Raw genomic sequence first — 144,179 nt, 5'->3', positions numbered from 1 at the left:
CCGGCTAATTTTTTTGTATTTTTAGTAAAGACGGGATTTCACCATGTTGGCTAGGCTGGTCTCGGATTCCTGAGCTCAAGTGATCCACCTGGCTTGGTCTCCAAAGTGCTGGGATTACAGGCATGAACCACTGCGCCCAGCATGTTCTGGTTTTAAACATTTTGTTGTATGTTTTAAAAATCATGATTTGGCCGGGCGCGGTGGCTCAAGCCTGTAATCCCAGCACTTTGGGAGGCCGAGATGGGCGGATCACGAGGTCAGGAGATCGGGACCATGCTGGCTAACACGGTGAAACCCCATCTCTACTAAAAAATACAAAAAATTAGCCGGGCGAGGTGGCGGGCGCCTGTAGTCCCAGCTACTCGGGAGGCTGAGGCAGGAGAATGGCGTGAACCCAGGAGGCGGAGCTTGCAGTGAGCTGAGATCCGGCCACTGCACTCCAGCCTGGGCGACAGAGCGAAACTCCGTCTCAAAAAAAAATAAAAAAATAAAAAAATAAAAAAAAATAAAAATCATGATTTGATAAAGAGAAAATGGTCCTGTGCCATTAAGTATCAGGAGAGAGCCTTGTGAAAGGCTCTTCAGGGTGCATGGGTATTTCTATATGCAATATTGGAGGTGGCTGAGGCAGGACAATGCTGAAGTTGACTCTCTGCTGAGTAAGAGGATTCTAGCACGAACCTGGTCCAGACAACACAGAAGGCATGGTACTAATAATAATCACCTTGAATAGCTTTGGATACAACAGAACTCACCTAAGTACAGGGATGTGCATGTGATATGGTTTGGCTGTGTCCCTACGCAAATCTCATCTTGAATCATAGTTCCCATAATCCCCATATGTTGTGGGAGGTACCCGGCAGGAGGTAATTGAATCATGGGGGCGGTTAACCCCATGCTGCTGTTCTTGTGATAGTGAATTCTCATGAAATCTAATGGTTTTATTTTTTATTTTTTATTTTATTTTATTTTTATTTATTTATTTATTTTTTTTGAGACGGAGTCTCGCTCTGTCGCCCAGACTGGAGTGCAGTGGCGCGATCTCGGCTCACTGCAAGCTCCGCCTCCCGGGTTCACGCCATTCTCCTGCCTCAGCCTCCGGAGTAGCTGGGACTACAGGCGACCGCCACCACGCCCGGCTAATTTCTTTTTGTATTTTTAGTAGAGATGGGGTTTCACCGTGTTAGCCAGGATGGTCTCGATCTCCTGACCTCGTGATCCGCCCGCCTCGGCCTCCCAAAGTGCTGGGATTACAGGCTTGAGCCACCGCGCCCGGCGGAGATCTAATGGTTTTATAAGGAGCATTTCCCCCCTTTGCTCTGCACTTCTCCTAGCTGCCGCCATGTGAAGAAGGACGTGTTTGCTTCCCCTTCTGCCATGGTTGTAAATTTTCTGAGGCTTTCCCAGCCCTGCAGAACTGTGAGTCTATTAAACCTCTTTCCTTTATAAATTACCCAGTCTCTGGTATGTCTTTACTGGCAGCATGAGAACAGACTAATACAGCATGCCTTTAGTTTAATTTTCAAAAGAAGGTTTTGTGCCATGTACAGTAGTTTCCTCTTATCTTCAAGGGAGATGTTCCAAGACCCCCAATGGATGCTTGAAATTGTGGATATTATCGAACCCTATAGATAGTATGCTTTTTCCTATACATACATGCATATGGTAACGTTTAATTTATAAATTAGTTGCAGTAATATATTAATAACAATAACTCATAATAAAATAGAATAATTATAACAATATGCCAGCATCACCCCTCTTGCACTTTGGGGCCATTATTTAGTAAAATAAGGGCTACCTGAACACAAACACTGCAATACTGAGATAGCTGATTTGAGAACCCAGACAGCGCCTAGGTGAGTAACTGGCAGGTAGGGTAGGCAGTGTGGTTACACTGAACTAAGGGCTATTTTGTGTCCAGGCAAGATGAAGCAGGACAATGTGAGATTTTATCATGTTACTCAGAAGAGTACACATTTTAAAACTTATGAATTCTTTATTTCTGGAATTTTCCATGTAATATTTTCAAACTGCAGTTGACTGTGGGTAACTGAAACCCCAGAGAGTGAAACTGTGGATAAGAGGAAACTGCTGTACTGGTTCCTCCATAACACTTTGAGTTTTCAGTGGTCTGGAAAGCACAACTGTTGAAGTCTCTTCAGCAGACTACATCACATCTGCATCTTACCTTTCCAGATGGGGCAGACAACCTCTTACTGCAGGGAGGAGAGTGGCCCAAGTAAATGGTGATCTGGGTTTCCTTGGGAGCAATGATTCAATTGAGTTGGACCAATCATCCAATAGAATGGTGAAATTCTCTGAGACTTAGAGTTCATCAATTTCCATGTTGCTCCCTCCTGCAAGGTAAAACCCTTAGCAGCAATTCCTTCCTCTCATGTCCCAGCTAAGGCCATTAGGGATATAATCTGTTTATTGAGACCAACGTACTGATACATGCATTGGTGTCTTTCTTCACTAATGCAGTGTATTTACTGACTCCTTGAAATATACTGCGTCTGTCATCCCGCCCTTAATTTTGAAAGATAATCAGACTGGGAATAGTATTCCAGGTGAAGAATCATTTTCTACTAAAACCTTAAAAGACATTGCTCTGTAGTCATCATTATCTTCTTCTTCTTTTTCTTTCTTTCTTTCTTTTTTTTTTTTTTTGAGACAGGGTCTCGCTCTGTTGCCCAGGCTGGAGTGCAGTGGCATGATCATAGCTTATTGCAGCCTCAACCTCCTGGGCTCAAGTGATCCTCTTACCTCAGCCTCCCAAGTAGCTGGGACCACAGTCATGCACCACCATGCCTTGCTAATTTTTTGTTGTTGTTTTTTTGAGATGGAGTCTCTCACTGTTGCCTAGGCTGGAGTGCAGTGGCTAAAACCCGGCTCACTGCAAGCTCTGCCTCCCGGGTTCACGCCGTTCTCCTGCCTCAGCCTCCCAAGTAGCTGGGACTACAGGCGCCCACCATCATGCCTGGCTAATTTTTTTTGTATTTTGTAGTAGAGACGGGGTTTCACCATGTTAGCCAGGATTGTCTCGATCTCCTGACCTCATGATCTGCCCGCCTTAGCCTCCCAAAGTGCTGGGATTACAGGTGTGAGCCACCATGCCTGGCTGCTAATTTTTACTTTTTTTGCAGAAACCGGGGTCTCACTATGTTGCCCAGGCTGGTCTCGAACTCCTGGGCTCAAGCGATCCTCCTGCCCAAATCTCTCAGATTACAGGCGTGAGCCACTGCACTCAGCCACCTGACCTGTTTTCTAACTGCTCCCCACGAGAACACTCAACTCTATTAACAAAAATCATCTTGTTTTATCCAATTCACCATTGCAAAGATATGGAACCAACCTAAGTGCCCATCAACCAATGAGTGGATAAAGAAAATGTGGTATACATACACTATGGAATACTATTCAGCCATAAAAAGGAATAAAATAATGTCTTTTATAGCAACTTAGATGGAGCTGGCAGCCATTATCCTACCTGTAGTAACTCAGGAACAGAAAACTGAATATCATATGTTCTCACTTATAAGTGGGAGCTAAGGCCTGGCATGGTGGCTCATGCCTGTAAACCCAGCACGTTGGGAGGCCGAGATGGGTGGATCACTTGAGGTCAGGAGTTCGAGACCAGCCTGGCCAACATGGTGAAACCCCTTCTCTGCTAAAAAAAAAAAAAAAAAAAAAAAAAAAAAAAAAAATTAGTTGGGTGTGGTGGCACACGCCTATAATCCCAGCTACTTGGGAGGCTGAGGCCAGAGAACTGCTTGAACCTGGGAGGCGGAGGTTTCAGTAAGCCAGAATTGCGCTGCTGCACTCCAGTCTGGGCAACAGAGCAAGACTTCGTCTCAAAAAAAAAAAAAAAAGAAAAAGAAAAAGGAGGAGCTAAGCTATAGATATGAAACAGCATACACAGGGGTAAAATGTACTTTGGAGGCTAAGAATGGGGAGGATAGGAGGGGGTGGGAGACTAAAAACTACATATTGGGTACAACGTACACTACTTGTGTGAGGAGTGGACTAAAATCTCACAATTCACCACTATACAATTCATCCATGTAACCAAAAACTACTTGTACCTCCAAAGTTTATTGAAATAAAAAACACTGAAAAAGAAAGAAATCATCTTGCTTTAAACACACAAACTTTTTTGATTTTTCTAAAGATTTAATCTATCCATTACTGACTATTGGAAGAAATTCAACAGAAAAATCGCTTGAGTAAAGCCAATTTTTTTTTTTTTCTTTCAATTCACAGTTTTGTTTGCCTAGAGTTAAACTTGAGCTTTTGTGACTTTAGGATAAAAGAAAGCGATGACTCTAAACTTGTCCAACGATATATTTGTCCACCATTATTCACATATTATGTCTGTTTAAACAAATTGGATGTGACATCCATTTGATAGCCCTAGTGCTTTGAATAAGATGCTTTTGGTATGTAAACTGTCTGGAGCTTAAGGGTTTATTTCTGTTTAGTTTTCAGATTTGTCTTCATTGAATGTGCAGTCAGAGTAAGGAATTACAGCTGACAGAAGGGGCTCTGAGGGGTGCTTCAATCTCTCTCTCTTTTTTTTTTTTTTTTAGATGGAGTCTCACTCTTGTCGCCCAGGCTGGAGTACAATGGTGCAATCTTAGCTCACTGCAACCTCCGTGTCCCAGGTTCAAGCGATTTTCCTGCCTCAGCCTCCCCAGTAGCTGGGATTACAGGCATCCACCACTGTGCCTGGCTAATTTTTGTATTTTTTGTAGAGACGGGTTTCGTCATGTTGGCCAGGCTGGTCTCGAACTCCTGACCTGAGGTGATCCACCCACCTCTGCCGCCCAAAGTGCTGGAATTACAGGCATGAGCCACCATGCCCGGCCTCAATCTCTTGTTTCTTGCCTCTCTGGACAACAGCCATGTGCACATATGTATCAATGACATGAATTTGGTGTGTAACAAAAAATTCATCACCAGATTCTAGGTCAAAGATATTTTCTTCCATGTCTTCTTCTAGAAGTTTTATTGTTTTACATTTAGGGCTATGATCCATTTAATTTTTGTGGGCCCGGTGACATGGCTCATGCCTGTAATCCCAGCACTTTGGGAAGCTGAGGCTGAAGAATCACTTGAACCCAGGAATTTGAGACCAGCCAGAGCAACATAGTGACACCCTCTACAAATAATTTAAAAATTAGCCAGGTATATGACACGTTGCTGTGGTCCCACATACTTGGGAGGCTAAGGTGGAAGGATTGCTTCAGCCCCGCAGCAGAGACTGCAGTGAGCCGTGATCAGGGTAATGTACTCCAGCCTGGGCAACAGAGCGAGACTCCATCTCAAAAACAATTAAATTAAAAGACGTTTTGTGAAAGGTATAAGATCTATTTCTAGGCCGGGCGCGGTGGCTCACGCCTGTAATCCCAGCACTTTGGGAGGCCGAGATGGGCGGATCACGAGGTCAGGAGATCGAGACCATCCTGGCTAACACGGTGAAACCCCGTCTCTACTAAAAAGAAGTACAAAAAACTAGCCGGGCAAGGTGGCGGGCACCTGTAGTCCCAGCTACTCGGGAGGCTGAGGCGGGAGAATGGCGTAAACCCGGGAGGCGGAGCTTGCAGTGAGCGGAGATCCGGCCACTGCACTCCAGCCTGGGCGACAGAGCGAGACTCCGTCTCAAAAAAAAAAAAAAAAAAAAAAAAAAAGATCTATTTCTAGGTACATTTTTGTGCATGTGGATGTCCAGAAAAGACACAATCTACCAAAACTCACACAAGGAGAAAGAGATAACGTAATTAGCCCTATATATATAAATGAAATTGAATCAACAATAACCTTCAAGTAAAAAAGAAAAGAAAGCACCACACATAGATGATCTAAAATCTCACTGATGACTTCCACCAAACATTTAAGGAAAAAGTAATACCAGTTCCTCGCAATCTCTTCCAGAAAATAGAAGTGGAGGAAACACTTCACAATTTGTTCTTTGGGGCCAGCATTAATCTAATATCAACACCAAAGGCGCAATTCAAGTGATCCACCTACCTCAGCCTCCAAAAGTGCTAGGATTACAGGCGATCAAAAACATTTTTATAAGCCCGGGCTTGGTGGTTCACATCTGTAATCCCAGCACTTTGGGAGGCTGAGGTGGGCGGATCACTTGAGGTCAGGAGTTCAAGACCAGCCTGGCCAACATGGTGAAACCCTGTCTCTACTAAAAATACAAAAATTAGCTAGGTCTGGTGACGGTGCCCCTAATCCAGCTACTCAACAGGCTGAGGCAGGAGAATCACTTGAACCAGGGAAGCAGAGATCTCACCATTGCACTCCAGCCTGGGCGACACAGTGAGACTCCATCTCAAAAAAAAAAAAAAAAAAAAAAAACCAACCAAACAAACAAACAAAAACAACCATTTTTTTTTTTATCAATAACCAATAACTAAAAAAAAAAAAAAAGAATATATACCTGAACAAGAATTGACTCGTGTAATTGAAGAAACCGTTAGCTATGAATTGTGTAATCCCTCAAAGAAATTAAAGAAGACATCTTTATGAAACATGAGTTCAAACAAGAGACTCAAGAGGCCAAAGACAAGAGCATTAAACAACAGAAAGGGGGGAAAAGTAGATCTTGGAGAATTCATTGAGGGAAAAATCTTTGTAAAATGAAAACCACTTGAGAAGCCTATTGGAATCAAATCTGTACCACTGCCATGGAGATGAGGTAGGGGGGGAAACGCATTAAGTACAAGGGGCAGAGGTTGGGGGGCGGCCGTGATCCGGTGCTGGAGATGGAAACCGACAGTAGTGATACCACATGCAGTGGGCTTTCCTGAGAAAAACAAAACAAACGTAACAAAACCAAGTTTGTAGATAAAAATGGAAGGACGACTGGAAATCATATACTAAAAGGATTCTCTTGCTATAATAAAACAAATCAGAAGAAAGCAATCAGGGCCAAGACAAATTCTATAAGGTCCGCTTACTATGGGAAATTTCAGGTTGTCTGTTTCTTTGCTTGAAAACTAAAGGTGATGGCCGGGCGTGGTGGCTCATGCCTGTTATCTCAGCATTTTGAGAGGCTGAGGTGGGTAGATCACTTGAGACCAGGAGTTTGAGACCAGCCTGGACAACAACATAGTGAGATGCCCGTCCCTACCAAAAAAAAAAAAAAAAAAAAAAATTGCCAGGTGTGGTGGCATGCACCTGTAGTCCCAGCTACTTACGAGGCTGAGGTGGGAGGATTGCTTGGGCCTGGGAGGTGGAGGCTACAGTGAGTTGCGTGATTCAGCCGCTGCACTCCAGTCTGGGTGACAGAGCGAGACCCTGTCTCAAAAATAATTAATTAATTAATTAAAACTAAACTAAAGATGTTAAAGATAGTGAAATGATTATTTGCAGATTGTTGTAGGAAAAACCTCAGAGTCGGGAACTCATGAGTGTGTCTTAAAATGCATGCTTGATGGAACACATATCCAAAGAAGAAAAAAATAAATTATGAATATAAGAAATAGGGTTTGTGGTGATCCTTGGGTCTAAATAGACAAAATTATTAGGTCTAAGTGGTGGGAAATTATGGCCATAAAATCAAAATGACTTATGAGGCAGTCTTCAAAACACAGCCTGTGTTGGATTCAGAAAGTCCATTTCCCTTTCCACCTCCCATGAGTGTGTACTTGTTCACAGGTGGTTTCCTTGGCTGGCAGTAGAGCAAAGCTGCAGTCTTTTCTACTTGGAAACTTTCTGACACAGCCACCTGGGAGCGTCCCACTTTTGAGTGGGACCCCAACTCCGAGAGGTGTGCCTGTCCCACAGGGTCCTCCTGGGTGCCCACAGCAACCCACTGGGGAGTTTGCAAATGCACACTGAGAGATGGGTGCTGGCAACTCCAGGAACCAATCTGTTCCCTTCAAGATTCAAATGTACTTCTCATAAGAAACATTTTTTTTCCACTTTGAAGTTGCAAGTCTAATTTGGAATTTTACTTGTAAATGAATCTCTAAAGATGAAGACATTCTGCAGAGGTAGTGTGGTGTAATGGTTAGCAGCAGACTCTGGAGCTTGGCTGCTTCAGGCAGAAGCCCAGCTGTAGCATGAACTAGCTGGGGGCCTTGCACAAATAAGTTGTTGGAGTTTTCTCATCTGAAAATGGGGTTTACAAGAGTATCTTTCCCATAGCGCTGTACGGCGAGGGTTAAATCAATTAATATATGTACTATGCTTACGGGCATTCTTGGCAGATAAATGACACTATGTAAATGTTCAATGCAATGAAAAGACAGAGAAGGGAAAATAGAGTCAGTGTCTGAGTGCCTTCCATCCTTCTCCTCTCTGAAGGTGTGTTGATGGCGGTAAGCCGACAACTGTTCCATTTTTATATATTGGGAGTGGGGCAATAGCTTGGGAGGTGGGGCAGATAACTTGACTTTTAGTTCTTAGGTCTCTGGATGGAGAGTGCCTTCTTGGATCTGCTGTAGAGTTGCTCATGCCCCACCCAGCACTCTGGGACTTCAAGTCTGATGCCCTCATTGGGTGGAACTTTTGGATTATTTCTCTTGGAGAGGGTGGTGAGTACATTTTGCTTGCTGGGAAGAAGGGTAGTCCAAATATTTAGTGACCAGAGGGCAGACTGTGGTCATCTTTAATGCTGTTTGCAAATATTTCCAGTGCTCTTTCTGAGAAGATCATAGAATGCATTGTCTGGGCCTCTTGTGGTTAAGTGGGGCCATATTCTGGCCAATGAGCTGACAGAGGAAGAGACGCATCTCACTTCCTGGTCAGGGCATTTAATTACGGGTGCAAGTCCTTCAAGAGCCATTTCTCTCTCCGCCATAGTGACAAGGCATGTCCCAACAGTGGCTGCTTCATCAGCTGGTCTAGGAGGGAAGACAGAATGATGGAAAGTCCCAACCAACCTGCTGGATAAGTAGCAAGAGTGGAAATAACCTTTTATTGTTTTAAGCTACCAAGGTTTTAGGACTGTTTATTACGGCAACAGAATCAAGCCTATCCTAAGAACAGAAATTGTGGAGGGAATATTTTACTCATGAAAATTATCTTGTGCTCCATCTCCCTGTTTCGGGTCCAAAACTCTTGCTAAAGGATAGTGCAATTGGCACAGTGCTGAATACATCATAGGTTCCCAGAGGGTGGTTTATGATTGATTGGTGAACATCCTATTTTTTATGCTAGAGATTTGCTTTCATCAGATCTATAAGGTCTCCACTTAGTTATTTTTAGAACGTAAATTGGAGGGGACTGCTTTGTAGTGACAGTAATATAAAAGTAGGTAACTTGGAGGCAGTTCATTTTAAAACCAATTGGACAGCTCACATTCAGGTACCACAGCAGAAGAGTTATAAGAAAAGATGAGGATGGGGAAAGCAGGCTTGTCAAGTTTGAATGCTGTTGGCAGAAATACTCTGAGGGGATCCCAGCCATCTCAAAATTCACTGCATGATGAGTGTTGAAGGGAGACAGATGCTTTTTAGCATCAATTCTCGGTGGCTTTGTTTTCTTATAGAGTAGAGAAGGAGCCTAGGAAGGTCACTATATTAAATTGTTGCAGGTCAAGTTCAAAGTCATCCATTCTTGTAGGGATTCTTCTTAACTTATTTTACCAAGTATGTCCCTGCCTGCTATATATTATCATCCCCAAAGCCTCTCAGTTTCAAGCTTATCCTCATTTCATTTTGATTTTAATATAGACTGTGTTATACTTGTCTGTTTCCTAAGAACAGTGAACACGTGGAGATAAGGTGGAATGGGGCAGCATGATTAGATTTGTATTTTGAAACAAGTCTACAGAGCACAGAATGGACGGTAGGATGCAGGAGTGGCTGTGGCTAGACAGGAAGCTGTTACAGACTCTAGGTGAGAGGTGATGATAGCTTGAATAAGGTAGTGGTAACGAGGGAGAAGTGGACAGATACCTGAGATGTTGAGGAATTAAAATAACTTGTGGATGCTTTGGATACTGGAAACAAGTGAAAAGATAGCACGAACACAGTTATGAGGTTCCTGTGTTCGTGCTGTCTTTTCACTTGTTTCCAGTATCGAGCCTGAACAACTCGATAAAGGTGCCATTCATGGAGCTGGGTTGAATGGTGGCCTCCCAAGAGATATGTCCGTCCAGAACCTGTGAGTATGGCTTTATTTTAGAAAGGGGTCTTTGCAGATGTAATTAAGGATTTTGAGGTGAGCTCATCCTGGGTTATTCTGGGTCCTTCTAAGAGAAACACAAAGGGAGATTTAGAACACACGAGAAGAGAAAACCACATGAAGATGGAGAAAGAGATTGAAGTTATGTGGCTGCCAGACAAGAACCAGTGGAGCCACCAGAAGCTGGAAGAACCAAGGAAGGATTCTCCCTTCGATCTGGCCTTTGGAAGGAGGTCAACTCTTGAAACTTTGTTTCAGACTTCTTGTCTCTAGAACTGTGAGAGAATATATTTCTGTGGTTTTAAGCACCGATTTTGTGGTAATTTGTTACAGTAAGCCCTAGGAAACAAACATACTAGAGAACACAAGAAAAAAAAAACCGGTTTTGGGTGAAAATAATGAGTTCAGTTTTGAACATATTGAGTTTGAAGTATCTTTGAGACATCAAGAAGAAATGTCAAATGGGTACACAAGTCTGGGCTAGAGAAGTCAGTTGGTGAGTCATATGCATTGAGATGGTAGTTGAAAGGTAAAGTCACCAAAAAAGAGAAAATCAGAGTGAGAAGGGAAATCTTAGGACCAAGCCCCCAGGAGCTCCAACATCAAAGGGATGAGTAGGAGAAGGTAATCCCGCACAAGCAGTAGAGAAGGGGAAGCTACAGAAACAGGAATTGAACCAGGAGAGCATTGTCTTAGAAAGTAAGGGAAGAGGGGGTTTCTGGAAGGATGCAGTGGTCACCAGCATTCAAAATTAAGAGAACACAGGGACTAAAAAATGTTCATTGAGTTTCAGAAAGTCACTGGTAACACCAGCAACAGTTAGTCAAGTAATTCTGCCAAAAGCGATCTTGGAGTGGACTGACAAGTGACAACAGACAGCTTTTTTTTCTTTTGAGGAGGGAGAGTATTTGGAAAAACAAAGGAGAGAAATAAAATTATATATATTGGAAAGAGAAGGGAAGTGGAGGTTTTGTTTTGTTTTGTTTTGTTTGTGTTTTTGTTGGTTTGCTTCTGTGGGAAGAGTCTTGAGTCCACTGAAAAGCTGTTGGGAATGATGTAGTTGAGTTGAGAGGTTGACTGTGCAACAAAGGGGTAACAATCAATTTACCCCTCTCACACTGGCTCTCAATAATCTGAGAAAAAGGATCAAAATGGGAACCAAAGCACAGGTGGAAATATCGCATCTCCACTGCTACAGCAGAAAAGGAAGACAGGGTGGTGCAGATGAATGAGTAGAAGATGAGAACGTTCTAATGCCATGGCCTCTATTTTCTTCATAAAATTGGAAATGGGGTGCACTAGGCAGACTCTAAGATATCACAAGACTCCCTGTCTCCTGGTGTTCATTCCTTGTGGAATCCTCTCCTTTAAGTGTGGTCTGGCCTTAGTGACTGGCTTCTAACAAATACAACATGGTGGAGTGATGAGATACCACTTCTGTTATTAGAGAACCTAAGGACAGTGGCCTCTGGCTTGGACTTTCTTGTGTGCATGTGCACCTGGAGGAAAGCCAGCTTTCAAGTGATGTGCAATCCTACATAAAGGCTCACAAGGCAAGAAACTGAGGGAAGCCTCTAACTGACCACTTACAAGGAACTGAACACTACCAACAACCATGTGAGTAAGCTTGGAAGAGGATCCTACCCCGGTTGAGCCTTCAGATGAGACCACAGACTTCACTGACAGCTTGACTGAAACCTGATGAGAAATCTTGAGCCAAAGGCATCCAGCTAATTTATGCCTGGATTCCTGAGCAATAGAAACTATGAGATAATAAATGCTTTTAATGTTTTAAGTCAGTAAGTTTTGGAGTACTTTGTTATACAGAAATAGACTACTGATACATGGATTTATCTACTGGGAGTGTAGGAAGAGGAGGGGCTGGAATGAAGAGGAGAGATTTGGAATAATTGTCATGAAAAATGAAAACATAAGTTGACAGCTCAGTAGAATTTCTGAGCTGTTGAGGACCTATATAAGCTTAGCAATCATGGCTTTATAATAGAACTAATTTGCCTTATGTAAGATATAATGGAATTTTTTTAAATAAAAATTTTATTATGTTTTGATTGACCATGGGAAATATAGCCTTCCTTTAGTCTTTCTATTACATCTTCTGGAAAATGTATTCACTTGGGATATTTGCTGAGGGCCTATTTATACCAGATACTCTTTATTCATTAAAATATTTATTAATACAAGGAAATGACAAATGCTTGAGGTGATGGATGCTCTACTTACTCTGATGTGATTATTATACACTGCATGCCTGTATCAAAATATCTCATGTACCCCCATAAATATATACACCTACTATGTACACATAAAAATAAAAAATAAAAAAATTAATAATATAAAAATAGACAAAAAATAAAATATTTATTAAGTGTCTAATTGATGCCAGGTCTTTTAGGTACTGGAGACATGAGGTTTATGTTTTAGGGACATGAAAAACAAATAATTAAACAATAGGATAATGCATACTGTAAAGAAAATCAAAGCAAACTAAGGGAGACCAAGAAGGGGGTGCTCTTTTCCATAGGGAGGCCAAGGAAGTCTAGTTACAGTAGGTTCTGGAAGCAGAAGAGAGAGAGTGAATGAGATACAGTCCTTGCCCTTTGGAAACTTACATTCTAGTGAAGAAACTAGAACAAGCAAAAATATAATCATAGGTGCTGATTGATAGTATAAAAGAGAATTGGGGGATTAGGACAGGTCACTCTTAGAAGACAATATTTGAGCAGAGAGTTGAGTGGAGGGAGGGAGGAAGTTGTGTGGAAAGAAGAGGCAAGAGGCTGGGCGTGGTGGCTCAATCCAGTAATCCCAGCATTTTGGGAGGCCGAGGCAGGTGGATCACATGAGGTCAGGAGTTTGAGACCAACCTGGCCAACGTGGCGAAACCCTGCCTCTACTAAAAATGCAAAAATTAGCCAGGCATGGTGGCGGGTGCCTGTAATCTCAGCTCCTCGGGAGGCTGAGGCAGGAGAATTGCTTGAACCCAGGAGGTGGAGGTTGCAGTGAAACAAGATCGTGCCACTGCACTCCAGCCTGGGTGACAGAGTGAGGCTCTGCCTGAAAAAAACAAAACAAAACAAAAAACACAAAAGAAAAGAAAGGGGAGGGAAGGGAATCCTGGGCTGGGGGACCACATGTGCCAGTGCTTTCAGCTGGGACCACGCCTGGAATGTTCAAGTAGCTGCTAATGCTCTGTGAAGTTATTTCCTTTATTGCTGATGGCACAATGTGTTTCAAAATAGGCAGAGAGTAGACAAAGAGAAGGTGAGGTATCTATTCACATAGGGGTCAGCCACATTGGGGTAAACATTTTATACCAGAGGGTAAAAAGAATTATTACACAAGCCAAACTCGCTTTTAAGAAGTGTCAAAATTGTGTTAATAATATCAATAAATATTAATAGGTGTTTACTCTGTGCCCAACACTGTTCTAAGGGCTTTGAATTATTAATTAATTTAATCATTTTTCAAAAACCCTATGGGATAAGACTGTTGATTTAATCTATTTACAGTTCAGGAAACTGAGACAGAAAAAGTGCCCAAGGTCACGCTGCTGGCAAGTGGGTGCCGGGGCAGAACCCTTGGTCACTCTGATACCTTCCTCCAGATCTCTTGGACCTTCCTCCAGATCTCTTGGAAGGGTATTAGAAAATATTGTGCCTCACAGCTTAGGTTTCATGAAGTAGATTATACATGTGAAGGGAGAATTAATTACAAATATCTTACTGCAAAAAGTACCAGAGTAGATTTTTGGTAGTCACATAGAAAGCAGCTTAGATTTACAGATGGCTCACTAATTATTTTGCATTAGAATTCTTAAAATATTACACACCGAGTTTGCATATTAACCTAAAATAGCATAGAAATATTAATAAGCTAATGATTTATGTTGAACTATTTCCTTTAAAACATTGTCATTTTGAAAAAACCCAAACATTCTCATGGATAGTAGTAATTCTTTCCTTTTCATAGTGTTTCTGTTAGACGTCAGACTCAAATACTCTGCATTGCAGTTTCTTTCTTGGTTTTGAAGTCATTCTGTTACTGACTGATTTTGCATTCAATTAATTTGGAAAAAAATAACTCAATTAACTTAAAAAAAACTACTTCATTTTTTACAGTAGTTTTAGGTTTACACACAGCAAAATTAAGAGGAAGGCACAGAGGCTGGGAGCGGTGGCTCACGCCTGTAATCCCAGCACTTTGGGAGGCTGAGGCCGCCCGAGGTCAGGAGTTTGAAACCAGCCTGGCCAACATGGCGAAACCCAGTCTCTGCTACAAATGCAAAAATTAGCCGGGCATGGTGGCAGAATCCCGTAATCCCAGCGACTCTGGAAGCTGAGGCAGGAGAATCACTTGAACCTGGGAGACGGAGGTTGCAGTGAGCCGAGATAGCGCCATTGCACTCCAGCCTGGGCAACAAGAGCAAAACTCTGTCTCAAAAAAAAAAAAAAAAAGAACAAAAGAAAAAAGAGGAAGGCACCGAGATTTCCCATGTACCCTGTGCTACCCTCACACTTGCATGGCCCCCCCTATTATTCACATCCCCCACTGGAGTGGTAAAATTAATACCATTGATTAACCTACACATCTTAATCAACCAGAATTTACAGTTTGCATTAGGGTTCACTCTCAGCATTACATGTTCTACAGGTTTAGACAAGTGTATATTGACGTGGATCCATCATTACAGGATGCTACAGAGCAGTTTCACTGCCCTAAAAATCCTCTGTTCTCTGCCTATTCATCCCTCCCTCCCCACTAATCTTTGGCAACCCCTAATCTTTTTACTATCTCCATAGTTTTGCCTTTTCCAGAACGTCACAGAGTTGAAAACATACAGTACGTAGCCATTACAAACTGGTTTCTTCCACTTAGTGATAGGCATTTGAGATTCTTCCATGCCTCTTCATGGCCCAATAGCACATTTCTTTTTAGGACTGAATAATGTTCCATTGTCTGAATATACCACTGTTTATTTGCCCATCGACCTACTGAAGGACATCTTGGTTGCTTCCAAGGTTTAACACTTACTTATGAATAAAGCAGCTGCAAACATCTGTGTACAGCTCTTAGTGTGGACATAAGTTTTCAACTACTTTGTGTAAATCCCAAGACACCTGATTGCTGGGCGATGTGGTAAGAATATAGCTTATAAGAAACTGCCAAATTGTCTTCCAGAGTGGCTGTACCCTTTTGCATCACCACCAGCCATGAATGAGAGTTTCTGTTGTTCCACATCCTTTACGGACGTAATGTTATCGGTGTTTTGAATGTTTGCCTAATAGGTATGTAGTGATATCTCTTTGTTGTTTTAATTTGCAATTTCTGTAATTGTTGTTTTAATTTGCAAATAATGACACACAATTAAGTATTTTTGAAGTTTATGATCACCCACTTGAGTCGAAGGATAAGAGTGTCTGACACTAGTTCTTTATTAGGAACTTCTCATTTATTTGTAAATTCTATGACTTCCTAGATTCAATAGGGCAGGGATGTGGTTTAAGGATATGGGGACAAACAAACTTCAGTGGAGACAAACATATGTACTATGGTCTCTCTCCTTGATCTTAACATACTAATGCATCCAGGGACGGCTCAACTTGCCTCTATGACAGAAAGCATTCTGGCTATCTTAGTTTAACAAGAGATATAAATCACCAATTTGATCTAGTTACCAATATCCTTCATTTATGTATTCTTCAGTTTGGTCTCAGGAAGTTATCTTTCATGATAAAAAATGTCCAACAAACTAGGAACAGAAGAAAACTTCCTCAACCTGGTACCAGACATTTATGAAAAACCCACAGCTAACATCCTACTTAATATGAAAGACTGAATGTTTTCCCTCCCAAGATCAGGAAAAGAGAACGATGTCTGCTTTCGCCACTTCTGTTTAACACCATACTGGCGGTTCTGGCCAGAGAAATTAGAGAAGAAGAATTATAAGACATCCAGATTGGAAAGGAAGAAGTAAAACTATCTGTATTTACAAATGACATAAGCTTGTATGTATAAAACACTAATGAATCCACTAAAAAGCTATCAGAAGGAATACAAGAGTTCTTTAAGGTTGCAGGAGACAAATTCAATGTAAAAAATCATTTGCATGTCTATATACTAGCAATGAACACTCTGAAAATAAAATTAAGAAAAAATTCTTAAAAGTCGGGAAACAGATGCTGGAGAGGTTGTGGAAAAATAGGAATGCTTTTACAGTGTTGGTGGGAGTGTAAATTAGTTCAACCATTGTGGAAGACAGTGTGGCGATTCCTCAAGGATCTAGAACTAGACATAACATTTGACCCAGCAATCCCATTACTGGGCATATACCCACAGGATTATAAATCATTCTACTATAAAGACACATGTACATGTATGTTTACTGCGGCACTATTCACAATAGCAAAAACTTGGAGCCAACCTGAATGTCCATCAATGATAGACTGGATTAAGAAAATGCGAGCCGGGCACGGTGGCTCAAGCCTGTAATCCCAGCACTTTGGGAGGCTGAGACGGGCGGGTCACAAGGTCAGGAGATCGAGACCATCCTGGCTAACACGGTGAAACCCCGTCTCTACTAAAAAATACAAAAAACTAGCCGGGCGAGGTGGCGGGCGCCTGTGGTCCCAGCTACTCCGGAGGCTGAGGCAGGAGAATGGTGTAAACCCGGGAGGCAGAGCTTGCAGTGAGCTGAGATCCGGCCACTGCACTCCAGCCTGGGCGACAGAGCCAGACTCAGTCTCAAAAAAAAAAAAAAAAAAAAGAAAAGAAAATGTGGCACATATACACCAGGGAATACTACGCAGCCACAAAAAAAGGATGAGTTAATGTCCTTTGCAGGGACATGGATGAAGCTGGAAACCATCATTCTCAGGAAACTATCGCAAGATCAGGCAACCGAACACTGCATGTTCTCACTCATAAGTGGGAGTCAAACAATGAGAACACATGGACACAGGGAGGGGAACATCACACACTGGGGCCTGTTGGGGGGTGGGGAGCTAGGGGAGGGATAACATTAGGAGAAATACCTAATGTAGATGATGGGTTGATGGGTGCAGCAAACCATCATGGCACGTGTATACCTATGTAACAAAACTGCACATTCTGAACATGTAACTCAGAACTTAAAGTATAATTTAAAAAAAGAAAGAAAAAATGCATTTACAATAGTATTAAAAGGGATAAAACACATAGGTTTTAAATTATTCATTAATACAGTTGTCTTTTAAGTCAGGAGAAAAATGAGCAGCAAAGAATACTTTATACTGTATATATATCCATGTAATTATATTTTCCAGTGGTCTTTATTTCTTCAGGTGGATTTAAGTTATCTAGTGTCCATTCATTTCAGTCTGAATGACTCTCTTTAGTATTTCTTGTAGGGCATATCTGCTAGCAGTGAATTCTCTCAGTTTTTGCCTGGAAAAGTCTTAATTTATTTTTCATGTTTTGAAGGGTAGTTTTGCTGGATACAGAATTCCTGGTTGACTTGACCAGGCTTGGTGGCTCATGCCTATAATTCCAGCACTTTGGGAGGCCAAGGCAGGAGGATCGCTTGAGTCCAGGAGTTTGAGATGAGCCTGGGTAACATAACAAGACCCTGTCTCAGAAAAAAAAAAAAAGTTAGCCAGGCATGATGGTGTGCTGGTAGTCTCAGCTACTTGGGAAGCTGGGGTGGGAGAAGGATCCCATGAGCCCAGGAGTTCAAGACTATAGTGAGCTATGATCATGCTACTCTACTCCAGCCTGGGCAGCAAAGTGAAACCCTGTCTCAAAAAAAAAAAAAAAAAAGAAAAAAAAAAGAGAGAAAAAAAAAGAAAAAGAATTCTTGGTTTCAGCACTTTGAATCTTTGAATATGTTGCCCCACGGACTTTGGCTACCACTGTTCCACTCTTTCTCAGGAGAAGTCAGTGGTAAATCCTGCTGTGGTTCCCTTATTCATGTCAAATTGTTGTTTTCTTGTTGTTTTTAAGATTTTTTTCTATATCTTCAGCATGTTTACTACAATGCATCTTTGTGTGTATCTCTTTGTGTTGATCCTCCTTTTTATTTGTTAAGCTCCTGAATGTGCAGATGAGTGTTTTTCATCAAATTTGGGATGATTTCAGCCATTATTTCTTAGAATTTTTTTCTCCTCTCTCTCTCTGTGTGTGTGTCCTCCTGATTCTACAGTATGCATATGTTTGTGTGCTTGATGACATCCCACAGGTCTCTAAGGCTCTATTCATTTTTCTTCTTTTCTCTCTGTTCTGCTGGTTGTTATCATTTCTATTGATCTACTGTCACATTTGTTATTTTTTCTTCTGCCAGTCCAAATCTACTGTTTAAGCTCATTTAATTTTTTATTTCAGTTTTTGTACTTTTCAGCTCCAGATGGACATATTTGGTTTTTTAAAATAATTTTTATCTCTCCACTGATATTTTTGATAGAATGACGTATTTTCATCATACTTCAATCACCATGATTTCCATTCTTTGAATGTATTTAACATGGCTGTCTTGGAATCTTTGTGTATTAAATCTGATATCTGAGCTATCTCACAGATGGTTTTTGTTGCCTTTGTTGTTTTTTTCCTATGAGTTACGTTTTCCTGTTTCTTTTCATGTGTTGTAATTTTTTAAAAAACTGGACATTTTTAGGAATAGTTCGATAATATACACACTGACTCCCTCCCCCTGGGCTGATTTGTTTAGTATCAGATGAACTATTTTAGTGGAGTTGTTGCCCCTTGAAATGTGCAACCTTGGGCCTGTGCACAGCCACTCTGTCATGACAGTGGGTCCAGCGGGGCTTTCTTAGTCTCTTTCCCTGATCACACCCATCTTTAAGCTCTAATTATTGCTAGCTGACTGCTCCAATGTTTTCAACAATGCTCTGAGACAGAAATCGCTTCATAGTCTCATCCTGTTACACTGGGGCCCTTTTGTGAAAGTAGTTTATGTAGTTTATGAGTCTAGTGTTTAAGGTTAGTTTTTTTTTAATCCCAGGAAGACTTCTTTTTTTTTTTTTTTTTTTGGTAGAGACGGAGTCTCACTCTGTAGCCCAGGCTGGAGTGCAGTGGTGTAATCTCGAATCTCTGCAACCTCTGCCTCCTGGGTTCAAGCAATTCTCCTGACTCAGGTTCCCAAGTAGCTGGGACCATAGGTACACGCTGCCACACCTGGCTAATTTCTTTTGTATTTTAGTAGAGATGGGTTTTCACCGTGTTGCCCAGGCTGGTCTCGAACTCCTGAGCTCAGGCAAACCACCCACCTCGGCCTCCCAAAGTGCTACGATTACAGGCGCGAGCACGAAGGCTCCTTTTAACATCTTTTTTCTTCGGTTCTGTCTGGTAAACTAGCTGATCTATAGTTTAGCTTGTGGTTCACATGAAGCTACTAATATCCTTAATTGCTTACCACCAAAACCTCCATGGTTTGTGACTTAGTCATGGACTTCCCTATAGTTTGTTTAAAATAAAGTCAGTTCCTTTGGGGAGGGCTTCAGAGATCTGTGTTCTCATGGTTTGCCTATTACCCTGGCAAAATATCGGCCTGGGGGTAGAGACAGTAGCGCACTTCTGAGTGACCCCTCTGCTTTAGGAGCGGGATAGGGGATGAGATCAGTAGCCTCTGGTCTTCCCAGCTTGCTTCCCCTGACATTGAAACTGTGAACTGGCTGGAGTGAGGGTGATCAGGGCCTAGTCTTCGCAGTGTTTCATGCCTTAAGTTAAGCCTCTACTCTATTGTAGGGATCTGGGTGGAAGAATGGAGCCCCAAACCTCTTGACCACACTTGCCTGGAATTTAGCCTCTGCAATGTGTAGCTGGGCAATAAATGCTGTGGCCTGCCAGTCTGAAAGGTTCTGTAGCCATTGACTGTCAGCTGGAGGAGAAGGAGCCCTGCGCTCTTGGCTGCTCATGCCTGGAGTGGAGTTTCCATCATGCTGAGCTGGGAGGGTTGAGGGTAGGAAAAAGTTGTGGTTCAAATGCCACAGACTTTTACTGTTCTTACAAAGTTTTCCTTGACTTTCCTGAACAAATATTTCTTCATTTGCCACAGCCTCTTAGAACAATTTCCAGAAACTTTAAATGGTTGATTTTTAAAAATAATTTTCCCAGTTGCATTTCTTTCTTTGGGGAACAGGCATACAGAGAGGAAACCCTTGTACACTGTCGGTGGGACTGAAAATTGGTACAGCCATTATGAGCAACAGGCCGGGTGTGGTGGCTCACACCTGTAATCCCAGCACTTTGAGAGGCCAGGGCAGGTGGATTACCTGAGGTCGAGAGTTCGAGACCAGCCTGGCCAACGTGGTGAAATCCTGTCTCTACGAAAAAAGCAAAAATTAGCCGGGCGTGGTGGTGGGTGCCTGTAATCCCAGCTACTTGGGAGGCTGAGACAGGAGAATCACTTGAACTTGGGAGGCAGAGGTTGCGGTGAGCCGAGATCGTGCCATACTGCATTCCAGCCTGGGCAACAGAGTGAGATTCCGTCAAACAAACAAACACACACACACCAAATGTATTATGAACAACAGTATGGAGGTTCTTCAAAAAATTAAAAGTAGAACTGCCATATGATACAGCAATTCTACTACTATCCTCACTTCTGTATTTATTGCAGCACTATTCAGAATAGCCAACATGTAGAATAAACCTAATTGTCCATTGATTGGTGAATGGATAATGAAGATGTGGTATGTAGACAACATTTCCATGTATTCCATGCATACACAATGGCATATATTATTCAGCCTTTAAAAAGTAGGATATCTTGTTATTTGTGACAACATGAATGAACTTGGAGGACATTACGCTAGGTTAAATAAGAAAGGCACAGAAATACAGACACTGCATGATTTCCCTTATATGAAAAATCTAAAAAAGTCAAACTCATGGAAGCATAGAGTAGAATGGTGGTTGCCAGGGGCTAACAGAGATGTTGCTCAAAAAGTAATAAGTTTCAGTTATATAGGATGAACAAGTTTTGGTGACCTAATGTATGGCGTGGTGACTAAAGTTAATACTACTATATTATATGCTTGAAATTTGTTAAGAGAGTAAACTTTAAATGTTCTCACCATATACACACCATGGCATCTATGTGTGAAGTGATAGATATGATGATTAGCTTGATTGTAGCAATTATTTCACAATGTGTACATATGTCAAGACATCATGTTGTATGTATCGTCTTAAATATATACAATTTTTATTTGCCAATTATACCTCAACAAAGCTGGAAAAAAAAACCCTCAGAAACAATAAAAGTAAAAATACAAACATTAAATGAATAGGAAAAAAAGACACTAATTCACAAAATGTGGCAAATAAGCCAGCAGCATTAATATCATCTGGGAACTTATTAAAAACTTTTTTTTTCTTTTTTAAGACAAAGTCTCACGCTGTCGCCCAGGCTGGAGTGCATTGGCATGATCTTGGCTTACGGCAATCTATGCCTCCTGAGTACAAGTGATTCTCCTGCCTCAGCCTCCCAAGTAGCTGGGATTACAGGCAAGCCCCACCACGCCTGGCTAATTTTTGTACTTTTTTGTAGAGATAGGGTTTCACTATGTTGGCCAGGCTGGTCTCAAACTCCTGACTTCAGGTGATTCACCCACTTCGGCCTTCCAAAGTGCTAGGATTACAGGCGTGAGCCACGGCATGCATCCAAAAACTTTTATGCCCTACCCTAGACTAACAAAATCAAACTCTGGAGCTGGGCAAACTCCAGATGATTCTGATACATACTAAAGAACCATTGCTTTAAGATGTATAAAGCTATTTAAATGTTATAATTTTTCTTAAGCCAGTTTGGCAATTTGTATTTTTCAAGAAACAACGTCTATTTAATCTAAGTTATTGGCATAAGGCTGTTCATAATATTGGCATAAGGCTGTTCATAATATTCTCTTTTTATTTTAGTGTCTATAGGATCAGTAGTGATGTCCTTCATACTGATAACTTGTGTCTTCTCTTTTTATTAATCAGTCAAGTTAGAATGTTGCCTGTAATTTGAGAATGACACCATCTAATTGAAAATCTTTTTCCCCCTCATCTTATTTGTACCAGTAGAGGATGATATCCTCGGGTAAAAAAGAAAAAAAAAAAAAAGGAAAATAATTTTATCAGTATTATTGATTTTTTCATAACTCTGGTTTAAATTTTATTGATTTTTCTCTATTGTTTTCCTGTCTTCTATTTTATTGATTTCTTCTTGGATCTTTATCATGTCCTTTTGTTACTTTGTTCTTTTTATCAAGTTTTTTAGGGTGTATGCTTAGGTCACTGATTTCTAACTTTTTTCTTTTCTAAATAAGCCCTTAAAGCTATGCATTTTCCTCTGTATACTGCTTTAGCTTCATCTCACCTATTTTGATATGTTGTGTGCTCTTTTTTATTCAGCTCAAAATATGTTTTAATTTCTCTTTTGCTTTCTGTTTTTGGTCCATGGATTATCTGAAAGTGTGTTGTTTAATTTCCAAATATTTGAAGGGCTTTCCTGGTACCTGTCTGTTACTGATTTCCAATGTAATTCCACTGTTGTTAGAGGACATACTTTGCATGACTTCAATCCCTGTAAATTTACTGAAACATTTTATGGCTTCTTCTGCGGTGTATGCTGCTGAATGTTCTTCTGTAGTGTATGCTGTTGAATGTTGAATGTATGCACCTAAAAAAATTTGATTTCTGCACTTGTTGGGTAGAATAGTCTTAAATATTGTACTTGTTTAATCAGTTAATGAGAATGGTATTGTGATCTTTACCTGTATTTGTGGGTTAATCTATCCTTTCAATTATGTTAAATTAGAACCAAAGTATTAAAGCTTTAATATAAATGAAACAAAAATTTGTTGGGGTCAACCAAATGTGGATTGTTGTTCTGATAAACTGACTCATTTATTATCGTGAAATATCCCTCTTTATCCCTGGTAATAATTATTATTGCTAAATCCACTCTGCTGACATTCATATAGCCACCACAGATTTTTGTGATTAGTGTTAGTGGGAGAGATTATGTTAGTGTTAGATGGGGAATGGATTAGTGTCTGTTTTCATCTATTTTCCCCCAATTTTTAAATTTTGGTAAAATACACATAACATTTGCCATTTTAACCATTTTTAAGTGTACAGGTCAGTGTAAATACACTCATAATGTTGTGCAACCATCACCAACATCCATCTCCATAACACTTTTCATCTTGCAGAACTGAAACTATATACCAAGTAAACAATCACTCCTGATCCCTCCACCCCCAACCCCTGCCAGCCCCTGGCAACCACCACTCTACTTCCTGTCTCTATGATTTACACTATTCTATGTTCTTCATATAAGTTGAATTATACAATATTTGTCTGAATGGTTTATTTCACTTAGCATAACGTCCTTAAGGTTCATCCATGTTGCAGTATACTGAGGAATTTCCTTCCTTCTTAAGCCTGAGTAATATTCCATTGTATCAATATATCACATTTTGCTTTTCCATTCATATGTTGATGGATACTATTGCTTCCACATTGGAGCTGCTATAAACAATACTGCTACAAACATGGGTGTATAAATATCTCTTTGCAATCTTGCTTTCTATTTTGGTGGGTGTTACCCAGAAGTACCCATTCATTGCTGAAATTAATTGCTTAATTTTTTTGAGGAACTGTCATACTGTTGTCTGTAGTAGTTGCACCATTTTACATTCCCACCAACATTGCAAAAGAGTTCCAATTTCTCCACAACCTCACCAACATTTGCTACTTCCTGTGTGTGTGTGTGTGTGTGTGTGTGTTTTGGAAGGAGCCATCCTAATGGGTGTAAGGCAGTATCTTATTGTAGTTTTGATTTGCATTTCCCTAAAGATTAGTGATGTAGAGTATCTTTTTACATGCTTGTAGGTCATTTGTAGATCTTTTTTGGAGAAATGTCTATTCAAGTCCTTTGCTCATTTTTGAATTTTTTTTCTTTGTTTTAGTTTTCTATATATTCTGGATATTAATCCCTTATCAGAAGTATGATTTGAAAACATTTCCTTCCATTCTGTGGGCTGCTTTTTTACTGTTGATGGTGTCTTTCAAAATTTTCTGTACAAAATTTTAAATTTCTGTGCAGTCTAATTTGTCGTTTTTTATTTTGTTGCCTGTGCTGTTAGTGTCATCACTTATTTATTTATTTATTTATTTATTTAATTTAAGATGGAGTCTTGCTCTGTCGCCCAGCCTGGAGTGCAGTGGTGTGATCTTAGCTCACTGCAACCTCTCCCTCCCAGGTTCAAGCGATTCTCCTGCCTCAGCCTCCTGAGTAGCTGGGACTACACGCACGTGCTACCAGGCCCAGCTGATTTTTGTATTTTTAGTAGACATGGGATTTCACCATGTTGGTCAGGCTGGTCTCAAACTCCTACCTCAGGTCATCCACCCACCTTGGCCTCCCAAAGTGCTGGGATTACAGGCGTGAGCCACTGTGTCCAGCACCTACTTATTTTAAACCTGCCCATGCCTTCTTATTCAAAGTGTGCTTCTTTAAAGTTTTGCTTTGTATCCAGTGTGACAATATCTGCCTTTTAATTGTAGTTTTGACCACTGCATTTAATATAATTATTGATAAGGTAAATTTTAGATGTTCTATGTTCCTCTTTCTTTTCTATTTATTCCATATGTTTCTTTTTTCTTTCTTTTTAATTGTGCAGCTGTACTTTAATATATATTTCATGCACAAATATACCGAGAGAAAAAGGGAAAGGCCAGGAGAGGGACAGGGAGAGGCTGCGAGGGTGTAATAAAGATCCATCTTTAATACAAAGCACCTAGAAATAACACTCTATCACTTCAGGTAATTATGAGACCCTTACAACAGGTGGAGCCATGGTGGAGAAATAGTAATGCAAACAGAATATGCTCTGACGAAGTGGAAAGAATGCCACTAAAAACTGGAGCAGAATGGAGAAGGAGAAAAGTAGCCTATGACAATGACTGTTGAATAGATAACAGATGAGAATCAACAGATACCTTGAAAACGGAGACACCAGAGAGTAGAAGTTAAATGAGCTTTCTTGTTTATGCCGAATGAAGAACATCAAAGGTATGAATAAGGTAACCAGTGAAACAAAATACGAGGCTTCCAAAATATAAAAAGTAATTGTAGAATGTGAGATACTGATACATCATAGAGAGAAACAGGGTAAATATTATACACGCTGTAATTAGAACAACGTGAGAGCATTGAGATCATATCAATAATTGTTAACGGGCTTAACATCTGTAGAACAATGAAGATATTTATGGACCCACATGGAATGATTTCTAAGATATATTATAATAATTTAACTATACTATATTATATTACATATATGATAATATATAATGGTATATTATGACTATAATTATAGTATAATATATAATTATATATAACATATTATATATACATATATAACTTATATGTTATATATACTATATATAATATAGTATACATAATTATGTTATATATAATATAGTATATATAATTATATGTTATATATAACATATAATATAATTACATATATTATATATCATATATAATTATATATTATATATAATTATATGTTATGTTATAATTATGTTATATATTATATATTAATTATGTTATATGTTATATATTATATTATATAAGTTATATATTACATATGATATATGATATATAATCATAAATTATATATGACATGTGATACATATTATATAAGTCATATATAATATATAATATACTATATATTATGATATATAACATATATCCTAAATATTATGTATAATTTATATATAATATAATATATAATTTGAGACCAATGTGGCCAAGATGGTGAAACCCCGTCACTACTAAAAATACAAAAATTAGCCAGGCGTAATGGCAGGTGCCTGTAGTCCCAGCTTATTCAGGAGACTTGAGGCAGGAGAATCCTGGATCCAGGGGGCGGAGGTGGCAGTGAGCCAAGATCTCACCACTGCACTCTAGCCTGGGCAACAGAGTGAGACTCCGTCTCAAAAAAAAAAAAAAAAAAAAGGATTCTGTACAAGAGGAGCAGGACGAGATAGCAGGAATGAGGAAGGAGCAACATTTCTTTGAGTCTATCTTTCTGTTTTGTTTTGTTTTCACTGTTAGATGATGTTAATGTTCTAAATAGTAAAAATAAATAAATGAAATTAGATCAGTATACATGGGGGAAAACTCTAAATGCCAACTGAAACCAATAAACTCAACTCTCTCTTTTTTTTTTTTTTTTTTTGAGACGGAGTCTCGCTCTGTGGCCCAGGCTGGAGTGCAGTGGCCGGATCTCAGCTCACTGCAAGCTCTGCCTCCCGGGTTTAAGGGCCATTCTCCTGCCTCAGCCTCCCGAGTAGCTGGGACTACAGGCGCCCGCCACCTCGCCCGGCTAGTTTTTTGTATTTTTTAGTAGAGACGGGGTTTCACCGGGTTAGCCAGGATGGTCTCGATCTGCTGACCTCGTGATCCGCCCATCTCGGCCTCCCAAAGTGCTGGGATTACAGGCTTGAGCCACCGCGCCCGGCCAACTCAACTCTCTTTCACAAGCGCAAAAACTACAGTGAAATGGAAGGGCAAAGAATTAGTTCAAATAACATTTGAGGCTGGGCTTGGTGGATCATGCCTATAATCCCAGCACTTTGGGAGGCTGAGATGCATGGATCACTTGAGGCCAGGAGTTCAAGACCAGCCTGGCTAACATAGTGAAACCCAGTCTCTACTAAAAATAGAAAAATTAGCCAGGCGTGGTGGTGCATGCCTGCAATCCCAGCTACTTGGGAGGCTGAAGCAGGAGAATCGCTTGAACCCAGGAGGTGGAGGTTGCAGTGAGCTGAGATTGTGCCACTGCACCCCAGCCTGGGCGACAACAGTGAAACTCAGTCTCAAAAAAAAAAAAAAAAGAAAAAGAAAAAAAGAAAAAGAAAAAAGAAAAAAAAATAGTATCATTGAATAAAGGAAAAAGAATATGATGGGCCTCCAGGTGTGATAACCTGAGGACACAATATCGTTTATGTAGCAATCCAGCCAGGAACATAGGAGATTCTATACCATAACTGGCCTGTATTCTTCAAATATATCAATTTCATGAAAGACAAAGAAAGGTTGAGGAACTGTTCCAGATTAAGGGAGACTTGAAAGACTTGTATTTTTAGTAGAGACCGGATTTCACCATGTTGGCCAGGCTGGTCTTGAACTCCTGACCTCAAGTGGTCAGCCTGCCTTGGCCTCCCAAAATGCTGGAATTACAGGTGTGAGCGGTGGTGCATGCCTGTTATCCCAGTTACTCGGGAGGCTAAGGCAGGAGAATTGCTTGAACTTGGGAAGAGGTTGTAGTTAGCCAAGATCGTGCCACTGTACTCCAGCCTGGGCGACAGAAGACTCTGTCAAAAAAAAACAAAAAACAAAACAAAGAAAAGAGAGAGAGAGATTTGACAACCAAATGCAACGTGTGATTCTGAAATGGATTCTCTACTGGAAAAATAATTGCTATATTAAACATTTTGTGGGCAATTAACTACATCAGAACATATATTATAAGTTAGATGTGTATCATTACATTATATCATTAGATCTGTAGATTATCACATGTTGATGTTAAATTTCCTAAATTTGGTAATACAATTGTGGTTATATAAAGGAATACCCTTATTAGGAAATAATCACTGAAAAATTAAGGGGCATAATGGTATGATATATGCAGCATACACCTAAAGAATTCAGAAGGTAGGCCGGGCGTGGTGGCTCACGCCTGTAATCCCAGCACTTTGGGAGGCCGAGGCGGGCAGATCACAAGGTCAGGCGATCGAGACCACAGTGAAACCCCGTCTCTACTAAAAAAAAAAATACAAAAAATTAGCCGGGCGCGGTGGTGGGCGCCTGTAGTCCCAGCTACTCAGGAGGCTGAGGCAGGAGAATGGCGTGAACCCGGCAGGTGGAGCTTGCAGTGAGCCGAGATCACACCACTGCACTCCAGCCTGGACGACAGAGTGAGACTCTGTCTCAAAAAAAAAAAAAAAAAAAAAAGAATTCAGAAGAAATAATAGTAAACATTTTCCTATAACTATCAATCTGCTGAGAGAATGATAAAGCCAATATGGTCATATGTTAAAAATCAGTGAATCTGGGTTCTTTTTATAATTTGTGTAACTTTTCTATAGATTCGACACAATTTCAACATAAAGTCAGAAAAAATTATTTTCTTACAGGGGGTGAACTGAATATAAAACAGGTCAAATAGAAAACTAATAGTGAGATAGTGTACGTAGACTCCAATGTATCTCTCAGTGCTTACATTAAATTCTAAACAGACTAAAAACTTTTTTGTTGCTGTTAGAGACAGGATCTCTCTCTGTCACTCAGGCTGGAGTGCAGTGGTGGGATCATAGCTCACTGTAGCCTCGAACTCCTGGGTTCAAGTGATCCTCCCACCCCAGCCTCCCTAGTAGCTGGGACCATGGGCATGTGTGTGCCACCATGCCCGGCTAATTTTTTACTTTTTTTTTTTTTGGTAGAGATGAGTCTCACTACATTGCTTAGCGGGGGGTCTCAAACTCCTGGTCTCAAGTGATCCTCTGGCCTTGGCCTCCCAAAGTGCTGGGATTATAGACATGAGCCACTGTGCCTGGCCTAAAGACTTTTATTAAAAAGAAAAATGGGCCGGGCACAGTGGCTTACTTTGGGAGGCCAATGTGGGCAGATCACCTGAGGTCAGGAGTTTGAGACCAGCCTGGCCAACATGGTGAAACCCTGTCTCTACTAAAAACACAAAAATTTGCCAGCCATGGTGATGCACACCTGTAATCCCAGCTACTTGGGAGGCTGAGGCATGAGAATTGCTTGAACCCAGGAGGCAGAGGTTGCAGTGAGCCAAGATCGTGCCACTGCACTCCAGCCTGGGAGCCAGAGTAAGACTGTCTCCAAAAAAAAAAAGAGTAAAAATGGAGGCAAAACCTCCCTAACTATATAAATATAGGAATACAGAAAGGTTCAAGGAAGAAGGTCACAAATATGTATACCAACTGGTAGACTACATTGGTACTGAACAAAATTAGCTCAGAATTACTGCTTAGAAATTAAGTGGGCATTTCATAGATGTTAAAGAGACCAGCCCACCTGCAAATGTTAACAATTCTAAATACTGATGCACTCAATTGCACAGTTTCAAAACATATAAAGCAAATTAACAGGACTAAACTGAGGCTGGGTGTAGTGGTTCATGCCTGTAGTCCCAGAACTTTGGGAGACCGAGGTGGGCAGATCACCGGAGGTCAGGAGTTCGAGATCAGCCTGGTCAACATGGCAAAACCCCATCTCTACTACAAATACAAAAAGATTAGCTGGGCATGGTGGTGTGTGCCTGTAATCCCAGCTACTCGGGAGGCTGAGGCAAGAGAATCGCTTGAACCCGAGAGGCGGAGGTTGCAGTAAGCCGAGATCGCGCCACTGCACTCCAGCCTGGGCGACAGAGTGGGACGCCATCTTGAAATAAAATAAACTGAGAAAGAGACAAATCCACAGTCACAGCGAGAGAGTCTAACGCCTCTCAACCCCTGACAGAAGAAAGAAACACAGAAATAATTCCATACCTATTGAAGATCTGAACAGCAAAATTAGATTTGATCTAACAATAAATATCAGCACTGCACCCAACACTGACATGGCAGACATTGTTTTGTAAGTGGGCACATATCCCCTACATTGTATTCTGTCACTACTTCCCCCTGCCTTTTTTTTTTTGGCTGTTGACTTGAATGCCTGGATATTTTTAGTGGAGTTTTCATATTCATACATTCTTTTGGGGATGTATAGGTAGGTCAGTTTCTTTGAAAGGCAGTAGGGAGGGAAGTTATCTTGCCAGGCATCACGGTCCACACTCTCATTCTGTTTCTCTCCTTGGAAGGAAGACACTAATTATAGTTCACTGAGTACCATGTCATCTGACCCTGACCTCACCTGCAGAATCCAAGGCAACAAACCCTTGATACACACTCACTCCAAGAATCCACTGGGGATTTAAAGATGGAAAAAAAAAAAAAGTTTCTGCCTTCAAGAATTTCAAAGCACTGTGAGAAGGGCAGAAGCATATGTAATTAACCAGAATTCAGGATGAGAAGTACCATTTTTAACTGTTTGGAAATGGTGTTATGAAAGAGCATTACAGAAAAGGTGTCTGCCTCAAGAAAAACAGACTCATGAGAACTCTTTAGGGTCTTCATCAGGGATGACTTAGTTATAAGGAAGGTGTTCTTGCCCTAGCCCAAGTCAGAGAAGTCATTCGGCTGAAAGGTAACCAGGAGCTTCATGAAACCTGGGAAGAATGAGTGAGGCTGAGCCTTGGGAGGGACTTACACATGGGCAATGGGAGTCCACAGACCAGGTTTTCTCTGCCCGCCTCCTTGGGGCCACCTGGCTGCTCGTGGCTGCTGTTCGTGTTTGCTTCGTGGCAGGCTGCAGGCTGGCTTTGTCTTCTTGGTGTGCACATAGCTGCTCTAGCCTCATGTCTTCACGATTCAAGTTGCCACTGGAGACCAGTTAGAATCTCTGAATCCCATTTCCAAATACACAGAGAAGAATGATGGTTCACCCTGGGTAAGACAGCCGTGGGCAGCCGGCTGTGGGCAGGGGTCATGAATGTGGTCTCAGCCAGCTCTCTAATAACAGGATGTGGGCAAGGAAGGTGTCACCAAGCAGAAGGGCTGGCTGCTCCAAGCACTAGAAGCCAATATGATGACACCACTATTTCTGAGTGAAGAAAAGCTTTCTGTTATGGGTTGACCAACAAGGAGACAGGCGTTCAGCTCAAATCTGATTCTGTGCTGGCTTTTAGGCCGTACTTTTATTAGCAAACGTTTAGTGGCTGGGTTCTAGGATTAGCAGGAGATTGGTGGAAAGAAAGGGGAGGTCTGGAAAGTCCTTGCACATGTGCAGTTCCCTCTCCATGCCCCCTCATGGGTCCCATGTACGAGTTTGCGGCAAAGTAGTATGAAATCTACAGTGGAAATTTGGGCTGTGATGTCCACAAGCTCCTTCAGTGCAGACTCCAGTTGGCAATATTGGTTCAACTGGTTTCTGCCAGTTTTGTTATCTTACAAGTGGAGGGAGTTTCAGTGTTTCAGCAAATTGTTTCTCTTCTTATCCGCCATCTTGCAAGCTCAAGAATTTCTGTCAGTCATTGGTTTTAGTTAACTCTTTGGGGCATAGTTTCAAAGATAACATACCTGACACAAACGAGCTGACTGTAGGGTCTTCAGGCACCTCTCTACATGGCTAATTACTGCAGTTGAGGCAACTGGCAAAAAAAAAAAAAAGTTACTTATTATTTTCATTGCTTATTTGGGAAAAATGTTTGTCAGAATAAATCTAACGGTGGCTAAAGGTTACATGGGAGACATTCGTGTCCATTCTAGCCAACATTATCAGTGTTTGCAATGGTTCCCTGAAGGATGGGAATATTGGTAAGTGTGTAGGTGCTGAGGCAAGAGACTGAAGGCACAAACTGTTTCAGTATAATAAATAAAATAGTTAGAATAAGAATAGTTATAATACAAATTAGATATAGAGATGATCATGGACATTATCAATCATTAGTATAAACATTATCAATCATTAGCTTTTAATATTACTCTTCGTTGTATTACTAATATAACCAAGGAATAACCAGCGGGTATAGGGTCAGGTGCTGAAGGGACATTGTGAGAAGTGACCTGGAAGGCAAGAGGTGAGCCCTCTGTCACGCCTGCGTAAGGGCCGCTTGAGGGCTCCTTGGTCAAGCGGTAACGCCAGTGCCTGGGAAGGCACCCGTTACTTAGCAGACAGTGAAAGAGAGTCTCCTTTCCTTGGAGGAGTCAGGGAACACTCTGCTCCACCAGCTTCTTGTGGGAGGCTGGATATTTTCCAGGCCTGCCTGCAGTCATCCGGAGGCCTAAACCCCTCCCTGTGGTGCTGTGCTTCAGTGGTCATGCTGCTTGTCCGCTTTCATGTTCTTCCTGTACTCCTGGCTCCTCTTTGAAGTTCTTAGTAGACAGGGGTAGAAGAAATAGTGAAAGTCTTTCTTTCCCTTTTAGGCAGCCGAAGCAGACAGCATTTGCTGCTGAGGTATGCTGCCTTCCCTCTCTGCTTCGGCTGCCTAAAAGGGAAGGGCCCCCTGTCCCAAGATCACGTGACTGGCTTGACCTTATCAATCACTTGGATGATTCACCCTTCTTACCCTGACCCCTTGTCTTGTATGCAATAAATATCAGCAAGCCCAGCCATTCAGGGCCACTACCGGTCTCTGCGTCTTGGTGGTAGTGGTCCCCAGGGCCCAGCTGTTTTCTCTTTAACCCTTTGTCTTGTGTCTTTATTTTTCTACAATCTCTTGTCTCCGCACATGGGGAGAACACCTGCTAAGCCCCACAGGGCTGGACCCTACAGGTAAGACCACACACAGTGCCAAGGACAGTGCCAGATCTACTGCAGGAACTTGAAGATGTCTTTTTCCTTGTACTGGACATGTATTCCCAGCATCTCTTCCCATCTTCTCCCTTCCCAATAGTACTCTGGCTTTCCTAGCCAGGTGATTTATGTGTGATTATTTCCACATTCCAACTCCAGAGATAGAAACTGACTGGTCCAAGTCATCTACTGAACCCATGCCCCTGGTCACAGTGGTTGGCTCTACGACGGGCACATGAACCAAGCCAGGTCCAAAAGGCTCCAGTACTGGCCCTTTGAGCTATATTGGAGGTACACTTTCCCCACTCTGAACTTGGACCAGGAAACATACAGACCTTGAGAGCAGTGGGCAGCTATTCTAGAACCAGGAGTGGGTCTGCAAGAATGGAGTGGAATATGTTTACACTCCTCACAGCACAGCAGTGGAGTGGGCAGAAAGGCCTGGGACCTGGACCACCACTGAAAAGGCACCTTAAACTCCACATGGCCAATTCACAATAGTTTTTTCCTGCTCCTCCCCCAGTATGTCAGGTCAGAATGGGTGAGACTGTGGGGCAATAACAACCCACCCCCAAATCTCAGTGACTTAAAACAATACAGGTTTATTTCTTACAGTACAAGTTGAATGCCAGTTGGCAAGAAATCTCTGCTCCTCACCATCCTTATTCCAGGACCCAGGTGGACAGAGCAGCAGACACCACTGGGGAGAGAGAGTTCTGGACGATTTTGCAAGGGGAGTTGAATGCTCTGACCCAGAAATGACATATCTCATTGTGAAGAACAAGTCATAAGGCCCCACATAGGTGAAAAGGGGTCAAGAAGAGGGGAGAACCAGAATATTTGTTGAACACCAATCATGACTAACACATAATCTTCTCCATCTCAAGAAAAGGCACCCTTTTATGTTCATAATATTAGGTTCATTTAAAAAAAAAAAGAGAAATCAAGAAGAGGCACCATTATACACCCAGTTATGCAAGCCAAGAAAAAAATTGGTTCCTCATAGTCTTTCCCCTATTCCTAATGTCTCATCTGCCAGCAAGTCTTTTTTTTTTAATTTATTTTTAATTTTTGTGGGTATGTAGTAGGTATATATATTTATGGGTTACATGAGATCTTTTGATTCAGCCATGCAATGCATAATAATTATATCAGAGTAAATGGCATATCTATCACCTCAAGAATTTATCCTTTTGATATGGTATAGCTGTGTCCCCACCCAAATCTTACCTTGAATTATAATAATCTCCATGTGCCAAAGGTGGGGCCAGGTGGAGATAACTGAATCCTGGGGGTGGTTCCTCCCATACTGTTCTTGTGGTAGTTAAGTCTCACGAGATCTGATGGTTTCATAAATGGAAATTCCCCTGCACAAGCTCTCCTCTGCTGCCATGGCAGACGTGCCTTTGCTCTTCTTTAATGTTCCGCCACGATTGTGAAGCCTCCCTAGCCACGTGGAACCATGAGTCCACTGAACCTTTCTCTTTATAAATTTCCCAGTCTCACGTATGTCTTTATTAGCAGCGTGAGAACAGAATAATACACCTTTGTCTTAAAACATTCCAATTATACTCTTTTAGTATGTACAATTAAATGCACAGTTAAAATGTACAATTATTTTTGACTACAGGTGCACTGTTGTGCTAGTAAACACTAGGTGTTACTCATATTTTTTGGTACTCGTTAACCATCCACTTCCCCTCCACTCCCCCACTACCCTTCCCAGCCTTGGGTAACCACCCTTCTACTCTCTATCTCCATGAGTTCAATTATTTTAATTTTTAGTTCTCACAAGTAAGTGAGAACATGTGATGTTTGTCTTTCTGTGCCTGGCTTATTTCACTTAACATAATGACCTCCGGTTCCATTTATGTTGTTATAATACCAGCAAGTCCTATCAGCCCTACTTCCTCTCTCTACCCCACCTACCATTCTGTTCCCAAACACCATAATGTTGCACTTGGACTACCGAAGTATCCTGATCACTGGTCTCCCTGCTTCCGATCGCACACCTCACCCACACATCTGATTTCCACCCAGCATCTGTGGTTGGCTGATCAATGCCGCCCCCCTCTGAAATATCCACTTCCTAATCTCTAGGACCCGTGAATATGTCATGCTCCTTGGCCAAAGGGCCTCTGCAGATGTGATGACAATTACGAACTTTGAGATGAGGGAGATTATCTTCTATTATCTGGTGGTTCCAATCTAACACACACCAGTCCTAAGAAGTGGAGACTCTTTCCCAGCTGAAGTCAAGAAGATGCAGCAAAGAGACAGAAGGAATGTGAAGCTTGACACCCTGCTGGTGGTCTTGAGATGTAGGAGGCTATGCAGCAAGAACCAAAGAGAGGCCTTGAGGAGCGAAGGGTGGTCCCTAGCTGAGAGCCAGCCAAGAAATGAGAACCCTGGTTCTTCAACTGAATGAGCCTGGAAACGGACTCATCCTTGGAGCTTCCAGAAGGAAGCCTAGGTTTCATCTTCCTGGACTCTATGTAGAGGAAACAGTCATGCCCTGCTCTACCTGGACTTCTGATTACAAAACTGGAGACCACATGTTTGTGATGTTTTAAGCCTGTACGTTTTTGATCACTTGATACGGCAGCAATAGAAAAATACAGTATCACAGAGATGCTGTTTGAAACACAAATGAGATAATGTCACTACCCTGCTCAAAATCTTCCACTATTTTTCCATCACATCTGGGAACAAATTCAACTTCCTTATGGTGGCATGTGTGGTCTGCCTTCTGCATCCTTCTACTCTCTCATCTCCCATGTGCTGCATCTGACAGGCGCACCAAGCTCCTTTCTGCCCGGGGCTTTGTGATACTGGCTTAGTGGCCTGGAGGCTTCTTCCCTCCAATCTTAGTATAGAGTGATTCTTCTGGGTGTAGTCATTGAAACCTTGGCCTAAATATCTCCTCCAAGAAGGCTTTCTGAGCGCCCAGACCCAAGGAGCCACCCACTCATCTCTACCACAGCACTTTCATTTCTCTTAAAACATTTGGAGTTTTCTGTAATTTTTCTTATCTGTTGTCGGTATCCTCTACTAAAATGTAAGCTCTATGAGAATATGGAATGTCTTAGACACTAATGTATTCCCAAGGCCTTTTAGGTATCAACAAATATTAACTGAATAAATCTAATTACTAGGATATCAGATTAAGCCTTACCTAAAGGCCTAAAAAAGTTAAATGTGCTAAAACATTCCCTTTATGTAAGACAACCTGGGTTAGGTTTTCTGAAACTTGTGTAAATCAAACATAAAATTCTAAGGCCCCCCAACCACCTGAATGGACCCCTCCTTTCAGCCAAGGGCATTCTGAAGTTAGCCTGAAAAACTAGTTCAGGCCATGATGGGAAGGGGGAACTGGACATGCTTCATTATACCCTCCTTACTTTGGGAATTATGGATAGAACAGACTCTTTAAGTCTGATAAGAAACATTTACAATCTACTGTCTCTGAAGCCTGCTACCTAGAGGCTTCATCTGCATAATAAAACCTGGGACTTCAGAGTCCCTTACCGTAACTCGGACATTCCTTTCTATTAACAATAACTCTTTCAACCAACCGCCAATCAGAAAAATCTTTTTTTCTTTTTTTTTTTTTTTTTTTTTTTTTTGAGACGGAGTCTCGCTCTGTAGCCCAGGCTGGAGTGCAGTGGCCGGATCTCAGCTCACTGCAAGCTCCACCTCCCGGGTTCACGCCATTCTCCGGCCTCAGCCTCCCGAGTAGCTGGGACTATAGGTGCCCGCCACCTCGCCCAGCTAGTTTTTTGTATTTCTTAGTAGAGACGGAGTTTCACCGTGTTATCCAGGATGGTCTCGATCTCCTGACCTCGTGATCCACCCGTCTCGGCCTCCCAAAGTGCTGGGATTACAGGCTTGAGCCACCGTGCCCGGCCCCAGAAAAATCTTTAAATCTACCTATGACCTGGGAGCCCCCCACTTTGAGTTGCCCACCTTTCTGGACTCAACCAGGGTACATTTTACATGCATTGATTGGTATCTCATGTCTCCATAAAGTGTATAAACCTAAGCTGCACCCCGACCACCTTGGGTACATGTCATCAGGACCTTCTGAGACTGTGTGTCATGATGTGTCCTTAACCTTGGCAAAATAAACTTTCTAAATTAAGACTTGTCTCAGATACTTTTGGTTTACACTTGCAATTTTAAATTTCGTAAATGATACACCCTTGGTTTTCCCTTAAGAGGTCATCATAACCATTTCAATTTAGTGCAATAATAGGATCTTTTGAATTAATGTTTATATCATAAACCTATCCTCATGCCCTTTTCTCACCTCTTCCTCTGGCATAGAGTAGGTACTCAGTAAGTTCTCACTGAAGAAACCATTGAGCTACATGATGGCCTAGGAAAAACTGTGTTCATAATTTTCATAATCTACCAGGCTCTTACAGATATTCAAAGATTCTGAAACATTTTCTATTAAACAAAAAGGCTGCCCACAAAAATACCACAGTAACAGTACAGCAGGTCCCCTAACAATGGTTTTGTCTATTTGTGCTGAACTATTAATTATCAGTAACCCCCAAAGCACCTTCTTAGCTACAGAGTGAATCTAGTGAGATCAAGTGTTGTAAAAAAATAATAATAATAATTAACAGCAGTGAGTGCCAAATGAGCAAAACTTATGTAAATAATCTCAATAGAAATGAGAGATAATTGTTCACAGGTGTCATTTCCTGAGAAAAAACATACACCTTTTCTTGCAAGAGAAAATGCTAATAGTTTCATTAAATTTATGAGCCTTAATTAGCTCACTGCGGTTCTAATTACCCGGCTAGTCCTGAAATCATGTTCCTTCACTCCTTTCCCTTTCTTAAGCAGATTCATGCACAATCAGCCCCTTCTACTTCTTTATGAATATGTGCACCTTGGCAGGGCTTTGGCATTTATCTTCAGCAACGATAATGTCTCCTCTAAGAATATTCAATCAGTGTCTCTTCGTCTTTGTCCATGGCTCTATTTTTCTGTCTCTCTTCCGCACCCATACACAGACACAAACACAAATCCATTTCCTTGTGTTGCAAAGACACACCTCGGGACTTACTAAGAAATTGATTTCTCTGTAAAACTGTTCTCTTTATCTCCTCCTCAGTCCCTGAAGTTTTTTTTTTTTTTTTTTTTTTTTTTTTTTGCTTTTAAAGATATTTTCTACAGCAAGAATAGTTAACATAAAATTACTAAGGGCTCTTCGGTATCTGTCAGACTCACCTGTAACTTTGTTCTTCAGGCTTTTCTCTTTCATATTCTAATTTTGAAGATGACTGTAATAATAATCCTGCAGCTTTCATCTAATGTACTTACCATGTGCTAGATATTGGGCCTACTACTTGAAATGTTATCTCATTTAATCCACCCCACAACCCAATAGGTAGATTATGATTACACCTCCATTTACAAAAGAAGACATGAAGCTAAGAATATGAGTAGCATGCTCAAAGTGATACAGGTTCATTCTCTTTTCTCTTCTTGTGGGACTCCAGTACCACTTACAGAATGGCATAAATGTACCAAAATACATTCCATGCTCTCCTTTTTCTTTTTAAATAAAAATAGGGGCTGCACATGGTGGCTCACGCCTGTAATTCCAGCACTTTGGGAGGCCAAGTCTGGCGGATCACGAGGTCCAGAGATCGAGACCATCTTGGCCAATATGGTGAAACCCCGTCTCTACTAAAACTACAAAAATTAGCTGGGCATGGTGGGCGGCGGTAGTCTCAGCTACTTGGGAGGCTGAGGCAGGAGAATCACTTGAACCTGGGAGGCGGAGGTTGCAGTGAGCCCAGATCTTGCCACTGCACTCTAGCCTGGCAACAGTGAGACTCCATCACAAAACAAAACAAAACAAAACAAAACAAAACAAAACGGGTCTCACTATGTTGCCCAGGCTGGTCTCAAACTCCTGAGGCCCAACCTATCCTGCTTTGGCCTCTCAAAGTGCTGGGATTATAGGTGTGAGTCACCACACACAGCCTTTCCTTTGTTTTTCACGTTCTCCCCAACCCACAATGTTTTAGTCTGGATATTTTCTTTTTTTTTTATTTTTTGAGACAGAGTCTCGCTCTGTTGCCCGGGCTGGAGTGCAGTGGCTGGATCTCAACTCACTGCGAGCTCCGCCTCCCGGGTTTACGCCATTCTCCTGCCTCAGCCTCCCAAGTAGCTGGGACTACAGGCGCCTGCCACCTTGCCCGGTTAGTTTTTTGTATTTTTTAGTAGAAACGGGGTTTCACCGTGTTAGCCAGGATGGTCTCGATCTGCTGACCTCGTGATCCGCCCATCTCGGCCTCCCAAAGTGCTGGGATTACAGGCTTGAGCCACCATGCCCGGCCTGGATATTTTCTTCTAACCTATTGTCCAGTTGATCAATTCTCTCTTCAGCTGTGTCTAACCCAACAGTGAACACTTAATTCATTGCACTTTTTCAGTTCTAGTATTTCCATTTTGCTTTTATAAAGTTTTCAGTTACTCACCTAAATTCTCCATCTTGTCATTTAAAGTCTTAAATATGATAAGCATAGTTATTTTAAAGTCTATGCTTCAGGCTGCAATATTTGATTTGCCTGTGGCTCTGTTTCTACTTCAATTCTGTTTCAGTCATGTTTTTTGTTTTTGTTTTTTTTTGAGACAGGACTCTGTCACCAGGCTGGAGTACAGAGTGACATGATCACGGCTCACTGCAGCCTCGATATCCCAGGCTCAGGTGATTCTCACACCTCAGCCTCCTGAGTAGCTGGGATTACAGGCATATGCTACCACACGTAAGTTTTTGTATATTTTGTAGACACAGAATTTTGCTTTGTTGTCCAGGTGTCAAATTTCTGGGCTCAAGTGATCCTCCCTTCTTGACCCCCCCCAAAATGCTGGGATGGCAGGTGTGAGCCACCACACCTGGTCTCAGTTTTTAAAAATTATTCCTGATTATTTTTTATTGAGTGCTACACTGTGTATATAAAAAGTATAAAGATAATTTGAAGCCATGAATAAGGTTATCATCCTTCATAGCAGATTTACATTTGTTTCTGGCAGGTAATTTGGATAACAGCCTCTACTCCCAGAATAAGGTATAGCCTCTCTAGAGTCTCAGCTGAATGCCTGGGAGATTCACCATGGTCTCTCAGTCCCAGCTGCACCCAAATTCCAAAGTCTCCTCAGGATTGTGTAACCTCTGAAATTTCTGTTCAGTTCTGCCACTGACCAGAATGTTCCCTGCTAAGCCTCTGCAGGCTAGGAACTGACCGAGGACCCAATGGGAAATTCTTAGGTTTTCATTATTGTAATTCCCTTCTCTCTGGTGCTCTGCCCCTCCAACCCCCTGCCAAATCCCAGCCACCTTAGCAGCTATCAACTCAAATCTGCTTCCTCCAGGAAGCCTGCCATACTCTGCTTGGGCTCCATTTTCCTGTGCCACAGTTTGGAAAAGCCTCTAAGGGAGAAAGCCTAGGTGACCCTGGGATTCACCTTGTGTGCCTCCTTTCTGTCAAAGTTTACAAAAGCCGTATGTTAACCATTATCACCAGGCCCTATTCTTTTAAATTTTTTTTTAAGAGACAGGGTTTTGCTCTGTTGCCAAGCTGGAGTGCAGTGATGCAATCATAGCTCACCACTGCCTCAAATGCCTAGGCTCAAGGGATCCTCCCACCTCAGACTCCTGAGTAACTGGGACTACAGGTGTGTGCCATCACTCATGGCTAATTTACAAAACATGTATTTTGTAGAGATGGGGTCTTGTTATGTTGCCCAGGCTAATCTTGAACTCCTGACCTCAAGTGATCATTCTGCCCTGGCCTCCCAAAGCACTGGGATTACAGGTGTGAGCCACCATGCCTGGCCCAGATCCTGTCCTTTTAAACTGTGGTAGGAAGAATTCTAAGATGGCCCCCAAGATTCCCACTGCCTGAGGAACATGCCCTGCAGAGCCCCTCCCCTTGAGTGTGGATGAGCCTATGAATATAAACGCCACTCCTACTTATGTAATTAGGCAAGGCTATATGGCAAAAGCAAAAGGATTCTGCAGATGTAATTCAGGTCACAAATAAGCTGATTTTGAGCTAACAAAAATGGAGATTATATCGAGTGGGTCTGACTTAAACCAGGTGAAACCCCCCCTTTTTATTTTTGAGACAGTCTTGCTCTGTCGCCCAAGCTGGAGTGCAGTGGCGCGATCTCAGCTCACTGCAATGCCCAGGCTGGAGTGCAGTGGCGCAATCTTGGCTCACTGCAAGCTCCACCTCCCAAGTTCACACCATTCTCCTGAGTCAGCCTCCTGAGTAGCTGGGACTACAGGTGCCTATCACCACCCCCAGCTAATTTTTTGTATTTTTAGTATACACGGGGTTTCACTGTGTTAGCCAGGATGGTCTCAATCTCCTGACCTCATGATCCACCTGCCTTGGCCTCCCAAAGTGCTGGGATTACAGGCGTGAGCCACCGTGCCCGGCCAAAAAACTCTTGAAAGAGGAACAGGAGAGATGATTTCTGATGGCCTTGAAGAGGCTAACAGTCATGCTGTGAATCGCCTAGAGAGGGGTGGCCTCTACGAGTTAATGGCCTCAGTCCCAGGCATAAGGAGTTTAATTTTGCCACCAGCTTGCGTGAACTTGGAAGAGGTCTCCTAACTCCAGATGAGAAAGCAGCCTGGCTGATACCTTGATTGCAGCCTTGTGAGACAGGAGAGGACCCAGCTAACCTGTGCTTTGGCTCCTGATCCACAAAACCTTGAGATAATAGACGTGTGTTGTTTCAAGCTGCAAAATTTGTGGTAATTTGTTATGTAGTAATAGAAAACGGATACATTCTCTGTGTTATTTTGGTGTGACAGTTGGACTAGCTTTCCTAAAACTTGGGGCTCTCCCTATTCTATGGCTGAGACTAAGTGAACTTGGGAGTCATCCCCTCTTTAAAAGTGAGAAAGAATCTGGCTGTGTACCCTTCTTGTCCAAATGTCCTTTGTGACCTTTGAACCCCATGCCAGAACTTTCATGGGTCTTGTCTATTCAAGTTTTTAACTTCTTTTTTCAGGCCACATTGACATTTTCTATTTTGTTAGAAAGTCACCCATTTCCTATAGGTTATTTATTTTTGTTACAGAATTGTATATGTTATCCTCATATAATTATTATTCCTGACTCTGGAATTACATTTTTTACATTTCTACTGTTTTATATTTTTGTTGTTTTGTCTTAATCAGGTTGGCCCAGTGTTTATCTGCTTCATTTTAAAAGAACTGAATTTTGAATTTATTTATCCTTTTTACTATTTGTTGCATTGATTGATTTCAGCTATCTCATAAATTTTATCTTCCTAGTTTCCTGGTCTGTTTCGTTGGGTTTAATTTCTCTCTTTTCATTATAAAAAAATTCCAAACTAGCTTAAACCATATGTTTTCATTGTTAATTTGTTTCATCTAGATGCTCCATAAAATTCGGACACAAATCCTAGACATACACTTGCCTGTAAATATTTCAGTACATATTTTAAAATATAATGACTTTAAAGAAACTTAAGAAAATGTCCATATCACATATAAGAATTATTGAGATGGGACTGTTCCCTTGAGCAAGGGAACCTCTTCGTGAGTGAGAACTGGAGTGGCTGTTTCACTCAGCCTGCTGCTGGCCACTCCTCGCGAGAGGGAGTATGCGAGCAAGTGAGTGCAGGAACTGGAGGGAAGGAAGGCTGGAACTGGCCAGTTGCTCCTCTCTGGCAGAAGGCAGGCTGTGTATGGGCCCCACAGCAGCATCCAAGCCCCCGCCCTCCTGGCACCTGGGTTCTTGTCCGGCATCCAGGAAGAATCAGGTCACATGAATGGACTGAAGGGTATTAATATGTGGATGATTTTATTGGGTGATGGAAATGGCTCTCAGTGGGATGGGAGTTGGAAAGGGGATGGTGTGGGAAGGTGATCTTTCCCTGAAGCCACATCTGAAGTTAGCTGGGTCTATCCATAGTCTCTGCTGCTCAGCTGCTTGTATTCCCGCCAGTTGGCGGCTTGTATCCCTGTTGTTCAGCTGCTTGAGTTGCTCTGCCACTTGAAGTATTTTTATGGGCACAGGATAGGGGTGTGGCAGCCGCAAAAGGCAACATTTGGGCAGAAAAACAGGGTCAGCTGTTTTCACTTAGGGTCAGGGTTCCAGGCTTAAGGGTGGGGTTTAGCTGGGAGCCCAGCCATTCTGTATCATTATGCTAGTTCTTTAACATCACCAATGTTCATTCAGACCGTTCTGCTAGCACAGAGGGCAAGGGCACAGACAAGTTCAAGCTGCCATCCTCCCAGAATCCCCCAGCTAATAAAGGCCTGGCTTTCAGCCTGACTGTAACTCAGAAGAAATATATTTTATACTGTACCCCCCAAACATGAATACCTACATGTATAACTGGAACAGATCTTCCACAAAACAGCACTTACATTTAACATTGGGCTGTCCTCCTCCTTCCCTCCCTCCCTCCATTCCTTTTAAATGTTGGTTGTAACCCATGAAATTGACTTCACATTATACTATAGGTCTATTATGTGCATGTTGAAAAACAATCTTACAAAGCAAACTTCTAAATAATAATGAAAAGGTTTATGAAATGAGTTTCAGACACCTTATCTGAAAGGAGGGGCAGAAAAAAAAAAAAAGCATTTCATCTGTCAAGTGCCTGGTGTCCATGTCAGCCCATTCCATGTTCAGTTCATTCATATCCCACATCTCTTGCTTATCTATACTATTATTCTTATTTTGCTAGGCACCACCTGTCAGTACAGAATATTTGAGATCTCACTGCCGGTTTTTTTCCATTTTGTCTTTCTGACAATTTTTGCTTGAAATTTCAACTTCCGCTTTGAACGTAACAGTCCAACACATTTGTTATCTATATACTCTAACCAAGCAGGTGCACTACCACCCATCTTCCTGAACTACTAAAGACTCAGAATTTAATTAAGTAGAAACTGTTCTTGAGGTCAAAATAAATAGCATTTAGCCCTTCAAGGATAAATTCTGCTGATAGTAGTCTTCTCTTTATAAATCTAAACTATAACCTTGGAATTCAAGTGAAACAAATAAGCAGATGTCAAACCAAAATCCATGTGAAAAAATAAACACCCTCAACAATAACAGTTACAATTAAGATCCTGACACACCCATCTTTAGTGATTTACTCTATTTAGCAAATATTTAATGCACTTCAACAAGCAGGTTCCTTGGGCTTTGACCTTCAAAGAAATGCAAGACACTCACGCAATTTAAAAGAGCTTTACTTAGTATACAATCTCCATACAATTCAGTAAAACAAATTATAAAAGCTCTTTGTAAGATTTTACCCAAAGGGTGTTAAAAACAGAAAACCAATTGCCACAAGAAAGTAAGACATTCTCTCATCTCAAAAGCTTTTTTCTACGAACAGACAAACACTCTCTTAGGCCAAAAGGCTGCCATGTTTAAAGTATTTGGGAGCATATTAACCAAGATACAGGATCTGATAACACTTCATTGATTTTGAGATTTGAGTTAAATTTTAAAAACCAAATATCTGTACATTAATTTAGGTAGGTTTTGGCCAAAGAGGAACTAAAATTTTTACATCTTAGACAAAATTAATATAGAATCAGAATAGACATTTTTACTTTTAATCGTGGAATAAAGATGCAGATCGGATGATGTATTTATATATGCCTTTGCCACCTGGCAGCATCCAACCAAAAACACACACCCACACCAACACAAACACACACACTCCTGTCACGCTGATCTCACAAGGGTCAGGAAAATCACCATTAACACGATGACAAACGGCCTGGGTAACATCTAACTATGCTCCTGGCTAATATACTTGAAATGAATCCCTATTTTTCAAATGCCTGTAATAAAGTGATTAGAACCTTCCAACTGAATTAGAATCTCTAATAACTACTGTGATCAGTATCAGTAGTTGGTCATTTAATAAAGTAAGTAGGTTAAAGTAGGGAATCATAACCTCAACTGTGTAACTGTACATTCGTTTGCTGATCTTCTGATATAAAGACATGAGTTTTTCCTTTGCCTAAGGGTCCAATGACTATAGTTCTACTTCTCACATAAATCACACCGATAACATGATTTGGGTCCCTTCTTCTCAGTTTAGAGTTTTAAAAGGTGGGATGAGTACTTAAATAAATCTATGAAGCAATCTAATCTCAGAAATTTTCTTGATTTGTATATTTTCCCCAATATCTTATAATTTTCCCAGCCACACCTAATTTAAAAGCGACTTTTATTGGCAACTAGCCTTTATCACTTCTTACCAAAGCATTCAACTTAATTTTTGCAGAAAGCTCTTTCTTTTCACACCCGTATTTTCTACATGTACGTAAATACTTAACTGAGTTGTGTACTTACAAGAGGAAGCAGAGCTTGCATGTAGTAGTTTGGGACGGGCGCACAACTCAAGGGAGGGAGCCGGAGCACTGAGAACACTAGAGAGCAGCCTCCAGCTGTGCTGGGGCAGGTGGCTTACGAGAGAGATGGAGACTCCGGGGCCTGGGAGTCATATAGGCAGAGTCCGTTAAGAGCACTTCTATTGTACTTAGAGGGTCTTCTGATTGCTAACTCAGAAGCAAAATCAAGTGGGTTTTCTATCAACAGAAAACAGAGCCATTCTTTGAGGCTATCACCACCCAGGTCTGAGTGGCAGGGAGCTGCCGCCGTGGGTCTCTTGCTTCGTTCGGCCTGGTGGAGAGGCTGTAAGCCAGAGCCAGAAGTCAGATGCTCTTCTTTGCTTTCCTTCTGTGTACTCCAGTGAGAAGGTCACATTGGAGAATACTGACGAGTGCTAAAAATATTTATTAATAACATGATTCGTTGATAGATTTGGTCATCAGGAAATAAAAACTTCTACTGTACATGGTCACAGTGTCTTGGAAAGAGTGTTAAGTACGGATTCTGTCTTGCAAGATTTTTTTGGCACTTTATATTTTTCACTGAAGACTGAGCACTAAAGGTGCTGGCAACAATGACACCTAAACTATGAAAAAGAAAAAAAATCACTGTTTGCCATCATTGCGGTGATAAGCATACAAATTTAAGTGCATGTTTCTTGTATATTAAGACTCCAAATGCCCAAATGCTTAGATGAATACATACAGGAATACTTAAAACAAATTTAAATATAGCCGTAACAGAGGATTTTGAAAACAAAACCACAGAGTCTAACATATTGTACCTTACGTGTGCTTGGTTTCAATTAGAGTAAGGCACTCGCTGAAGGATGTACTGACCCATGCTATCAGCTACAACAGGCATGCATCATTATTGGCTTAATTATTAAGTTTCAGTACTGATTAAAACGTTTTATTACTGTATTATCCTAAACTGCAGTGGTCTCCAATCGTATTAAGGGATACAAAAAAGGTATAATTCAGGAGTTTCAGTTGCATAATTTAATAACCCAGCTACTGTCAATTTTTTATTTAAACAAGTTTTGATAAAAGCTGAGTCTGCTTGTGTCCAACATGACAGTGTAAAAGACTTTTTGAATGCTGCTTAATAAGTAGTAATTGAATATAAAATCATTTGAAAATGTGATGTAGCCATCTTGATGTCTATGGTAATTTACTTCAACACAACTGCAAGCAGAAATGCTTAAATCATTTCCACCTGGCAAGAACAGGGGAGAAAGTTAATTCCATTAGCCATCTTGATTTAATTAAATGCATAATATGTTCTTACTAGCAACTTTTACATATCCTCTTCATTAGAAATTAATTATATAAGCAATTATCAAAAAAATTTTGAGCAAGTACATATATTCTTCTTTGTTGTTTACAAATAAGCATGACTTAGAGGCACTTGGTTACCTTTTAGTAAGGAAAAGAATTACACTACCAGGGCCCTCTCAGTAAGATTGGAGACCACAAGTCAAACTTGGTATGAAAATGCTGTCTGAAAATGCTGTCTGCTAAAAATACTGTATTAGTGAACTAGTTAAGATAGAACATTTAAAAAATATTCAGACTTTGCAAGATTCTAGGCTGTAAAAAATACAAAGGCTAAAAACACAAAAAGTTTACAAAATTTTGCAAACCCAATAAATTGAAATGAGTAAGAAATAAAGCAAAACTATTACTTGCAGGAGAGGTTAGAGTATCAGTAAGTTTTAAAATAATAACACTAAAATGTAATAAATTCTACTTGGCTACATACATTTCTGCCCCTTTAAGGATTTACAATATGGAACTTGTAACACTTTTCTGTGCCCAGCATTCAAACACATGCGTGCACACGCACACACACACACAAATACATGACACATAGTGCTGAAGTACTCCACATTACATTTCAGACAGAGTATAACAAAATGTTTGATACAAAGCCCTAACATGATTTTTTTTGTTAATGTTAAAAGCATGACAATTGGAAAATATTATAACATTTTAAGATAAAACAGGACACTAAAGAGCTTTTTAGAAAGCTACCAATTAGTCTTCACCAGTGAAATCATATTAAATAAGCCGATCATCATTTCTAGTTGATTCAATCATAGCTGTTTTAAGCCACCTGAAAATTAAAAGTATTTCAAATCCTGAGCAGGTGCTCATCTTCCAACATGGTATGTGCCTATCCAGGTATCCATGGAACACACATCATTCTCTCCAACAACATAATTTTAGGTCACTCTTAGAAAGTTGTCAACATTTAGGCTAAAGAACATTAATGAGAAAGATAGACACACAACAAAAAAGACTTCTGCTTGTAGAAGATGCTTTCAAAGATGGCAATGTTTGTGTAAACAACTGTAGAACTTACTCATATCACAGCTTGAAGGTTTGGGCTACCTACTTACATAGGAAACGTCTACCGAGTTTCATCATGATGCAGTTTCACTGTATCAAAAATAGACACTGGGCAGAAATCTGTGCTACTTGTTTCTGGACAGCTTGTAAACGTGGAAGGTTTTGTTCTGGAACACTCTGGTGAAGTGGGCCACGTAGGGAGGCAGGTTTCTTTTGATCTCTTCACAGAAGCGAGGGTGGTCTGCAGGTTTCAAATCAGGATCATTCTCTCCTGGGCCATCCATCATCTAAAACCAAAACAAACCCAAATACAATTTTGGGGGAAAATCCTACTTACGAAAGATAGTAGGAGCAGGAATGGGTATTGGGTTTAAGAATGGTATGTGAGTGAAATTAAATTATATTATTTCAATGTCCATGGGCACTTGGAGATCATCTGGCCCATCCTTTTCCCCCTTCAGAAGTGCAGACCACGGCTGAGAAGGAGAGTGCAGCGCCACACGATGATCCCATTAATGGGAAAGCCAGAACTAGAACTCAGGTCTGCTTGCTCTTAGGAACATACTATACTGTCTCTCTCACAGAAATGAAATACAGAGAACTACTGTGATCAGAGAAAGCTCTCTAATTCATCAGAAAAAGTCACACTTCAGCCAGGTGCGGTGGCTCATGCCTGAAATCCCAGCACTTTGGGAGGCTGAGGCAGGAGGATCGCTTGGATCAGGAGTCTGAGACCCATCTGGGCAACACAGCCAGACCCCATCCCATCTTTACAAAAGATAAACAAAATTAGCTGGGTATGGTGATGTATGCCTGTGGTTCCAGCTACTTGGGAGGCTGAAGTAGGAGGATCCCTTGAGCCTGGAAGGTTGAGGCTGCAGTAAGCCAAGATCGTGCCACTGCACTCCAGTCTGAGTGACAGAGTGAGACCCTGTCTCCAAAAATAAATAAACAACCTGAAAAAGTCACACTCAAATCAAAACTTAAATGGATGTCTTTGGTCTGCACCACCTCTGAACTCAAGACAATTATGAACTATGATTCTCCTTGGGCAAAAATCTGAATTTCAAATTTTGTACAGTTAAGAATTTTTTTTTTTTTCAAATTTAGGCTAGGTTTGTCACTTTGTACAACTTGTTTACAAATATCTATTGGCTTTCATACCATTAATTACAGCACACCTCACACCTCTAAAGGGTAAAAATGTTTGCTCTACTGAGACCTGGCATAGCTCCAAGAATACTTTCCTCAGAAGGGAGAGGGGATAAGCGGCTGACTGCTTTTCTGCCCTGGAGTGCAACTTAGCCTCTGAAAGCCGGCCTGTGGAAACGCACCAGAGGACACAGGACACTCAGTGGGAGACAGCAGGAGGGGCAGGGGGAATCCACCACCTAGACCGGAGGGCAGGAGGGCCCCACCACCCCTGCCATGCAATGGCTAGCCAATACGAAGCGTTGGAGCAGTGGGTTTAAAGGCTGAGGTTTTGTTTATAGCAGCAAAATCCTTAACAGATACATTTTATGCAGAGCCCTATCATACAAATGAGCTGAAGGCAGAGCTGCTCTGTTTGGTGTGACACGGGGGACCCAGGGCTCCCCTCTCACCTCTTCCTTGCCCAGCCCCAGTGGCAGTCACTAAAGTGCCAAGAGAGGCGTTCTGCAGGAAGCAAGAGAAAAAGTGAATACTTGATTTGTAGCGTAATTCACCTGGACATAAAAGATAAAAAGATGCACATTCTTATGATTCAAATCAGAGTCCTGCCCTGGAGTGCAACTTAGCCTCTGAAAGCCGGCCTGTGGAAATGCACCAGTGGACACAGGACACTCAGTGGGAGAGAGCAGGAGGGGCAGGGGAACCCCACACAGGGAGAGGCAGTAGGCTCACGTGGCCGTTGGCAATGTCCAGCAGGTCCCGGAGTCGGCAGCCCCGGTGGTGCCTCCGCTCGTAGCAGATGCTGTCTTCCAGGATTACGTAGTCGGTGCCAAAGGACCTTAGGAGGGCATGCACTTCCTCTGGTGCCCTCTTGGCATATATCTGATAAACCTTCAAAAAGAGATAAAAATGCAATGTGGCAAATGCTACTCAATTGCCAGGGAGTTCACTACGTGATGTAGCCTTTCACAGGGCTGAGTTTAAGACCTAACACCCAAGGTGCTCTCTCCAGCTGAGGCCATGCTGCACGCGCTCATCTGCAGGCCTGGAGCGTGTGCATGGAAGTTCCCAAACCACTGTGAGTGCTCGGCCTTGGGAAGAGAGTGAGCCAGGAAGAACATATCTGGATTCAGAATGTATTACTTCAAGTTAGGACTATATTCATTAGTAGGCGCTGTTCCAAGGTAAATGACAGGGCTAAGTAAATAAGATATAGTCTCTACTTTTAAAAAGGGGACCCCTGGACTAAAATGGCCCATTAAGAGCGATGGGACAGTCTGGGGGACACACGTCCCAGTAAGGCAGAGCCCCAGCTTCTGATACGGGTAGGTGGGGAGAAGGACCCCTGTAAGGTCCCTGCTCCTAGGCTGGGGCAGCACAGGCTGCTTTACTTGCTACACCGCATCTCGGCTAACTGAGAGACCCCCCTGCTCCTCTCCCTCTCGTCCATCCTGGGGGTGAGAGCCACTTGCAGCACACCATGGGCAATGCCACAGGAGGCCCCCTTCACGTTCATACCAGTGCCACACACCCTTAGTGGATGGATGCAAACTGAGCGTCCTAGATTCTGGGGCTGGAATGGAAACAGACTTTGTGAGGTGTTGAATGTGGGGGTTCATGAAGAGAGGCACTGCCTCCTTTTTTGCACCCTGATTTCGATGCTAGATTTCTGATTTGGGCTTAAGGGTCTAACTTATGTGTCCACACGGATGGGTGAAATGGTAGGGAGGTAGGATGCTATTACTGCAACAACTGTGTTGTCCTACAATCCAGCACAAGGTCTCGGACTGAAGGCATTCCAAGGATTCCAGGGTCATGATGAAGAGCCGTAGGGCCTTCAGGATTTCAGCGTGTGGGGCCTAACCCTAGTACCGAGACAGGAAAGGAGATGCCCAGAAGGACACCCTTGGCACTTGACCTGTCTTTTCTGCAGTCTCCAGTTCAAGCAGTAGAGGCCACCCCGGATGAACTTGGTGTCTGGAAAACCAGGGAGCCCCTTTCCTGCATCCTCCTAGTTAATTTGGAACTATCCGGAACACTTGAGCCCATCAAAAAATTCCTATTTTAGCAGGAGTCTAAATTCAAATGATTCTTACACAAAACAGGAGATTTAGTAAAAATCATCTGCTTTCAGGCTAGTCAAATAGCACCTCAAAACAAGACTTTTTCAACAACTTTCCAAATGCCAACATGAAAAAGTGACATTAGGAAATATTTATGAGTTTGAAACCTGATTGGTGGGGATGAAGGGACACAGGCACCTCCTGCACTGCTGACTTGAATGTAAACAAATATGACCTGTATAGAGAGGACTTGATAAATCTTTTGATCTACATTACAGATGCCAACAACCCTGACCCACCACTTCCACATCCAAGAATCTGCTGTACAGACAGACACTGTGTCTGGAAAGAGTGATGTGCAGACAAATTTATCTGCAGCATTGTTCATATAATCACAAAAGACAGGGAAACAGCAGAAATGGCTAAATAAAATATGCCATAGCCATATAAAATATTAAGCAGCTTTAAAAGTAACAAGGAAGCTGTTAATATACTGAATATAGAATGATTTCCAAAACACATTAAGTGCCGAAGAAGCAGAATGTAGAATGCCACTTCTTTTGTTAAAATGGAGAAAGGAGCACCACCCTCCCCCACCATATTTGTATATGCACGAAATACCTGTGGAAGGAGACACAAGAAACTGCTAACATTATCTGCCTCCTAGAAGGGGAACTAAGAACTGCAATAATGGGAGAGGCACTTTTCACTGTATTTCCTTTTGTATGTTCTGAATTTTGAACTATGAGACTATTATTATCTATTAAAAAACAAAAACCCCAGACTTCAGAATGGTCCGTAAGAAATGTGACCAGTATGCCTCAACTCCTTTTCCTTCCCCTCCCTAATCCAAAAGCTTTGCTCCCAAATGCTCTTTTCTGCACATCTCAAGGCGTGTGTCTTCTCGGTTCTTCCCTGGGGAGGACCTGTGGCCTAACAGCACGTCCTTAGTGGATGTGGGCAGGCAGAGGTCCCGAACCGGGAGATGTGAGCCCTGTGCACTTATGCTCTGATTTCCCCTCTGATATGGTTTGGCTGTGTCCCCACCCAAATCACTTCTTGAATTCCCACATGTTGTGGGAGGGACCCGGTGGGAGGTAACTGAATCATGGGGGCAAGCCTTTCCCGTGCTGTTCTCGTGGTAGTGAATAAATCTCACGAGATCTGATGGTTTTATAAGGGGGAGTTTCCCTACACAAGCTCTCTCTTTGCCTGCTGCCATCCATGTATGACATGACTTGCTCTTCCTTGCCTTCTGCCGTGATTGTGAGGCCTCCCCAGCCATGTGGAACTGTAAGTCCATTAAACCTCTCTTTCTTCTGTAAATTGCCCAGTGTTGGGTATGCCTTTATCAGTAGCGTGAAAACAGACTAACACACCCTCCTAACCTAATGCTGGAGGGTGCAGCATTCAGCCCCATCTTTACCACACATAGGGACATGCAGCCCATGGCTGGCCACAAGAAGCGAGGGGAGGCACAGGGAACCCTCACCGCTCTGGTCCGCTCTCTCAGGCTGCTGTCTTCGTAGTGCGGGTGGTTGGTTAGGGTCCTTCCCGTGCACAGCTTGACTCCGGCCAGCAACTGCATGCTTCCCGCAAACACAGCCTTTCTTGGAGTGTTAGAGCTGAAAGATTTTAAAGTCTGAATTAACCCCACTGTTAAGAGGTCCTTAAAGACAACAAAGACAATATCAAACTCTTTCAAAAGAATCCAGCTATGTTACAAAGAGTTACGAATCAGGGAAAAACAAAAACAAAAATGGGAGTTTGCTTGGGTTTTGACTTCCACTCAAACCAGTGAGTGCAAAAGTAATTGCGGTTTTTGCCATTACTTTCAATGGTAGAAACCTCAATTACTTTTGCACCAGTCCCATATTTTTTACAACAACGTTTTGTATCTGTTTTTGACTGTTCACCAGAATAGCAGTGGGGAAGCCTCTTACTGTTTTGCTAGGTTTACTTTCATAAGGAATTGTCTTAGAAGGCAGGCAGTGTAGCTTTTGAGCTCAGACTTCTAGGCCAAGACCCACAATCCTCTCTTGCTGTTGTTCCAGAGGGGCAGAGTCTAACAAAAATAACCTAAAAGACTGCCACTGCTTGTGTATCGAACCTAACAAAAGGGCTACCTAAAGCAACATATAACAAATCAAGCCAGAAACTGCAGGTGATAATGTCAATTCCAAGGGTTTTTGCTTAAAAAAGCAATAAGGAAAAAAATCACAGATACTACCAAAAATAAAAACAGAATTAGCAGCAATAACAAAAAACATGGGGCCGGGCGCGGTGGCTCAAGCCTGTAATCCCAGCACTTTGGGAGGTCGAGACGGGTGGATCACGAGATCAGGAGATCGAGACCATCCTGGCTAACCCGGTGAAACCCGTTTCTACTAAAAAAAAATACAAAAAACTAGCCGGGCGTGGTGGCGGGCGCCTGTGGTCCCAGCTACTTGAGAGGCTGAGGCAGGAGAATGGCATAAACTCGGGAGGTGGAGCTTGCAGTGAGCTGAGATCCAGCCACTGCACTCCAGCCTGGGCGACAGAGCGAGACTCCATCTCAAAACAAACAAACGAACAAACAAACAAAAAAACCCCATGGAAACAAGATTCTGAAATAGCCAATATCTTCTTACTCAATATGGGGGATACACAATACTTCCGATGTGAAAACGCAAATATTTTACACATAACTTTTCTTTAGTCCTGATTATGAGAAACTATATGCAGTTTAAGGAACACAGGGCACCCTAGTATTACGGCACAAACTCGCTTTCTAGCTCCCACCACACTACGATTCTCCGCCTCCCATGGGTGTGAAGGGCAGGGACTAAGGACCAAGAAAAGACTCCCAGAATACCGGGAAAGCATTTTTCCTTTTTCCTCCCTGGAAAAAAGGAATCATAGTAGCTGATTTAATTCCTTTCCTTTTTTTTTTTTCCTGAAATCTGAGGGTCGCTTGCAAGCGGTCAAGGAGTTAATTTCTCAGGAGGCCCTAAGAGCTCTCTTCCAGGGATTCTCCTGAGTGCAGAATTTCCCACAGAGGCCCACTGAGGACACTGCGGGATGCGTTTATCCTTCTTGTGTTGAGAGGAGTCTGTGCCTGCTGGACTGAACTAAAATGAGGAAGACGGTTGTGAGGAGTTTATTTAAAATCATTAAAATTCAACATCCTTTGCAGAAAAAGCCACGGCAGGCTGTTCTCCATGGTTTTGGAGCAGGGCACGCAACTAGCTCTGGTGCTGCGGTTTCTAAGAGAAGCCTCATCACATTCATACATCCCACCAGGATGTTTTATTTATTCCAACTCAGTGCTAAGACTCCAGCGTGAACGCCATCCAACAGAGGCCTTGGATGTCTACAAGCAAGACATCCTACAATTCAAGTTGTGACATTTACAAATAGTTTACTTTTGAAAAATTCAAGATTTTCTTTCTAACAATGACACTCTCATTCACTCGCATTCCAATAAGCGTTCTTAAGTGAGGAAAAAAAGTGGCTGGAATGACAATGAGCATACATAATGACACATAATATGCATCCCCTCTCCCATGCCAGAGTCTAGAATGCGGATTCCAGCAGGAAAAAAGTTTCATGTGAGCTTGGCTGCACTTGAGAGCTTGTCATTCTGACAGACCCAGGAACACAAGAACAAATAGATGTTAGCTCTGTCCTCCGTACCAACAAATTACAGGGACTGTCTCACATTTTGTCCCACGTGGTCAGAGGAATAAGAGGGTTTCAATGAAAATGCAATGAAGGTGCACAGAATTCCTTAGTGAAAGGTTTTACTGAAATTCAGTTTAATTCAACTGACACTTACTAAACACTCTGGGCCTTGTGTACTGTGCTACCCTCACCTAGAGTGTAATGCTAAAGGAAACAAGTACGAACAAATACTAATTTTTAAAAGTGCCACCATTTTTCCAAGCCAGGCTTCTTTCCTTTGAATACTCTCAACTGGCACGAGCCATTCCACAGCAATCAATGATACGATAACTTGACACATCCGTGCCAAAAAGTGGCTGTCTTTGGTCCTCTGAACTAGACAGATTTAAGATGCAGAAAGAACATGAGTCTGGTTTCCACGCCTGGCAGAGCAGGAGGTGGAGGCGAGAGCTATCAGGGGTGAGTGATCCTGGTTTGTAGTCTTACTGCCTGAACAGTGCCAAGCTGGCCTTCTACACAAAAGACAAACCCGGCAGCTGAGCTTACAACATCCATTCCAATCACAAGACTGTCTCACCATCACCGTTTTGAATGTATAATAGGAATCTCTGTGTAGCTTCAGCACCAAGAAGATGCACAAAGCTATGTGTAGCATGCATTTTATAATTACAGCAGAGATAAGATGACAGGCCTTGTTATCCAGCCACAGCTAACGAACAAGGTTTCAGCCTGCCTCCTGGACTATAATCATAGCCCTTGGATGAATTAGAGTTCACAAAGGCTTAAATGCCCAAAGTCCTAAACTGCCCTCTAGGGAGTTATAAAGTTCGTTCTTTATTCAAACAATATTGCCGAGGGTCTACTATGTGCTGGGCTGGCAAACACGGTATGACAAACTGCCTTCAAGAAGCTTACTTAGGCCAGGTGTGGTGGCTCATATCTGTAATCCCAGCACTTTCGGAGGCCAAGATGGGGAGATCACTTGAGGTCAGTAGTCTGAGACCAGCCTGGCCAATATGGTGAAATCTGTCTCTACTAAAAATACAAAACTTAGCCAGGCGTGGTGGTGGGCGCCTGTAATGCCAGCTACTCAGGAGCCTGAGGAGGGAGAATCACTTGAACCTGGGAGGCAGAAGTTGCAGTGAACCAAGATCATGCCACTGCACTCCAGCCTGAGCAACAGAGCGAAACTCCATCTCATAAAAAGAAAAAAGCTTACTTAACAGGTCCCATTACAGAGAGACACTTCAAAATAACCCAGTGCTGTAGTGAGCCTAGTCTATCACATATTTACTAATGCTTACTGCAGGCCTTCAGCTAAGCTGGAAATGAAACAGCAGTCACTGAAGATGCTCTCTCCTGGGCAGGCTCTAAGAGCTCTTGAGTGGCTCCCACCCCCGGCCCCTGGCAGGTGCAGCCCCAAGACAACAGCAGGGCCATCACCAGCAGAGCGAGTGACACATGGCTGCTCAGGGGAAATGAGATAAAAAGTGGAATAAAGCTCATTAAGTTGTGACTTTCTTAATGTCTGGCCTTATTAGCAAAAGTCAGAAAGTTTAAAAGAAGTATCTCTGTTTAATGTGTTAGTGCCACAATCCTCTGGATTGTTAACATACTCTTTCACTGAGGAAGTGGCTTTATTTTAAAGCAGTAAAATACACATATCCTCATGCCTATAAGATGAATTAAAAATAATACTTCTGGCTGGGTGTAGCAGCTCACGCCTGTAATCCTAACACTTTGGGAGGCTGAGATGGGTAGACTGCTTGAGGTCAGGAGTTCGAGACCAGCCTAGCCAACATGGTGAAACCCCATCTCTACCCAAAATACACAAATAAGCCAAGTGTGGTGGCGCCTGCCTGTAGTCCCAGCTGCATGGGAGGCTGAGGCAGGAGAATCGCTTGAACCTGCAAGGTGAAGGTTGCAGTGAGCCGAGATCACGCCATTGCACTACAGCCTGGGTGACAGAGATTCAGCCTAAAAAATAAAATAGAATAAAATAAAACAAAAAATAACACTTATTTGAAAATGACTGACTTCTGAGGACAGTAGGGATGATGCTTCTTTCCTCTGTGCCATGTGGCCTTGTCTGATATGCCAGCTCCGTGGTAAACCTGGGAAATAGCACTGCTACTTCCAATACTTCACTCTACCCGTAAGGCAAATGCCAAAGGAAAAGCTACAAGCAAAGTGGAACAAAATGAGAAACAATCACACATTTCTAAACTTAAAAAGATACTTATATTCACTGTCCTTTCTATTTTGTGGTAAATTTAGCAGGCAAAGGGAGAAGGGATTCGTTGTCCTTAGCTGAAAGCACGCGCAGTGATGGACATAATGCTGGGTGCTCTTCCTTCACACACACTCTTGCCTGATACAGTCTGTGGTCTGTATCTAAAATAGCTAATGTGCTTTTAACCATTGAATGACATTTCTCTATTATAGAAAAACAAAGCAATTTTTACAAATGTTTGAACAAATGATGTATAAAATGAAAGGATAATTTGTTTTTATAGCTCTCTGCCAAGCTCCATAGCAGGCTGCCCAACCTGCACACAATTTGTTCTGTAAGAAATGTCACTAAATAATGACAAGGACTCACAGGTCAAATGGATTTACATTATATAATTTAAATGTCATTCCAGGAAGACCTGATGGCATTTTGAACAAATAATCTCATTTATTTTTGAAGCTCTAAGCTTCAACAAGTTAATTGCTGTTGAACTAATGGGGAAACTGAGCATTATAATATAATGTGTGAACATTTGCTTTATCTACACTTCAAAAATGTATAGAATTACGCAAATACTATAAAATGATTCATTAAATAGAAAAGAGGCTTATAGGCATTTAAGGTCTGAACTTAGCCTACATCATATTTAAAATATACACTCACTTTCTGCTTTGCTTAAATGTGAAAGAAAGTTGGTCCATTTTTTCAGACCCATCGAGAAAATACTGCACACACAGGTTTCATTACTGGAAAGAGACTATTTCCAGTGAAAATCTCCTAAAGCGAAGTAGCTAAAATGTCATCCCTCAAAATATGCACATCTATAGATCTGTCTATCTTATTTGCAAAATGTCAGAAGAAAATTTTCAGGAACGAAAAATGAAACATTCAAGGACACAAAAAAACAAGGTGGAAACCACAGATTGTGGTTGCATTCGGCCTTGCTGAGGTAAACGTGCTTTCCAATCACACAGAAAACCTTTAAAACTACCGCCTGACTTTTGCTGAAAGAGATACCAGAAGGAAAAAAAAAAAAATTCCAAGTTTTTAATTTTGTATCCAGGAAACCTTATCAGGAGAGAAGGGTAAATATGAATATATGCATTTAAATCTGCTTGAAAACAAGGCATGCAATGCATCGGTGTAGTGTGGAGAGCAGCAGACAGGTGAATGCACAAAAGCTGGGGTGTGGAAGGCTGGACATGCCTCCCAGCTCTTAGGGAAGGCCGCTGGGGCTACTGCAGTCTGGGGCCCTGACTTTAACAACATGTCAAATGTCACAACATCCTTGTAATAAAGAGCAACTTAATCCCTAAACATTCTTGGTTTCATTCTGAAACTTCAATCTCTACTCCTTTTAGGAGCTAAAGATAGGAAAGCATAAAACATTTTCTATTATTAAAATTAGAAATCTAAAAAAAACCTTTCCCACTGAACTTGCTAAGCCACTGAAGATCTTAAAATGGAGTAGAGTAAGAATCCGGGAGAGAAGAATGAGGGCAACTGTGCTGAGGCGAAGCCCAGCAGTTACTCCAGTGAGAGGCAGCTGCAGTGGAGTGCCACCTGCATCCACACACTTCACGCGGTGCCCATACACAGCTGGTGCTCAATGAACATCTGCTGAACTCTATTAACAAGTGCACAACTTCAGATGTGGAATAACTTTATAAATTAGTTAAGGCTTTAAGACTCTTCACAGGAATCCAATTCCTTGGGTATGAACCTTCTCATTTTAAGTGTTCCCCTAGAGTAATGCCCTTTGTTTTCCCTTGAGGATATCTCTTCAGCCTCTGAAAAAGAAAGAACCAACTCCCACTGAGGCAACCACAGCTTTCAATTTACCCTCAAAGCAGAGAAGCCCTCCGAGAATACTTGGAAAGCCTGAATCTCCGAGCTGAAGCCCTGTGTCCAGGAGCACAATAGTGACACCTCGTGTGGGGTGTGGCTTTCCCCAGCAGCAAGGACACGCGGCGGGACACTTCCAGGTATGTGAGTGATGAAGAGGACGGATAAGCTTCTTTTCAACACTTCACATAAGGGGTGCTGTGTGCCAAAATGGAGGGTCACTTGAGGTGTCCCCAGGGTTTCTGCAGGCCACTATTTCTCCAGTTGTGATTCATCCCAAGGGCAGCCATCCCTCCCATAATGGAGGCTGTGCCCCTGTCCGACAGATGCCGTGATGACTGCATGGGCAGAAGACAGACATTTGAGTGTGTCTGCTTTGACTGTCTGGCAACAGGGCAGACAGGAAGACAGGCAGGGGAGGACAGAGGCAGCCCTCAGGGACAGTGCTGGTTCTCTGCCAGGCATCTTAGGACTCTTTCAGACGCAGCCCATGCATTTGAAAGAGTCCTTAGGCCGCAGCCTTTTCTCCAGCACAATTCATACTTGCTAATAACATGGATACCGTGTGACTAATCAAAGCAGTGAGGTGAAACTTGAAGGTCATATTTTATGTCTCAAAAACAGAAGAAATCAGGGCAGGTTAAAAGAATATTAAGGCGGTCACTTGCGTTTGGAATCCACGCCTTACAGGCCAGTGTGGATTTGAGTGTTGATTTAAACAAACATATCTGATGTCTACAGAGACCCTATTTTGGCATACATTCATCACCACTTACGCTTACTTTGCAAACATGCCAAGCAGCTGGTTTTACAAAAATAATATTTAGATTTGAAGAATTTTAGGGGAAAAAGCCGAGACTAGATCACAATAGAACAAATTTTTTGGAACAATGCAAATCCTTCAGTTGCTGAGAAAAAAAAAAAAAAGCTAAAAGAGTATGTCTACTACAAAGGCACTACAGGGAGAGGAGCTGTTAACAAAAGGAGGGTCTGAAGAGTGAACATCACCTCCCAAACAAGGGAAATAGGACACTTGTATTCTCTTCTTTACACCTGGAATCATCTCTCATCCACAATTTTTCACAGCCAGAAATGTTACTTTAATTTTCTGTGGGGAAAAATATAAAAATAAAGGCACTACAAATAAATATATCTAGTCTAAGACTGCCAAAGATAACCCGGGGCTCTGCTAGAATACATTTTTAATGACTTTATAATTAATTCCTGAAAGACTGGGGTGTTTATGGTGCTCATCTAAGGAGATCTGGAAGACCCAACACCTTCAGGATGCTACCAGAAAGCAGGGGTCCTCCAGCATTAATTTCAACAGTAGAGTCCTGAAAATAGAAAATATCAGCCTCAACTTCAGATGTACGCCATAAATTTCCAGCCGACTATAGTTAATGCAAAATTAGCTTTCCTTTACATGAATAACTCTCTTTTCCTGTACATAATAAATACTGAAGGAATTATTTACTCTGTAATTGTCTGGCATGATTTAAAATTAAATAAATAAAGACAAAGCATGGCTTACTGCTCTCAGCACTAGAAATATGTGAAAAATTATATTGACTGAATCTAGTCACACCCAGCCCGATATTAGGACCAAAGCCACGGGTGTGTTTTAGACATAAATCTCTATGAGATCCACGCGTTGCCCTAGAAGGCCTCAGCTATCAAGCACTGACCATCTCTGCAGACACTCAGGGCTGATGTTAGCCATGGGCAGGTGCTGAAATGGCCACTAACATCCCAAGTGATGCAGCCAATCCAGCCAATGTTTTCAGAAGGCACCACATGTGATGCGCAGCCTCTACTTATGTGTGAATACGGCTTTCTGGTTAAAAGTAGGGAACCAGGGCATAGGAATGGTGCTCCAGGTAGAAAAGTTTATTTTTGCTGGTGAGAGGCAGGTTTTGTTAATAAAGCTTTGAAATACACAAATTTCATTCAGATGCTGAATGCTGAGGCAAAACAACAAAGTGCCAGAAGAAATAAGAGCCAACAGGACACTAAAGCATTATATTCAAGACGGAAGGTGCCAGGTTTTGTATCTAAAACTTTCTCTGGTCCTAAGCTTTGGCAATATGATGAGTTAACATAAAATCTGCACTGAGCTGGCATGAGCCTCTACTTAACTGGAGTTTACAGTATAATTTAAAAATAATTAACGAGGGAAGAATATTTCCTTTCCTTTCTTTTTTTTTTTTTGACAGAGTGTCTCGCTCTGTTGCCCAGGATGAAGTGTGGTAGCGCAATCTCGGCTCACTGCAACCTCCCCCTCCCGAGTTCAAGTGATTTTCCTGCCTCAGCCTCCTGAGTAGCTAGGACTATAGGCGCCTGCCTGGCTAATTTTTGTATTTTTGGTAGAGACAGAAGGGGTTTCATCATGTTGGCCAGGCTAGTCTTGAACTACTGACCTCGGGTGATAAGCCCACCTCAGCCCCCCAAAGTGCTGGGATTTCAGGCGTGAGCCATTGTGACTGGCCAGAAAGAATACTTTGAAGTGTCACCATTAGTAGAAAATCAGAATGGTATTAAAATGAAAATAATAGACATAAAATTGGCAGAGACATAAAGTTTTAAGTTTCAACAGATACTATAAGTAAACTTTTATTGCCATTTCTGTCAGTGGTTTGAAATGTCTTTATTGAAATTGTTTTCCTCTCCAAATGGGTATTTTCCCTTTCTTCATGAGATACAGTTGGAGAGAATATTTCTTGAATAGAAAGACGTTATTTTCAATTATGGAGTTTTAAAGAAAAATTTAGTAAGGACGAATGTTTCTTCATAATTAGATTCAGAAACAAACAAAAACCCCCCAAAACCAAATGTGGTCTATAGTGACTCTTAAAAGGCACTTACAATTTTAAAAGTTAAATAAAATCCTCTTACTTAATCCAGTTCATCAGCTCCACTGTATCTGGATCATAGAATTCTCTCAACTCGGAGAGTTCATCCATCATTCCTGGCCAGAACTGAAATTAAAAACAAAACAAAAACAAAATCCACCCCTATACCCACAACTATCACTAAGATTAAATGAAAAAAAGATAAACTGTATATAATGTGTGAACTAAACAAACATGGCAACTGGAATATACAACTATTTCACCTCTGCAGCAACCCTCCTAATGCAAGGGAACTGGCGTCTGGGAAGTGTCTGAAATTATCTTCATCTGAAGCTAATCAGGATGAGAGGTACCGCCAACTTTAAAAAATGAGCCTTTTAGCTTGCTCCAATAAAAATGCTATTGTATGTGATGTTAATACCTGACAAAACATTATCTTGACATGACAAAAATGCCAACCATGAGAAAGCTCAGAGTCCGTTAGGAATATGTAATTAACTAATACCACGCAATTTACCCCCAAAAGTAGAATGTATCCTGTAGAAGACAGAGCCGTTTTATGGCTGCAAAAATGTTTTAGAATATGGCATTGTTTTATCCTCACAATAACCCATGACATGGATGATGCAATAGGCAGCACCACCCACTGGGATTTATTTTTCATTTAGAAGTGTGGAAACTGCGGCTCAGAGAGGTATCTGACTTGACCAAGTCACAAGTGGCAGAGCTACAACCTGGACCCTGGCTCCAAATCCAGCCCCCTTTTCATTTCATAATAGCATGACTGTATTTTTGTACTAGAAATCTGGTCAAATGGTTTGACATATATTAATATAATTGCTGGTACAATGAGAGAGAAGAATCTTTAAATGTAGGGCTCTCCAGGACAATCTGCTACATCTGGTTCTATTTATACCACTTGGTGCCTCCTGGTCAACTTAAGATTTTGTAAATAAAATATAAAAACTACTCTCTGAATAACCCACTTATCTAATACCTTAAGTCCATTTAATTCAACAATTAACTAAATCTTAATTGTTTTTATCAAATGACAGTTGACTAAAAAGACTTGATCATATCTATATACATCCTAAGGTTAAAGGCAGAATTCATTTCACATATTAGCACAGACCACCAGTGACAACGTATGTATGCTCCACTGACATAGAAAATAGAATACTTTTATTTAAGAACCACTAGTAGAATTAAAGCAGCACCTGATTGATCTCTGGCTGTGTTTGAGACCTATCACTTTTTTTTTGGTCATCTCATCTTTGGCCATTTTTACTGCTCATTCAAATCTTGTCTCCTGGGTGGGTGAATCAGGAAAATTGCTAGTGATGGGATATCAGGTTCAGGACTTCTGGTTCTAGTTTTTGGAAGAGATGTAGTAAAAATTACTGATTAAATGATACCTTTGTAATATTTCAATGATCTATTTTTCCTTATTAATTTGATAACCAATAGAATATCAACTTTTTAATGAAATGCTCTAATTCTTACAGCATAAACATATTTGAAATCTGTGAACTCAATGAATATTAGGTATTTTTCTAGTTTGAAAGTTACTAATTCTGAAAATGTTAAAAGCTAGTGAGAATTTTGTGGCAAACTCCTTTAACCATATGAAAGTGCTGAATTAACTAACTGCTGTTTTTACCAATCAATAGTAGGGATTTCAGCAATCCAAGTAAGTTAATCAAGACCAATGTACTAATTTTACTAAAGTCTTAACTTCAGAGTGGAGGCTAGTACATGCTTTTTTCCTTTTAATAGGCTTATCCTAAAGAGAGATACAGTAAAATTGGTAGTATAAACAAGAAATTTTGAAACCCTAATTACAATTGCAATGTAAAACTGAAATCAGGCTTTGAAACATGAATTCACGTTACTTACAGGTAAGTCTGTAAGAGTTGGAATAGTTGGAAAACAGATTCAGTTTCAGGGTAACCCCTCATACCCATAACATCATTATTTTCTCTGTGATTTTATATATGTTTTGTGGAGATGAAATATCTGAACTATTTTACACAGTGAAAGTGGAATGCATTAGGATTTCTCCTGAAGTCCTGTATCAAGAGGCTAGGCCAACAGTCTTTTGGAGGATTCCTTAGGATACTAACTCCCTCATTCAGGGAAAACCTGGAAGGATTTCCTGGAGATGATGGCTTCTTTAGCCGTCCTGGTTCTTCTATATCAGTAGTTTTCAAGAGGAGTGAGAGGAGAGATTGTGCCCCCAGCCCTAGTCCCAGGGTGTTTGGCAACGTCTGGTGACATTTCTGGTTGTTGCAGCCAGGGGAGAGGTGCTTCAATGAGCGGGCAGAGGGTGAAGGTGCCGCAGAGCAGCCTACAGCACACAGGACCGCCCCCGCCCCAGGCGGCAAAGAATTCTCTGGCCCAAGTGTCAACGTGCCACTGCTAAGAAACCCTGTAAACGCTACAGCAGGGGGTTCTTAAACTTGGGGGGCTGGTTAAGTGCCTATTTCTGTACTGGACTCCCACGCTTCTGACTCAGTAGGTCTGGAGTGGGAGCCAAACACATGCATGTTTACAGGATCCCAAGAGATGCTGATGCTATTTATCTGAGGACCATGCTTCAAGAGACAGCACTCCCTACGACAGTTTACTTCTTACACAATGTCCTTCTTCAATTTTATTACAAACAAACAACTTCAGTCCTCAAACAGCAAAAAAAAAAAAAAAAAAAAAAAAATCCGTAAAATTTCAATAGATAGCTGAGACATAAAAGAACTGAACCTACATGCACACGGGCAGTGTGAAAGATGATTATTGTCTGGTACAGCTTCAGTGGTGAGAAAAACATGCATGGGCTTTATCTTTTCTGTGAGGAGTGTGCTTTAATCCTCAGCATCATTGTGTAAAGAAAGGTAAACTGACTGGACTCCTCAGTAACATATACTGTTTAATCCTTAATTGTTGGTGTCTAGATGTTTTTAATGAGTTTCAGTTATTTACATTAGAGCAATAAAATTCCCAGAGGCGGGGAGGCATAAATCTATTTGTGTTTTTTTTAATATCCAGGAGTTAGCACAGAGTTTTGCTAATGGTAAATGTTTTGATAGGCTCATGACAGAACACATTTCTTTGAAATATTTACAATATAGTATTTAGCAATATTTTCTTTAGCCTGAAACCTTTGGTTCACAAAATCCTACATGAAAATATAAGCAAATAAACCCCAAAGCTGCGCTGTTCTAGCTGATCCTCTCTGTGGGAGGCCCCATCAGCCCTGCTTTTAGCCACCCTCCCGAATCAGAGAACAGCTCTACACGGTAGAGTCTGAAATCCGTCATTCTAACTCAAAGTAAAACTTAAAGGGAAAAAAATCTAAACTTACTATGTTAAGTTTTTTAAAAAGAGAGGTCAGAAGCTCAATTGGGTAAAACAGTCTGTGCTATCTGCCCTGGGAATGATTCAACACTGTCAGTGTCAAAGATGTGACAAAAAGCCACAGTCAACCTGACCAATGATCATTGTCTCTGATAATATCTGAATTAAAGGGCAGTTCATGCTGTTTCAGAAACTAGTCAAATGAGAATATGAAAAATTCAAATACTTCCTATTGATACTGAAGAACAGATTTAAAAAAGCCTAGCCTTAGACACTATTTATTTATGTGTCTAATTCTCTTATGAAGATAAGCATCTAACAAAATATGGAGCTTAAAGTAAGATACATTTAAAAATCTCTTAGTCTATATAAATCAGGTAACGGGAAAATAATTTTTCTACTTTCATTTCAAAATAGCCTGAAAACACCTTATTTTCAGAATTTGCATCAGCTGAATATTAATAGTCTAAACCAAAATTAATTAGAATTATTAAATGCTATAGTAGTTTTTGCTATCATGTTTTTACTTGTTAAAACTATTTGGGAAAAAGATCCGTTTTCCAATCAATGTCACCTGCAGTAAGAAGCTAAGGAGGTATTTATAACCTCCACAAACCACTCTATTTGCCAAATAATACAAAAAATACACTGAATCAAAGCAATTATTTTGCTAAATAAATGAATGACAAGAATGAGGAAAATCAGTCTTACCTTATAGCATAGATACAGCAGTATTAATATCGGTACTGAATATCGCATTATACATATCTATATAAGAAAGACATTATTTAGATTACAAGTATTTTGAACTTTTTCTTTTTTGAGAGACAGGATTGTGCTATGTTGCCTAGCCTGGCCTGGAATTCTTGGGCTCAAGTGATCTTCCTGTTTCAGCCTCCTGAGCAGCTAGGATTATAGGAGTGAGCCACTGTGCCCAGCTTTTAAAACACTTTTGACTTACAGTTTTGCTTTGTAAATATATGACTTAAAAAAATACCAGAAATATAATTTAATGGAGCACAAGTCTCCAATATGCAGAATAACTGAGTCGATATGAGGATTCTAATCATTTGTAAGATATCTGCAGCTTCTACCATATTGCCACCTAGTGAATTTATGGAGTAGAACAATTGAAAACTGCATTTATAGGCTATTGAGAAATGGTCATACATGTATTAATAATTATCTTTATGAAAATACATTATAATAATAACAGTTATAATTCCGGACAAGGGGTGTATTGGTAATTTTAATTCCCCTTTTGTGCTTTTTTTTGTATTTCCAAATTCTGTATAATGAATATATCTAACTTACAGTCTGAGAAAAAAGAAGTAATTTTTAAAAATAAAATTATTTTAAAATAATTCCCTATAAAATCTTAATATATCAATTATGTATTTTTAGCTTCAATTTCAGTATCCATTTTATCTCACTGCTACTGAAAAACAAACAAAAAAAAGTGGTATGAAAGAAATACTACAAGTCACAAAAGGAGATGGAAAAAGGGATGACACTGACCCTCTTTGGGTTATAAAGATGGACTGACTTCAGAAGTAACTCCCATATTTCGGGGCTACATAGGCCGAATGATGCGAACACGCACATGTGTGACGTCCAGAGGTACTTCATTCTGCAAGAAGAGACACAGGCGCAAGTCAGGAAGTACTAGTTGTATATAAACCTGGATTCTGAGATACCTACAAAGGCAGCTTTACAGTCTATGACGGCAAAATCTTACTTAAAACTATGCAGATGCCATTTGCCGAAGGGTTCATTGTTTAACTCCACTGCCTTTTGAGGACTATGTTTTGAGTAAAACGTAGAGGCATGTTTGTAATTAATTGTAAAAACTGATGATGAATATTTTATACTGAGAGAAGATAGTATATAAGGATGATTTTATGGGAACCATGATTATTAATGAAGATGACTGTCACTTTCCACATTATATTGCTAAGTAACATCAAGAGTGGTCAAATTAAAAAGTAAACAAACAGGTAAGAAAAATACCTCATTGTACTCAATGCCAAGAATCCAAACAGAATGGTATGTATTAAGTTGTAGGCAGTTTCTGGTTTCAGGTTAACTGTGCCTTTTTCCATTTTACCCACGGATTGTTGACTTGTAGAATCACTGAGTAAAACAGCAACATACAAAATTTGAGCTGGAAACATAATTTTAGTTAGATCTTTTTAAAAGAAGAAGACACAAGAAATGTATGCCTCTATATATTCAGATTTGATTATTTCCATAAGATGAAATGAATTTGCAATGATCAATTTTGAATTTATGAGGCTAAAAGTATAACAATATAAATGCATTAATAATGAGAAAAACTGAAATTTCACAGCATCTTTGAAGTAAAAATTTAAAGTGCTTCAATTCTTTAAAAAAGAGAATGCAAAAAAAAAAACCAAATTTTTTTGGAATCTCTGAAACTGAGAGAGATCTTTAAAAGATGTTTTACCAGTTATGAGTATTTTTCAAATTTTTACAAATAAAAGCAAAAAACACATCCATTAACTTGGAATTCAGTTTTTTATGAACCCTCAAAAATCACATTTTTAACCTACCAATACCTCCTGATATCCAAAAGATGACTTTTATCAAACACAGCTACATTAAAATTATTACACCCAATAAAAGTAACATTAATTCCTTATCATCATCTAATACCCAGTTCATGTTCTATTTTCCCTGTTTGCATCAACTGCTTTTTTCAGGTTTCTCTGAATCAGGAACTAAGAACTGCACGTTGCATTTCACTAACACATCTCTTTAAATATCTTTTGATCTATAAAAGTATCTCCTTTTTTTAAAAAGCAGGCCATTTGTTTGGGGAAGAACACGGAACACACGTCCTGACGCTGTTCCCGTCTCCCAGGTGTGCCTCACAGGGGTGGTTATACACTTCATGCTTTTTGTAAACTCGTAATTAGATCTAGAGGTTTATTAGACACAAGTTCAGTGTTTTGGCAAGAACACTTCACGGGGTTATGATGCACAGTAGTCCCCTCTCATCTGTGGATTCACTTTCAGTGGTTTGTTACTGAGGAAACTGCTGTCCGAAAATATTAAATGGAAAATTCCAGAAATAAACTATTCAGTGCTGAATTACACGTTATTCTATGTTGCATGATGAAATCTCTCCACCCTTGTCTGTCCCACCTGAGACACAGATCATCATCCCTTGCTCCTGTGTTTCCACGCTGTATACTCTACCCACTCACCTGAGACAGACAAGCAGATACATTCAGCTACTAAACTACTAATAAAGTAAGATACATTTAAATGTCCCTGTATTGTTTGTGTTCAAGCAGCCCTTATTTTACTTAATTAAGACCCCAAAGTGCAAGAGAAGTGATGCTGGCATGTTGCTATTGATTGTTGTATTTTATGATTATTGTTAATCCCTTACCATGGTTAATTTATAAATGAAACTTTATCACAGGGATGTATGTATGGGAAAAAAACATAGTATACAGAGGGTCTGAAACCATCCAAAGTTTCAGGCATCCACTGAGGGACTTGAAACATATTCCCACAGAAAGCGGGACAGCTCTACTCCACATCGCATTACACTGGGAAGCACACATTGCCTGGCTGTCTCCACTTCAGTGATGTTAAGACTGATCAGTGTTTAGATGTTGCACAATTTGTTGTCGAGGGAAAAAGAAAACAACAGTAAAGGCTACTAGTTAAAGATGAAACTTTCATGAAGGTCTACTGATCCCTTCATACATACCCAATAGAAATGGGCACCTGTGATGCTTCTCTATGTAACTAAAGACCTGACCTTTTTTATTTCCCAGAAATCCTTTTTTTCCTACCATAGATACACAGGAAAATTAAAACGATATTCTAAGGCTGTTCTCACCATTTGGTAATTCATCACTGGAATCTTAAAGGAAATATTACAACCCAAACACTGGTTTCTCTATTGGTACAAAAAGGATGCTCCAAACAAGGAGAATATCCATAAACAGGGCAAGGTGTGAAAAGTAAATAAAAATAAAACAGATAAGGAGAGTATGTGCTCTTATCCTCTCTAGATACCTAAGAGAAGTCCTCAGCACCTCCCCAATAACCCAGCCAAACTGGAAACCTCTGATTAATTCCATGAACACAGAATGCTGTGCCCCTTTCAGATGTGCCTCTCACACTAATGCAGACGTACCTCTCACACTAATGCAGACGTGCCTCTCACACTAATGCAGACGTGCCTCTCACACTAATGCAGATGTGCCTCTCACACTAATGCAGATGTGCCTCTCACACTAATGCAGATGTGCTGCATAAAAGTTACAGTATCTGGCAGGGTGCAGTGGCTCATGCCTGTCACCCCAACACTTTGGGAGGCCGAGGCAGGCAGATCACTTGAGGTCAGGAGTTCAACACCAGCCTGGCTAACATGGTGAAACCCCGTTTCTATTAAAAATGCAAAAATTAGCTAGAGGTGGTTGTGCGTGCCTATAATCCCAGCTACTTAGGAGGCTGAGGCAGGAGAATTGCCTGAACCCAGAAGGCAGAGGTTGCAGTGAGATGAGATTGCACCACTGCACTCCAGCCCAGGCAAGAGTGAGAGCATCTCAAACACAAACAAAACAAAGCAAGTCATAGTATCATCCTTCCTAGTACTAAAAAGGTAGCAATACTTTAAAAACTTGGCACTGACAAAAGGCCCTTATTTAAAAGTTAATTCACATTTGGACGTAGTCACGTGCCACATAACAACATTTCGGCCAGCAACAGATGACACGTACCACAGTGGACTCGTAAAATGATAATGGAGCTGAAAAATTCCTATTGCCTAGTGACATCATAGCCATCATAATGTCATAGCATAGTCACTTTGTTTCTTAAATAGATTTACTATAGCCTAAGTGCACAATGTTTATAAAGTCTACAATAGTGTATGGTAACATCCTAGGCCTTCACATTCACTCACAGGCTCACACAAAGAAACTTCCAGTCCTGCAAGCTCCATTTATGAAAGATGCCTTATAGAGGTATATAATTTTTAATCTTTTATACAGTATTTTTTAAATAGAGATAGGGTCTCCCTCTATTATCCAGGCTAGAGGGCAATGGTGCAATTATAGTTCACTGAAACCTTAAATGCCTGGGCTCAAGTGATCCTCCCACAGTTTGCACACATCATGCCTGGCTAATTTTTCTTTTCTTTTTTTTTTTTGTAGAGATGGGGTCTTGCTATGTTGCCCAGGCTGGTCTAGAACTCCTGGCCTTAAGCAATCCTTCTCAGTCTCCCAAAGCACTGGGATTATAGGCGTGAGCCACCATACCTGGCCTTTGTATTTTTACTGTACCTGTTCTATGTTTAGATATATTTAGTTACACAAATACTTACCATTGTGTTACAACTGCCTACAGTATTTAACATAGTAACTTGCTGTCCAGGTTTGTAGCCTAGATGCAGTAGGTTATAACATATAGCCTAGGTGTGCAGTAGGCCATACTATCTATGTTTGTGTAAGTACACTCTATGATATTCGCACAATGATAAAATCACCTAATATGCATTTCTCAGAACATATCCCCCTTGTTAAGTGACACGTGACTGTACTATGATTCTTTAATTACTTTAATGTAGTGCTTTTCCTCTAATAAAATCCTAATACCCCTATCTGGTAGATGAAGATGCTCTAAAATCTTTTATCTATGATCATATACCAAATCAGCCTCCAGAGATGGCTCACAGATTCACACAGGGCATGGCAGATATTTTCACCAAGATACTGCAGGCCCACTGAACTTCCTGCTTTGTATGCAGTCTAGAGTCCTGTCGACACTTGGTATGTCTGGAATAATATTAAATCACACTGTCCAGAATAACTTCCATCTATTTTCACAGGGCTCAATTTTATCTTGGGTTAGGTATAAAAAAGAACACTTCTGAAAGATAGTAAAATAGTTTATGGTCAATGAAATATTTTCATGGTTCAATGTTGCTTCATTCTTAATAATCATAAAACCTCTCAACTGCTCTGGACTCATTTTAATGACAGTTCTCTCGTGGCTGTGAATCACAGTTCACCAGCATCTTAATTGGCAAGGTAACTACAGAAAAAGGGCTTCCTCCTGAGCTTCATTAAGTTTTCACAAATGACAGTAGCTTCAACTTCTTACACTTAATTTTCTTTGTTTAACACGAACAGTCAATGCAAATCCCCCAGCAGCTTGATGGGTAGATATTCTTACAAGTTTTTAAAAAGCCTTTATACTCTTGATTTTTTTCTTTCAGTAGATTAGTAGACATGCTAAGTTTTTTAAAACTAGCAGTTATTACTCAAAACTTTCAGTAGATACTAATAATTATGGTCCACTCCAATATTATCAGCCCTGAAGCAAGATGCAAGAAAACAAATGAGCAATAATTAATCAACTCTTACATTTCAAGAGGAATACAAAAAAGCAGCTACAGGTGGAAGGGAGAAAAACACAGGATGCTAATGATGGCAACACAACAGAGGCTTATGAGTCAACAGTGATAATGAAACCAGTTCATGATGGCTTGTACCTGCCAAAGTCTAGGCACCAGACACTATTTTAAGTGCTTTATGTTGTTCTGACTTACTTATTTCTCAAATACCCTGTAGAGTAAGTACTCTTAGTCTTCCCATTCTAAAGATAAGGAAATGGACATATCGAAAGGTTATGTAACTGACTCAAGGATCACTTTGTCCCCAAGTGTGCAGGCCAAGACTTAGGCCCAGACCGTATGCAATCTGATCGTTACTCTGTTGTCTCTTAACTACTGGGAGTGTAGTCCACTGTAAAAGAGGTATGTTCCCCCTTTAAGATGAATACTATTACTCTGTTCCGTGTCTGATATTCTGACTTTCAACTGTGCAATTTTTCTGCAACATGGAACAAGTTCATTAATAGGAGAGCATTAGATTTCTGAAATATACCATACCTGAGATTATGAAAGGCAACAACGAATGCTACAGTCACTGTGATGGACAGAACAAATACGTAAGCATAAAAAAGCAGAGTGTCTGAAAGCCTTCCAAATGTATTAAAAGGCAGGAGGCCAAAAGCTTCTTCACACAGATAGAGATTTGCATCAAAATCCCTAGGGAACAAATGGAAAGCAAAGTATTAAATTCAATACAAGACAAAGAAATGACATTACATCTTTCCTCAAAGGGAGTCTGTAATTAATAGGTGAAGGCATAATGACAACTTAAGTTTTAAAGTCCCTGCTGATTCAACAGAAAATAGCAAACATAGATTTTCAATTCAGTTATACCTTGTTGCTCCAAGCCCAAATTTTGCCTTCAGAAATTTAAATATGTGTTCATCTGACTTCAGGTTAAGAATTTTCTATCGAGGAAAGAGAAAACAAAAATTGCTATTAGTCCTTTAGGCATAGTTTCCTGATAATTTCCCATTGAATTTATATATTCAGTGTCCAATTTCATAGGAGCGTGTGGGTGTATAAAATCAGTAAATGCTCACAGTAGTTCTCAGAACTGAGGAATTCCAAAGCAGGGACTTCCAAACTCCTTCCAATCCCCACTCCCCATTTTAGTATAATCCTTTATTCAAAAAACATCTTATACATAAGTTAAATATGCAAAATAGGTAAAAGATGAGATTTTTTGGTTTCAGGGAGAGGGAGAAGGCTGAGGCATAGTGAGCGTAAGTTTTCAGACCAGAAAACTGACAAGACGATGATCTGAAACCTCAAATAGATACACCACCCACAAGGCCTGTCTGGCTTTGGGGCTTTTGGTCTGCAGATATAATCGATCCAAGACTTATTCACTCAAAGACAATTCAAGACAGTTGTAACCCTCAAGGGGTGGACAGACAAATATGAGTGTTCATCATTAGTGATTACAATTTTAACTCATATAATTCTATTTTAAATTTGTGGCTTAAAAATCCATATATAATAACACAAATGGTGAAGAAATTCTATTCGAAGAAAAATGAAGATAGGGAAAAAACATGAAGCCACAACTGAGTTCAGTACACACAATATATTCATTAGAGATGAGCCACAAATCTGGTCTTTTGCATTCCAGCACCAAATGCAAAGAGGTAGGTCAATATATTTATGTTACTCACAGGTTTATAAGAGTAAAACAAAACAGTTGCTCAGAAGAGATCCTAACAGTCCTAGAACTGAGACTCAAAATAAATTTTTCCCATGGGTACAGCAAAAACAGCAAGGACTTTCAAGGAAAAGTTTCTCTACTTCCTCTTGTTGTAGGTCACTGACAAGACATCAAGTGCAATTCAACAGATGTTATTCTTTGGGGATTCAAAAAATGGTGGTCCAGGGATGCAGCTCTTTACTGATTTAATCCAAGAACAGGTCACTGAATATGTATAGTGGGTCAGTGGAAGAATTGTGTATCTTTTGGCCACTTTTCCAGAAATGCTAGCAGTTCCACTCAAATAAGCTTTTTTTGAAAAAAAATTTTTTAGTAGAGTTTAGGTTTTGCTATGTTTCCCAGGATGGTTTTGAACTCTTAGCTAGCCTTAGGCGATCCTCCCACCTTAGCCTCCTAAAATGTTGGAATTACAGGCATAAGCCACCATACCTGGCTTTGAATAAGCTTTTTAATTTTTGTGGGCACATAGTAGATGTATGCATTTATGGAGTATATGAATATTTTTTTACAAGCATATAGTGTGTAATAATCCCACCAGGAGAAATGGGGTATTCATCAACTCAAAAAAAAGCTTTTGGCTGAGTGCAGCGGCTCGTGTCTGTAATCCTAGCACTGTGGGAGGCTGAAGTTGGGGGATACCTTGAGCCCAGGTGTTTGAGACCGGCCTGGGAAACATGACAAGATCCCATCTGTACAAAAATTGTGAAAATTAGCCAGGTGTGGTGGCACACACCTGTAGTCCCCGCTACTCAGGCTGAAGTGGAATGACTGCTTGAGCCCAGGAGGTCAAGACTGCCATGAACCAAGATCGTGCCACTGTACTCCAGTCTGGGTGGCACAGTGAGATCCCGTCTCAAAAAAAAAACAGAAACAAAAGTAGAAATTTAAAAATAAATTATTGACAAGTACTGGACTGTATGGAGTTTAAGAACATACTGACAGCCGAGCGTGGTGGCTCACGCCTATAATCCTTTGGGAGGCCAAGGCAGGTGGACTGCTTGAGCCTAGGAGTTTAAGACCAGCCTGGACAACACAACAAAACCTTGTCTCTACAAAAAATACAAAAATTAGCGTGGTGATATGCATCTATAGTCCCAGCTACTCAGGAAGCTGAGGTGGGAGGACACCTAAGCTCAGGAGATCGAGGGTGCAGTGAGCCGTGACCACACCAGTGCATTCCAGTCTGGGTGAGAGATCCTGTCCAGAAAAACAAAACAAAACAAAAAAAAGAACACAGTGACGTAGTGACTGGCTGAGTGAAGACATTTTTTCTTTGATAGTCAACAGATGTGAACAAGGACCACAGTTCTCTTGTGGAAAAAGAGCTTGTTTTGCAGATGCCTCCTATCCTGCGACCAACCTTCTAGGACAGGCAAAATTATCTGAAGAAATCAATGTAGTTTTGCTCTAGCATAAAAACAAATGGGACATCAAGGTCCAAGAACTATACCTTTAATAAAGCCTACCCTGAAAAAAAATTAAAAAGCCAATAAAAACATTTAAAAAGTATGTTAAACTAAGCAGAGCCCCTGGGGCGATGTAAAAATCTTAGCAAAGCACCTACTGGACATAAAACCAATGGATGCCTACGTTACTAAATGAGTTGTTCCGTTAGGCATGTTACATATAAGTCAGTTAAATGTTGGGAAAAATGAGCTTAACTCTTCTTTCTAGCAGAAAGTAGATAGTAAGGCCAGTTTACTTATTAACTGAACTCAATAAAAATCATGTCTTTTTTCTTTAAGTACCACAGTACAGAAAGCTATGTGTATATTATGGTACTAAAAATAAAAAAATTTAAATTTAGGGAAATATTTGTTTAATGCTTTTTAAGCTTTTAAAAGTTTCATAACAAAAGGTGAGTAAGTTCAAGGTGGAACATAAGAGTACATAGAAATGAATGACTAAAATCAATAAAATAATCGTTGTTACTAAGACGAAGTTAAAATTGAGCCTGTTTGAAGTAAAACCGGCAACTCTCCAGTCACGGTAATACACTTTATAAAGCAAGAATTTATTTAAAATTGAAAGTTTCAAAGAAGCCAGGTGTGGTGGCACCTGTAGTCCTAGCAACCTGGGAGGCTAAGGTGGGAGGGCCATTTGAGACCAAGGGTTCAAGGACAGCCTGGGAAATGGCAAGGCCCAGTCTCTAAAAAAATTAGTTTATTAAAAATGAAAAAGAAAGTTTCAAAAATTATCCCAATGCCATAAGTTAATTAAAAATACATTAAATATATCATTTTATTAACTTACCTTAATTATGTTGTTGAGAAAAAGTGTCAAACATAAAACCATAAATAAATGTAACAAAAGTTTCCCAAGCCTATTAAGGAAGCTTCCAGTTTTCAGATTTTTCTAGAAATTAAAAGAGTTATGTTTTAATTCTTAAGTTTTAAAATAACTTCATAAACACTGAAGATAAGCTTACTTAAGGATTTAAAAACACTGGCTCATATAACATAAAGGGAAAATACACGTGGAAAATACAACCTACTCATTTTCATGGGATTACACTGTCTTAATATCTATGATTTTCTAGTAGTAAATGAGTCACTTAATAATGAGTTTCGTAAGATGAGGAAATGTGTCCTAGTCTTTTTTTTTTTTTTTTCCTAATTATTTTTTAAGACCTTAGCAACTGGACGATTGGGGTCTGCCATTTGGAAGGTATTCAGGATATGCTGACCGAACAAACTGTTACATTTTTTTTTTTTTTCTCTTTTTCTTTTGAGACGGGGTCTCACTCTGTTGCCCAGGCTGGAGGGCAGCAGAGCGATCTCAGCTCACTGCAAGCTCCCCTTCCCGGGTTCACGCCATTCTCCTGCCTCAGCCTCCCGAGTAGCTGGGACTACAGGCGCCCGCCACAACGTCCAGCTAATGTTTTGTATTTTTAGTAGAGATGGGGTTTCACCATGTTAGCCAGGATGGTCTTGATCTCCTGACCTCGTGATCTGCCCTCTTCGGCCTCCCAAAGTGCTGGGATTACAGGCATGAGCCACCTTGCCCGGCCCTGTTACATCTTTTATCCATTAATTCCCACATCACAGACATAGTTACAACTCAGTTACATAAAAGACCTATAGGTGTAAAAAGAAGTACATTGTGCCTTTTGACATGTAATAGTTTTCTTATAATCATCAGATAATTTTATACATTGTTAAATATAATAATATCTTAACAGTTCAAATACGAGTAATATTTATTTATAATTAAGGTTAAAAGGATGACTGTGAACTGCTGTTTTTGATAGTCAACTAAAAGCCTTTGTCCATAACAATTCTCACTCAAAAGACTAATAAGAAAAATGATTTCTTTTTCTCAAAGTGGAAAACAATGGCTTCTTCACACAGAAATGTTTCTAGTATATGTGAAACAGGATGTTATAATTTTAAGCAAAAACAAATGACTCATGTCTTATGTAAATACAAGAAATTTAATTATATAAATAAAGCTAAAAGAGCAAGTCATTGTTTTCAAACATGATTTGACAATACCCTAGGAAATGTTTCACTGTTTCTAAAGCTATTTATTTGGATTTTCAAAATTCTCAAAACAGAGTTAATTGTGGTTCACCTAAAAGTAACTAGTATGGTATGGAAGGATGGGGAAAAGAGTAGCTTTACTACATCAAATGACAACAGGGTATCCACCAACGTGAAAGACTGTGATGAACACGCTCCCAACATAAGCAGGAGACTCTTCTCGCTCCTGAGTTCACACTCATGAAAATTAAAAACTTTTCTCTTTTTACTTTAACTTTAAATCAGTGGCATTCAACCAAGCACCTTTAGCCGATCCCCACATTGAAGGTAAGGTTCCATTTCTCTAAGAAATAACTGTCAAAACAAAAAGATGACCTCAGAAAGCTTGAAACAGAAATGCTACCACACGCATATGAAAAAGCACACAATGCCACTTGCGCTTTTTAGTGCGAAGTCAGGTCGTAAATTTCCCTTTGTATGCTGTATGAAAATAAGGTTCAATAAGCCACGCAATTAAAAAAAGGTTACTTCAATAAACGACAAAAAAAAAAAGTCCTACCTGAAGTTTTCTTGCAACGAATACTGAAAGGTTAAAACTGATGAGCAGTGATCCAAGAATCATGGAATTAAAAAACTGAAGAATGCAGACCAGGAGTAAACTTGTTATCTGTATTCCATACAGCCACGTCGCCTGCAAGAACCAAAGATTAGATGAGTACAAATATTTTACCAAGAGATCACCACATGCCAACATGTTGGTCATGAGTTGGATACAATCTCAGCTTACAAATAATGCAGAAAACACACATAGCTTTAAGAAACACAATCTAGGCTGGGCGTGGTGGCTCACACCTGTAATCCCAGCACTCTGGGAAGCCGAGGTGGGTGGGATCACTGGAGGCCAGGAGTTCAAGACCAGTCTGGCCAACATGGTGAAACCCCATCTCTATTAAAAATCCAAAAAAAAAAAAAAGGCCTAGTGCGGTGGCTCATGCTTGTAATCCCAGCACTCTGGGGAGGCCAAGGCGGGCAGATCACAAGGTCAGGAGATCGAGACTATCCTGACTAAGAAGTGAAACCCCGTCTCTACTAAAAAATACAAAAAATCAGTCAGGCGTGGCGGCAGGTGCCTATAGTCCCAGCTACTCGGGAAGCTGAGGCAGGAGAATGGCATGAACCCGGGAGGCAGAGCTTGCAGTGAGCTGAGATCACGCCACTGCACTCCACACTGGGGGACCGAGCGAGACTCCGTCTCAAAAAAAAAAACCGGGTGTGGTGGCTCGTGCCTGTGATCCCAGCTACTTGGGAGGCCGAGATAGAAGAATCGCTTGAACCCATGAGACATAGGTTGCAATGAGCCCGAGAATGCGCCACTACACTCCAGCCTGGGCAACAGAGCGAGACTCCATCACAAGAAAAAAAAAAAAAAAAGAAACACAATCTAAAAAAGGAAACTAAATCATATACATACCAACTGTTTATTTACCTTTTAATAACAAATCTTCTAACATTAATTAAAAGGGAAGTAAAGAGGGATGATATGAAGTAGAGGATATAAACAACAACATAAATGTATTTATTTCTGGGAATTGGCAAAGGCCATTTGTAATCTTCAGTTTTCTTTTCAACTATTTCAGTTTCTGTTTATGGTCAACAATAAGTACTTTATTGTGTGCTCTGTTATTTCCTAGCTTTCCATACTCTATACTTTAGGACTGTTTCATTCCTTGCTTTGTCTGTGTGAGTGTGTGCCCAGATACCCTGATCAGACTGCAAACCCCTCCTGCTGCATGACCTTGTTTTCTTTGACCTCACAGCTTCACAGCAGGCAGCACAGTACAGTGGGCAATGACATCAGCTCTGGCACCAACAGCACGGCACTGCAGTTCCGATTCTGCTGCACACCAGCTATGTGACCTAAATGGTTCATCCGTGAACCAGAGACGATGACACCTTCCTCACAGAGTTGATGTAGGGTCTGACAAGAACCAGATGTGGTAATGTATGAAAATGCCTGGTGGCCAAGCACGGTGGCTAATGCCTGTAATCCCAACATCTTGGGAAGCTGAGACAGGAGGATCGCTTGAGCCCGGGAGTTCAAGACCAGCCTGGGAAACACAGCGAGACTGTGTCTCTACAAAAATAAAAAAAACTAACCAGGTATGGTAGTGCAAAAGCCTGTAGTCCCAGCTGGTCACGAAGCTGAGGCAGGAGGATCACTTGAGTCCAGGAGGTTGAGGCTGCAGTAAGCTATGATTGCTCCACTGCACTCCAGCCGGGGTAACAGAGCAAGACCTGGTCTCTAAAAAAAAGAGGGGGATGGGCGGGTGGGGAGGAAATGCCTGGCACATAATGAGCGCTAAGGATTAACTCTCGATGTAGTGAAAATTGTTGACAGGTTGATACTAAAAGCAGCAAAACACAACTAACTTGAATACACAAAACATGCCACAAAGGAAAAAAAGGCAGTTCCTAACAAAGAGTGGACACTTATTCTGTTAGTTTTCTTCTTCTCTTTCAAATCAGACAATGCCATACTCATACTGACATGTGAAAAATACCAGTTTTATTCAGCAGCAAATCTGATTTTCTCCATGGTTTTGTTCTCTTAACCTCAAGGGAAACAAACCTATTGATAGAAGCATTGAAAAGTGAGGCTTGCAGCAGTTCAGCGCTTTGCTTAGTGTCAGTGGGAACCCAGGGAAATGGATGCGGATGATCTTTAGGATCATGAAGATAATGTATCTTACTCTAGGAGAGTTAGACACTTCAGAAAAACACAAACAAGAAATAGCAATCGATAGGTAGGCTCTTGAGTCAAAACCCAGCACCATTACCTAAAGAAATAATATTGATTTCATAGCAGTATATAGTATTTCATGTACAGGATTTTACATCCTTCACATCCTACCATATCCTTTTCTCACATCAGTGACTATTCTGTGAAAACTTAAATTTTAAATGGTTATGTAACATTCCACCATATGCCATAATTTGTTTGCCACTGGACCATTTAGGTGTTTCTGGCTTTTTATTAACATTGTGAACATCCTTTTAAAATTTTTTTCAGATCTGATTCTCAGAATTTCTAATCGAATTCTGATTAGTTATGTATTTTGTTCACTGCTGTATCCCCAACACCATAAAGAATACCCACCAGAAGAGTGGCACTTAATAAACATTGGAGGAATGGATGAATAAAAACATTTCCTTAGGGATAGATTCCTGAGTACAATTACTGGTTAGAGAAGGAAGAGTTTTTCCTTCTTAGCAGTTTTATTAGTTGATATAATTCATACACCATCAAATTCACCCATTTAAAGTGTACACTTCATGATTTTTGGTATATTCACAGAATTGTGCAACTATCACCTCAGTCTAATTTTATGACATTCTCATCACTCCAAAAGAAACCCATATCCACTAGCCATCACTCGCCATCATCCCCTACCCCCAGCCCCGGCAACCACTGATGCACTGTTCTCTACAGATTTGTAAATTCTGGACATTTCACAGAAATGGAATAAAGTGCAATCTTTTTTGGCTATCTTCTCTTACTTAGCACGGTGTTCTCAAGTTTCATCCATGTTGCACCATGTATCAACATTCTTTTTTATTGCTGAACACTATTTATTGCACGGCCAGACTACATTGTTTATGGAAGGGATATGGGCATTCGGGTGGTTTCCACTTTGTAGCTACGAATCACACTGCTATGAACATTCATATACAAATATTTTTGCATGGTTATGTTTTCATTTCTCTTGGTATGTATCTAGGAGTGGGACTGCTAAATCATATGGTAGCTCTATATTTAAAATCAGGAAACGCTGAGGAAATGCTGGTTTTCAAAGTGACTACATCATTTTATAATCCCATCATCATCAACGTATGAGAGTTCTAATTTCTCCACATCCGTGACATTTATCTCTGTTTTTTAATTTTAGCCATCCAAGTGGGTGTAAATTGGTATCTGCTTGTGGTTTTGATTTGCATTTCCCTGATAGCTAATGATGTTGAGCATCTTTTCATGTGTTTATTGGACATTTATGTATCTTACTTAGAGAAATATCTACCCGAATCCTTTGCTATTTTATCACTGAAAGAGTTATAAGAGTTCTTCATACATTCTGGAATTCCTGATCAGATACATGATTACAAATATTCTCTCTCGTTCTATGGGCTGTCTTTTCACTTTCTTAATACTACACTTTTGAGTACAACAGTTTTAATTTTGATGAAGTCCAACTAATCTGCTTTTGTAAAAGTCACTTGTGCTTTTGGTGTTGTATCTTTTTTTTTTTTTTTTTTTTTTTTTTTGAGACGGAGTCTCGCTCTGTCGCCCAGGCTGGAGTGCAGTGGCCGGATCTCAGCTCACTGCAAGCTCTGCCTCCCGGGTTTTTACGCCATTCTCCTGCCTCAGCCTCCCGAGTAGCCGGGACTACAAGCGCCCGCCACCTCGCCCGGCTAGTTTTTTGTATTTTTTAGTAGAGACGGGGTTTCACCGTGTTAGCCAGGATGGTCTCGAACTCCTGACCTCGTGATCCGCCCGTCTCGGCCTCCCAAAGTGCTGGGATTACAGGCTTGAGCCACCGCGCCCGGCTGGTGTTGTATCTAAGAAAGAGTGTGCTACTCCAAGTCATGGAGAGTTATTACTATGTTTTCTTCTAAAAGTTTTGGTTTTAGCTCTTACACTTAGGTCTGTGATTCGCTTTGAGTTAGTGGGGCTCAACTTCATGCTTTTGCATGTCGATATGTTATTCCTGCATCATTTGTTGAAAAGACCATTAATTCTCCATTTAATTATCTTCAAACCCTTGTTGAAAATCAACTGACCATTTCTAGTGAGGGTTTATCTCTCTCAATTCTATTCCTTGGGTTTACGTCAACCCTTCTGCCAGTATCACACTGTCCTGATTACTATAGCTTTCTAGTAAGTTTTGTAATTGGAAAGTGTGAGTCTTCCAACTTTACTCTTCTTTTTGAAGATTGTTTTAGCTATTCTGGGTCCCCTGAGTTTCCATATGAATTTCAGGATCAGCTTGTCAATTTCTGCAAAAACTCCTCCTGGGATTCTGAGAGGGAATGTGTTGAATTTGTAGATCAATTTGGGGAGCACTGCCATCTTAACAAAGTTAAGTCTTCCAACCCAAGAACATGCATTATCTTTCCAATCTAGGTGTTTAAAACTTTCAGCAATGCTTTGTGGTGTTTTGTAAAGCACAAGTTATCACTTTGGGTTAAATCTGTACCTATGCATTTGACTCTTTTTGATGCTCTTCTTTCTAGGCAGTGTTTGTGTCCTTTGTTCCCTTTTCTCATCGGTTTATAAATGGTTTTCTCATGGATGTGTAGGAACTCTTTAAGGATACTAACTCATTTACAAATGCTTTTTTTCCAAAAACATCTTTCTGTTTGCCTTTATTTGTGGGTGTTTTTTGATGTTTACAGTTCTTTTTATATCAAGTGAGCCTATTTCCAGAAAAAGGGGCAGTTTGTGTAACAACAAGATTGTACAGTTTTATATACATTCAAATGAAACATTGCTGATGAACAGCCAAAAATGTAAAATTGAGCAGTACTGTGTATTAGGAAGTCCTGGATTATCAGTGGTATACTGGATATTCTTTCCCGGTTCTATTAGTACAGTACAGTATAGAAACAAGGCAGCAAGAATATAGTTGACCCCTGAACAACACAAGTCCAATTATACATAAGATTTTATTCTTCCTCTGCTACTCCTGAGACAGCAAGACCAACCCCTCCTGTACCTCCTCCTCCTCGGCCTACTCAATGTGAAGACGATGAGGATGAAGACCTTTGTCATGATCCACTTCCACTTAATAAACAGTAAGTACATTTACTCTTCCTTTGGATTTAACATTTCCCTTTCTCTAGCTTACTTTAAGAACATAGTACATAATGCATCACATACAAAATACGTGTTAATCAACTATGTTATTGATAAGGCTTCTGGTCAACAGTAGGCTACTAGTGGTTGAGTTTCTGGGGAGTCAAAAATTGTGTGCAGATTTTCAACTGCTGGGGGGAGACACTGGCACCCGTAGCTCCTGTGTTGTTCAAGGGACAACTGTATATCCTTTCTGTGTATAATAACTGCAGTTGTCTTCAATGGATCGTGTTCAGGCTCCTTATCACCATTCATAATAACCACAGTTAACATCTATAAAATACCAAAATTTTTCCATATGACCCACGTATGACTCATTCAAACTTAGGCAGCCTGGTTGCAGACCCTGTGTGCTTAACCACTATGCTATACTGGCTACCACATAAATAGCACCACAGAGGCTCAAAACTTTGCTTTATACATTTGTGTACATTTAAGGGGTACAAGTACAGTTTTGTTACATGTATATAACATATACTGATGAAGTCTGGGCTTTTCCTGTATCTATCACTCAAGTAATGTGAATTGTATCCATTAAGCACTCAACACCCACCCACCTCCCACTCTTCCTGAGACTCAGAACTTTGGAAGTCTGTTAAGATTGAAAAGTTTTAATGTTCCAAGGCAATTATGGAGGAGGTTCACAATTTTACTAATCTTTCAAAGAGCCAGCTCCGTCCGTCCGTCCGTCCATCCGTCCATCCATCCATCCATCCATCCATCCAATCCATCCATCCATCCATCCAGGATGGAGTGCAATTTCACGGTCTCGGCTCACTGCAGCCTTCGCCTACTGGATTCAAGTGATCCTCCCGCTCAGCCTCCCAAGTAGCTGGGATTACAGGTACCCACCACCACGCTGAGCTAATTTTTGTATTTTTAGTAGAGATGGGGTTTCACCATGTTGGCCAGGCTGGTCTTGAACTCCTGACCTCAGGTGATCCACCCGCCTCAGCCTCCCAAAGTGCTGGGATTATAGGTGTGAGCCACCGTGCCCGACCAAGCTAGCTCTTTTTAATTAATTCTATTATTCATACGTTTTCAATAGCATTGATTTCTGCTCTTTACTATTTTCTTCTCCTGGCTTGAATTTATTTCGTTCCCTTTTTTAAGGTGAAAGCTTGGATGACTGATTTCAGACTTTCTGTCTTTTCTAATGTAAGTATTTTAGTGCTACACATTTTCCTCTTAATACTGCTTTGGATGTGTCCCACAAATTTAAATATGCTTCACTTTCATTTTCATTGAGTTCAATGCTCTCCGAGGGGTTCCTCTTTGACTCTTTTTTAGTGTATATCTTTATATTTTTTTAAAGTGGTTATTCTGGCTATTACTACTATACATGTAATAGTGAGTTTAACTCCCAAGTATTGAAATATTTCCTGTTATCTTTCTGTACTGATTTCAAATTTGAATCCATTGTAGTCAGAGATTATATTCTCTATAATCTTAATTCATTTATGTTTGTTGTTTTATGGCTCAGGAGATAGTCTATGTTGGTAAGTATTCTGTGACTGCTTGAATGAGTATTCTGCTGTTGTTGGGTGGAGTTTCTGTAAATGATTATTAGATTCTGTTGGTTGAAGGTGTTGTTGTGTTCTATATCTCTGACGATTTTCTGTCTGGTGTTCTTTCAATTGTCCAGAGAGAGGTGTTGAAGTCTCAAACTACAATTGTGAATTTGTTTATTTCTCCTTTCAGTTCGGTCAGTTTTTGCTTCACCCATGTCGCAGTACTGTTGTTTGGTGCAGGTACACTTAGGATTGCTATGCCTTCTTGGTACACTAAACCTTTTATCATTATATAATGTTCTGTTCTGTCCCTAGTAATTTTCTTTGCTCTGATATCTACTTTCTCTGATATTAACATAGCTACTCCTTTCTTTTGATTAATACTTGCATGTTATATCTTTCTCCACCCTTCTACTTTCAACTTATCTATACTGTTGTATTTGAAGTGTGTTTTAGACAACAGTTGGGTCATGCTTTTTAAATCCACCCTGCCATCTCTTTAATTAGTATATTTAGATCATTTACCTTTAATGTAATTATTGCTATTTTAGGTATTAAATCTGCTCTTTTATTCTTTTTTGTTTGCTTGTTTCTAATTCCTGCTTTCTTCTTCCTGCCTTCCTATGGGTTATCTGAACATTTTTAGAATTTCATTTTTATTTATCTATACTGTTTTTTCATGTACCGCCTCGTATAGTTTTTTAAAGTGGTTATTCTGGCTATTACATTATGCATTAATAACTTATTACAGACTAGTGGTATGGACATTTTAACTGTTTGAGTGAGGCATAGAACCCTAACCTCCATTAAAGTCTCATTACCCTTCCCATTTTATATTGTTTCAAGTATTTCTTTTACATACAGAGAACTGCATAAGACAGTGCTATAATTTTTGCTTCAGCCATCAAATATAATATATATATTCTTTTGAGACGAAGTTTCCCTCGTCTCCCAGGCTGGAGTGCAATGGCGCAATCTTGGCTCACTGTAACCTCCGCTTCCTGGGTTCAAGCAATTCTCCAGCCTCAGCCTCCTGAGTAGCTGGGATTACAGGCACCCATCATCACGCCCAACTAATTTTAGTATTTTTAGTAGAGATGGGGTTTTGCCATGTTGGCCAGGCTGGTCTCGAACTCCTGACCTTGGGTGATCTGCCCACCTCGTCCTCCCAAAGTGCTGGGATTACAGGCATAAGCTACCACGCCGAGCCTCATAATTTAGAAACTCAAGAGAATAAGAAAAGTCTGTTATATTTATTCACATTTTTACTTTTTTCATTGCCTTTTCTTCCTTTCTGATGCTCTTAAATTCCTTATTTCCTTTCTGTTTCAACAACTTCCTTTAGCCATTCTCTTAAGGTAGGACTGCTGGCAATATTAGTTTCCTTAATTGAGAATGTTTTGATTTCTCTTTCATTCCTGAAGGGCATTTTAACTAGGTATAGGAGTATAGGCTGACAGGTTTTTTTTTTTTTTTTTTTTTTTTTGAGACAGAGTCTCGCTCTGTCGACCAGGCTGGAGTGCAGTGGCATGATCTAGACTCACTGCAAGCTCTACCTCCTGGGTTCATGCCATTCTCGTGCCTCAGCCTTCCGAGTAGCTGGGATTACAAGTGCCTGCCACCACGCCCAACTAATTTTTTGTATTTTTAGTAGAGACAGGGTTTCACCGTGTTAGCCAGGATGATCCTGATCTCCTGACACTGTGATCCACCCACCTCGGCCTCTCAAAGTAGTAGGATTACAGGCATGAGCCACTGCACCCAGCCTTGACAGTTCTTTTTTTCTCCATCTGAAAACACTATGCCATTTCCTTTTGGCCTCCATGGTTTTTATTTTTATTTTTTTTGCTTTTATTTTTGAGACTGGGTTTTGCTCTGTTGCCCAAGTTAGAATGCAGTGGTGCAATTACAGTTCACTACAGCCTCAATTTCTCCCACTTCAGCCTCCCAAGTATCTGAGACCTCAGGCACGTGCTACCATGCCTGGCTAATCATATTATTATTATTATTTATAGAGATGGGGTTTCATCATGTTGCCCAGGCTGGTCTCAAACTCCTGGGCTCAAGCAATCCACCCGCCTCAGCCTCCCAAAGTGCTGGGATTATAGGCATGAGTCACTGGGCCCAGCCCCTCCATGGTTTTTGATGAGGAATTCACTGTCATTCTAATTGGTTTTCCCCTATAGGTACAGTATTTTTCTGACTACTTTAAACTTTTTAAAATTTATGTTTACTCTCCAGAAGTTTGATTATAACGTGTCTTAGTGTGGCTCTATTTGGATTTTTCCTGTTTGATACTAGCTCAGCTTGTCGATTCTGAAGGTTTATAGCTTTTGCCAAATTTGAGGAAATTTCAACATTTTTTCCAAAAGTATTTATTTGCATACTTTTTTCAGCTTCAGTACACTCTTTTCTTGTCGTCTTCTGGGATTCTGATTACCTGAATGTTAGACTTTTCATTATAGTCTCACAGGTCCTTGAGGCTCTGTTCATTTTTGTTTCATTCTATTTTTTCTTGTTCAGATTAGGTAATTTCTAAATTGTTCTATCTTCAAGTTCACTGATTCTTTCCTCTGACCACTTCATTTTGCTGTTGAGTCCATTCACTGAGTTTTAAGCTTTGATTATTGGAATTTTTCTGTTCTAAAATTTCCACTTGCTTATTCTTTGTGTCTTCTCCTTGTTTGCTTAGAGCTTGTATTTTCATTTGCTTCAAGTGTGTTTGTAACTGCTCAATGAAGCTTTTTTTTTAATGATGGCTGCCTTAAATTCCTTGTAAGATAATCCAATTTCTGTGTATCCTCAGTGTTAGCATCTATTGACTGTCTCTTCTCACTCAAGAGATATTTTCCTGATTCTTAATATAATAAGTGATTTTTTATTTATTTATTTATTTATTTTATTTTATTTTTTTTTGAGACGGAGTCTCGCTCTGTTGCCCAGGCTGGAGTGCAGTGGCCGGATCTCAGCTCACTGCAAGCTCTGCCTCCCGGGTTTACGCCATTCTCCTGCCTCAGCCTCCCGAGTAGCTGGGACTACAGGCGCCCGCCACCTCGCTCGGCTAGTTTTTTTTTTTTTGTATTTTTTAGTAGAGACGGGGTTTCACCGTGTTAGCCAGGATGGTCTCGATCTCCTGACCTCGTGATCCGCCCGCCTCGGCCTCCCAAAGTGCTGGGATTACAGGCTTGAGCCACCGCGCCCGGCCAATAAGTGATTTTTTTTTGAGACAGAGTCTTGCTCCGTTGTCCAGGCTGGAATGCAGTTGCCCCATCCCAACTCACTACAACCTCCGCCTCCTGGGCTCAAGCTATTCTCCTGCCTCAACCTCCTGAACAGCTGCGTTACAGGCACATGCCACCACAGCCAGTTAATTTTTGCATTTTTAGTAGAGACAGGGTTTCACCATGTTGCCCGAGCTGATCTCAAACTGACCTCAAATATCTGCCTGCCTCGGCCTCCCAAAGTGCTGGGATTATAGGCATAAGCCACTGTGCCTGGCCTAAGAAGTGATTTTTAACTGTATCCTATTATATTATGGGACCCTGGATCTTATTTAAATCTGCCACGTTAGCAGGCCTCCTGTGACACCATGTGTCTTGGTCCATTTAGGCTGCTATGTAACAAAATACTGTAATCTAGGTAGCTTATAAACAACAAAAGAGTTACTTCTCATAGTTCTGGAGGCTGGGAAGTCCAAGATCAAGGAACTGGCAGATTCACTGGCTGGTGAGGGCTTGTTTCCTGGTTCACTCATGGCACTTTTTTGCTGTGTCCTCTTCACATGGTGAAACAGCTCCCTTGTGCCTGTTTTATAATGGCACTAAACACCTCCTAAAAGGCCCTACCTCCTAATACCATCATGGTATTAGGTACCAAACGCCTAATACCATGGGCGTTTGGGTTTCAACATATAAATTTGGTGGGGGACCACAAAAACATTCGAACTATGCCAACGCTACACTAATGGGGAAAGAAGGGTGCTGCCTCGTTACTTCCAGACGGAAATGGAAGTCCAAGATGCCCACTTGCCCTCCATTGACATCTGGGGGTCAGCAGAAGGTGTGCTTCCTTACTGCTGGGTGAAGGTGAAAGTTCAGGCTCTCTACAGGTCCCTGCTGACACATCCTGGCTGGGAGAGATAGAAGTGCGTCACCACTGCTCCTTACATGGTCCACCGACAGCATGGGGTAGGGCAGTAGATAGAGAAAGGCTTATTCCATCTGGGTGGTGGTTAGAGTCTCCACCTCCCTGTTGGCCTCCTCTGACACCATCCTGACAGAGAGGGGACAGGATGTCTCATTACCACTGAGCGAGAGTTGAAGTCCAGGTTTCCCAAGCGGCCTTCACAGATGTCTCTGGGAGATGGTGAAAGTTCTGGTTCCCCACTAGACTTCTCTGACACAGGTCTGGCAGGAAGCGAGGCATGCCTAGTGACAGCTGGGTAAGGGTAGGAGTCTAGGCTTCCCACTGAACTTTGCTGATGGAGGTGGGAGTGGGGCTGTGGTTTTTTCTGTAGCATTTGGCTAGAATAAGGCAGTTAATGTTTGAACGTTTTCTGTCTTCTTAGGCTTCCTCTCTGCTGGTCCTTTTGCTAGAGGGAGGAGGCTTTTTGTTTGTTTGAGTCCACTGGTATTCCCAGGTTTCTGACTTCTTCAGCACCCAGTCAAGGATATATGGGGCAAAAAGAAAACCCAAGAAACTCGCTGTCAAATTTTCCCTCTGGTCTCAAGGTCTCTAGGCAGTCTGATTTCTTCTCACTACCTCTGAAATTCCTCTTCGGTTTGTTATATACATATACTGTCTAAGGTTTTTAAATGTACTTTGGGGAGGAACAGGGAGAAATGTCTCTACCCGCTCTTGTCTGGAACCATATAGGGTACTTAACATGATCTCTTAAGCATTTATCATGAATGTGTCTTGTTTCCACATAAATTAAGAAAACTTTATTAACCTCCATATTTTAGCCTTTAATTAAGCTAAAGTATACACTTTATAATATGCTCGCTGTTCTGTTTTACTCTGTTCACATTTCTGACTGGAAACTTGAGTTTTTGCTGGTAAGAGTTTCATCATTCATGAAAAGATGACAAAATGGACTGAAGAAGGTACTGCTTCTTGTCACCGTCTTGAGCTCTGAATTTGTATTACCTTTTCTATACCAATTATTCCAACTCTTTCCCATTTGACATGGTTAGAGAGAAGTGATTCTAATTCATGAAGAAACTAAGTTAAATCACTTGCCTAAGCTAAAAGAGCCAGTTACTTTCAGAGCTGATAGCAGCAATTTAGTTTTATAACTCAGGATCCTTTCATTGTAATAATGTTCCTCCTTAAAGTCTGATACTTAAAACTACTTCTAATACCAACATAGCTTCAAATGCAAAAGTTGAACAAAGTTTAGAACTAAATATAAATTAGCTATATTATTTTAAAATGTTGTGTGAGCCAAAACAGTACCTTTGTTTTCTAATTTTAAAAGAGATACATATTCAGATGGGCACAGTGGCTCACGTCTGTAATCCCAGCACTTTGAGAGGCTGAGGCAGGTGGATCACTTGAGGTCAGGAGTTCAAGACCAGCCTGGGCAACATGGCAAAACCCTGTCTCTACTAAAAATACAAATATTAGCCAGGTGTGGTGGCATGTACCTGCATTCCCAGCTACTTGGGAGGCTGAGGCAGGAGAACTGCTTAAACTCGGGAGGTGGAGGTTGGAGTGAGCCAAGAACGCGCCGCTGCACTCCAGCATGGGAGACAGAGTGAGACTCACATCTCAAAGAAAAAAAAAAAAGAGATACATGTTCATTATCAGAAAAAATCAAAGATCTAAAGAACAAAAAGAATATGCAGAACATCAATCATGTAGCTGACTGTTAATACTTTACTGTGTGTTTTTCCAGAACCTTTACTCATTTTCTCTATGTTTTGCTTTTTCAAAAAAATACGGGGGGAAACTAATGGTTATGTAACACTTGATTGCATAGATATGCCATCATTTATTTAAGTATACCCTACTGCTATTGGCTCAAGTCATTTCCAGTTTTTTATTTCTTTTTATCTTTTCTGCCCAGCTTTTTCTTATTACAATACAGCTAAAATGAACATGGTAGATTATTTACTTAGGATAAATTTATAGGGGCAGAAATGTTGGTGAAAAGGCAAATACATTTTTAGGCTTTTGATACCTGCTGTGAACTACACTAAAGAAGGATTATAGGAGTGTATAGGTTACCAGCAGTGTAGGAGTGGCCACTGGCACACCTGCAGAAACACTGAACATTTTATATACATATATAAACTTTGTCCTATCTACTTGCTCTTGCTGTATTCTACCTTCCTATTCTGCCCCCACCCGACATCCCACCCAAATTTTACTCTCGTTTGTGATCTCGGTGGTCCAGTTCTAGCTTCTCACTTCTGTAAACACTTCTCTGCCTAAAAATAACTTTTCTTCTTTTAGATATATCAGTATTGCTAATTAGCAGCTATCATTTGTCTGCCTGTTCTTGATGTGTAACCTTTGTTTCCCAAGCTAAAAGGCAAACTGTGGCTACGACAATAAATTACACATATTAGCATTTCCTGTAGTGCCCATCCTATTACAGTGTCTCAGCAGACAGGCAATGTGTATTTGCTGGTTGGCTTTCATGTTTCTTAATTCAGACTCAATCCGTTATGGAAGCTGGCTGCATCTCCTTTGATATGGAATAAATGAGAGCAAATCCTTGGGCTACACTGCTGCCTTAGATCTGGAGAAAGTATTTTATTATACTTGGGAAATATTTAAGTTATTACTACTTTAGAATAGTAACTATAAGCCATTTTAAAACTGTACACAATACATAAAATCATATTTTTGCACATGAAAAAATGTGATTAAATGACAGCAGCAGACACTAGGAGACAGAGATGGGTTTCTTTATTTCACATGTGACTTTCAGCCAGTCAACAGGGATTCACATCCCGTATTAGTTAAATGTGACTATGAAAATTTTATGAAGTACTACAAAAAAACTGTTACATACCTATTGAGCTCTTTTTTAAAAGTGGCAGTACACAGTAAGAAATCTTAAAAGAGCGGTCTTACATTTTAAAATTTAAGTCATCTCTATAACTAACAATTGACCTAGGCACTTATGCTCCAAAATAAATCCATTCCATTTTTCAACTTAAAATAAGCAGAATAAAAGTTAAGATGGTCAAACTAGGCTTCATAAATTACTCAGCTTCAACTGGCCACAGCAAATTTACAGCAGATCTAAGAAACAGCTTCAATTTTACCCATAAGTACTTGCATATTTTCATCTCATTCTATGATATAAAAACACTAAATGGCGAAAATCTCAAGTGAGAAAAGAAAGCAAAGCTCACCTTCACTGCTGGCAGCATGTCCAGGGAGTCCAGTGTGAACAGCACTAATGCTTGCATCAGCATCATAAATTGATTAAATTGCCATGTCAGACTAAAGAGAAAAGTTGATATGAAAATGGCAAGAAGTGTCAGCCTCTGTAAAAAGAAAACCTTTGTATAATTTACATGTCTCTAGTAATAAAAAACCTTGCAGACAAGTTTTCTCAAGAGCAGCCAGTATCTCTATAAACCAAACAGAAAAACCATAAACTGTTGCTCTGAAAACCCTTGCATTTGTTATTTAAGCTCTAACTATCATAAAGTGACACTTTGCATATAAATATTCACATACGGTGTGTGTATTCCACACTATTATGGAGGCGATAATGCACCAAATCACATCTCAAGAGCAAGGGCTTAAAAATTCTGACAGTTTTGCAGAAATTGTGTGTGGGTTTGCTGCAACTATTTAAGGGTAGATTATGTAGAGTACATTTTTAACATCAAAAATGAAAACATTTTCTTTGCAAAGTAGGAAAAAGCTCAGGAAAAGAAAACTTAATTTAACTCAAGTTTAAAAATTGGTCATGGAATAAGAACTATTCACATGCATTGGGATACTAAGCACATCACATTTTTTGAAGCTTCATATATAAAATTGGGGGATTAAAAATATATGAAATTTTATAAACACTTACTTCAGAAAGAGGCTGTAAGTTTGGTCTCAGGAAATATGTAATTGCTGCTATCTGAATTGCAAAGAATGGCAGCGCCCAGTTCTCCCTCAGTGGGATGGTAAACTCAACTCTTGTGGTATCTATTCTGCACAAAAGAAAACACAAATGGCCAAAGTGATAGCTTTTACAATAATTTCTTCGAAGACTTCCTCAGTGAAAGATATATTAAGGACAAGTATACTTAAGATCTGATTCTGGCCACTGGTTCTCAATAACTGTCCTTATCATCATCATCATCATCATCATCCCTGTAACATAAAATTGGCATAGAGACATTTAAGTGCTCTGTCCATGGGTATGCCCTTAGCACCTGGGATTCAAACCCAGGTCAGACCTACTCACAAATGTATCATGCCAAACCCTTACTTTTATTTCTCCCTAACTTCATTAGTGTCAAGAGGCAATAAACATTTTCCCTCTCTGTATTTCTTTGGTGTTTTTTATACTTGAGTCTTAAATATGTCATTGACAGTATTTTTAAAAAACTTCCTGCATCTCTAGAATGTGAACCCCGAGAGGGCAAGTATGGGTAAGATTTTTCATCTTTGTATACCATCCCCACACATACTAGGCATTCAATAAATGATACACATATATAACACATACATACATGTGTGTGTCTATATATCAAACAAGGTATCTATATCTACATATATCTCTATATAAAAGAGATATATAAATGAAACAATGTATCAATGTATACATATATCTCATATAAAAGAAATATAGATATACAGATATCTATATCTATATACAAAATGTAACCTTTTAAGCCTCGATTTTATCGTTTCTAAAATGGGGATAATAATGGTATCTGGCCGGGCGCCGTGGCTCACGCCTGTAATCCCAGCACTTTGGGAGGCCGAGGCGGGCGGATCACGAGGTCAGGAGATCGAGACCATCCTGGCTAACACGGTGAAACCCCGTCTCTACTAAAAATGCAAAAAATTAGCCGGGCGAGGCAGCGGGCGCCTGTAGTCCCAGCTACTCGGGAGGCTGAGGCAGGAGAATGGCGTGAACCTGGGAGGCGGAGCTTGCAGTGAGCCGAGATCGCGCCATTGCACTCCAGCCTGGGCGACTAAGCGAGACTCTGTCTCAAAAAAAAAAAAAATAAATAAAATAAAATAAAATAATGGTATCTACTCTATAGGGTGCTTAGAAGAAGACATATAACGCATATTGTAAAGTGTTTGGCATATAGTAAACCCCAACAGGATTGTAATAACGAGTAATTTGCTTAGACTTACAAAATAAAACCTGTATTAGAACTCATGCTCAAGTTTTAAGACTCCTTTTGAATACTGGTATTGCCACTGTAGGTCAGGCAATAATTCAATGATCTTGAATATGTTTTTTTAAAATGTGATTTCATAAGGCTCTACTGCTTATAATAGTAGATATTAAATAAGGCAAAAATGCCCTTGCATTTGTACATCTTTAAGCTCTACTAATTGAGAGCCATACACAACCCTATTAAGGTTGACAGTGAAGATACAATTAAAACTTCTTAGGCAAGGTACAGTGGCTCATGCCTGTAATCCCAATACTTTGGGAGGTCAAAGTGGGAGGACTGCTTGAAGCCAGGAGTTCAAGACCAGCCTGGGCAACACAGGGAGATCCTGTCTCTACAAAAAACAAAAACAATCCCTAAATAAATAAAATTTTTAAAAATCTTCATTGGCTTTAAAAAAGAGCAAAAAGAACCCAAAAACTTTTTAATGACTGATATGCTAATTACCTTGATCTGATCACTATACACTCTATATGTATTGAAATATCACTATGTAGCCCATGAATATGTACAATTACTATTTGTCAATTTAAAAAAACCCTTTAAGAGATGAGATATGTGGCTGGAGAAATCTTGATCACACAGCAAACAGATAATAGGTTTGGGATTATTATGAATGATTTTCTTGATTTGCAATTCAATGCTCTCTGTTCCTCAGCTGGAATTATACGTAAGCAGCACTTTCTCCCTAACTAAACAAGAAAAATTGAGTAAACCACCAGGTAAAACCAAAGAGAAAATGCTCCCAACCAATCAAATGTGGCAGAAGAAATTTCTCTGAGCTGGAAATGAAGTCACTTCATTTTTACTTACATTTTGGAAAGAAAAGAAGCATACTGACTCCAACTCACCTATTTGTGACATACCAGAAAGCCGCCAACAGTCCTGACAGCCACGTACCACTGAGTAGCCAGCTGGTTATATAGAGAGCTGTGACATAGATCGCCTGGAGCCCAAATAAGGTGTAAATATAAAAATAAACCGGCTCTAAATATTTCTGTAAAAGCGAACAATAAAACAAGTTTGTCAGGTGAGCCCTAACCCTCCTCAGTGCCATTTCAAACATGACAGTAGGAACAGAATATGCAGGAGCTTGCCCCTAATTCCAAGCAGCAAGCCTACACACTTTCACCCATGTGGGCAGCCTTTCTTCCCACCACGAAGAGACAGGGGAAGGAAGTCCGTGAGAAGTCTGGCTTCACTCTTTACTCCAGAAAGTTTTATACCTAACTCAGTCCGAGGATACCTCATTCACATGAGAAGTGGTCATTGTGATTTGCTGACTTTACAAATTTTTTTATCTCAAAGATCCATCAGGACTGATTACACATTTCCAAATGAAAGTATTTATTAGCTTCTAGGCTGCATACATATATAAGCCAGGAAGCATCTATGTACAAAAACCTTTTATCTTATGTAAACAAAAAGCAATATCTTACAAAATATAAAGTTCACAATATACATGGAAAAAATACGGTATTGCTGATTTTCTACTAAACCAGTTGAAGATCAGAAGGACAGATGTGACAACTTCCAGCTCAAAATGGCAGGCTTTGACTTTCATCTGATATTAACAATTCAATGTCACAAAACATAACATACCTGTATGGGTAGAACTCTATATAAAATACTGAGAAAAACCTCTTGGTAAATATTCATTCGCTGAAGGAGATTAATTGTCTTCATAGATTCAGTTTTATTATCATATATTAGGCCACGAAAACCTAAGATTGGTATGTGAAAAGTTAGGAAGAAAATAATTACACTCATAATTATTCATTCATTCAAAACTATCCACAGATTGTTTAGTATGTTGTAGAGTGTGGTAGGCACTGGGGATATAATAGTAAGCAAAAAAACCATACTCCTGCCCTCAAAGAGCTTACCACACATTCGATGGACATCATTTAAACATTTACACAAACATAGGCAAATTAAAACTTTTGTAACTGGAATGCAAATACCACCACCACCACCACCACAAGGTCCTTCTCTAGAAATGTGGGCAAGAGGATTTCACATTTCTCCACCCTGCTCTCCTGCCATGCGACCTGCAGTATCTCCTTTGGGAGAATATACATGGCCTTCCTTCTCCACTCCCCAGAACAGCTTTGGTCATGTGCTCTAACCAGCGGCATGTGAGTGGATCTAAGTCACAGCTGAGCAGAGGCTTTAGGAGACAAGGCATGTTTCTACCAGCTCTTGCTCTTGCCCTCTGCCATGACACTGGCATGTTCCAAATAGGGCTTGAATGCATGGATGTTCGGGGCAGAGTAGAGCTGCAGCTCCCTCACAGCACACATTGTCATGAGAAGGAGAACTCGACCTGCTGTTATAGAGATCCAAGCCATAGAGGTCCTTTGTCACTGTAACCAGGCTAATTAATCCAAGGCATGAATGGACAGTTCACAGAAGAAAACATGCACACAGTCCTTCCCCATAGGAGAAGATGCTCAACCTTGCTCCTATTAAAAGACTGCAAATTAAAACTACCCTGAGGGATGCTATTTCTCACCTACTGCCTTGGCAAAAAAAGTTTTACAATACACTGTGAGATTATAAAAACAGTAGACTCCTATATACTATAGTTGGGAATACAAAATGGTGTCATCTCTATGGAGAGGAATTTTGCAGTACCTAGCAAAATCACATAGGAATTTACCCTTCGACCCAGAAAGCCTGTGTCTAGGAATCAATCCCACACACAGGCTGGCAAAAAGGCAAAATGACATCGGCACAAGGTCATTCATGCAGCACAATTTGTACCAGCAAAAAATTGATCCAAAACAACCCAGATGTCCCTCAATGGGAGGTGCTATGGACTGAAATGTGTCCCCCTCAAATCTGTATGCTGAAGCCCTAACCCCCAATATGACTGTTCTTGGAGACAGGGCCTACAGGAGGCAATAAAGGGTAAGTGAGGTCACACAGTTGGAGTCTTAATCTGATAGGACTGGTGTTCTTATAAGAGGAACAGACAAGAGCTTGCCCTTGTGCTCTCTCTGCATTTGCACAGAGGAAAGGCTATGTGAGGACACAGCAAGAAAAGGGCATCTACAAAGCCAGGAAGAGAGGCCTCAATAGAAACCAATCCTAACAGCATGAGGATCTTGGACTTCTAGCCTCCAGAAGGGAGAGAAAAATTTCTGTTGTTTAAGCCACGGAGTCTGTGGTATTTATTACATTATGGCAAGCCTGAAGTCTAACACAGGAGTTGTAGAGTTATGGGCCCTCATGATGGGATTAGTGGCCTTAAAAGAAGTGACACCAGAGAACTTGCTCTTCTCTTTCTGCCATGTAAGGACAGAGCAAGAAGGTGGCTGTCTGCAAGCCAGGAAGACAGGCCTCCCTAGAATCTGACCATGTGGCTCCCTAACCTCAGACTTCCAGCCTCCTAAACTGTGAGAAAAAAAATTCTGCCATTTAAGCCACCCTGTCTGTTGTGTTTTAATTCATTAATTTTTTTATTTTTAAAATTTTGATACGGAGTCTCGCTCTGACACCCAGGCTGGAGTGCAGTCGCATGATCTCGGCTCACCACAACCTCTGTTTAAGCGATTCTCCTGCCTCAGCCTCCCGAGTAGCTGGAATTATAGGCATGCGCCACTATGCCCGGCTAATTTTTTTGTATCTTTAGTAGAGACAGCGTTTCTCCAGGTTGGTCAGGCTGGTCTCAAACTCCCGACCTCAGGTGATCCGTCCGCCTCGGCCTCCCAAAGTGCTGGGATTACAGGCGTGAGCCACCGCACCTGGCCTTGGGGGATCATTTTAAACTGCAACAAAGAGCAAAACAATGCAAAGGCCATGGCATAAAAGAGATTTTCTGAAAAGGACACTGCAGTGTGAGAGCTGAGACAAGGAGGCAGAGTGTCACCTCATTCAGTCTCTGTGGGAAACACGTATGCCAGAGACTATGTTGCTCTGGACATGTCCATGAATGACTGTGAAAGCACTATTAATACTGATTTTAGGTTATAAGTACATTTTAGGAAGTAAATGATTTTGCAACTATGCGATCTGTGAATAACGAGGTTTGATTGTATGGGGAAAAAATGAATACTAAGCCTGCCTTTCTTGTATAAACTGTACCGCAAGGTAGCCAAACAATGAGAAGGTTCTCTATATAACAGAGTTCCAACTAATAAATACAGGAGGAATGACAGAATTAGAAGGTCACTAATTTGCATCCCTACTGAAATAAGAACTACAGACGATAATCATCAATGGCTGCTAAAACCAGTGAAGGGCTGGTGAGTAATTACCCTTATTATGGATGAATCTGGCTATCAACACAGGGACCAACTCATTAATTTTTATGGCACAAAACCAAAGATAACCAAAATGTCATGTCTCCTAGGTGATAAAACTACAAGTACAAAACATCACTTATGGGCTGGGTGCAGTGGCTCATGCCTATAATTCCAGCACTCTGGGAGGCTGAGGCAGGAGGATCACTTGAGCTCAGGAGTTTGAGACCAGCCTGGGCAACATAGTGAGACTTCGTCTCCACAGAGAAACAAAACAAAACAAAAAACGAATGTGGTAGTGCACACCCATAGTCCCAGCTACTTGGGAGGCTGAGGCAGGAGGACTGCTTGAGCTTGGGAGATTGAGACTGCAGTGAGCTATGATCATACCACTGCAACTAATTTATGAATAACTGCCACCAAAAATGTCAAAGCCGACTCCAAATAAAGCCTATAAAAGAGCAGTTTTTCTGTCACAGGCACTCATGCTAAGCCTGTCAAGTATATATTAGGTAGAAGAGATGCATGTTGGGGCTTTCATTAGATAGAGTAAAGGCAGAGTGTGGGGTCTGACCCACTCAGGGTAAGTAAAAATGCAGGAAAATGGCGACTGTGAAATAAAGGAATGAATGGGGGCACTGGGGACAAGAGAGACAACTGTAATTTTTATTTGTGTTACCAAAATGCCTCCTGTTCTCAGACAATACTCCTTTCACCTGCAAAGACCTCTTCCAAAATGATCATGAGAAAATTCAGCAACAAAACCATGAAATTGTAAAGGTATTACTTTTGGGATGGAACAGAGCTGGAAGGCAAAGAGAGGAGGGTTATATAAAGTATTACATAACTTCTTCCAGAGCAAAAAAGACATTTTCATGGAATGATTAGACATTAACAAGGAAAAGCTACACATGTTCTAGAGAGCATTTAAGTAGTTTTTACTACACAGTACTTCTGACTAAAATATTGAAAAAAATGCAGAAGACCCCAAACGAAACTATCAGTTGTAATTACCTTGCACGAGGGTTGGAGCCTGCAGCATCTGCTTGTAGTAGGAGTAATACAAGCCACACTCCGTTCTGAATGAGATTTCTCGCTCCACTTCCTGAAACAGAGTTAGATCCTATGGGTTTACATGACCTAGTTTTGGTTTAAATACATATTATTCCTGTAGAAAGGATATATAACTGCAACTTGAAAGAGAAAAAACTCTGAAAATATATCTCAAAAAATTTTGGCAAACAAGAATGGAAGGCTGATCATTGGTAAAGTTGAGTGCGGGATACATGGGAGTCTGTCCTACTATTCTCTACTTTAGTGAATGTTTAATCTTAAAAAAATTTTTAAAGAATACATCATCATTCCTATGCAATATCAGTGACACACAAAACAGGGATGGCAGAAACAAAAATCTCCCACATGAAAAGAAATATAATTGCATTAGACACCTACCTAAAAGCTACCAGTATTACATAAGATCCATCATTTTCTTTTTATTCTAAGATTAAAAGGCATTCGTAGTCAAATAAGGCAGACACATGAATTTTACTCTGACAAGTGTAACCCTGGTGGGAAGAGGTTCATGCAGGTAAATGGATATATGAAATATTTAAACTGCTTTTAGATAAGTATTCAACCCTAGAAGAACTGAAAACCTAAAGTAATAGCTATTAGCCAATTTAGTTACAAGATACTTTTATTAAATTTAAATTATTACTATAAAACATAGAAGCAATAGACAATAATGACACTGAAGACTTTCTGGAATAACGCAATTAATACTGTTGGATGATACACTTTATCTATAGGTTAAGCTGCCCTAACCTGAAAAGCTGAAATCCAAATGAAATACTTTAAAATCAGATACTTTTTGAGAGCCAAAATGATGCCACAAGTTACCCTGAAAGTGTTATTTTTTTCACTGTACTGATGGTATGTCATATTTTTTATTGTTAAGTACTTATGTGTGAATAAGTATAAGAAAATGATTACTTATAAAGGTAGCATGTAAATTCAGAGTCAGGAACAATGGTGATGCCAAATAATCATAGACTGCCCACTAGGATGGTTGAGATAGTGACACCTTTGTTTTCTGATGGTTCAGCATCTACAAACTTTGTTTCATGCACAAACTTACGAACTACATTGTATAAAATCACCTTCGGGCTATGTGCATAAGGTATACATGAAACATAAACGAATTTCATGTTTACACCTGAATCCTATCCCCAAGATTTCTCATTAGGTACATGCAAATAACCCAAAATCTGAAATCCAAGACACTTCCGGTCCCAAGCATTTCAGATGAGGGATACTTAACCTGTACCTGTAAAAGCATAAATAAATAAAAAGTTATTATCTATGTCATTAGAGATTCTTTTACACCAGTGTTAAAAACGAAACAAAACAAAACAAACCATGTCCTAGAATCTGTAACACATTGTCTAAAACATAATTCGATCTGTCTTTTTTTTTTGAGATGGAGTTTCACCCTTATTGCCCAGGCTGGAGTGCAATGGTGTGATCTTGGCTCACCGCAACCTGCAACTTCCAGGTTCAAGCGATTCTCCTGCCTCAGCCTCCCTAGTAACTGCGATTATAGGCATGTGCCACCACTCCCGGCTAATTTGGTATTTTTAGTAGAGACAGGGGTTTCCCCATATTGGTCAGGCTGGTCTTGAACTCCTGACCTCAGGTGATCCGTCCGCCTTGGCCTCCCAAAGTGCTGGGATTACAGGTGTAAGGTACCGCACCCGGCCATGTTTTTCCATATTATAGCAGATCCACATTCCACAAACCCAGTGGGGGAAAGTGATAAATACTGAACATCTCATTTTCCAGCTGATGAATTTCTTTTAGCTCATTTTGCTTTCCCCTAACTCCAACTAATTTTCATATGGTAATAAACATTTCATTAAAAGAACTACTCAGGCTGGGTGCGGTGGCTCACGCCTACAGCCTTGCACTTTGGGAAGCCAAAGTGGGTGGATTGCCTGAGCTCAGGAATTCAAGACCAGCCTGGGAAACATGGCAAAACCCTGTCTCTACCAAAAAAAAAAAAAAAAAATTAGCCAGGCATAGTGGCATGTACCTGAATTCCCAGGTACTGGGGAGGTTAAGGAAGGAGGATTGATTGAGACTCAGCCTACTGGGAGGCTAAGGCTGCAGTAGCCATGATCAAGCCACTCCAGCCTGGATGATAGAGCAAGACCCTGCCTCAATAAATAAATAAATAAATAAGAATCATTCATGCTATTATCTTCAGACTTAGAAATTATTTATTTAATATATTTCTGCTACCCTCTAAATCTTTTTATCATTGTTTGCTAACTCCTTTTAGAAAAATGAGAGGTATGGTAGCAAACCTTACATATTGAACTTCCTTTCACAGAAAACAAATTTTGTTTTAAATGCTTGAGGAAATCAAACATTTAAAAAAAGGCCCATCAGGTTCTGAAATTTATTTATTTTTTGGAGACAGGGTCTCACTCTGTCACCCAGGCTGGAGTACAGTGGCCTGATCACGGCTCATCGTAGCCTTCGTCTGCCAGGCTCAAGTGATCCTCTCGCCTTAACTTCCAAGTAGCTGGGACTACAGGCACATGCCACTATGTCTGCCTAATTTTTGTATTTTTTGTAGAGGTACAGTTTCGCCATGTTGCCCAAGCTGGTCTTGAACTCCTGAGCTTAAGTGATCCTCCTGCCATGGCCTCCCAAAGTGCTGGGATTACAGGCAGGAGCCACAGTGCCTGGGCCTAAAATTTAATTTCAATAACACACTTGCTTTATAAAAAGGCTAATACATAATGATACAACTTTTCTAACTTTCATTGCGAGTGATTTGTGTTGTATCTTTCATAGCAGTAAAGGCAATTCTTCTGGGTAGTTATGTTAACCCACTCATTTTTTATCTTTGAGAAAAAGTGCTCTATTGCTTTTAAGAACATAAACCCAACCCGGTATCACTCGTTTCTAGAATGTACTCAGTCAAATAGCCACAGAGGCTATGAATTGATGTTAACTGAGCAAATACTAGCTTTTGTCCATGCAAATAAGAAAAACAACATTAATTACATTATTTTCTTTAGCTTCCTTAAAGTGTTCAAAGGCACTCGAGGAGTATGAAAATCCTCATGTCACACCTACATCCCAAATCAAACTGGAGAGCCAATAAAGAATGAAAGAGTGAATTATATGGTTCTAAGAATAAAAGACCAGGGAATAAGAAAAAACGTTGCTCAACGTACTAAAGGTAGAAAGCTTTTGTGTCCCATCCCTCCCTTTAATATAGCCAGAATGCATAAAGAACAGAGGGGGACCTAATTAGTAAAAATGCATTCAAACATGATTAATTGGTAATCTGGCACCAGCTGTATAGAACCAAATGCTATACTTTATTAGACAGACACTTGCAAGTTTTACATCTGCTTCATGCTAACAGAACATCTGCTTCACTCATTCAAACACTTTTCCAGTTTTATGGCAATTTATACTTCGCTTGGTAGATCACACCCGTGAAAATATACACCAATAGTAGTTATCCTCTAAAGAATGCAAAACGAACAAATACTTCATATTTCAATTTGCACAGGTTCCATGGGGAATGCAATGTTGACAGAACGAAAACATCTTCAAAGATAATGACAGAAAGTAGTAGAAAGACAAAAGATTTGTATTTATAAAGAACTGTACAGCTGGCCGGGCACGGTGGCTCATGCCTGTAATCCCAGTACTTTGGGAGGCCAAGGCAGGTGGATCATGAGGTCAGGAGTTCAAGACCAGCCTGGCCAAGATGGTGAAACCCCGTCTCTACTAAAAATACAAAAAATCAGCTGGGCGTGGTGGCAGGCACCTGCAATCCCAGCTACTCGGGAGGCTGAGGCAAGAGAATCACTTGAACTCGGAGGGCAGAGGTTGCAGTGAGCCGAGATCACGCCACAGCACTCCAGCCTGGGAGACAGAGTGAGACTCTGTCTCAAAAACAAAACAAAACCAAACAAACAAAAAACCACATGGTTTAAGTACCACAATGGTACTTAAAACCACTGAAGTAACAGTGTATATAGTAACTTAACAGAAGTACAAAAGGAAAATAAAATGACTGCTCACAATGACTCATCACATTCCCCACAGGCACTCAGATAAGTTGCTGGCAATGCCCAAAGGCTAAAGAGTCCTTTGAGACAAACGACACCCAATGTGGAAAGGAAACATCAAATTAGCTTTTAAAAAATCTCACGTAAATAGATCCCCCACATAATGTCTGGTCACCCTGGCCTGCCTTTAGCAAGAATCCTCTAAGCCTGGTTGAGCCAGAATCTCCCGCACCCCAGTGGTTCCTCTCACTCATTTCCCAGCCACTGACCCCACCCCGCTCCTTGGCTGCCCATTCCTACTCACCCATGCTATACTAGGAGTTGAGTACAATCTCTCTCCACCACTGCAAGACCTTGTTGCAGCGGTCCCTACAGCTATCACGATGGTCCTGAATAAAGTCTTCCTCACCCTGCTTTAAAAAAAACAAAAACAACTCATGTAAAAAAGTTCTGTTTACAGGCCGGGCGCAGTGGCTCACACCTGCAATCCCATCACTTGGGGAAGTCAAGGTGGGCAGATCACTTGAGGTCAGGAGTTTGAGATGAGCCTGGCCAACATGGCAAAACCCTGCCTTTACTAAAAATACAAAAATTATCCGGGCATTGTGGCGCATGTCTGTAATTCCAGCTACTTGGGAGGCTGAGGCATGAGAATTGCTTGAACCTGGGAGGTGGAAGGTGCAGTCAGCTGAGATCCCGGCACTGCACTGCAGCCTGGGTGATGGAGTGAGACTCTTGTCTCAGGAAAAAAAAAAAAAAGTTTTGTTTACAAAAATTGTCCCCCAAAATAATTAGACTGTTAGTAGTGGGGAAGCCACCGAAAAATTAACTTTATAAATGTAATCTGTTTCAGAATGAGGTTAACAAATCATCTCACCAAGAAATAGTAGCCCATAAGACAGCTGTTCTTAAAGTTCTGTACTGGGAATCATGCCCTCAGCAAACATATTTATGGCACATACATGGTTTATTGTCTGGTTAAATTCATGTCCATCTGTTAGAGGGGAATGATTCTTGCCCTAGAGTTGATTAAAGCCGTGGCATGTGAGAAGTGCCAAGCAGGGCTTGTGAGGAGGGCAGTCTGCTGCTGAAGCGACAGTTCTTCCACTGGGCCCACACTCAGGCAATCAGCAGTCTTAGCACTACTGTGCTAGTATTGTGTGGATTAACCCTATCTATTCTAAAGTCTCCTTGCTTTGCAGGAGTATTCAATGGGAAATCATGCAAATTCGGCGATATCAAGTAAATAGGTGGAAAATGTCAGCAAACGGAAAAAAGACTAAAAAGAAGAGTGACCTTGGTGCTCACAGCCAAAGGAGAACTGCCTTCCTTATCACTGCACATTTATTTGCTGGGGAAACAAAAAGGTGCAGGAATTTAGTACTTGACCAAAAGATGTGTATGTTCCAACAAGAAAGAAGAATGCGGCTGTGTGTGGTGGCTCACGCCTATAACCCCAGCACTTTGGGAGGCTGAGGCAGGTGGATTACTTGAGCCTAGGACTTTAAGACCAGCCTAGGGAACATGGCAAAACCCAATCTGTACCAAAAATATAAAAAATTAGCTGGGCATGATGGCATGCACCTGTAGTTCCAGCTACTCGTGGGGTTGCAGTGGGAGAATCACCTGAGCTCAGGAGGTCGAGGCTACAGTGAGCCAAGATCGCACCACCGCACTCCAGACTGGGAGACAGAGCGAGATCCTGTCTCAAAAACAAACAAACAAACAACAACAACAACAACAACAAAAACACCAAAGAACACATTGTAAATAAAGGGAAATGACTTCAGGCACGCCTCATCTCACTGTGTCTCGCTTTCCTGCCCTTTGCAGATAACATGTTTTTACAAACTGAAACTTAGTGGCAACTATGCATCAAACAACTATCAAGGCCATTTCCCCAACAGCTATTGCTCATTTTTTGTCTCCGTCACATTTTAGTAATTCTTCCAATATTTCACATTTTTCTTTATTATTATACTTGTCATGGGATCTAGGATCAGTGATCTTTGATGTCATCAGTACTACTGTAATTGTTTTGGGGCACAATAAACCACACCCATGTAAGATGGTGAACTGAATGTGTGTTCTGATACCTCTGTCATTCTTCTGTCTCATTTCCTCTCCCCAGGCCTCTCTGCTCCCTGAGACACAATCATATCAAAATTACTAACTTTACAATAGCCTCTAAGCGTTGAAAGGAAGTGTGGCACATCTCTCACTTTAAATGGAAAGCTAGAGATGGTAAGTTAGTGAGGAAAGCATGTCGAAAGTTGAGAGAGACCAAAAGCTAGGCCTCCTGTGCCAAACAGCCAAGCTGTTAACACAAAGGAAAAGTTATGGAAGGAAATTAAAAGTGCTACTCCAGTGAACGCACCAATGATAAGGATGAAAAACAGCCTCGTTGCTGATACGGAGAAAGTCTAATGCTCTGATAGAAAATCAACCCATCTAAAACATTCTCTTAAGCCAACGCCTAATCCAGAGCAAGGCCCTAACTCCCTTCAATTCTGTGAAGGCTAGAGAGGTGAGGCAGCTACAGAAGAAAAGCTGGAAGCTAGCAGAGGTTGGTGCATGAGGTTGAGGTGAAGCAGCCATCTCCCTAACATACAAGTGCAAGGTGAAGCTGAAAGTGCTGATGGAAAAGCTGTAGCAAGTCATCCAGAAGATCCAGCTAAGATGGCTGATGAAGGCGCCTACATTAAACAACAGATATTCAATGTAGACGAAACAGCCTTCTATTGAAAGATGTCGTCTCGGACTCTTACAGCTCAAGAGGAGAAGTCAATGCCCGGCTTCAAAGCTTCAGAGCACAGGCCGACTCTCTTGTTAGGGGCTAATGCAGCTGGCGGCTTTAAGTTGAAGCCAATGTTCATTTACCATTCTGAAAATCCTAGGGCCCTTATTAAGAATGATGTGAAATCTACTCTGCTTGTGCTCTAGAGATGGACAACAAAACCTGGATGACAGTAGATGTTTTGATAGCATAATTTACTGAACATTTTAGGCCCACTGTTGAGACCTACTACTCAGGAAGAAAAAAAAATTCTTTTCAAAATACTACTGCTCATTGATAATGCATCTGGTGATTTGTATTATTTTCACACCTGCTAACACAAAATCCATTCTACAGCCCACGGATCAAGGAATAATTTTGACTTTCAAGTTTTAATTTTTAATTTTTTTTTGAGTCGGAGTCTTGCTCTTTCACCCAGGATGGAGCACAGTGGCGCCATCTCTGCTCACTGCAACCTCTGCCTCCCAGGTTCAAGTGATCCTCCTGCCTCAGCCTCCCTAGTAGCTGGGACTACAGATGTGTGCCATCACACCTGGCTAATTTTTGTACTTTTAGTAGATACAGGGTTTTACCATTTTGGCCCAGCTGGTCTTGAACTCCTGACCTCAAGTGATCTGCCCACCTTGGCCTCCAAAGTGCTGAGATTACAGGCATGAGCCACTGTGCCTGGCCTGATGGTGTACTTTGGAGTATGAAAATGTCTAATTTTGATGAAGACAAATTTATTTATTTATTTTTAATCATGTGTTTTTAGTGTTGTCTCTATGAAGTTTTGGCCTACTCCACGGTTATAAAGATTCATTTGTATGTTTTCTTCTAAATGTTTTACAGTTTTAGACATTCAGGCCTATGATCCATTTTGAGTTAATTTTTGTGTGTGGTGTGAGGCAGTGGTCTAACTTCATTCTTTTACATGTGAATATCCATTTATTTATAGACCATTTATTGAAGACTATTCTTTCTCTACTTAACCGTCCTTCCTGGTGCCCTGCTGAAAATCACTTGATCATCTAAGGATTTATGTCTGTATTTCTAATTTTATTCCACTGATCTATACATCTACCTTATGCCAGCACAAGAGTCTGATTACTGTGGCTGTGTAGTAAGTTTTGAAATCAGAAAGTTTGAGTCTTACAACTTCGTTTTTCTTTTTCAAAACTGTTTTAGCTATTCTGAGTCCCATGAGTTTCCGTATACATTTTCGGACTAGCTTGTCAATTTCTGTGAAAAGTCTACCTGGGATTCTCAGAGGGATCATGTTGAATCTGTAGATCAACTTGAAGAGTACTGCCATCTTTTTTTGTTTTTGAGACAGGGTCTTGCTCTGTTGCCCAGGCTGGAGTGCAATGGTATGATCTTGGCTCACTTAAGACTTGGCCTCCTGTGCTCAGGTGATCATCCCATTGCACCCTCTCAAGTAGCTGGGGGTAAGTTGTGTGCCACCAAGCCTGACTAATTTTTTTTTTTGTATTTTTAGTACAGACAGGTTTTTGCCATGTTGCCCAGGCTGGTGTTTCTTACCAGTTTTAAATCAAAATTTTGACTTCCAGATATAAAAGAGAAAGAAATCAGGATACTCCCACCCATTTTTTTAAAAATTTTTTTCTTTTCTTTTTTTTTTTGTTTTTAGAGACAGGGTCTCACTCTGTCACCCAGGCTGGAGTGCAGTGGTGTGATCATAGCTCTCTGCAGCCTTGACCTCCCCAGCTCAGATGACCCTCCTGTCTCAGCTTCCCAAGTAACTGGGACTGCAGGTGCACACCACCACACCCAGCTAATTAAAAAAAAAAATTTGTAGAGATGGGATCTCACTATGTTGCCCAGGCTGGTCTTGAACTTCTGGGCTCAAGCAATCTTCCCACCTTCTGCCCTCCAGAGTGCTGAGATGACAGCTGTGAGCCACTGTGCCGGCTGGCCTCCCCCATCCTTTTTTTTTTGAGACAGGGTCTCATTCTGTCAAACAGGCTGGAGGACAATGGCACAATCTTAGCTAATGACAACCTCTGCCTCCTAAGCTCAAGTAATCCTCCTACCTCAGTCTCCCAAGTAGATGGAACTATGGGCACGTGCCACCATGCCCGGCAAATTTTTTTATTTTTTTAGAGATGGGGTTTCACCATATTGCCCAGGCTTGTCTTGAACTACTGAACTCAAGTGATCCTTGGCCTCCCAAAGTGCTGGGATGACAGGTATGAGCCACTGTGCCCAGTCAGCCTCCACCATCTTTTACCCTCTCTTCTCCTTCCTCTTTTATCTTGTGTTATACATATTACATTGCTATATTATTATACTATTATGTATTATAACATTATTACTTATGTTGGCATTCTTATGTACTAGGTTGGTGCAAAAGTGATTGTGGTTTTTGCCATTTAAAAGTAATGGCGGCCAGGCATGGTGGCACACGCCTGTAATCCTAACTTTGGGAGGCAGAGGTGGGTGGACTGCCTGAGCTCAGGAGTTCGAGACCAGCCTGGGCAACATGGCAAAATCCCGTCTCTACTAAAAATACCAAAAAAAAAAAAAAAGAAAAAAAAAAATTAGCTAGGCATGGTGGTACAGGCTTGTAATCCCAACTACTGGAGAGGCTGAGGCACAATTGCTTGAACCCAGAAGGCGGAGGTTGCAGTGAGCCAAGATCATTCCAGTTCATTCCAGCCTGGGTGACAGAGCAAGCTCTGTCTCATAAATAAATAAATAGATAAATAAATAAATAAATAAATAATGACAAGACCTGCATTACTCTTGCACCTAATATGACAATATCTGTATCATATACATTTTGTTCTATCACTAATTTTTAGTTTTAGTCCTATAGTTAAACAAATTTGAGCCCCACTGAGCATCTTTCTGTCATTGTTTTTCCATGTATCTCATGGATGGATCAAGTTTTTCCTCTTCCAATTTTTTCAGGTATTCTTAAAAATATATTATTTCTAGGGGGAAAAAAAGGTTGTATGCTGTCTTTATATGCAATGGAATGACTGGGTTAAAACATGTAAATCACTTTCTCTTACTTGAGCATTTTCTTTTTTTGTTGTTGTTTTTTTTTTTTTTGAGACGGAGTCTTGCTCTGTTGCCCAGGCTGGAGTGCAGTGGCGCGATCTGGGCTCACTCCAAGCTCCGCCTCCCGGGTTTACGCCATTCTCCTGCCTCAGCCTCCCGAGTAGCTGGGACTACAGGCGCCCGCCACCACACCCGGCTAGTTTTTTGTATTTTTAGTAGAGACGGGGTTTCACTGTGTGAGCCAGGATGGGATGGTCTCGATCTCCTGACCTTGTGATCCGCCCACCTCAGCCTCCCAAAGTGCTGGGATTACAGGCGTGAGCCACCACACCCGGCCCTACTTTCTAGGCATCATTCATGGTCTCTGACCATTAGACGTTACTGTGGAGAACCTGAATGCCAGGTTGACCTTTGTTTCTCCTTATTGGTAACTTGATCTTTTTGTCTAGAATGTCCAAAGGTTTCTTTATATATTTAAGTCCAGCAACTTCAGAGAACTCTATCCTGCTAATGATTTTTCTAGGCCAATTTATCCCGGAACCTGCTCTGCCCCTTCAATTACTAGATTCAAATTTCCTTTTATTTTTGGAAAGTTTCCTTGAATTACATCTTTAAACACGTGCTTTTTGTTTTGTTTTGTTTCCCTGATTTATTGTTCTGGTTCTCTTTTTTTGGGACACAAATGATGCATGCTTGCTGCTCTTTGTCCTCAATTGTCACTTGCTTTCTCATACTGTCACTTTATTCAATCTTCCTTTCATTTTGTTGACCTCTCTCAGTCCTGTCCAACATTGCTCTTTCTGTACATTCTGCAGATTCTAGTCTCCTGTATGGTGCATCCGAGATGGTCATAATTTCTACAATGATTCTACCTTGTAATTCTATTTCTTGTCTAAAGTCTGCCAGTTCATGTTTCACTTCCTTTTGTTCTCTTCCTGTTCCCCCTTGAAGAAGGTACACAGCTTCTTACGCTTCTCCTTTGTATGCATCTTCCACAGTGGCAAATGATTACCTTTTAATGTGACGTGTGTGGTTACAACCTCCACATCTCCACCGTAAAATTCTTCTGAGGACTGTTCTTCATCAATGATGTCTACTTGTTCTCTTCCCTTTTTTGTTGCAGTATCACTGGACAATCTTGTCCCAGTTCCTTCCTTATCAGTTATGTCTGAATGTGGCAAGTTCTTTTTTTTTTGAGACGGAGTCTCGCTCTGTCGCCCAGGCTGGAGTGCAGTGTCCGGATCTCAGCTCACTGCAAGCTCCGCCTCCCGGGTTTATGCCATTCTCCTGCCTCAGCCTCCCGAGTAGCTGGGACTACAGGCGCCGGCCACCTCGCCCGGCTAATTTTTTGTATTTTTTAGTAGAGACGGGGTTTCACTGTGTTAGCCAGGATGGTCTCGATCTCCCGACCTCGTGAGCCGCCCGTCTCGGCCTCCCAAAGTGCTGGGATTACAGGCTTGAGCCACCGCGCCCGGCCTCTGAATGTGGCAAGTTCTTACCACACAAGCTACTTGCAGGAAGTTCATGTGGGGGCGAGGCTGGGCACAAAGCTCAGGTCAGCAAGATTTTTCATTATATAGGGTGTTTTACAAGGGTGAGTTATTTAGTCTTTTCCTCATTTTAGTCAACAGAACTTGATAGCTTTGGGGATCTTCAAAATGCAGGTTGCCTCCCTTCATTACTGTCCTCTTAAATCCCATCTCTTACAAATATGGCTTGTCTCTGTGATCACTCCTTCTGGCCGGCCTGTGTAGCGTGCTGTTCTTCATAGCAGAGTGGATCCAAGAGAGCTGCTGCCACTATAGCCTGCACACTCATCCCATGTTCCTACTCAAGGCACTGTTGGTTTTACCCCTAAGGAGATGCCACTAACTTTGGAGGACGATGCTTTACTCACTTTATCTGACCCCTGCGGCTTGCAGACTCCTCTTTCTTTTTTTTTTTTTGAGATGAAGTCTCGCTTTGTCACCCAGGCTGCAGTGCAGTGGCGCAATCTTGGTTCACTGCAACCTTTCCCGCCCAGGTTCAAGCGATTCTCCTGCTTCAGCTGGGATTACAGGAGTGCACCACCACGCCTGGCTAATTTTTGTATTTTTAGCAGAGACAGGGTTTTGCCATGTTGGCCAGGCTGGTCTTGAACTCCTGGGCTCAAGTGATGTGCCCGCCTTGGCCTCCCAAAGTGCTGGGATTACAGGCATGAGCCACCATGCCTGGCCGCAGACTCTTCTCTCAGCATCTTTCTGAGTGCCACTGGATTTAGCAGCCCCCTTGATCAAAGTTGGAACCTGATTATCTATTTTTCACATTCCTTAATTGCGCTGAGGGAATTCCAAGAAAGAAGGAACTGATAACCACTACATTGCCACTTTAAAGTGAGAATAAGTAAGCCATGTTAGGAATTTAACTGTAGTATTATAAACAATCTAACTATCCAAAGTTGGGAGCATGAAAATAGTGGAATAATCAAGAGTATAAAAACTTCAAAAATATTAAATTATAAAACCATAACTACTTACGTAATTACAAAAGTTTTGTGAAAATGTATACATGGAAAAAGCATAGGATGTAACAGCAGATAAGGTAGATTATAAAAACTAGCTATACTCGGGTCATAAATAAGTAAAATATTTAGGCACTTAGGAGGAAGAATAGAAGGGAAAAATGAAAACTGCTTTTTGTTAAGGGTAATGAATATTAAGTAATTTTTTCATTTAAAATTTTGTCATTATTGTTACAACATAGTTTCAATAATTTAAAAAAAATACACACTCAGAAAATAAAAAGGAAGGCTATATAGATCTATCAAATACATGGCAGGGCGTGGTGGCTCACGCTTGTAATCCCAGCACTCTGAGAGGCCAAGATGGGCGGAACACCTGAGGTCAGGAGTTCGAGACCAGCCTGACCAACATGGCAAAACTTCGTCTCTACTAAAAAATACAAAAATTAGCTGGGCGTGGTGGTGCGCACCTGTAATCCCAGCTACTCTACTCAGGAGGCTGAGGCAGGAGAATCACTTGAATTCGGGAGGCGAAGGTTGCAGTGAGTCAAGACTACACTACTGTACTCCAGCCTGGGCGACAGAGTGAGACTCCATCTCAACAACCACCACAATAAAAAACAAAACTACTGAACAAAAATCACTTAAAATGCATCCACTGGCTCCTGCAACTGCCAGGACTAACCATATCGTATCCTCGAAGGCAAGCTCTGGAAGTCATATCCTTTGGTTCTAGTTCCCATCCAGATCCTTCACAGCAGCCAGTGCCTCCCCTTTTCCTCTGCCTACCCCATACCCTCAGCCCCAGCAGTGGACTCTACTGCAGAATACTGAAAGCTACTTAGCACTGATGACGTGCCAGGCACCATAAGGGCAGAACACCAAGTAAGAAAATGGGCTTTCACTAGCTGCGCGTGGTGGCTCATGCCTGTAATCCCAGCACTTTGGGAATTTGAGGTGGGCGGATCACGAGGTCAAGAGATCGAGACCATCCTGGCCAACATGGTGAAACCCCGTCTCCACTAAAAATACAAAAATTAGCCGGGCACGGTGGCGCCTGCCTGTAATCCCAGCTACTTGGGAGGCTGAGGCAGGAGAACCGCTTGAACCCAGGAGGCGGAGGATGCAGTGAGCCAAAATCGTGCCACTACACTCCAGCCTGGGTGACAGAGCAAGACTCTGTCTCAAAAAAAAAAAAAAAAAGGCAGGGGGTGGTTTACTTTTTGTTTCTGTTTACAATAAAGGGCAGTAAAAAAGCTGGTTGCACTGAAAGGACAATTTAGAGTTAGTGTTTGGGCTCTAAACATAGGCAGATTACACAAATATGTAGGTCGGGCATTGTGGCTCACACCTATAATCCCAGCACTTTGGGAGGCCCAGGTGGGAGGCTTGCTTGAGGTGAAGAGTTCAAGAACAGCCTGGGCAACAAAGTGAGACTCTGTCTCTACAAAAAATGAAAAAATTAGCCGGTGCCACTTGGGAGGCTGAGGTGGGTGGATTGCTTGAGCCCAGGAGTTCAAGGTTGCAGTGACCTTGATTGTGCCACTGCCTGAGTGATAGAGTGAGAACCTGTCTCAAAAAATAGGTACAAATAAATACAGTATGTATTAAAATGCCCCCAAATAGTTCCAAGCATGTAACAGACATTCAATAAACGGTATTTTAAAAAATCTTGAATACTTTCAATTTCCCAGCATTAAGACAACAGAAAAATAACTTAAAATTTCAAAAATATGCTGAGAAAGGATACTAGATATGTATTTTCTAAGACCATGTAAAACTAGTATCTTTTCCTTTAACTTTCCAGTTGCTATTTCAGGGTTTCCACTTTTCACATACAAACAATACAACAAGCATTTAAAAATAATTTTGAATGCATAAATTCAATGTATGACTTGTCTATTATATAAGCAACACTTTTACTCTCTGAATAATTACAACTACTTCAAAATGTTAAAAAATAACATCAAAGTATTTTCATTAAACACTACCTAATTTTGATGAGGTAGGAACACGAAAGGAAAACAGATTTACTCTTCTCAAATAATTCCCCAATATAGAAATGGTATAAATTAGAGGAGATTTATAAAGGAATATACACTCTAAAAATGAGTTTTTCTTTGGTCAATAAGGTCTTTGTTCAGTGATATTTATAATTTCTAATTGTTTATTGACAGAAAATATGTACATATTTAAAAATTAAATCAGATTAATTTAAAAAAATTGAGTTCTTGAGTTGTACTACCCCATTTCAAGTGTTCAGCAGCCACATGTGCCCACTGTACTAGACAGTGCATAGACTGAACATTTCCTTCACTATAGTCCTATTGGACAATGCTGATCTAGAGAATCTAAACAAAACACTAAACCAAATGCCTACGCAGAGGTATTAACAGGTTTGAGAAATGGTTCTAACATTGGAGGATTCTTCTTGTGATATAGGAAACAAACCAAAATGTGTGCCATGGACTACTGCTTCAACACAAAGGAAAAAAATTGAATAAGACTCTGAGCTCAATTGTAAGTTTCAGAGGACAAGCGTGGTGGGTGGGGAAAAGTGCCTGTTTTATAGCTTCCCAGATGGTATCTGAGGCACAGACAGAAACTGGCCCAGGTTCTCTTTCCTTTCTCATTTTACACACTCCTGAAACAATCTCACCCACACATCTACAAGATGGTAATATGAAAATGCCCATTTCCAACACAGATGGAACTCCTGCCTTCAGCCCCGTAAGTCTAGCTCCCTTTACTCCATATTTCTGTGTGGACTGCTTTAAAAGTGCCTCACAACATAGTCAAACCTCAGCTCGTTGTTCCCTGCCTTGCCTCCTGTGCAAGAAAAAAATTGGCTGGCCTCTGTCCCTGGTTACGGGGAGGTAACCTTGTATTAGTCCATTCCTCACTCTGCTAATAGACATAACTGAGACTGGGTAATTTACAAAGGAAAGAGGTTTACTGGAGTCACAGTTCCACGTGGCTGGAGAGGTCTCACAATCATGGAAGAATGTGAATGAGGAGCAAAGTCAAGTCTTACACGGTGGCAGGCAGATCTGGCCAGGCGTGGTGGCTCACACCTGTAATTCCAGCCCTTTGGGAGGCCAAAGTGGGCAGATCACGAGGTCAGGAGTTCAAGATTAGCCTGACCAACATAGTGAAACCCATCTCTACTAAAAATACAAAAATTAGCCAGGCGTGGTAGCACGCACCTGTAATCTCAGCTACTCAGGAGGCTGAGGCAGGAGAATCAATCGCTTAAACCCAGGAGGTGGAGGTTGCAGTGATCCGAGATTGTGCCACCGCACTCCAGTCTGGACGACAGAGCGAGACTCTGTCTCAAAAAAAAAAATTAAAATAAATAAATAAAACCAACAGATCTCGTGAGACTTATTCACTATCACGAGAGCAGCACAGGAAAGGCCCGCCCCCATAATTCAATTACCTCCCACTGGGTCCCTCCCACGACATGTGGGAATTATGGGAACCACAATTAAAGATGAGATTTGGGTGGGGACACAGCCAAACCATATCAAAACTCTACGCTCCAGGAATAAAGAATCTGGCTGCTGTTTGTTCCCAGTTCCTGGAAGATACGCTCTAAATCCTTGGAACTTTAAGTGATGAGAGTGTCTTTGTTATTCATGGTAGGTTCTTCAGACCTCATCTGAGAGCCTGTGCTAGCAGGTGACAGGGTGAGCTCCTAATTTGTGTTAAGGAGATGACTCAGGATTGGGGTTGGCCATGCCAGAACACTCAACCATGTGGCCTCAGAGTCAGGGCTTTGAGCCATGTGCTAGCAGCCCAACCTCTAAGGAGAAGAAAAGGGCTGCAGATTGTGTCCAGCCTTGTGGGCAATAATTCAATCAATCGTGCCCACATAATGAAACCTCAATAAAAACTAGACACCGGAACTCAGGGGAGCTTCTTTGGTTGGCTCCACATAGTGTAACACACTGATGTGCCAGGAGGGTAATGGGCCTGACTCCACGGGGAAAAGATAATGAAAGCTTCCAAAGGGACCCTCGAAGACTTGGCTGCGTGTGTCACTCCCTTTGGCTGGTTCTGATTTGTAATCTTTTGCTATAACAAATCTGTAGTCATAATACAGCACTTTCCTGAATTCTGTGAGTTGTTCTAGTGAACTGTTGAACCTGAGCGGGTGGTGGGAACCTCAGAATTTGTAGCCAGCTGGTCAGAAGTGAGGGTTGTCTGGGGGTGGGGGGGCCCAAACTTGCACTGGTGTGTGAAACGAAGGCATTTTTGTAGAGAGCTGTACTCTCATCCTGTGAAGTTTGGCCTAATGGTGGGTAGCTGGTATCAGAACTCAAACCCTCCAGCTCTGCTCCTCCCGGTGCTCACTGTCACAGTAAATGGCATGTCCATCCATCCACCCCGCTGCTAAGCACACCAGGCAGCTTGGACCGAGGTTCCCTCTCAACTGTTCCCTCTCAACGAACTTCTACACAATGAATCAAGACATCCCTCCAAGTCCACTTCCTAAAAAGCTCTGACTTCGGTTCACGTCTCTGCAACTCTTCTGCAGCCTCAAAGCCCTATGTGATCTGTTCTTCTCCTCTCTTGTACCTTCTCCTCATTGCTCATAAAATTCTGGCCACATGCACCTTCTCTCTGATCCTGGATTTGCCAAGTTCATTCCTACCTTACAGACTTTTGGCTTGCTGTTTCCTCTGCCTAGAATGTTCTCGCAGATCTTAGCTTGGCTGGTTCCTTCTATAATATCATGTAGGTTTTGGTTTACATGTCCTCAAAGTGGTCTGCTTTACTTTCCTATTCCAAGTAGCCTTCTAGTGACTATCTCATCATCCCGTGTGACTTTCACCACAGGATTCATTTTCATTTTCTTTCTGATTTTTCCCCTTTTCATCCTAATCGAGTTCTATGTCGTATTCAATGTTTTATTCCCAAAGCCTAGAAAAGTGTCTGGCACACAGAAGATATTCACTTACTGAATATGTGAATGCGATAAATATTACTGAATCCACTGAACTGGATTATCTTAGCAGTTTCCTGACTTTAGTTTTGCTCTCCCCAAATCCATTTTCCACATCATAGCCTGAGGCAACTTTCTGAAACACCAATACGATGACATCGCTGCCTCACTAAAAATATGGCTCACTACTATAATACATTCAGAGAGAGTTCTATCTTCGAGACAGAGAAGACAGACCCTTTATTATCTGGCCTCTGTTTACCATTCCCAGTACATCCCTTCTCCCCTTCTACTCTCTAGCCAGGCTAAACTACTGGCAATGCTTCACATACCAGGCTCTCTTGCCTCTTCAATTTCCTGCACTTGTCCCTCTTCTAGGACACTCATCTTTCCTCCCCAGCTTGCCTGGTTAACTCTTACTCCTCCTTCAGGTCTATTTAACCATCATTTCCTCTAGAAAAGCTTCCCTGATCTTCCAAAATGAGGTTAGGCTCCCCCTCCTATGTGCTCCCACAGTGCTCTCTATCTCACCCCATCCTAGCACTGAGTGTGGATGTCCTGTAATTGTCTGGATACTCACCTGTTTCCTTCTCAAGAGTGTAAGTTCCTTGGGGGCACGGCCTTGTCTTATTCAGTGATACTGCTACCACTAAGCACAGTGCCTGCTGGCATACTGTAGGTGCTTAATATATACTTACTCAATTCATTTACTATACTGGAAAATCTGCTGGCAAATTCAGAAATCTGTGTTATTCCTTCCATGTTCTCCAGAGTGTTTAACTCAATGTTACCCACGGAACAGGAGCTCAGTAAATACTAGGTGAAACTAGAACTTCCTTAACCCAGTGAAAGTAAAGAGAGAAAAACCAAGGGTGTTCAAATTTCTCGATGATGGGGTATATTTATTTAAGGAAACCAGCAAGGCTAGTTACAAGTTTTACATTAAAGAGCTACACTTAATAGTTTATAATTAAGTTATATGATCTCTTTCAACATGTCTCCTTGCTACACTGTTGTTAGCATTTAATTTGAGCTATCTGCTCACATGGGGATATTTCAGTCTTTTTTCAAAATACTTATGTTAATATATAAGCACTACATGGTTTAATTCGAGGTAATCGCTTTATAAGCACTTTTTTTTTGAAATGAAGTCTTGCTCTGTCACACAGGCTGGAGTGCAGTGGCACGATCTCAGTTCACTGCAACCTCTGCCTCCTGGGTTCAAGCAATTCTCCTGCCTCAGCCTCCTGGGTAGATGGAAATACAGGCATGCGCCACCATGCCTGGCTAATTTCTTTTGTATTTTTAGTAGAGACAGTGTTTCACCATGTTGGCCAAGCTGGTCTCAAACTCCTGACCTCAAGTGATCCACCACGCCCTGCCAGCATTCCATTTTAAAGAGATAGGCAGGGCATAGTGGCTCACACCTGCAATCCCAACACGTTGGGAGGCCAACGCAGGAGGATTGCTTGAGTCCAGGAGTTTGAGAACAGCCTGGGCAACACAGTAGGCCCATCTCTACAAAAAATTAAATAATTATCTGGGAATAGTGACATGCACCAGTTACTTGGGAGGCTGAGGTCAGAGTAATGCTTCAGCCCAGGAGGCTGGGGCTGCAGCGAGCTGTGATTGCGCCACTGCACTCCAGCCTGGGTGACAAAGAAAGACCCTGTCCGCCCCAGCTCCTCCCAAAAAAAGATAGATAAACGGGTAAAATTCTTCTGACAAGAAGAACTACCTACTGTCACTGAAGGATAAGAATTATTCTTCTTTGGTACTATGATAATTTATATAAAGATATATATACTGTTCCCATAAAGTAACACAGCAGGTTTAAAAATAAACACACTAGAAGTTATTCTTATGAACTAGATTTCTCATCAAAGCAATCTCCTTTGGAGGCTCATTCCAGTAAGAGAACCAAAGCTCAAAATGTTTTGGAAAACTTTCTTTGGAAAATGTCTTTAGATCCTACATCAGTCACTTCTTTTGAACTTTCTTACAGATACACATCTTTGGCTTTGACGGTGTTTGTTTACCTTTACAAGCAACTAATCATCAGACACCACAGTTTAAGAGCATGACATATTAGATTTAAAAATAAGGTATATTTGGATGTAAATTTCCACATGTAAGTTATATACGAGTTCTGAAAACAATGCCAAGAGGAGTTCTAGTGGGCTGGGCAACAGAGCGAGACTCCGTCTCAAAAAAAAAAAAAAAAAAAGAAATGCTGAAAAAGAGAGAGAGAAAGAAAACAAGGAAACGTGGCTGGGCGCGGTGGCTCAAGCCTGTAATCCCAGCACTTTGGGAGGCCGAGACGGGTGGATCACGAAGTCAGGAGATCGAGAACATCCTGGCTAATACCGTGAAACCCCGTCTCTACTAAAAAATACAAAAAACTAGCCGGGTGAGTTGGCGGGCGCCTGTAGTCCCAGCTACTCGGGAGGCTGAGGCAGGAGAATGGCATAAACCCGGAGGCGGAGCTTGCAGTGAGCTGAGATCCGGCCACTGCACTCCAGCCCGGGCGACAGAGTGAGACTCCGTCTCAAAAAAAAAAAAAAAAAGAAAAAAAGAAAACAAGGAAACATGTTTAAAGAGTCACAGACCACCCTCCCAACTTTTTTTTTTTTTTGAGACGAAGTCTCACTCTGTTACCCGGGCTGGAGTGCAGTGGTGTGATCTCGGCTCACCACAACCTCTTCCCCCCGAGTTCAAGTGATTCTTGTGCCTCAGCCTCCTGAGCAGCTGAGATTACAGGTGTATGTCATCGTGCCTGGCTCATATTTGTGTTTTTAGTAGAGATGGGGTTTCACCATGTTGGCCAGGCTGGTCTTGAACTCCTGACTTCAAGTGATCCACCCACCTCGACCTCTCAAAGTGCTGATATTACAGGCGTGATGCCCGGCTGACCCTCTTGCAAATCGGATTAAAATTACTGCTCCTTTCCCTGGAAATATCATAGGTTCCACATCGCCCTATGCCCTGCAAAACCACTTGCACAGAGTATTAGATAGGCATGAACATGCTGAGGACCCTCTGTGGAGCTCATGATTTAAAGCAGTGGCTTTTTTATTTCTTTTTCGGTTTTTTGTTTGTTGGTTGGTTGGTTGGTTTTTTTCCTGTTGTAGCCAATAAGAAAAAAAAGAGAAGTACCTTGTATACTGTGACCCAGTTTGTGCACACATATATATATAATTAAAAGTTTCACAAAACAATCCTCAACTCTACTAGATGTGACAGTATTCTCTTCTTTTTGATCTCATTAAGAAAAATGTTACTCATGACCTACTGCACTAATTTCACAATCTATAACTTGAATAATACTAATTTAGAGTAACTGCTAAATAAATAGAATAATTTAATGAAAAAGAAAAAACTCATTTGATTAGAAAAATCCTGGGCTGGGTGCTGTGGCTCATTCTCATATTTTGGAATACCGAGGCAGTAGGATCACTTGAGCCCAGGAGTTTGAGACCAGCATGGGCAACAAAGTGAGACCCTGTCTACAAAAAAATCAAAAAATTAGCTTGGCGAGGTGGTGCATGCCTGTGGTCCCAGCGACACAGGAAGCAATGGCAGGATACTCGCTTGAGCCCAGGAGGCTGAGGCTGCAGTGAGCCATGTTTGCACCACTGCATCCTAGCCTGGGTGACAAAGCAATAACCTATCTCAAAAAATTAAAAATAAAGATTCTGGCTGGGCGTGGTGGCTCATGCCTGTAATCCCAGCACGCTGGGAAGCAGAGGCAGGCGGATCACAAGGTCAGGAGTTCGAGACCAGCCTGGCCAACATGGTGAAACCCCGTCTCTAGTAAAAATACAAAAATTAGCTGGATGTGGTGACACGCACCTATAGTCCCAGCTACTCGGGAGGCTAAGCCAAAAGAATCACCTGAACCTGGGAGGCAGAGGTTGCAGTGAGCCAAGATTGTGTCACTGCACTCCAGCCTGGGTGACAGAGTGAGACTCCACCTCAAAAATAAATAAATAAATAAATATTTTTAAAAAGATTCTGATATGTTATTTTAAAATAATAAACACAAAAATCTTTTCACTCTATAGTTCAACCTTTCTAGAGATTGGATTCTTTATGGTAAAACTGTGTTGCCTTGGTCATTCATCCACATGGCTTACTACTGGAGACCCCACTGAGTGAATCATACAATGGTCAAAGAAACTCCATACCTTAATATTAGAAAACCATAAATCATTTTCATGTAACGTGGCAAGGTAGACAGACGTAAGAAGTCCAATGCAAAGGGCAATGGTTCCACCAATTGTCAATGACAAAATCTTCCATAATCTTCTACTGGTACAACCTTTTGGAAAAATGGAACAGATAAATAACTAAGTTAGCAAAAAAATTAGAATGTAATAGTTCTACTTCAGATTACCAAGTAAGCTAAGTCTAGCTGCCTGTCACTGGGAAAGCTTTTCCTGTCTCCAACAGAGGGTCCTTTCTGATTCCACAGACCTGTTTTATTCTACTACAACTTTTGCCCCATATCCAACTGTTCATGTGTGCGTTCTGCCAACTACAATGTGAGCTTCTTGAAGACAAATATATTATCTTATTCATCTTTAATACTGAGGACCTCTGTCTGGCACACTTTAACAACCATAATTTAACTATGAAGTCTGTTAAACGGATGACTAAATGTGTTACATGCCTAGGACGCAATCGATCTTTTAGATGATCTAGGTACAACCGGTGGTTTATTCTTTAAAAGCTATTTTAAAAACTTAATTACCTAAAAAAATATTTTTTTTTTTTTGAGACAGGATCTTGCTCTGTTGCCCAAGATGGAATGCAGTGGAGCAATCTCGGTTCACTACAACCTCTGCCTCCTAGGTTCAAGCAATTCTCCCACCTCAGTCTCCTGAGTAGCTGGGACAACAGGCACACACCACTATGCCTGGCTAATTTTTGTATTTTTAGTAGATACAGGGTTTCACCATGTTGGCCAGGCTGGTCTTGAACTCCTGACCTCAAGTGATCCACCCGCCTCGGGCTCCCACAGTGCTGGGATTATAGGCATGAGCCACTGCACCTGGCCGATTACCTAAAACTTTTTTTTAAAACCCACAGGTTTTGCAGGAATGCTCTGGCGGGAAAAAACTTACAGAATAAATAATCCAACATAACTCCAGTTAAAGGACATATAAACTAGGAAAAATATGGATAGCACATATACGAAAGCTTAAATACCCTTAATATAAGATGAATACTTTCAGGACAATTTATTTTATGTCAGGACAATTTATTGTCCTGTCAAGATGAATACTGCAGTAGGAAAAAGATAAAGGACATGAACAGGCAATGTACAATAGAAAAAAGTGGCCAATAATAATAGACTGAAGATGTTCAAATTCATTAATGTTAAAGAAATGCAAATCAAAACTGTGAGTTATACTTCTAAAAATCTTGGCCAATTTGACAGCTTTCAAAATGCGAATACTCTGTTTTGGTAAGGGTATAAAAAATAGACATCTTCAAACATTGCTGATAGAAGAATAAATTGGTGCCTCTCTGGAATGTAACATGGCAGCAGTGAGTAAAAGCCACCAAAATGAGCATCCCATTTGGCCAGTAATTCCAAATCTAGGCAAGTATCCTGCTATGGTTTGACTATTTGGCCCTCCAAATCTCATGATGAAATATGATTCCCAATGTTGGAGGTGGGGCCTAATGGGAGGTGGTGTGGTGATGGAACCAGATCCCTCATAAACGGCTTGGTGAGATTCTAGCAGTACCGAGTTCTCGAGTTCTCATTCTGTTAGTCCTAGGGGAGCTGGTTGGTTAAAAAAGAGCCTGACACCCTGTATTCCTCGGAAATTACTTCTACTCTGGTCATGTGATCTCTATACACTGGCTCCCCTAGGCATTCCACCATGATTGGAAGCTTCCTGAGGTCTCACTAGAGGCCAATGCTGGTGCCATGCTTCCCGTACCGTCTGCAGAACGCTGAGGCAAATAAACCTCTTTTCTTTATAAATCACCCAGCCTCAAGTATTCTTTTATGGCAACAGAAATGGACTAAGACATGCCCCAAGGAAATAAAGTTTTAAACAAACATATGGCCACAAGGAAACTGATCACGGTTCTGTCTGTATTAGCAAATGGTAAGAAAACCTTTCACTTCTACAGTGGCAGCTATAAAAATACTTTACTTCGATATTTCAAAAATACGTTAACTGGCTTATGACATGTTCATAACATAGTAAGAGAAAAACAGCAAGCTACAAAATAGCACGTAGATCCCAATCTTGCAAAACTGTATATGAATGCTTATGGGTATACATACGCAGAATAAGACATTTAGACAGCAAGACAGTGTCATTGGTGTTAGTTTCAGGATGGGAGTGTATTTTTCTTTCTTTGCAGTGTTTAAGGTGTTCAGAAAGTACTATTATCCAAAATGCATTGATTACTTGCTAATGGCTGAGCCAGGTGGCATGACCTCCCATTACAGATCGCTTTACTAGCCTGGCTGGTAAGAATTAACATGGCTGTAAATAATGTAAATTCTGTCAGATATCCAAAATGGTTAATGGGTATGAAGATTTTCATGTTAACTTTTAAAATCCTGACCATGCTTTAGTTATAAAACCTACTCAGGAAGACAGAAGTTAATGCTATTTGATGCATCACTTAGCAAGCTTTACCATTATACAAACAACTGACCAAGTTCTGATTACTTTTCCCATCAATAAAAGAAAAAAAAAAAAGCAAAAGAAAACTTCACGTATTTGACTAAATTATAAGGAATTTAAAAAAATGTTGATCCACCGTTCACTATTTTAATGAAATGAGAAACTCACCCAAGGTAAGGCTGCCTGGTGTGAACAGTATACACGACCACAAAAATTAGAGATAGACTAAACTCTGGGGTGTGGATGGGGGACCATTACTCTAGAGTCAATGGATGAGATTGGAAGAACCATAAGTTAATGAACAGACAGCTGACAAATGCTTCTAATCAACGTTCTTTCATCTTTTGTCAAATCATAACTGTAAAATCAATCCAATCAAATTGCAATTAGAACATCAGGGTACTAGAACAAGTTTTAATTGTCAGGTCCCAACAAATTTTTATCCTATTGGAGAGTGACATTTTAATATGCAGAAATAAAAGCAATCCAAATCGCTGCTTTAGTTTAAATCACCTACCAGATGGCAATTTATTTTCCAACTTCACATTTTCTTCTTGGGCTGGAAAGTCTTCAGAAACTTCTGTGGCTCTTATTTCTCTTCTTTGCCGAATGGACATCATGATGTCAGACTTTCATGCATTGTTCTCCCAATCACTCCTACACAGAAATAAACAGGCCATCAACGTCAGTACCTTCTCCCCAACACACCCCGTGCTCATCCATGCTGAAATGCCTTTACTAATGCCATTTTCCCTCGATTCGCATGCCCTCCCATCTTTTTTTTTCTTCCCCCTAAGACAGGGTCTCACTGTCACCAAGGCTGGAGTGCAGTGGCATCATCATGGCTCACTGGAGCCTCTACTTCCCCAGGCTCAGGTGATCCTCCCATCTCAGCCTCCCGAGTATCTGGGCTACAGGAATGTGCTACCACACCAGGCTAATTATTTTTTGTAAAGATGGGGTCTTCCTATCTTGCCCAGGCTGGTAGTGAACTCCTGGCCTCATGCGATCCTCCCCGCCTTGGCCTCCCAAAGTGCTAGGATTACATGCATGAGCCGTTCTGCCCAGCCTGCCCTTGATCTTGCCATCTAAATCGTTGCTGGCCTTCAAAGCTACACTCAAAACATAAATATTTATTTGACTCAATCATATTTATTCATGAAGCATGTGCTCTACAGCAGGCCCTGCCAGGAGTCACGAAACCAGGTGAGCAACACACACAAGACGCTGTTCTTCCAGAACATCTTGGCACATTCCAGTTCTGGCTGATCTTCTCCCTCCCTGAGCCATAGCAGTTACCATGCAATGCGTCACGTAATTACACAGTTGTGTATTATTTTCTACTTCCATAGGCGGTAGTAGGTCTTCAGTACCTCCCACAGAAGTGGCCACGTGGGAGATACTCCATAGTAAATGTGTTGACAACCGGATTTTGAAGAACTAAAATATTGTTTTGTCTCAGGTACCTGAATTTTAACACCAGTGTTCTATAAAACAATTCACACTGGCAGCTTCAGGAATATGCCTCAGTGGTGATGACTGCGGGGGTGTGCCAATCAGGGCAGCTGCTATCCCAGGGAGCGTCGGTGGGAGTAACTGCGGGGAGCAGGAGCCTGGTTTGGCAGCAGTAAGTGGGAGGCGGGGGAGTGGTGGCAGTGAGTAAGCAGGTTCTAGTCCTCCAGAACATCTTGCTTCACTCCTCTGAATAATGAACAGCCTCTTACTAATTATTTCTCAAATGTGACTAGTAGCCTGACATGATTGTTTCCACAGTTTATTAATTCCTAAGGGGAACTTGCTCTACAGAACAAACCAACTAACATTATACAATTCATGTATTCATTCATACCAAAAATAAAAAATAAAAAAGCAGGAAGCCAGATTTAAGTACTGCGCTTTCAAGCACTGGAAATGGAGAACCTGGAACAGAGAGCGTGTTTAACAAAGTCCTACAGCCACAGATGGGCTTATCCCCCATGTGACCTCATCCTAGAGTCCTCCCTAAGTGGGAAAGGACTTTTTAAAACAATTCATATATTCTAATATGGTAAGGCAGAAAACCAACACATATTTAAGTACCAATTATGTGTCAGGCACTGCAATAGTCCCATGAACTATGAAACAAAAAGTTCCTCCATCAGATCAAAAGGAATGCCATTGTAAGCGACTGAAAAGGGACCAGACTCGATTCTTTATTAATAAGGACGACTAGTGCTGGCCGAGCAAGGCGGCTCATGTTAATTCCAGCGCTTTGGGAGGTTGAGGCAGGAGGATCACTTCTGACCAAGAGTTTGAGACCAGCCTGGGCAACAGGGCGAGACCCTATCTATACAATAAATAAAATAAAAATAAAAATAAAATAAAATAAAATAAAATAAAATAAAATAATTAGGCGGGTGCGGTGGTGCACGCTTGTGGTCCCAGCTATTCCAGAGGCTGAGGTGGGAGAATCGCTTGAGCCCAGGAATTCGATGTTGCAGTGAGCCGTGATCGCGCCACTGCACTCCAGCCTGGGCCAGAGAGCGAGACCCCCGTCTCTAAAAAAAAAAAAATTAAAAAGCCTAGCGCTCTAGTGAGCATCCCCTGGGTGAGGCAGGCACCGGGTCCGCTTACCTACGCGCCACGCCCCTGCACACCTGGCGTCCCCATCAGGTAGGTCTCCCAGGACAGGGGCAGCCGGGAAGTTCGGGCGAGCGGCCCTGGGGGTCGCAGCCCAGGCCCTGCCTCGCCGCACTGCCGTCGCGCAGAAGCCGCTCCGCAAACTTGGTCCCTCCCGAGTCCAGCCCGGCCCGCGTCCCGGCTGACACTTCCGCGCTCCGCCCCTCCCGACGCCCCGACGCCGCGGCCGCGCCCCCCGAATGCGCCACGCGGCGGGGCGGGGCGGCCTGAGGGGCTCAAAGCTGTAGCCGTGTGTTCCGCCGGCGGCCGCCCGCCCTCTCGGGGGACCCTCCCCCGCGCGTCCCCGCGCGCCGCCACAGACCTGCGGTCTCAGCGGTCCTCACGCGCGGCTCCGGGAGGGGAAGGAGGCCGACTGGGCTAGGCGGGAGCGGGGCAGCGCCACGGGCCGCAGCGCGCCGCGGGGACAAGGAGGGCAGAGCCGCCGCGGAGCTTTGTGGAAATGAGGGGCTGGGGGGCGTCGACAGCCCCGGGGAGGGGGCGCGCCGGAGAGGCCTGGCGGCTGCGGCCGCGCCCATAGGCCCCAGGAGCTGTTCGTCAACAGGAGTCTCCGCCTCCTTCCGCGGATCCCCGCCCCGTCTCGTGCGGCGCTGGCCGGAAGGAAGCGGCACACTTCCGCTTGCCTGGCCTGCCTTGAGTCTGGTCTGTTCCGGAGACTCTGAGCGGCGCCGCGGAGCCGCTGTCGTGGGGAGCGGGGTGCGAATCTTGTGTTTGCTCTCGGCGGCGCCGGTCACCTCAGGCCAGAGCTAGAGATTCGGCTCGGGAGAGGAGGGCCCGGCGACTCCGAGGAAGGGTCGCCTCGAGCCACACGGCCCGGAGCAGCGGCTCTGCGGTGGCCCCCGGGGTTTGGGAATGGTGCGGGCCTGGGAGCCCCTGAGGGCCTGATTTACGGGACTTCCCATCCTTCCTCCTTCCTGCCGTCCCCTGCTGTGTGGCGGATGCGCAGGGATCGGTAGGGACGCCAGCAGTAGGGCCACTCGGGCCTGCCCCGCTTCCCGCGTTGCCCGGCCTGGCGCGCCGCCTCCAAGCCTTGGCAAAGCCCCAGTGCCCGATTGCCGCTGAAGTCCTTTAACGACTGCCCGTCAGCGTCCCGCAGAGAGGGATTTTCGTCTCCAAAGACGCCCCTTTTCACAAAATAGACTCCTCTGTGTTCTCACTTGGGTATATTTTTCTGTCTCCAAACTAGATTGGCAGCCGCTTTTTGAGAGCAGGTAGTGACTGTGCTATATTTCTAGATACCTTTGTTAGTCACACCACGAAAAACACTAAATGGAACCTTTTTTGAAATTATTTTTTAGAGATGAGGCTCTCTGTCGCCCAGGCTGGAGTGCAATGGTGCTATCACGGCTCACTGCAACCTCGACCTCCTGGGCTCAAGCAATCCTCCCGCCTCAGCCTCCCGAGTAGCTGGGACCAGAGGCTCGCACTGCTATGCCCGGCTAATTTTTAAATTTTTCGTAGAGACGAGGGTCTTGCTTTGTCGTCCAGGCTGGAGTGCAGTGGTGTGATCATAGCTCACTGCAACCTTAGTCCCGTGCACCCAAGTGACCCTGCTTCCTCAGCCTCCTGAGTAGCTGAGATTCATTTTAATTTTTGAAGAGATGGGGTCTCATTGTGTTGCCCAGTCTGGTCTAAAACTCCTGAGTTGAGGCAGGCCTGCCTCAGCCTCTCAAAATGTTGGGATTACAGGCTTGAGCCACTGCACTGGGCCCATCAAACGTTTTATTTGTCAGCATATACTTTACATGTTAATTGATTTTTGTTAAAGGAATGGCCATCTGGGACCTCCACCCTTGAAAAGGCGCTCATTGGTCTGACTCCAAACTAAATTACTCCATCCAGGAAGCCTTTCCTAGTCACCTCTGCTGGAGATCGTCCTCCTTTGTGTGTCGGTTGTTAGTAAAGAGCACACATTCTGTGCGAAGATATTAAGGTATCTGCTGGAAGACTTCGATAGAAACAAATGCAGCTGTTTTTTCAGATGACATTTGTCTTGTTTCAACCTGGTGGTTGGTAGCTTTTCTGTCGCCTGGCTTGAGGGCAAGGACTGTATGTTTATTATCTGTCATGTTAAGATGACTTTATGTACATTTGTCTGCTTCATCAATACGTAGGTGAATTGAGTCCCCCTTAAATAGGATTTCCCTCTTACTGTATAGGTTTTTTTTTTTTTTCTCTTCACTCTGGGGGAAATGTGACCATTGTGAAACATCATCGCTTAAAAAGAAAGTAGAATTCAGCAGCAGCTGCTTGTTTTAATACTATGAAAGGACATTCCTAAGCAAGATAAAGCTTTGAGACTTTTCCTAAGTAGGACCTACTGCTGAGAGTAAGTCTTGGGGAGAATAAGCCAATTAAGAATTAGTCTTTGGTTCTGATAAAGTAACGATGGAGGTGATGGGTAATGAGTGTAGGTCCTCGCTCACACTTCTGGCCATATGAGCCAGGAGCCAGAGAGGAAATGTAAAAGGAATGGGCTCCAGTAATGGACTGTGACTGCAGTGGTGGTGTAGAGGAAGACTTCTGGTGTGCAGTAGGTTTAGAAGCCTAAATGGTCTCCCTGGTTGTCTCTGCCAGGGCCAGCAATACTTGTGCTGTGCATCTCAAAAGTGTGGTCTGGGGATCTGCAGCGTCACTGTCACCATCACTTGGGAGGTTAAATGCACGTTATCGGAAACCATCATTCTTAGCAAACTATCGCAAGAACAGAAAACCAAACACTGCATTTTCTCACTCATGGTGGGAATTGAACAATGAGAACACTTGGACACAGGAAGGGGAACGTCACACACCAGGGGCTATTGTGAGGTGGGGGGAGGGGAGAGGGATAGCATTAGGAGATATACCTAATGTAAATGACGAGTTAATGGGTGCAGCACACCAACATGGCACATGTATACATATGTAACTAACCTGCACGTTGTGCACATGTACCCTAGAACTTAAAGTATAATAAAAAAAAAAATGCACGTTGTCAGGTCCTACCCCACGCCTACTGAATTTAGAATCTGTAGGGCTAGGGGACCACTAATCTTTAAGAAGTTCATATGGTTAGGCTTTATGTCCCCACCCAAATCTCATCTTGAATTGTAATTCCCATAATCCCCACCGTTCAAGGGAGAGACCAGGTGGAGGTAATTGAATTATGGAGGCAGCTTCCCCCATGCTGTTCTCGTGATAGTGAGTTCTCACGAGATGTGATGGTTTTATAAGGGGCTCTTGCCTCTTCGCTCAGCACTTCTTCCGGCCTCCTTATGAAGAAAGTGCCTTGCTTCCCCCTTTGCCTTCTGCCATGATTGTAAGTTTCCTGAGGCCTCCTCAGCCACGCTGAACTGTGAGTCAGTTAAACAACTTTCCTTTAAATTACCCAGTCTTGGGCATTCTTTACAGCAGTATTCTTCAGAGCAGTATGTATAGCTGTATGGACCAATACAGAAGTTTTCCAGATAATTCTGTTCTCAGAAAAGTTAGGGAACCACAGCAGAACCTTGTTACTCAACATGCGGTCTGTGGGTTATGCAGCATGGGCATCACCTGGGGTCATCTGAGAAATGCCGGGTCTCAGGTCCTACCCAAGACCTGTGTAGCCAAAATCTGCATTTTAAGATGACCCCCAGTTCATTTATATGTACATCACACTTTGAGAAGCACTGCACCAGAAGTCATTAACACCGTTCATTACATCCTTCCCATGGATCTTTTCTTGGGATCCCAAGGGTGTGAGTTCTTCTGTGTTACTGGCTTTTTCCTGTCTGAAATACAATGTTCATTTTATTTAATTTTTTGAGGTGGAGTCTAGCTTTGTCACCCAGGCTGGCATGCAGTGGCGCGATCTCGGCTCACTGCAACCTCCATCTCCCAGCTTCAAGTGATTCTCCTGCCTCAGCCTCCCAAGAAGCTGGGATTAGAGGAGCCCGCCACCACACCTGGCTAATTTTTGTCTTTTTAGTAGAGATGGGATTTTACCATGTTGGCTAGGCTGGTCTCAAACTCCTGACCTCAAGTGATCCACCAGCCTCAGCCTCCCAAAGTACTGGGATTACAGGCCTGAGCCATCACGCCCAGCCCTATAACTCATATTCTAAATTGTGATAAACATTGGCAAGCTACATTCCAAAAAGGTTAAAGATTCTGTTGTTTTTCTTTTCCACCAGTGGGTATTATGGCACTTATTTCTCCATGCCCTTGCCAACAATTAGCATTTTAAACCTTTGCCAATCTTAGGTGACAAATAATACATGATTATCTAGTGTGCATTCTTTATTAGTGAGGTGAAGACAATATATCAGGAGTTTATTGGCTATTTGCATTTAATTTGTGTAATTTGTCTTTTTGTGTTCTTTCACCATCTATTTAATCTTGCTATGAAGGGATTATTTATAGATTATCGGGTTTTTTTTATTTTTGTTTTTGTTTTTGAGATAGGGTCTTGCTCTGTTGCCCAGACTGGAGTGCAGTGGCACCATCTCAGCTCACTGCAGCTTCAACCTCCTGGGCTCACGAAATCCTCCCATCTCAACCTCCTGAGTAGCTGGGACCACAGGCATGTGCCACCACACCTGGCTAATTTAAAAAAAAAATTTTTGTAGAGGTGGGGTCTTGCCATGTTGCCCAGGCTGGTCTTGAACCCCTGAGCTCAAGCAGTCTGCCCACTTTGGCCTCCCAAAGTGCTGGGATTATAGGCGTGAGCCACTGCACCTGGCTGATTATGGGTATTTATTAATCTGTTGTCATATATTCTGCAGATATTTTCTCATTATTGTGTATCTGGTATGATGTCTTTTGCTGTGCAGGGATTTTCCATTTTTATATTGTCAACTTTCTTTTATGCCTTCTGGGTTTTTCCATCATGCTTAGAAAAACCTTCCCCGTCTCAAGATCGTAAATGTTTTTTTAATTCTTTCTGCTAGTATTTAAAAATATTATATCTTTTTAATATGGTGTGAGAGAGACTTGACAATTTTTTTAAAATTAGATAGTTGCCGGGCGCAGTGGCTCACGCCTGTAACCCCAGCACTTTGGGAGGCCAAGGCGGGCGGATCACCTGAGGTCAGGAGTTCGAGACCAGCCTGATCAACATGGAGAAACCTCGTCTCTGCTAAAAATACAAAATTAGCCGGGTGTAGTGGCACAAGCCTGTAATCCCAGCTACTCTAGGGAGGCTGAGGCAGGAGAATCGCTTGAACCCGGGAGGCAGAGGTTGCGGTGAGCCGAGATCACTCCATTGCACTCCAGCCTGGGCAGCAGCGGAACTCCGTCTCAATATGTATTTTGGCAATTTCTGCATATTTATTTGCTCAGATAAACTTTATAATCATTTAGCAAGTTCCAAAACAGAATCCATGGAAATTTTTACTAGAATTATATAAAATGTTTAGAAATGTTTGGGAGAAATGAGATATTTACAATGCTGAGTATTCCCTTACAGAAACATGTATGGGACAGTTTGGTACACTGCGTATATTTTTTTTTTCCAACAGTGCTTTCATCCAATTTAGTTGACTTTTCAAGTGTCTTGGTGAAAATCAAAGCAGTGGTCTCCAAACTTCTTCTTCTTTTTTTTCTTTTTTTGAGACGGGGTTTCACTCTGTTTCCCAGACTGGAGTGCAGTGGTGCGATCTCGGCTCTCTACAGCCTTTACCTCCTGGGTTCAAGCGATTCTCGTGCCTCAGCCTCCTGAGTAGCTGGGATTACAGGCGTGTGCCACCACACCTGACTCATTTTTGTACTTCAAGTAGAGACGGGGCTTCACCATGTTGGCCAAGCTGGTCTTGAGCTCCTAGCTTCAAGTGATGTGCCTGCCTTGGTCTCCCCAAAGTGCTGGGATTACAGGTGTGAGCCATCGCACCCAGCCTCCAAACTTTTATCAGAAAAAAATTTTGTATTCTCTTTCTGTATATGTATAAACGTATTTTTTTTTAAAAATGAGGCAAGGTCTCACCATGTTGCCCAGGCTGGTCTTGAACTTTTGAGCTCAAGTGATCTTCCAGCGTTGGGCTACCGAAGTGTTGGGATTACAGACATGAGGCACCACACCCAGCCCATATAAACATATTTTTAAACAAAGTGATTACACGTGGAAATCCTAGTGTCTTCTGCATACATCCCATTGAATTGTTTTACACACACTGTATGACTCATGTCTGAGACCACAGAGGTGGGGCGTGTCTATGGCAGTCCTCTGAGATTGGCTCGGCCTGTGTAGGTCTTAGGGAACCCAGGCCGAGTGCCAGGGATGAGCTTCCTCTATGCCTGCATCATTCCAGAGTCCCACAGTGACTGACATCACACTGGATTCCTCTTTCCCTCCTTTAAAGTGTTTGTCAATAGATGGCTGCTTCTCTTGGAGTCTTCATGTGGCAGGCCAGGTCTCACTAACGCAGGCCTCCGTAACAACCATTTCATTACTGACTGAGTGGTGAAGTTAAATAGTAAAAACCGATAGAGCCAGTACCCTATACAAAGGCTAGAATGTAGCAAATGCCCATCAGGAGTTTCGCCCTGGCCTTTCCTGGGTCTTGAAGCGACCCGTTTAGGATTATACTAGTTTTATTGGGGTCCGAAGGAACTCCCCAAACCATGATTTAGCAGGAAACAAGATAAGGGTAATCACCCCAGCACCTGGACCCATTTAGATTAAATAAATTTACTGAGGCTCCAGAGGAAGGTCTTCAGGACTTAGATCTTAGTTATAGATTTGAAAAAGTCGATCACTTATGTGTTTAGGTGAATACACACTTACACACAGACATATAGCTGAGAAGGTCTATAAGCTCTGAAACACTATGATTTTGAGTTGGTCTGGGGATAATTTCTAGGCCTTCTCCCTGTACCCGGTTACAGAAATAAACTCCCTCCTTTCCCAGTTCATCTGCATCTCGTTATTGGGCTGTGAGAATAAGCAGCCTGACCCTCGATTTGGTCCGGGAACATTCAGAAAAGCATTATGAAATGTTGTTTGTGTTTTCGCTCTTCCTTTGTTCAACTTTATATTAACTAAATTTGTAGTGCTTTAAAATAGTGACATTTTTAGACAGATTAGCATAGGTGCACAAATCCAAGGATTTCTATAAAATGTAAAGTTAGCGAAGTATTTACATATGGAATTTTTGTTTCATTTTCTTTTATTGCTATTATTTTTGAGACAGAGTTTCGCTCTTGTCACCCATTGCACTCTTGTCATCAGACCAAGTGCAATGGTGTGATCTCGGCTCACTGCAACCTCTGTCTCCTGAGTTCAAGTGATTCTCCTGCCTCGGCCTCCCAAGTAGCTGGGATTACAGGCATGCACCACCACACCTCACTAACTTTTTTGTATTTTTAGTAGAGACAGGGTTTCACCCTGTTGGCCAGGTTGGTCTCGAACTCCTGACCACAGGTGATCCACCCACCTTGGCCTACCAAAGTGTTGGGATTACAGGTGTGAGCCACTGCACCTGGTCAATTTTTAATAGAGGTGGGGTTCCAGTATGTTGCCCAGGTTGGTCTCAAACTCCTGGCCTCAAGCAATCCTCCTGCCCTGGCATCCCACAGCGCTGATATCACAGGGGTGAGTCACTGTGTCTGGCCTCATTTTCTTCTTTAACACCTGCTTCTCTGCTTACCTCTACTTGTCTGTACTTTTCTCATTTCCATGGTTACCACCTACACTTTTTTTCATTTCCATGGTTAGAATAACTTGTATATTTTTGAATGAGGACACGAATAGGTAAGGTATTCAATTAAAGCAGATGATGATGTTTTATTACATAAGCTTTTGCCACATGTGCTGATTCCCTAGATGTTAGTCCAAGAAACAGTGTCCTTGGCTGGTCCTTCTGGTTTGTTTCCTTGGACTGCTGTAATGTCATTTCCTGCAAAACAGGCATGTACACACGTGTCCACAAATCTCAGCAGCAGAATTTTCCCACTAATAGATGCCAAGGCGTATTGTTAGGCTTGGGACTTTTTTTTTTTTTTCTTCTTGTTGTACGCAGGACTTTCAGCCAGAAAAGGATGTGTTTCTAACGCTCTCGAATTCAGAGATTTTATCATGCCTTAAATTATGGCTGGATTTTCACTAACACTTATCAAGTGCTCCCCACAAACCTTCCTGAGTCAACTGGTGGACAGAGATGAGATAACCCAAAGGACTCCTTATGCATAAAGTCCACAGGTTTGATTGCAACTGTCCAGGTCTGAAGACGGAAACTATCCCAACAGCTACATGGAGTCTAGCTGTATCGAGTCGATTTTGTTGTACTTTAGTGATTCTCCACTTGATGGAGGTAACAAATCCAGCCTCCTCTTACAGGTTTCTCCTCACAATCTCTTGACCTTTTTGGATGTTCAGTCAAGATACCAGGAAATGAGGTTTGAAATAAATAACTCTCCCTGTAACTGTCTTCATTCAACCAGTTCATTTAAATACAAGGATGAATTCCCTATGGCAATATAACCCCCTAGTGGGGAAAAACTGGTCCCTGGTTGTTGGAAAAAATTACTATTTTAATGTATAAAGCACAGATATACAGACTTAGCGCGGTGGCTCATGCCTGTAATCCAGCACTTTGGGAAGCCGAGGTGGGCAGATCACCTGTGGTCAGGAGTTAGAGACCACCCTGGCCAGCGTGGCAAAACCCCGTCTCTACTAAAAATGCAAAAGTTATCAAGGTGTGGTGGCACGTGCCTGTAGACTCAGCTACTCAGGAGGCTGAGGCAAGAGAGTCTCTTAAACCTGGAGGGGGAGGTTGCGGTAACCTGAGATCACGCCACTGTACTCCCGCCTGGGTGACAGAGTGAGACTCCGTCCCCCCCGCAACAAAAAAAGAAAAAGCACAGATACACTTACAGTACCTAGAAAGAGAAACAGTACAGTACTTCTGTGTCATGGGTGGGGAAATTAATTGGGAAAAATGCCTTGAAGGGCTTAGGAGGATGGTAATGAAATAAAGGTAGAAACACCGATATAGACTAGGTTTTGGTGGTTGGATCCTTGCAGAATCCTGGTGGTTTACTTTTCCCTTTAATGTATTTCTCGATATGTAAATGGTGGGACAGACTGGAAATAAGAGCTGAGGGATCAGTATTGACCCAAAGACAGTGGCTGAAATGATGTTTATTTCTGTCATGTAAGCAGTCTGGTTCCACAATGTCAGGGACCCAGGGTCCTTTCAACAAAAATGTCACACTTGTGGTTTTTAAAAAAATTTTTCTTTTGTGGCAAAATACATAAAATTTACCTTCTTATCTTGCTCTGTCGCCCAGGCTGTGATCTCAGCTCACTGAAGCCTCCACCTGCTGGGTTCAAGCCATTCTTGTGCCTCAGCCTCCCAAGTATCTGGGATTACAGGCACCTGCTACCACAGCTGGCTAATTTTTGTATTTTAGGTAGAGACAGGGTTTCACCATGTTCAGGCTGGTCTCAAACTCCTGACCTCAAGTGATCTGCCCGCCTTGGCCTCCCAAAGTGCTGGGATTGCTGCTGTGCCTGGCTGATTTTAACTATTTCTATATGTACAGTTCCGTGGTATTACATTCATAATGTTGTGCGACCATCATCACCATATACCTCCAAAACTCTTCATCTTATAAGACTGAAACTCTGTGCGCATTAGACCACCATACTGTTTCCACAGTGACTGTACCATTTTACATTCCCACCAATGGTGCACAAGGGTACCAGTGTCTCCACATCTTTACCAACACTTTATTATCTTCTGCTTTTTTATTTTTTGATAGTCATCCTGATAGACATAAGGTAGTATCTCATTGCAGTTTTGACTTCCATTTCCTTAATGATGAGTGATGTTGAGCATCTTTCCATGTACTCTTTGGCCATTTGTAGATCTTCTTTAGAGAAATGTCTATTCAAGCCCTTTGCCCGTTTTTGAATTGGGTTTTGTTGTTGAGTTTTAGTTCTGTCCTGTGCTTGTTCTCATAGTTAGTGATCATAACATTTACATAACAGGCGGCAGCACAGAGAAAGAAGGGGAGGTGGAACTTCCCTTCATTTTAAGGGCACACCCAGAAGTGTCTTTCATTTCTTTTGGTGGTGAATTCAGCTGATGTATTCTATCGTTTTATGAAACAAAACAATTTTATATTTGCATTACAATATGTTTAGAGAAAAGACAGCCATCAAATACAGTGGATGTTTCAAGGACAACTGGTATATTTTCTCAGCCAGCTTTGAACTCTGTGATCCTAGATTCGTTTCATCTCTTTTTAAAAAAAATAGTTTTAATTTTTATTTTTAGAGATCATATCTCACTCTGTTGCCAAGGCTGGAGTGCAGTGGTGCAATTATAGCTCATTGCAGCCTCGACCTTCTGGGCTTAAGCAATCCTCCCACCTCAGCCTCCTGAGTAGTTGGGGGTGTTACCTGGAAGGCAGAGTCCTCAGTTCTTAGTCTTCCTTGGGAGAAGGAATTCGGCCAAGAGACAGTTTAGCCAAAAAAGAGAGAATTGATTGAAGGAAAACAGAGAGCAGAGAGTTTATTTAGAGAGACAGAATACTTTGAAAGATGAGGCAGAGCCAGCTGCGGAGACAGAACGAGCCAGCAGCCGCTCCAAGGGTTCTGTGGTGGGTTTTAATGATGTCCGATTTTTTTCTGGAAGTTCCTGCCTCTGTCTTAAGTCCCTGCCCTTTTTCTTTGTCCAGTTTTCCTGCTTCTGCCTTAAGTCCTTGCCTTTATCACTGCCTCGTTCCCTCCCAGGCTCATGGGACCCTCTCTTACTACTATTTGGTGGGCATGTGTGGCCGGTGTTGGATGCAGACTCTACCAAATGGCTGCATTGCTCATTGCCGCCACCCCAGGAGGGTTGTATAGAGGTCAGGTCTGTATTTATTGCACCTGGTATCTTAGGAATTTCTCCTTTGCCATCTTTCCCTCAACAGCACGCAGCTAGCAACATTCTGAGAGGTTTACTGAAGAGTGGGTGATTTACTAGGAGTCTTAAGGGGTGTTCCTTTCTGCATAGGTATTTCCCCACCTCCTTGCTCACATTGGACTCATTGCACACCCCCTCCAGCATTAGAGATGTTAATACTTTGCAAATTTTGGGTGGTCCCTGGGCATGAGGTTTCCCAGACCTTCCTTTTCTAGGGGCTTCCCCTCCTGCTCGTGTCTAGCTGTTTGCCTACTGTAACAGGACTACAGGCGTGTGTCACCACACCCGGCTGATTTTTGTATTTTTTTGTAGAGATGGGGTTTCACCATGTTGCCCAGGCTGGTCTGGAACTCCTGGCCTCAAGTGATTCTCCCTCCTTGGCCTCGCAAAGTACTGGGATTACAGGCATGAGACACTGTGCCTGGTGTGATCTCTTCAGAACTTTCATATATCACTAATCATATCCCATGAACCATAACTTGGTCACATGACTTCATGCAGTTACAAGGAAGCCTGGGAAATACAGCCTACCTGGGCAGCTTTGTGCCCAGCTAAAAATTCTGTGATCATGGAAGAATGGATGTTGAGGAACAACTGGCAGTACTTGCCGTTACCCATGTGAAAAGTACATTCTTTTGAAGGTTAAGGTGGATGTGTATTGTTTCAGGCACACCATTAGTCCCTCCCTCCCTCCCTCCCTTTCTCTCTCTCCTTCCTTCCTTCCTCCCACCCTCCCTCCTATCCTCCCACCCTCCCTCCCCTTCCCCTTCCTCCTTCCTCCCCTCCTTCCTTCTCCCTCCCCTCCTTCCTTCTCTTTCTTGCTTTTTCTTTCTTCCTCCTTCCCTCCCTTTCCTTCTCTCTTCTTTTTTCTTTCTTTTCCTTCCTTCCTTCCTTTCTTTTCCTTTTCTTTTTCTTTCCTTTCTCTTTCCCTTCCCCTTCCCTCCCTCCCTTCCGTCCTTTCTCTCCCTCCCTCCTTCCTCCTTTCCTTTCCTCTCTCTCTCTTTCTTTTTTTTTTTTTTTTTTTGAGACAGAGTCTCGCTGTGTCGCCCAGGCTGGAGTGCAGTGGCCGGATCTCAGCTCACTGCAAGCTCTGCCTCCCGGGTTTTTACGCCATTCTCCTGCCTCAGCCTCCCGAGTAGCCGGGACTACAGGCGCCCGCCACCTCACCCGGCTAGTTTTTTGTATTTTTTAGTAGAGACGGGGTTTCACCGTGTTAGCCAGGATGGTCTCGAACTCCTGACCTCGTGATCCGCCCGTCTCGGCCTCCCAAAGTGCTGGGATTACAGGCTTGAGCCACCGTGCCCGGCCCTCTCTCTCTTTCTTTTCTTTCATCTTGCTCTATCACCCAGGGTGTTGTGCAGTGGTGCAATCACAGTTTGCTACAGGCTCAAGTGATTCCTCCCACCTCAGCCTCCCGAGTAACTGGGACTACACCAGGCTAATTTTTTTATTTTTATTTTTGTAGAGATGGGGTTTCATCATGTTGCCCAGGCTGGTATCAAACTCCAGGCCTCAAGCAATCCTCCTGCCTTTGCCTCCCAAAATGCTGGGATTACAGTGAGCCACTGATGTCTTGAATTTCAAAAACTCTTAAGGTATTTAATACAATGTATAGGTGCAGCTGGCTTGCCTGTTTACAGGAGATAGGTGTTACTATTTTAGGATTTTAATTAGCGATCATGCCCTTTGTATCTCATGTCCATACTTATTCTTGTTAGTTTTGTAAGGAATAACCTAGTTAGGAATATGGCTGTGAAGCTCTTGTTCCACTTTTTTTGTTGTTGTTGAGACAGAATCACACTCACTCTGTCGCCCAGGCTGGAGTGCAGTGGTACAACCTCGGCTGACTGCAACCTCTGCCTCCTGAGTTTAAACAATTCTCCTGCCTCAGCCTCCCAAGTAGCTGGGATTACAGGTGCCCACCAACATGCCTGGCTAATTTTTGTATTTTTAGTAGGGATGGGGTTTCACCATGTCAGCCAGACTGGTCTCAAACTCCTGACCTCAAATGATCCACCTGCCTTGGCCTCCCAGAGTGCTGGGATTACAGGCATGAGCCACTGCACCGTGCCTTGTTCCACTTTATCTTTCAAGAGTAAGTTTCATCAGTGGATTATGGTTAAAGACAAGTGCTGATTTGGTTTTATTTTTGCCACTTTTGCTGTTTTCCTGCCTGATCACAAGGCCACTTGATAGAACTAGTAAGCTATGCCCTGGGCCTGCAGGATGGCACCTGATGTGAAGAGGTTAGCATTTGGACTGGTTTGCAGGTATACTTTTAAATTTTTTATTTTTTGAGATGGAGTTTTGCTCTTGTTGCCCAGGCTGGAGTACAATGGCACGATCTTGGCTCACTGCAACCTCCGCCTCCCGGGTTCAAATGATTCTCCTGCCTCAGCCTTCCGAGTAGCTGGGATTAGAGGTGCATGCTACCACGCCTCAAAGATCTGGAACCAGAAATACCGTTTGATGCAGCAGTCCCATTACTGGGTATATACCCAATGGAATGTAAATCATTCTATTACAAAGATACATGCACGCATATGTTCACTGCAGAACGATTCACAATAGCAAAGACATGAAATCAACCCAAATGCCCATCAATGATAGACTGAATAAAGAAAATGTGGTACGTATACACCATGGAATACTATACAGACATAAAGAAGAATGAGATTATGTCCTTTGCAGGGACATGGATGAAACTGGAAGCCATAATCTTCAGCAAACTAGCGCGGGAACAGAAAACCAAACACCACATGTTCTCACTTATAAGTGGGGGCTGATCAGTGAGAACACATAGACACAGGGAGGGGAACAACACACACTGGGGCCTGTTGGGGGTGGGATGGGGGGAGGGAAAGCATGAGGATAAATAGCTAATGCATGCAGGGCTTAATACCTAGGTGATGGGTTGACAGGTGCAGCAAACCACCATGGCACATGTTTACCTATGTAACAAGCCTGCACATCCTGCACATGTACCCTGGAACTTAAAAAAACAACTGTCAGACAGTACACTGGAGCTTTTGTCTGCATTTGCAGGCTGAGCACAGGGTTGCTCCAGGGGGGCCCAAATGCCGAAGAGCCTCATGTTAGAGTTTTTCACCTCTGCGGTGGAACTGGTGGACTCTAGTATCACCATTCCAGGGAGGCACAGCTGCACCAACTGTGTTCTCAGGCTTCACATGGAGAAGGGTTTTAGAAAGTGCAGATAGCCTTGAAACCACTGGTTTCCTACCACTGTTTATTTTAGCATAACTATTTTTTGTGGAATGCTAGCTCTGGAAGAGCAGAAATACAGCTTAAGCTTTGAACCATATCCTGCTGTACTTTTTCTCATCAGCCCGAAATAGAATTTTCTAACACCGTTTGTGGTGGGAAATACTGAATTTAAATGGGACTGCAGATATAAACAAAAAGAACAAGATGTGGATTGACGTGCCTATTTCAGTAAAACACAGCCACATTATTTCTGAAATACGCATGAGATGACAAGTAGGAAAAAAAATTGGAGATGTGCACAGTTGTGACAATAAGCCTTTAAATATCAATAGTAGGTGCTAATAAAAATCCTGAAAAATGAATGTTTTATTTTGTTGAGGGTCTGTTCAGGTCCAGCTTTCCATTGTGTATATATTTCAGATAACACACTTTCATTTTAAAACTATACTTGATTATTACTGATCAATCCATGGTAATAACATGGGTAATTATAAATATTCTTTTTGTTTTTCCTTTTACTAAAGTACAAAGCTGATAAATCAGAAAGGTGAAACAGTTGGGTCTGAGCTCATGGCTAAGGATCCATGATTTTCTGATTTGTGCAAATATTTTCTTTTTTTTGAGACAGTTTCGCTTTGTTGCCCAGGCTGGAGTGCAGTAGCATGATCTTGGCTCACTGCAACCACCGCCTCCCGGGTTCAAGCAGTCCTCCAGGCTCAGCCTCCCAAGTAGCTGGGACTATAGGCATGTGCCACTACAACCGGCTAATTTTTGTATTTTTAGTAGAGAGATGGTTTCACCACGTTGGCCAGGCTGGTCTTGAACTCTTGACCTCAAGTCATCTGCCCGCCTCAGCCTCCCAAAGTGCTGGGATTACAGGTGTGAGCCACTGCATCTAGTGACAATTTTTTAAAAGATGTTTTTACATGTTTTTTCTACATTTACCTAATATGTAGAATCCTTTTAAAACACACACCGCACTGTAGAAGTACCTGTCTTACATAGATCTGTACAAATGATTACAGAATGACACCTTTTCTATCTGGATTAAGTAACACGACTGGTGTAAATCTGGTTGACTTAGGGAGCAAAAAGCCACCCACATGTGACACAATTTTGTTATATGGCAGTAAGAATTTATATTAGATGCCTGACATTAAACTTTTTAATTCAAAAGAAAACCTTCTTACCTACATAATCTACTTTGGTAAGGCAAACAATTTCAACTGATTACCCATTATTGGGAAAAAAAAAAATCAGGAGATTAAAGAAACCAAAGCTGTCATATTCTCGTAAACACTTAGTTCAAATAAAACTAGATACAGTATACTTATTAATGTACCACTAGAAAAATGAGGTCTGTAGTCCCCTAGCACAGCATGCAGACTGGACTGTGCTGTACACATAGGTCTCTGGAAATGGTTTCGGCATCTTATGCTCTGCTGATTTGGATTCTAAGATACACATCAAAACACACTACCTAAGTCAGTCTATCGTATGGCACCAATTAGTAACTTCTCTATGAATTTACAGGGCCAAAAATGTTCTCATTTTACATATTCACTGATTGACTTGGAAGAAATTTATGTAGAAGAGTACGGACTTTTTCTTAGCTCTGCCAGTTTAATCAACAGCTCTAGACCAAAGCCAACTACCACCTCCTCCCTACCTTTGAAGCTGGCTTTGGAGTCACACATGCTATTCATTATGAAGAGGTGCATTTAAGACTCTTTTCTTTATATCCTGGATTATTCAATTCACTTGTCACCCCAGCCAAGTGGATTAGTCACTGGGGTTACGTTGCACCACGGTTACATGTGCAGGCGGTGTGCTGCAGTCCTACACCACTGGCAGGGTGAAGCCGTGGGGGCTGACATCAACACCATAAAGTTGTCAGGAGGCAAGTGAGACTTTTTATAGCTGCATTTTGATTTATTATTTAATTATGCATTGTTATTTCAAACAAACTGGCTTTAAATATCAGAGATGAAACAGGTTCAAGTCATCAAATATAGTTAAGACCTGAGATAGGTAGACTATAAAAATTACAAAGGAAGAAACAAACTAATTTAGTTATAAAGCACTACTATAAAAAGCTTTCTTTGTAAAAAGCCATTTTCTTTCTGGTAGCTCTAGAGCACAAATTATACCATTGTTCTAGTTCAGAGGTCTAGTCAGAAGGCTTTTTCTATCAAATAGGTGGTGAATTAGGCTTTGTGGGCCATATAGTCTCTGTCACAACTACTCAGTGCTGCTGTTGTATCTTGAAAATAGCCGTATATGATATGTACACACACAAGCATGGCTGTGTGCCAATAAAACTTTATTTGCCAAAACAGGAGGCATGCTGGCTTTGAAGAGAGGGCCCTAGTTTGCTAATCTCTCTTCTGTACCAGCACTGTCCAAAAGAAATACAATGTAAGCCACACATGTAATTTAAAATTGTCTAGTAGCTACATTAAAAAAAGGGTAAAACTAATTTTAATATTTTATTTAAACCAAAATATCATTTCAACATGTAATCAATATAAAATACTGTTAATACATTTCCTTTCTTTTTGTACTAAGTCTTTGCAACTGCTATGTATTTTACACTTAGATCATATTATAGTGGCTGCCACACTGGACCATATGTTCTAGAGCTTCCATGCTAGGATTCTCTAATTTGGAGGTTAGTGACACAGTTTCAGATTGGGTTCTTCAAAGACAGGGGATATGATTACGTTGTCCCTGGGAAGCATAGGATGAAATATTTGGTTTTGGTCACTTTCAACTGAGGTGGCTCAGGATTCTAGGGCACAAATGGATAACCAGACCCACAATACAGTCAGATGATATTAGCTTCATTTGTCAATGCAACAAATATGATGTCAACAGCTATCCGTATACATTACAAAATGATCAAGGTGTGAACATATCACTGTAGTTTTTGGCCTTCGCTAAGGAATGCTAATTGTCAATAGCAGAACTAGTCATTAGCACTTTGACTATATCAGAATTGAAAGCATATAAGCGTGTCACATTTGGAAGAGAAACTGAACTGGGTAGCAAGGAAAAAAGCTTCAAAATTAGACTGAATTTTTAAAATGATTTTAAAAAGTAAATGCTTATTCAATTTATCGTGTAACAGTCTAATGCTAGTTAGCAACAGATTAACAAGTTATCAAGAGTCATCATAAACCTTCGTTTAACCTTTGGGAAGCTTTTAATTATTTAAATACAACTTTCTAAGCAATAAAGTCATCATTTCCAGGAAAAGAATGGACACAACCCGTGGTTAATAAAACTTGGAGGCAAGTTTTTTTAACAAAAAATTTATTACCAAAATACAATATTAAAGTCAATACATGACAAACTCCTGTAAAGCAAAATAAATTATTCTAACATTGTACAGTATTTCCAAAGGTAGTTAAAGAAGCACTACAGACCTTGCCTCACTGTTCTGAACAGATGAACTGTTCTCCCATGAACACAGTCCTAGAGTTTCAGCTTTAAGGCATGCAGCTCGATGTGCAGGATAATTTTACAAAATGCAAATCATCCTATTTTAATAAGATACAGTGTCAGAATTAACTGTAGTCTTTACATGTCAGTATTCCAGAAATTTTTATACTTTGGCTATAGAAGCAATGCCATAGTGTTACACAATACTTATTTCTTAAAAAAATACATGTATTCATGTTCATGAATATCAAACGCAAATTTCTATTAAATATATTTTATCGAATATTACTTAGAGCACCTTGCTGTACAATTTAAAAAGATTAAATAAGTGTCTATGAAAACTAAAAACACAATAAGTCTCAACAGAGAAGCCTGCTTGTCTTTGTCAAGCCAATTACAGCACAGGAAGGTGCAATGTAAACATGGATGCCCACCATTTACTTTGTGAGAAAAAAACAGAAAATAATTATGAAGCCACCAGCAGCCACCTTCAATAGAAGAAAGATCCAGAACAAAGGCTTCGGTTGGCGTCACAACATTGCACTATCTGGCCAAAGAACTTGGACTACCGATCAAATGGAATATTAGCATGATACTGTTGAACACTGGGACACCTGCCGTATTCTGGATGATTAGAGAAAGGGAGAAAATGATAGAGCCCTGAAAAGTATTCTTTATAATGATCAGAATGCATCATCTTCCCCCCTCCCCACCTTTGCCATATGCAGTTTCTTTTCAAAGCTATTTTCACTATCACATCTTAGAATTTTTTAAGTGTTCAGAGGAGAAAGCAAATACTGTGAGCTCTGTCTAATAAGTCTAATACCAATAAATAAAATGTTATTCCTATGAAGGAATTGCTACTGAATTTTTTTTTTCGCGGGGTGGGGGGCGGTGGTGGGTAACAGGACCTCATCTGTTACCGCAGTTGGAGTGCAATGGTGCCATCATGGCTCACTGGAAGCCTCTATCTCCCAGGCTCAAGTGATCCTCCCACCTTAGCCTCCTGAGTAGCTGGGGTACAGGCACATGCCAACTAACTATGCCTGGCTAATTTTTAATTTCTTGTAGAGATGGGGTCTCCCCTTGTTGCCCAGGCTGGTCTTAAACTTCTGGACTCAAGCAGTCCTCCAGCCTCGGCCTTCTAAAGTATTGGGATTACAGGTGTGAGCTGCTGTGCCCAGGCTACTGATTATTTTAATAGCTATCTCTGCTACAATTATAATTGCATAATCTTCATTATCACTTTTAGAAAACTCAATTGTTCTTGGTAGACACATTTGTTAACTTAAGGCTTGCCACAAAATGATAATGGGAAGGTAAAGAACCTCCTTGATATATGCTTCCTCCTATGGGCCAGGAGAAAGCTTTTAAGGACAATTCTAAGGCCAGAATCAAACGAAACTTTAGAGGCTTTGAACTTCTGGGTTAGTTTTTTCCCCATGAGGTGGGGAAATTTTAAATCCATGATTCCAAGTGGAAAATTTAAGTAACAATCAATGGAATTAGTTTAAAGAAATAAAGAAAGGTAATTTAAAAGTTCACATCTTTGAAATTTTGGGGATGCTTATTATTATTTTCTAAAAATGACATAAAACTAAAGCCAAGGAAATATTATAAAACAAAATTCTTCTAAGGTTGTTGATTTTCAGAACAACATATCTTTATAAAGAAATACTGAGTCATTGTACCAGCAATGAAAAAACTGACTTACAATATGAGTGGCAACAGTATGGGTAATAATAATGAAG

At 41.4% G+C, this 144,179-nt stretch overlaps 1 protein-coding gene and 1 long non-coding RNA gene across 6 annotated transcripts; one reads left to right on the top strand and one right to left on the bottom strand.

The window, feature by feature from the left end:
• Positions 1 to 43,844: 43,844 nt before the first annotated feature.
• Positions 43,845 to 126,067, bottom strand: DPY19L3 (dpy-19 like C-mannosyltransferase 3). Of its 5 annotated transcripts, none has more exons than XR_013410406.1 (20): positions 124,826 to 125,332; positions 122,730 to 122,869; positions 119,744 to 119,877; positions 98,224 to 98,314; positions 94,565 to 94,686; positions 93,814 to 93,959; positions 91,633 to 91,756; positions 90,956 to 91,090; positions 76,723 to 76,854; positions 74,935 to 75,036; positions 71,808 to 71,881; positions 71,472 to 71,630; positions 66,545 to 66,667; positions 66,053 to 66,164; positions 65,246 to 65,302; positions 61,227 to 61,309; positions 52,083 to 52,215; positions 49,260 to 49,418; positions 47,389 to 47,662; positions 43,845 to 45,602 (listed from the first exon to the last, which is right to left on the bottom strand). XR_013410406.1 is itself a non-coding variant. In XM_077982051.1 (19 exons), exons 2-19 carry the CDS (start codon positions 122,830 to 122,832, stop codon positions 47,501 to 47,503), a joined length of 2,151 nt encoding a protein of 716 aa, XP_077838177.1. In that variant the 5' UTR covers positions 122,833 to 122,869; positions 125,521 to 126,067; the 3' UTR covers positions 43,845 to 47,500. The 5 variants fall into 5 exon arrangements, 3 of the variants coding, with proteins under 3 accessions (XP_077838177.1, XP_014978975.3, XP_014978976.3); XR_013410407.1 differs by having other exon boundaries at positions 43,845 to 45,607; positions 47,426 to 47,662; XM_077982051.1 differs by lacking the exon at positions 124,826 to 125,332 and adding an exon at positions 125,521 to 126,067 and having other exon boundaries at positions 43,845 to 47,662.
• LOC144337368 (uncharacterized) lies at positions 125,563 to 139,081 on the top strand. Its single transcript, XR_013410410.1, has 3 exons — positions 125,563 to 126,099; positions 129,314 to 129,431; positions 138,805 to 139,081. It is a non-coding gene; the product is annotated as an uncharacterized LOC144337368 (long non-coding RNA).
• Positions 139,082 to 144,179: the final 5,098 nt, after the last annotated feature.

This window comes from Macaca mulatta, chromosome 19, assembly GCF_049350105.2.
Source record: "Macaca mulatta isolate MMU2019108-1 chromosome 19, T2T-MMU8v2.0, whole genome shotgun sequence".
Lineage (NCBI taxonomy): Eukaryota > Metazoa > Chordata > Mammalia > Primates > Cercopithecidae > Macaca > Macaca mulatta.
The sequence above is the reverse complement of the archived record's forward strand: the minus strand, read 5'-3'. Positions and strand labels throughout refer to the sequence as shown.

Bases quoted from the DNA above. Each gene is read 5' to 3' on its own strand.
- DPY19L3 (XM_077982051.1), bottom strand. From the start codon at position 122,832: ATGATGTCCATTCGGCAAAGAAGAGAAATAAGAGCCACAGAAGTTTCT. The intron at 66,165-66,544 runs GTATTTTTCTTA...CTCTTCTTGCAG, and splicing joins TTGGCATTGAGTACAATGAG to AATGAAGTACCTCTGGACGT. The intron at 61,310-65,245 runs GTAAGACTGATT...TTTTAATTTCAG, and splicing joins TGCTGTATCTATGCTATAAG to TTCTGGCCAGGAATGATGGA.